The sequence below is a fragment of the Ictidomys tridecemlineatus genome, chromosome 1, assembly GCF_052094955.1.
Source record: "Ictidomys tridecemlineatus isolate mIctTri1 chromosome 1, mIctTri1.hap1, whole genome shotgun sequence".
Taxonomy (NCBI): Eukaryota; Metazoa; Chordata; class Mammalia; order Rodentia; family Sciuridae; genus Ictidomys; species Ictidomys tridecemlineatus.
In genome coordinates, this window is record NC_135477.1 from 261843762 (window position 1) to 261971143 (window position 127382).

General features: G+C 60.5%; 1 protein-coding gene and 4 long non-coding RNA genes across 6 annotated transcripts; 2 read left to right on the top strand and 3 right to left on the bottom strand.

Annotated features, from left to right (window-relative positions):
* Positions 1-13316: 13316 nt before the first annotated feature.
* LOC144365827 (uncharacterized) lies at positions 13317-20666 on the bottom strand. Its single transcript, XR_013424565.1, has 2 exons — positions 20583-20666; positions 13317-20293 (listed from the first exon to the last, which is right to left on the bottom strand). It is a non-coding gene; the product is annotated as an uncharacterized LOC144365827 (long non-coding RNA).
* A 1369-nt stretch (positions 20667-22035) lies between these two features.
* Positions 22036-28860, bottom strand: LOC110597050 (uncharacterized). The gene is made up of 3 exons (XR_013424567.1): positions 26900-28860; positions 24744-24888; positions 22036-23908 (listed from the first exon to the last, which is right to left on the bottom strand). It is a non-coding gene; the product is annotated as an uncharacterized LOC110597050 (long non-coding RNA).
* A 2788-nt stretch (positions 28861-31648) lies between these two features.
* Positions 31649-33761, bottom strand: LOC144365831 (uncharacterized). The gene is made up of 2 exons (XR_013424566.1): positions 33510-33761; positions 31649-32534 (listed from the first exon to the last, which is right to left on the bottom strand). It is a non-coding gene; the product is annotated as an uncharacterized LOC144365831 (long non-coding RNA).
* A 25-nt stretch (positions 33762-33786) lies between these two features.
* On the top strand, positions 33787-44833 carry LOC144365835 (uncharacterized). Its single transcript, XR_013424568.1, has 2 exons — positions 33787-33921; positions 42275-44833. It is a non-coding gene; the product is annotated as an uncharacterized LOC144365835 (long non-coding RNA).
* Positions 44834-57735: 12902 nt separating this feature from the next.
* Positions 57736-117103, top strand: Lpcat1 (lysophosphatidylcholine acyltransferase 1). 2 transcript variants are annotated; one of them, XM_021720502.3, is made up of 14 exons: positions 57736-57976; positions 77827-77969; positions 83217-83431; positions 92272-92384; positions 93378-93438; positions 96645-96703; positions 105183-105217; positions 106310-106364; positions 107976-108058; positions 109717-109842; positions 110220-110373; positions 111892-111990; positions 113867-114008; positions 115421-117103. In XM_021720502.3, the coding sequence occupies exons 1-14, from the start codon at positions 57842-57844 to the stop codon at positions 115603-115605; spliced, it is 1605 nt and encodes a 534-aa protein (XP_021576177.3). In that variant the 5' UTR covers positions 57736-57841; the 3' UTR covers positions 115606-117103. The 2 variants fall into 2 exon arrangements, with proteins under 2 accessions (XP_021576177.3, XP_077874700.1); XM_078018574.1 differs by lacking the exon at positions 57736-57976 and adding an exon at positions 75893-75911.
* Positions 117104-127382: the final 10279 nt, after the last annotated feature.

The window sequence follows — 127382 nt, forward strand, 5'->3', positions numbered from 1 at the left end:
GATAGTCGTGTCTTTCTGCTGAGGTACCCCCCGTCCTGGTTTTAATACCCCAGTTGATGATAATTAGTGCTTGAATAATGTAACATTTTCTATCCTTTTACTTTTATGTTCAGAAGTGTTTCTTGGAGACAGCAATATTTTATCCAGTCTGATGATATCTGCATTTAATTGAGTGTTTCCTTGGTTTGGTTTATTGAATCACCCGTTGGGTGAATTTAAATCAGTCATCTTGCCGTGAGTCCTGTCCTTTGCTCCTCTCTGCACTCCTGGAGACTGAGCATCTTGTTTTTGTTGGTGTTAGCGGTTAGTCCGGTTGACAGCACAGGCTCAGTGTATCCTCACCAGGGTTGGCTGTGGGACGTCATCTTGCCCCACACGAAGACATGAGAGCGGCGTGCTCCTCTTTCCCTGCTTCTGCCCACTGCATGGGCAGCAGCTGACCTCTGACCTCTTCGGTCCTGTGTTTTTAATGATTTTGGCTTCAATTATAAGTCATTCTTTAATTGAAAATCTAAAAGACTTTTTAATTCACCCACATATGTATCACACCTTGTGGTCTTTATTCTCTCTGGTAGATTGTTTCAATCAATTCCTTGGCTTAAACAAACACCTTCGATGATTCTAAGTGACCAGTGCTCTGGCCCCTCTTTTGGGCCTCCCAGCTGCACGTGGGTGAGGCCGCGAGGGCAGGAGGACATGGCCTCGCCTTTCTTTCCTTGCTCCTGCTCACATATGGTGATTTTCCAGGTCTAGCCCGATGATCTGGTTCTTTCTGTAGTCTTACTTCTTTATTTGTGGTGTGCAGTTTTCTTTAACTCCTGAACTTGTAAAAATGCTGAACTTCAATTACGTCCACATCCCAGAGCTGCGATGACAGACCCGAGGAGTGACCGAGGCAGAGAGGTGACAGAAAACAATCTGTAAGCAGCAAAGCGTCCAGGACGCTGACTTCCTACAGCCGCCCAGGGCAAAACAGGGCAGAGAGAGGAGATGCAGAGACAGATTTTATGGTTAAAGGGAAAGCAGAGGACACACGAAAAAGCCTCCTCTCGCCCCGTGAAGGACAGAGACGCACGTCCAGGAGAGCCCCTGCTTCCAGCACATCTCGGATAGAGCTAGGATGGGGGGCTCTTGAGCTGGCCCACCTTCCTCCACACAGAGGCCGCAGGGGCACCTCTTGGGGGCAGACCACAGCCTCACCAGAACTGGCCCTGCAGAGCCGGGCTCTTGGACTTGAGCGTCCAGAACCACTAGAAGTCATGTGCCTTCTTTTCCAACCGTCGGGTCTCAAGTGTCATGTTGTAGCAGCCCCAGGCACCCGGACACTCGCCGTGGCAGAAGGTCTGGAAATGACGGTGTAGTTAGCAGACCAGGACTCGGAAGGCGCTTCCTTCCCTGCCTCTCCCGGGGTTTCCTGGGCTTCCCTGCCTCCTCCCGGCGGTGTTCCAGGTGTGCCCCCAGCTGGCCTGCAGCTGGAGTCCCCAGGCTTGTCCCCACCCCAGCCTGGTTCCTCTGCCGTCTCCTCCACCCCCCAACGACGTGCACGGACCTGCTGTTTCCTAGCTTCTCTGTGAAACGTGCCTCTTCTTTTGTAGCTTTTCTCCTTTCTGGCTCAGGGAGAACCTGAGATGGGCTCAGAGTGGACTTGTCTCTCCATTGGCCCAGACACGCTCCATGAGAGGGAAGTCCATGGATGTGGGCTCATGACCAAAGTGATGATATCAACCCGCTGACGTTTACACTGATTTTGAATCACGTCCACTTTTTGAAATTCAGTTTCCACAAAAGCTCCCTGCAAGTGAGAGGCCCTGCTCTGCCTTCCTTGAGTGACAGAAACGAGCAGATGGGTCTGGACAAGTCGGTCTCCTGGATTCTCTTGGTGGAAGGCATATGAGCCGAGCTCGGGCAGCTGTCCTGACCTCCAGGTGCTGTTCAGAGGGGGACCAAGGCGGGAGAACTGCCCTGAAGGGGTGGAGGCAGGGCCAGGTGGGGGAGAGAGCTGGGCGTGAGCAGGAGGCGGGGGCGTGTGGTTTAGTGAGACTGCCCCAACAGGGTGGCGGGGCCAGGTGTGCGCAGCAGGTGAGAGGGTCCCACCACCTGGGGAGGCTGCAGTGCCCTCCTGGTAAGCTTCGTGCCTGAGCCACCTCTCGCTCCCGGGGCTGCAGCTGCCTGGTGCCTGGAAGTGACCCTTGTCCTAAGGGGTCTGGGGTCAGACTGGAGGCGTCACACCTCAGCTTCCTGCTCTGGCTCATGCAAGTGTTAGACAGAAGCAAGCAGAGTGTTTCCTGCACACTTAAGAGGGTGTGCAAGCAGAGTGTTTCCTGCACACTTAAGAGGGTGTGCAAGCAGAATGTTTCCAGCACACTTATGAGGATGAGCAAGCAGAGTGTTTCCTGCACACTTAAGAGGGTGTGCAAGCAGAGTGTTTCCTGCACACTTATGAGGATGAGCAAGCAGAGTGTTTCCTGCACACTTATGAGGATGAGCAAACAGAGCACTTCCTGCACACTTATGAGGATGAGCAAACAGAGCATTTCCTGCACACTTATGAGGATGAGCAAGCAGAGCATTTCCTGCACACTTATGAGGATGTGCAACAGAGCATTTCCTGCACACTTATGATGAGCAAGCAGAGTGTTTCCTGCACACTTATGAGGATGAGCAAGCAGAGTGTTTCCTGCACACTTATGAGATACATCCTGAGTCCCATGCTGACTCTAGAAAATGACCCTGAAGGCTGGTCCTGGCCAAGGGCTTGCTCCGTGTGACAAATGCTGCCCATTCTTTAGGACCCACTGCACACACTGTCTTCCCAAGGAGCGTTCTCTGGGCATTCACCCCCAGGTCACCAGAAGGGGGTGGCACCCAGCGGCCTGGCCCTGTTCTCTTAGGCAGGACAGCAAGTCCCCACTCTGAGACCTGAGATTCCGCTCTGAGACTCTGAGACATCCACCAAGGGCACTTCCCCCACAGGGCCCTCTCCCCTCCTGCAAGGGTCCTGTGTGGCTGGAGCCGGTTCCCAGCGCAACAGCGCCACCACTGGGCAAGCGGAGAGGACCCGCAGGCAGTGGGCAGCCAGAGCAGCAGGGTCAGGGTGTTACAGTGGACCTGGCTACTGGCCCCGGGGCCAGGACAAGTGGTACTTCAGGGGCAGCCAGGTGGGGCGGGGGATGCTGGTCCTTGGATCCACTGACCACGTGCCTCACTCTCCCTTCTTCCGTGGCCTGTGAAGGCTGAGAAGGCTGCAGATGGACAGAGGACACACCCCAAGGACAAATGTGTGGAAAACTCTGGAAGGGAAGGGATGCTCCAAGGGTTTTGAGAGGCCTGAGGTTGAAGGGTCCCTGAGGCTGGGGACAGAAGGACTCTCAGAGTCTGAAGGTCCTGCTCCCTCACGGCATCCCTCTGTGGGCCCCACAGGAAGGCCACCTGCACTCAGGGCCCTGCACCTGCTCCTCTCTGTCCACATACCAGCTACAGGCGGCTCATCTGTGTCTGCCCCTCCCTTGCTCCTCTGTCCACCCCTGGCCCTGCCCAGCTCTCTCTGCTCTCCCACCAGCTGGACTCCAGCAGGCAGCAGGCCCCCTCCTCCTCCGCCTGCACCCTGGGCCCCCAGGAGGTGCGGCTGGACACTGCATCTCCCTGCCTGGGAGGAGCCGCTGGGCTCCACGGGGACTGCTGCCCCTCCACTCGCCAGCCCTGCCTCCGTCCACCCTCAGAGGCATGAGGACCGTCCATGTGGCTGTCCTTCTCTGCCCAGCAGGGGCTCTCCTTGCACCCGCTGGTTGCAGCCAGAGTTCCCTCTCTGAACACAGTGGCCAGTTCCCTGGTGGCACTGGTCACTGATCAGCTTGTGAAGGCCATGTTCAGGTCTCGGCTTCTCTAGCAAACTGGCCGATCCCCAGGCTGACCGTCCACACCCACTCCATCATTCAGGGGCTGGGTGAGCAAGCGCCCACCCCTCCTCTCTGGTTCTTGCCCTGAGCCCTCCATGAGTCCTGGGAAGCAAAGGAGGAGTGACCTGCCAACTGGACTGTGAGTCCATCCTGAGGTCGGACACAGTTGTTGCCAGTGACCAAGGGCACGTTCCAGCACCTGTAGGTGCCCAAACCACTGACCTGTAAGTCTGGACATGGGACAGAGTCGTGTTTGATCTCTTTCCATCTGCAGGGGAGCGAGGCCCACCCACAGGCCTCCAGGCCCTCCACAGCCCCCTGGGCAGCACCCAGCCCCACGCCAAGCCCTTGTCCCTCTGGCAAGCCCTGAGGGACGTTGAGAGAGCTCCCTCTCACCCACCTGCTGGGTGCCCACCTGGCCTTGGCCCCGCCCTCCCCTGGCCCTGGCCCCGCCCTCCCCTGGCCTTGGCCCCGCCCTCCCCTGGCCCTGGCCCCGCCCTCCCCTGGCCTTGGTCCCGCCCTCCTCTGGCCCTGGCCCCGCCCTCCCCTGGCCCTGGCCCCGCCTTCCCCTGGCCCTGGCCCTGGCCCTCCCCTGGCCCTGGCCCCGCCCTCCCCTGGCCATGGCCCCACCCTCCCCTGGCCATGGCCCCGCCCTCCCCTGGCCATGGCCCCGCCCTCCCCTGGCCTTGGCCCCCGCTCTCCCCTGGCCCTGGCCCTGCCTTCCCCTGGCCTTGGCCCTGCCCTCCCCTGGCCCTGGCCCTCCACTGGCCTTGGCCCTGTCCTCCCCTGGCCCTGGCCCTGCCCTCCCCTGGCCCTGGCCCTGGCCCTGCCCTCCCCTGGCCCTGGCTCTGCCCTCCCCTGGCCTTGGCCCTGCCCTCCCCTGGCCCTGGCCTCCCCTGGTCCTGGCCCTGGCCCTCCACTGGCCTTGGCGCTGGCCTCCCCTGGCCCTGGCCCTGGCCCTCCACTGGCCTTGGCCCTGTCCTCCCCTGGCCTTGGCCCTGACCTCCCCTGGCCCTGGCCCTGGCCCTCTACTGGCCTTGGCCCTGTCCTCCCCTGGCCCTGGCCCTGTCCTCCCCTGGCCCTGGCCCTGTCCTCCCCTGGCCCTGGCCCTGCCTTCCCCTGGCCCTGGCCCTGCCTTCCCCTGGCCTTGGCCCTGCCCTCCCCTGGCCCTGGCCCTGCCCTCCCCTGGCCTTGGCCCTGGCCCTCCACTGGCCTGTCCAGCCCTCTGCACACACATTCCAGCCCCAGAGGGCTGCCTTGGGGATGTGAACTCTTATGGGCTGCAGGGCCAGTGCGGAGGACCCCACAGTGGCCCCCGATGCTCTGCTCTGCAGAATCACCAGCCTGAGCATGTCTGCAGAGCAGGGAGGCTTCTTCCAGAGCGACGTGCAGAGTTCCCGCGACGCACCATCCATGCCACCATCTCACCAGGGCCGCTCCCCCCTGTGGACTCACGGCCACTCAGCCATTGAGCCACATCCCAGCCCTGTTTTGTATTTTACTTAGAGACCGGGTCTCACTGAGTTGCTTAGCACCTCACTTTTGCTGAGGCTGACTTTGAACTTGCAGTCCTCCTGCCTCAGCCTGCCGAGCCACTGGGATCACAGGCCTGGCCACGGTGCCGGGCAGGAGACTTCTACTCTAAGAGTAGACTAGAACAGGACCCTCAGAAGTGGAATCTGCGAGTCACCCTGTCCTCTGATGGCAGCAGTGACACAGAGGGACCATGGCCACTTGGACACTGTTTGTTCCTGTGCAGCGTCTGAACAGCTGGTGGATGTGTTTGGTGAGAACTCGCCCACAAATCGGCGTGCGAGACTGAGCCGCAGGCTCTGCTCCACTGGGAGTCTGGACAGTCTGTGCGACCCCTTCCTTCTGAGTGAGCTCCTGGTCTGTGTCGTCAGCGTCACAAAGTTTGATCATTGACTCGCTGGCTTCAGCGTCTGCCCTCTGAGCCACCAGGACGTGGCAAGGCCAGACTGCGGGGCAGCTTTCCCTTCGTGGGCCAAGCAGCGAGGGTTTCGGAGCCCACTGGTGTTCCCAGGCCCAGGAGGGAGGGAGTCCCTGACGGCCCCTCGCCGTGTGCCCATGCCTGACCCCCCTGGCCTCTTCCGGCAGCCCGGCTGGCAAACAGCTAGGCTCTGCCCTCACCGTGGTGGCCCCCCTGGGGGCAGGGGGACGGAGGAGGTGAAGGCCAGAACCCGGGACACAGCCTTCGGCCTGCAGAGCCTCTCCCCCGGGGGCCTGCTCCTGGCCTTCCCGCCCAGCCTCTCCCAGCCCGGCTGCCCTCCCCCTGCAGGGCCCTTGCCTGCGCACAGCTGGGCTCCTGGTTCTGAGGTCCTGGACGCAGCCACGAGGCCCAGGGCCCCAGGTGCCCGCTGCCATTTCCCTTCCCGGCGTGAGAGTGGAGCTGCCGAGGAATCTCGTGACCCACCGAGGACTTGTGTTCCGGGTTTCGGCCACCACGGCTGTTTCAGCACGTTAAGGCTCCAGTGCCCCTGACCACCAAGCCACCGCTCCTTCCGACTGTGCCAGACATTCCACAGGCCTCATTCCCAATCCTGAGGACAACCCTCAGAAGACGCTCTCTTCCTGAGGAACATGGGGACAGACCCTCAGGAGGGCTGGCCGTCTTTCCAAAGCCATGCCACAGAGAGTTCCGGAGCTCGTCCGTGAGATCAAGCCTACCTCGGAGGCACTGCGCCCGCGGGCAGCCCGGCACAGCAGAGCGTTTACAAATCACGAGGAAAACGCTTGAGACGCTCAGCATCTGAGAGAACCGACAGGTGCAGAGACCAGCAGGGCTGGACGTCCTCTCTCCCTGAATGCCTGGCCGCTGGCTTCTGGGAGGTGACAGGATCGGCCCCTTCTCTGAGGCGGTGCCCAGGACTCAGAACCCAGGCTGCCCCACCTCGCTCAGGGGTGGCTCCGTGAGGCAGCACAAGACTCGGGCCACTGATTAACAGGAGAGCCACGTGGAAAGGAGTGGCCACCCGAGAGCCCCTCCCTGAGATGTCACACAGCCGTTCCTGCCTCTTTCTCACCCATCAATAGACAAAGTCAGACCGTACCATGAAATGACCGGGCGACAGAGAGGGGAGAGGAGTGGCCTACAAGTTAAGGGCGTGATGCACGTTTCACTGACCAATGTCTGCAGAACAGCACAGGCCACGCCAGCCTGGACGTCCACACACAGGGCAGGATGGACTCAGGTGTGCCCATGACGTCCAGGTCAGAGACAGCTCCTTACCTGCAGCTCCTGTTGTGAAGGGAAGTGACTGCCCCCTCCCCACATGGGGCCAGTGGCCCGAGCTCCTCCTCCAGAGAGGCGGACGCCAGGTGGTGACGCTCCAGAGCCGCTGGACCCTCCACCCAGCCCAGACGCCGTCAGAGGAGGTGGCAGGCAGTGGCTGCAACTATCACAGTAGAAAAGAGGGAGCCTGTCACCAGGGACCCCCACCCCAAGATGGCGCCCAGTCTGCCAGGTGTCACGCCCCTGAGTCCAGAGTCCAGGCCCATGGCCTCTTGCCATGTCCTACAGCACCCTCAGCTGGTCAGTCTCTCCACAGTCCAGCCGCAGCTTCTTCATCCACAACAGGGGGTTAGAGGAACACGGGATGGAGCTTGGACCAAGGACAGCAGCTCTTGATAACTGACCACCCTGTCTGTCACCCCCTGAGGGTGCCCTCACCTCAACAGGACAGAGAGTCAGAGATAGAGAGAGAGAGAGCAAGAGACAGAGAGAGCAAGAGACACAGAGACAGAGTCAGAGTCAAAGAGTCAGAGTCAGAGACAGAGAGTCAGAGAGTCAGAGACAGAGAGTCAGAGAGTCAGAGAGTCAGAGAGCAAGAGACAGAGAGTCAGAGACAGACAGAGAGTCAGAGAGCAAGAGACAGAGAGACAGAGTCAGAGACAGAGAGACAAAGAGTCAGAGACAGAGAGACAGAGTCAGACAGAGAACGTGTGTGCAGAGAGCAGAGAGAGACAGAGTCAGAGACAGAGACAGAGAGACAGAAAGTCAGAGACAGAGAGACAGAGAGTCAGAGACAGAGAGAGCAAGAGACAGAGACAAAGAGCAAGACAGAGACAGAGTCAGAGACAGAGACAGAGAGACAGAGAGCAAGAGACAGAGAATCAGAGACAGAGACAGAGAGACAGAGAGCAAGAGACAAAGGGTCAGAGACAGAGAGTCAGAGACAGAGAGACAGAGAGCAAGAGACAGAGAGTCAGAGACAGAGAGTCAGAGACAGAGACAAAGAGCAAGACAGAGACAGAGTCAGAGACAGAGACAGAGAGACAGAGAGTCAGAGACAGAGACAGAGAGACAGAGAGTCAGAGACAGAGACAGAGATACAGAGAGACAGAGAGTCAGAGACAGAGAGTCAGAGACAGAGAACATGTGTGCAGACAGCAGAGAGAGACAGAGACAGAGAGACAGAGAGTCAGAGACAGAGAGACAGAGAGTCAGAGACAGAGAGTCAGAGATAGAGAACATGTGTGCAGACAGCAGAGAGAGACAGAGTCAGAGACAGAGACAGAGAGACAGAGAGCAAGAGACAGAGACAGAGACAGAGAATCAGAGAGACAGAGAGACAGAGAGTCAGAGACAGAAAGACAGAGACAGAGTCAGAGACAGAGAGTCAGAGACAGAGACAGAGTCAGAGACAGAGAGACAGAGAGTCAGAGACAGAGAGTCAGAGACAGAGACAGAGAGTCAGAGACAGAGAGTCAGAGAGACAGAGTCAGAGACAGAGACAGAGTCAGAGTCAGAGACAGAGAGACAGAGAGTCAGAGACAGAGTCAGAGACAGAGACAGAGACAGAGAGTGAGAGAGACAGAGAGAGTCAGTGACAGAGTCAGAGTCAGAGATAGAGAGACAGAGAGTCAGAGACAGAGAGTCAGAGACAGAGACAGAGAGTCAGAGACAGAGACAGAGAGAGCAAGACAGAGAGACAGAGTCAGAGACAGAGACACAGAGACAGAGAGCAAGAGACAGATACAGAGAGTCAGAGACAGAGAGACAGAGAGTCAGAGAGTCAGGGACAGAGAGAGCAAGAGACAGAGAGACAGAGTCAGAGACAGAGACACAGAGACAGAGAGCAAGAGACAGAGATACAGAGAGTCAGAGACAGAGAGAGCAAGAGACAGAGAGAGAGAGCAAGAGACAGAGAGTCAGAGAGTCAGAGACAGAGATAGAGTCAGAGACAGAGAGAGACAGAGAGACAGAGAGTCAGAGACAGAGACAGAGACAGAGTCAGAGAGACAGAGAGAGCAAGAGACATAGAGATAAAGTCAGAGACAGAGACACAGAGACAGAGAGCAAGAGCCAGAGATACAGAGTCAGAGAAAGCAAGAGCCAGAGATACAGAGAGTCAGAGAGAGCAAGAGCCAGAGATACAGAGAGTCAGAGACAGAGAGAGAGAGCAAGAGACAGAGAGAGCAAGAGACACAGAGACAGATAGAGTCAGAGTCAAAGAGACAGAGACAGAGAGAGAGCAAGAGACAGAGAGACAGAGACAGAGAGGGACAGAAGCAGAGAGAGAGAAACAGAAAGAGAAACATGGCAGACACAGCCAGAGGGCACGACGCACACTCAGCCCAGCAGGCACAGCGCCTGGCTCCCCTGTGGCCGACCCTGGGTGCAGACCCGCGGCACTGAGGGAAGAGGCTCCCGCGGTGACACACAGTGGACAGAGGTGGCCGCAGCACAGCGGTGCCCAGCACCAGTCCCGCCCCCTCCCACAGGCTCTGCTCGGTGCTCACGGCAGCGAGTCTGAGCCCAGAGATGGCCGTGGTTTCCAGGGGTCCCACGTTCACGAGTCAGAAGCAGTGCCCATACCACATGCTCCCCTGCGGGGGTGGTGCCATTGGGAGGGGAGCCTGGACGAGGTCACGAGGGTGGAGCCCCTGGTGGCAGTGGTGGCTTTGTGAGAGGAGAGACCTGTTCCAGCAGGACCAATGTCCCCATCTGGCACCAGCCACGTCAACGCAGCAGGCTTTACCACACGTTGGTGCCTCCCAGCCCCAGGACCATGAGCCACGTGTACCTCTGTTCCTTACCAGTTACCTGGCCTCAACTACTTTGTTAGAGCAACAGGAAACTGGAGAAGACACTGATGGTCCAGAGAAGCATCCGCCCTCTGTATCGCACTACATTATCCACCCGTCAGAGCAGAGAACGCGGATCTCCTCGAAGTGCTGTGATTCCAAGCCTTTTCCTTTCCAGTCAGCATGGTCTCTCAGCACAGTGATCAAGACGACAGTGCTCAGAGCTAGAAAGACCTGCCCAGGCACTTCCCAGCTGTGACGTGGGGCTTCCTTGGGCCTCAGTTTTCCCATTCACTAGTAACAATGTCCAGCTCGCAGGCTCCTGTGGGCATGGAGGCTGTGATATAGGTGCAGCATCTAGGAATGGTCACAATGAGAGCCCATAGGCAGGACAGTGACAGCTAGACACACAGGTGTGGGCGCACACACAGAGACATGGATGCACACGTGTACACATGTGTGCACAGGCACACCCAGGTACTCACGTGCACAAATGCACCTACACAGACACATAATGAACAGAATGCATGCCTGCACACCCACATACATGTGGGTACATATGCATGTGTGTGTGCACATCCACACGCACAGGCACACGTCGTATGCATAGACAAGCGTGCACTTGTGCGCACACATGCATACTCACATGCACACACGTATGTGTACACAAACCTCACGCACACAGACATGGGTAGGGTATGGGTATGAAGTGTCTCCCAAAGGGTCCTGTGTGAACAGGGGCAGCAGGATTAGATTGTAGAGCCAGACCTACTTGGTGGGTGGCTCCCTTTGCTGGATTAATCGTCTAGGTGCACTACTGGGTGGCGACCGTCGGCTGGCAGGGGGGACCAGACGTGGGTCACTGGGGGTTGCCGAGGGGCCCAGGTACTTATGCTTCCTGGCTACCATGAGGTGAGCAGCTCTTGTCCACCACGTCCTTCTGCCATGACCTCCCCTCAGGTCAGGCCCACAGTGATGGGGTCAGCTGACCACGGCCTGACGCTCTGACACGGAGCTCAAGTGTGCTTTTCCTCCTCTAAGCCATTCTGGTCAGGCATTTGGGTCAAAGAACTGAGAACTCACTTCAGAGGGGAATGTGGATTACCCTGGAATTGGACCGAGGCCACTGATACTACAGCCCGGCAAAGGACTTGTCCAGGTTCTGTCCATGCCCTGAGATTTCTGTGGGGCTGAATTTAAAAGTGATGACTGATTAATCTGGCAGAGGAAACCCAAGCATCAAGCCGTGGCGGGAGTCACTGGCGGCTTTAGCTGGTCGGCTGTGAGCCAGGGGTAAGAGCAGACAAGAAGGACGAGCAGCACTTCAGCCTGTCCAGGGAGGAGGCCCCACAAACGGAGCCCGCGGAGTGCGCTTGCTGAAGAGTCCACCGCCACCGGGGAGAAGCTCAGCTCTGTGCAGAGACACTCAGGGCATCTCGGGGAGGGCAAGGCCACACCCGCTGCAGGCTCGAGGCGCAGAAGTGGAAACGGGTCGAAGAGAACCTAGGGCCCTGGCTCCCACGGCGTGGCCTAGGAAACCGCTTCCCAGCATTCGTTTCACCCCCTCAGCCACCCCAGGGGCTGCTGCCTGGTGGCCAAGGACGCCTGCCGACCGCTCAGCCTGGCGCAGCCCCGGGCACCACCCATGTGGGGCTGGCTCTGCCGGGAGGCAGGGTGCTGCAGTCAGAGGCCACGGAGGATGCCACCCAGATTTCCAGGGAGACCGAGAGGCCAGGCCAAGGGCCGCAGGGTCAGAACCCTGTGGGCAGCACCTGAGGGTGACCTCCCAGGACTGAGAGGCGCCTACGACGTGGAAGGTCCCCAAGGGAAGCTGCTGCCTGCAGACGAGCCGCCCAGAGAGAGGCCGTGTGGCCTGAGACGGTGAGGCCTGCGGAGGTCACATCCCGAGGCCATTTTCCCCAAAGCCTGGGTGTGAGGCTCAGGACTTGACCCCTCACTTTCCTCAGTGCCCCCGATCCTCCCTCTGGAGTGAGACTCGGTCCTGGGCCATTCTGAAATATGGGGCTCGCCTTTGACCTTCACAGGGGCTCCCCAGGAGTTTGCCTGGCGGCTCAGAGGAGGCTTAGGGCTCAGATTTCAGGGCAGCGCTGGAACCATTAGGACTGTGGGGGCTCTTGAAGGTGGACTTCGCATTCTGCACTGAGATGGACATGAGCCTTGGGGGCCAGGCAGAGTGTTATGTTCTGAATGTGAGGCACCCCCCAAAGTGTCCTGCACTGATGCAGGAGGTGGTTAGGTCATGAGACTATTATTACGGATTCTAACGGATTCCTGGGTGGTGACTGGGCCGGTGGGCCATGGCTGGACAGGTGGTCACTGGGGTTGTGCCTGGGCTCCTATGTCCTCTCTCTCTCTCCATCTCCCTCCCCTCCTTGCTCACCCTGAGTGAGCAGCGTTCCTCCACCACCTTCCACCGTGATGGTCTGCGTCGCCTCAGGCCCAGAGGGACACAGTTGACCGATCAGGCACTGAACCTCTGAAACCAAGAATCAAAATAAACTTCTCTAAGTTGTTGTGGTCAGGTACTTTGGCCACAGAGACCAAAGGCTGACGGACACAGACACCCTTACCCACGCCTGTGCCTAGGCACACATACATGTGCACACCTGTGCTCGTGGGCACACATGACATATGCATGTGCCATACGTGCATGCGTGTGTGTGCATGCACATGTGTGTTTGAATGAAGGAGCGATGCCCGTCAGCAGCACGTGTGCCGGTGTTTCAACTTCACTGGACAGAGCCCTCCCCGACCAACGACCAGAGCAGCTGCAGACCTCTGCCACGTGAGGCCAGGAGTCCCTGTGGCCTTGTGTGACTTCTCCTCGTGCAGCTCAGCCCTGACTCCTGAGACTTACGAGCCTCAGAGATGGCTCTGGGGCAGTGCCAAGCAAGGCACGCAGTCTGCGTGGACGAGGGCTGAGTGCCCGGCTGGCGGAGGGACGCACGTTGGACAAGCATTCCGAGCACAGCTTCCCTGGGCAAAAGCAGACCCAAGGGCAGAGGCCCCGGATGTCGCCAGGATGAAGAGGTCCAGCCCTGAGCCCAGGAAGCCCTCATCAGAGCCGGGCCTCAGCCACAGCGGGGCTGGACGGGAGAGGGGCTCTGGGGCAGGTCGCAGGCCCAGGAGCCACGGGGGTTCTTACTGAGGTGGGTGGTCACTTCCTCTCTCTTCCCAGTTTTCCAGGCCCGACAGAGACCCTGGACGTGGAGGCTTTCCTTCTAAACCAGGTACTCCGGACCTGCCATGTGTCGTCTGTCGGAGACCAGCTCCAACAGGGGGTCTCAGGAGACAAACGGATGGAGAGGAGTCGGCGAAAGAGGGGGTGGAGAAACAACACAGACACCAAAGTGAAGTTGCTGATCCCAATCTTTACTTGTGAAGTTGATCATACATACTTTTCATTTTGGCAGGCTTACAGTACTTTGTGGTTACAAAACAGGAATCATTATTCAAACAAAACAAAATATTACGTAGCTACAATTAGAATAGAAGAATGTATCTTGGCTTATGCATAAGCAAGCATTTGTACTTTCACTTCGCGTTTTGCTTTGAGCTGTTTCTGCTGAGTTAACTTTTAATAATAGTTACAAATGTCCCAGACTATTGGCCTACACCTTGACTATTCTTTCTTGACTTACTGACTGGAACCGGTGCCATGGTTACGGCAAGTAGTTGATTTGTTATTACTTTTAATCAAACAAAAGTAAGAGCACAAACCATTGTGCACAGGAACAAGAACAAGTTGCCCAGTACTAAGCACTAATCTATCTTCTTAACATTAATTTTTCTTCTCTAGATTTTAATTTAATTCCTCAAAAACTTCCTTGACAGGAATACAGGGAGTTTTTCTTTAGCCATTAACAATTTACACTCCACAGTTGAATCATTGCATTTAGAGCAAACAGATCTATGCTTTAGAAGTAGTTGGATTAATTGGGAAAGTCATGATTTTTCCTTCATACTTAATGGTCATATGAGCAAACGCAACTATACTTATTAAAGGAATACAGAAACAAACCAGCCCATTCCCAGAAACATACTGCGCTCCTCCAGAGGATGGACGCCTTGCACCATCCACCTCAGTAGGGCCTTGCCATTGCCTGAGTCAGGGGAGGGGCGCAGCAGTCGTCCACCTGCCTGGGGGCCAAGGCTCGGTTTGTCCTGCCGACCAGGCCACCTGTGGCTCCTCAGAGCCCCGGGCACATGCAGCAAGACTTCTCAGCCCCGTGCACCACGTCTCGGTGATGGGGACCCCCACGTGTGCCTGCTCGTCCACACACGCTCCTGCACCGTGGAGGGGCGGACAGTGCCCTGCTCTCTCTGGAGGAGCCACGCCAACAGGCAGCCCTTGATCCCTCTCAGGGACTCCAGGGACCTGGCTGAGGACAGTGGTGGCCAGAGGTGGGGCCCACTGGGAGGCCCACACACCCTCTCATGGGATCTGCATGGTGCTACCTGTCCAGGAGCCCTGTCCCTCTGCTCTGGTCCAGCCCCCACACAGTGTCCCCGGGCTCCACGTGGAGCTCCACCCCTGAACCTGCTTCTCGCTGTGTGCTGAGGCCCTCCCGGGGTGGGGGGGGGAAGCACAGGAAACCATCAGCACCTTCACAGAGGGCGGGCCTGTCCCTGTGGCTGGAACTTTGGTCTCTGATGGTCAGCCCTCTGGCTGCATCCCCTGGATCCAGAAACTCCAGGAGGCAGCAAGGTCAGATGTGGCAGCCCTGCAGGGACGGTCCAGCTGCAGGGACGGTCCAGCCTTGCTGTCCAGGCACTCATCGGGTGGCCCAGTCTACCGGGCCTCTGCCTAGCAATTGCAGCAGACGGCCGTGTGCTTCCATGGAGACCACAAGGCCCGCACCTCACAACACACACGTGAGAGTGGCCAGAAGCCCTGCAGCAGATCAGCGGTCACTCCACATGAGGGACATGCTATGAGTCCACCTGTTGTCCGGGGGCATGAGCCTAGGGGCTTTTCAATGGCAGAAATGAAACCAAGCGCTCTCACTGCTGGCCTCTGGCCTTCCCGCCCAGCAGAGCCGGAGGACCAGCGGAAACCCAGTGTGTGCTGGGACAAAGGGGCCTGTCGGCGAGGACCGCAGTCAGCACTGCCCTGACCGTGGAGTCCAGCCCGAGAGGCAGCCCCGACAAGTGGCTTCTGCCCAGACTGGATTGCTTGCCGTCCCCACCCCGCTCACAGGCGCGTCAGGAGGAAGTGGCCACAGAGGAGCCAAGGACCACGTGCGTGACCTCTCGGCTGACCACCTTACCCCCCACCCCCACATTGTGCACAAGCGACCGGGGGCTCCCCAGCAGGAGCCTAGGGGGTGGACAGGAACAAACAGCTTCCAAGGTCGGGGAGGACCTGTGTCCTGTTTGACCCCCGCGCCATCCAATCAAGCCTCAGCAGAGATGGGGTGGGAGCTGGAGGTCTCTCCAAAACCTCTGAATCCGCTGTGTCCCTCACCTCCACAAAGGGGAAGGTGGAGACCTGTGTGCTGGGTCCCTCGGGTTGCCGAAAACTGGACATCAGGTGAGCCATCAGGCCACAGAGCCACCCCCATGGGGACAAGACATGGCCATCCCAGATGCTGAAACAGGCAATGTGGACATGAAGCTGGAGACAAGCTTCCACCAGCCCCGAACCTGCATTCCAAACTGTGTTCTTTGGGTGTGATAACCTCTGAGGCTCGCAGGCGAGTGGACGGATGTCAGCAGCCTACATGTGCCGTGAGGAAGGGGAGAGCCTCTGCTTCCCTTCTCCCCCTCACCCTGTCCAGGTGTGGGAGGGGTAGCAGGAACCTGGGACCCTGTCAGAGGAGAGAGGGAAGCAGAGCCACAGCCTGCAACAGGGCTGAGGGGCCAGGGACCTTGGGACATTTGAGTCACACAGACCGTGGAGAAACAGGTGCAGCTGCACCCAGAGCTCTCCTTCCCCGGCTCCAGTCCCCAGGCCTTTAAGTGGGCCACTCAAACGTCCCCCCGCCCCGTCTGTGCAGGGAACCACCACCGTCTCCCTCGGGGGTGCCGTTAGAGCCGCGGGGCACACAGAGAGCTCTCGGTGCCCACTGGCCCCACCCCCCACCTGTCACTGTCACCATGATGGGTCTGCATGTGTGACCTGGGACTGCGTGTCAGAGAAGGCTGGCACCGGCCTCATCACCCAGCGAGAGCACCCGGACCTCCCGGGCTGAAGGCAGGAGACTGCAGGGGAAGGGGGGAGCAAGCTACCCGCCAGGACCAGCCACCCAAGGGCCTGCCGTGAGGCCCTGGAGCCCCGCCACCCGCTGCGGCCAGCATGTCGTGCCGGACGGGAGGACCCGGAGGAGCTTCTCTGCCACCTGCGTGGAGCGTGGGCAAACCCCCCCGACCTGCAGCAGAGCCCAAACCTGGCCCCAGGAGAACCAAGCTCTGGGGATCCCCCGAAGCCCACGGAGAGCAGGACCCTTTCCGTCAGGGCTGGACAGAGCTCAGAGCACGCCACGCGCACCTGCGGTCTCAGGGTCCCGGGTACGCACAGGCTCGGCCCTCCTGTCCCTTTCCTCAGGCCACGGCACCTGCTGTCCACCGCTGTTCCCCTCCCCCAGGTTCCGTCAGCTGCACCCAGGTGCCACCACTGTGGCAGCCCCTGGTGGGCAGCAGGAGGTGAGCCCATGGCAGGGCTGTGAGGGGTCAGTGCCCTTGTGAGAGAGAGCTCAGGGCCTCCCTCCTCCACACCAGGACAGAGGGAGAAGGTGCCGTCCACTAGCCAGGGCCCAGCCATGCCCACCTGTCCGGGGATGTCGTCCTGATGTCCCCGTGCTGGCCGGCTCTGCCTGCCTGTGTGGACGGGGTGTTTCCTGGCCGTGCTCTCCGTGTGCAGCAGGTGATCGACCAGTGAGGAACAGCAGGACCATGTGGTGCAGGGCACCCTCCAGCTGGCACCCTCCAGCCGGGCACCCTTGGGCCCTGCGGCCACCCTCCACCCCGTCCTGAAGGCTACCTTCAGAGACGGAAAGTGCAATGAGCTGCTGCCCCACACAGGCAGGTGGGCAGCCCTGGCCAGAGACTCTGGGCCCTTCCGCCCTCCGCACCCGGCACCTGCCAGCCGTTGGGGAGGGGCGAGGCTGTGGCTTGCTCCCCAGGCCCGGCCCCTTGATGAAGCTTGCTGTCATGGCCAGGCCACACACCCACAGGGAAGCCTCGGTGTGTCCATCAGCACCCGGAAGCTCCAAAGATGGGCCTCCGTGCTGGACCAGAACGCGGGCTTCCTGGGAAACGCAGCTCCCCTGGCTGTGGTGAGCATTTTAAAAGTTAGAAACAGAATTGTGCTTTGTTTCAAAGGTTCCAGGACATCAAAAAATCTCATTTGAAGTGTCTCACCATTTTGATCATCAGCACAGTATCCATTGTTAAAATTCATTGCCTTGGAGCTATGAAAAAAATTAGACACCTCCTTTACATGGATCGCACAGGAAGAGAGCAGGTGGCCGGTTTTGTGTTGGTAAATTGCATTTCCCTTTCTTAAAAACCCCACTGTTGTGCTGTGGCCTGATTGGATCCCGCCTGCCCTTCCCCTGCGCCCTGGGGCCCGGCCCTGCCGCTCCCGCCTGACTCCCACCTGCCGGCCCGCGGCCAGCCACACCGCCGTTATCTCCTTCTAAATTAAAATTGTAACTCGCTCGGTCCCATTTACACAAAGCCTCAGCTTTGACACATGCAATTACTATGAACACAGGGGCAACATGATTGCTAAGGGCCCCAGAAAGAGACTTTAATCAGAAAACATGGAGTTGTTCCGGCCGATTTATAATTTCACTACTTGCTATTCCTTTATGTTCTTATGTGTTCAGATAATTAGATACACTAGTTCTTGCTTCCCGAGAGGCCAGAAAGGGCAAAATTCCTATTCTTTTTACATTAAAAAGATTAAATTATAATATAGAAAATCTGTAACTTTGGGTAGAAATGACAAATTCACACTACATTAATTTCAGTGCTTACAAAATGTTACAAATAATTTGTGCGTCCTTCCCCTCTCTTGTAGGCGCTTGTGAATTAATTACCTATCCAATTTCAACGTCTTTCAAGTCAGCTAGCCACAGACAACTCTGAGATTAAAAGGAAATAGGTTGGATTTTGATTTGAGGGGTGGATTTGCTTCAGTGTTGAACCGTTTAGGCGTGGGCACGTGGACATGATCTCGCTGACAGTAACAGAGGCCTTCACTAGGCAGACGGCACGCGCAACATCGAAGTCCTCCAGCCGGGCACTTACCAACAGGAGGGACAAGCTGGAGGAGAGCTCCGCAGACAGGAGGACAGGCTGCAGGCCCCGAGGGCACTCCTCCTCACAGTCAGCAAAGTCTAAAAGGAGGCGGGGCTCTGCAGTGGGCCACACGGGTCGGAGGGGCTTTGTCCAGGGCACGGCAAGGGTTCCAACTTCACCTGTTTGTCCACACAGCCATCGGTCAAAGGCCCAGGCTCTGCCCAGCTCTGGCCAGCATGGACAGAGGAGGAGGGACTGGTCCTCCCCACAGTCCAGAGAGGACACTTGGGCACGGCCACCCACAGCTAGTGGCAGCCCAGGTGTGGCCACTGCCGTGCAGGGAAGACGACTGGCCATCACAACCACAGCAGAAGGCTTCCCTGGGGTGGGGTGCCCCCAAACCCATCCACCCAGAACCCCACACATGTCCTTGGCTGAGAGCCTGGGCAGGCGAAGTCCAGGTGAGGTCACCTTGTGGTGCAGGTGGACCCTGATCCAGGGGCTGGGGCTGTGATGACGGAGGCAGGGCGGGGTAGACACCCTTCAGTGAGGGACAGCAGGGACTGCCGGCCACACCCGCAGCAGGGAGAAGCCGGAAGGCCCTCCCCGTGGCCGGCGGCAGAGGGCGTGGCCCCGCGCCTGGCCCTGGACTTCCACCTCCAGCTCTGCGAGCCTGCCGGCTTCGGTGGTCTGAGCTCCCTTCGATGGCACTGTCACAGGAGCTGCAGGAAACCAGTGCTTGCTGCCTCCGAGAGAGGACATGGCAGACGGGCAGGGGAGAAGATGGCGAGGGCAGACGGCAGGGACCGCGGGGCAGCCGGTAGCCAGCAGCGCCAGGAAGAGGAGGCCAGGATCAAGCCTCATCCCTCAGGGCCTTCAGGCCAACACTAGGGGCTGGGGCAGACCCCACTCACTCCCAGCCCCTCAGTTCTAGTGGCCAGCAGTCCAAGATGGAGGACCGGCGTCCTGCTCCTGATGAGGGCACCCTGTCCACTGAGGGCCACCTTCTCCTGAAGTCCACACAGGCAGAGAGGACACTGGTCTCTTCCCCTCCTGCAAGGCACTAAGCCCACCATGGGGCCATGGCCTTGCCTGACTCTTGTCACTTCTGAAGGCCACCTCCTCATGCATTCCTTGGGTTGAGGCTTTGACTGTGGACCTGAGGACACCACGTCCAGTCGGCAGCAGGAGCATGCTCCCTAGAGCCTCCAGGGGGCCAGCCCTGTGGACTCCTGGCTTTGGACCCCTGGCCCCCATATATGCAGGATGATGACCCTGCTGTGTTAGTTCCCGTCGTGGTCACTGTGACACCGACCACAGTCTTAGAGACTCGATTTAACCTGGGGGACTGGAAGGCCCTCCCAGGACCAGGGCTGAGGCTGAGACTCAACAGGAGCTGGGGCGCAGGATGGGAGGGAAGCCCAGCCGCCTCCAGCCCCTGGGAGTGCGTGGGAAGCTGGCGTGAGGGTGGCGCAGCGTGAGGACCAGCAGGCTGTGCTGGGGGCGGAACACTCCCGTGACCCAGGCGCCTATGTTCTCCCGATTCTAAGAGAAGCGAAAGCATTTCAGGGCTTCTGGGAGTGCCATGGGCCACACTCTGTCCATGTGCCTAACTGGCAAGCAGGCTCCAGAGTCCAGACCATGACATGGGACATCACGTGTCTGGGAGGCCCAGAGAGGAGAGGAGAGGCAGGATCTGAGCGCCCATACCTGCAGGCCAGGCTGGCGCCGATGGGCTTAAAACCAAGATGCACCACCAGCTGGGTGGTTCCCCCAAAGACGACCCAGCCAGCCCACTCCCCAGTTCATCCAAAAGAACCACAACAGCACCCCTTAGCAACGCCTGCACACCCAAGTTCTTGGCAGCCTGATTCACTGTGGCCAAGTTGCGGGACCAGCCCGGGCCATCAACAGGTGAATGGGTAAAGCAAGTGCGGCACACACCATGGAGCCTCACTCAGCATTAAAGAAGAAAGTCGAGGCATCTGCTGGAAAATGGGTGGGAGTGGAGAACGTGGTGCTGAGTGAAATAAGCCAGACTCACAAGGTCCAGGGCTGAAGTTTTCTTTCACATGCAGACTCTGGAGAGAGGGGGAGAGGAATAAAAGGGGATCTCATAAAAACAGACGGGGAACCGGTAGAGGAAGGGGACTGAGGGTGAGGAGGAAGGGGGCGTGGGCCCCCTGGGGGTGACAGGAGCACATTCTGCTGTCTGCGGTGCCAAGACCCCTCCGAGCCCCCACCCGCACATGCAGTGATGGCAACAGAGACGACGTCAGTGGAGGAGAGAAACGGCTGGGAAGCAGGGAGGGGACGGAAGGGTGGGGAAGGAGGATGAGCACGCGATGCCTTGCACCTGTAGGAACGAACCTCTGTTCTGTAAAATCGTACTCCACCAATTTGAAAAAAAAATGCACCAAAAGTCTGGCAGAGGGCTCTGTTTTCTCCTGAGGCCACCCTAGCAGATGCACAGAAGAGAGTGACATGACGGTCAGCTCCGCCGCCCGCTCCCCTTCTCCCTGTCCTTCTGCTCCTCCCCTCCCCGTCTCTCCCTCCCCCTCCCTCTCTTCACCTGGTGAAGAGCACTGGGTCCAGCCCTGCCTGGAAGAACGCACCCTGACCCCTCCTACTCCTGCAGGGAGCCCCCACCATGGCCCAGGAGGGTCTTTGATGCCCTCTCTGGGGGCCACGGCAGGTGCGTGGCCCCTGTGGGGAATGGAGAGAGGCAGTGCTTGTGTCAGAGACCACCACCAAGTCCTGTGGCCTTTCCTGCGGTAGCCTCTGGCCCCAGGAAGCCCAGGACAGCGCCTGCCACATGACCCCAGAAATCCTCATCCTCCTCTAATCAACTCTTCCCACCTCTGTCAGGGCCCGAGGGGCGGAGGGGGGGGCAGCAGTGGGGACCACTCACTTCAGCTAGACTAAGGGTTCTGCCCCAGGCCCTTGGCTCCTTCAGTCTCAGCTCACTGCTCCTAGGAGAGAGGCCGCTGACCTGCTGACCAGCAGACCCTAAGTGGCCTTAGGCCAAAAAGGAACTTCTTTACTAAAAGTCCAGCTACTGGTCTCGTACTGACCTGTGATGGCTGGTCTCCTGCGCTTTCTGCTGAGGTTCTTGGACGGGGGGTGGGGGGTGGTGGTGGGAGTGCAGCCTCTGGCCTCCTCCTGCAGAGCAGCGGTTCACCTTCAGCTCTGGGCGAACTCAGCCACCTCTGTGCACAGAGATATCTCGGCACTAGGGGGCGCTGTCGGCACAGCGACAGCTGGCTAGGCTGGAGACACTGGGCGCTGCAGGCAGAGGATCAGGATTCCTGGGAACCCTGTAGCCAAGCTTCCACCCATGTTAGGCGGGCGGATAGTGGGCCACGCTGTAGCAGCACCTCCGTCCTGTCCTGCAGCTGGAGAAGACCACCAGGAGGTTTCCACATGTGCCGGGGCATAGCAAGCCTCGATCTCAGTTTTCCTGCCCCAAGTCCTGCTCCACAGAGACCAGCCACCGAGAGAAGGTGGGGTCAGGCAGCCCCAGAAAGAGGACAGGATGGAAGGGCAGTGCACAGCAGGTGCACCCTGGGGCCCAGGATGGTCTGGTGACTGCAGATCTCGTGCCCTCCACCCTCCCACACTGACACGTACACATGTTCACAATCCTGCATGTGCATGAACACACTTGCACAGGGCACCCACAGCCACTCATGAGATGCATGCACACTTTACGCCCATGCACACTGCACAGATCATGCTCACTCTCACCTCTAAGTGGGAAAGAGCATTGATACCAGGGGCACCTGTGTCACCAACAGGAAGGAAGGAGACAGGAAGGGGGCGATGACATTAGTGCCCGCTTGAAACGTTTATTTCATTATATTTTTTAAAAACTAAACAGGCACCATGGACACTACACCCCATCAAACGTTCAAAGCATCATTAAAGGAAACAGTCCCCACAGGCACTGAGCCTCCTCTTCCTGCAGAGTCTGCAGGTGTCACAGATGTGAGTGTGACACCCAGCTCTCGTGTTGCCCCTCCGGTGCTCACAGCTGGGGCAGGGAGGATGGTGGCCTTGGCAGGACTGGGACCTGGCAGATGTATGGGACCACTTTTGTGAGGTGGGAAGAGCAGATGCTCAGCCCCGTGTTGTATCTTCTCTGACATGAGCCGTGCTGCCAAGGTGACCATCTGGGGACTCTGCCCGGGTGTTCTGGCCTGTGCCCTCTGTGTGGGTGGGGCCTTGCTCTGCAAGACCCTGGTAGCATGTGGTCTCCACCCACGTTCTTCTCTGTCCCATCGATTGCTTCATAGACCTCAGCCTCCCCGAGCCCTGGGGCCTCACAGGCCACGGCCCTGACCAGCGGTTGTGACAGGGTGCCCCAGGTTAGGGACTCGCGGGGCCCAGGGCTTACACACATGGCTTTGGTACACACCACCAAGTCCCCTCCGGGAGACCAGGCCACCCACACTTGCACCAGCAGCGTCTCCTGGCCTGTCTAGAGGCTGGCCACCATGACCACCGCGGCTAGCCCACAGGCGAGTGCCACTGTCATGCCTTCTTTTCAGTGTCTTATTCCCAGGCTCAGCACGGGCCTCCTCTCTCTGGAGCCTCTGCACACGGCCTCGGGCCTCAGATGACCCCTGCGCTCACAGCTCTCAGGGGCTTTGCTCTGTTGGGTGTTTCCAGGGTGATGGGGGCCTGGATGTGGTCAGATCTGTACTTTCAGTCTGTGTCAAGCCTTGGTCTTCAGCTGTGTCCAGCCTAGGCCACATGGGGAGTGGGAGGCCACGGGGAGTGGGAGAAGGAACTCTTCCCTTCTGCCAAGCAGGAGGAAACCCCAGGGGAGCTTCCTGTGCACACCTGAAGCTCCCGCTGCTGCTGGTGCAGCTCACGTGGCCTGCAGACACCAGGCTCAGGTGGCCTCGGCAGCCTGCCCACCCTGCGCTCTGACTGCCCCCAGGCCTGCTCAAGATGAGAGGCTGGAGCCTGAGGCTGAGAGCTGTGGAGGCCAAGACCCTGTGGGCCGGGGAAAGGCCAGGAGGGGCCCTTCAGGACACCGGGAGCTGTGAGCTGAGCTTGGGGGAGCCCACACTGACTAGAGCCCCTGCCGCTCACCACAGAGCTCCTGCTGCAGGCTGGAAGGTGATTTCTGATAAAATCGGATTTATGGTACAATCTGCCTTTGGACAAACGGAGGAACTGAGAACAGGAAAGGGTGAGATGGAAGCCGGGAGTGCCGGCCCCGCCCCGCCCCGGGCAGGGGTCTCACTCTTCCTGAGGCCTCGCCTCGGTGGCTGGGGTCAGGCTCAGGCCCTGCCTGGCTGTGGGGACCGCTCCCCCTCTGGTCCTGGCCCACACCACCAGCCAGGGCAGCTTTAGACCCCGATGCTGAGGACAGGGACATCAGCAGAGCCTTCTTGCAGCTGGTGTGGGAAGTGAACCCCAGATCATGCAAGCTGGTGGGAGGGAGCAGGCTCGGGATCTGGGCAGGAGGGCTCCTGCCCGCGGCCGCTGGGCGGCAGAGTCCTGGAAGGAGGCCGATCCCACCTGCTCTGCATCTTGACCCACCGGCCACAAGGTGGCGCTGTGAGCTGGCTTTTCCTGGATACGTGCAGAGAGTTGATTCCGGGGATTTTCTTTGGGAGACACTGAAGTCAGTAGCACGCGCTAAGCCCACGAGAGGGCAGGCACGAAGGCAGGCGAGTCCAGGCCTGTGGGACGGAGTCATGCTGTGAGCCCCGGGCATCCTTCTGCACCCCGCTGCCAACACCCATGGAAATAGCGGCTGCACTGCCTCCAGGGCTCAGAGGGCCCAGGCACCGGGAGAGAGGGGTCGCTGAGTCCCAGGAGCAGCTGAGGCCACTCAAGGACCTGTCTAAAGCCCAGAGCAGCACCTGGGGGTAGTCTGAGAGGACGGGGGCCCTGCCTTTCCCACTGACTTGCATGACTCTGACCAGCCCCTCTCCTGACCCCTGCCGGCCCGGGCAGGACTGCTCAGGGAAGCTGGCCTCGTCCAGGTGTGTCCCAAAGACACGGAGTGTCCCCATTCTCAGACCACTTGCTGGGCCCCCCCAGGTGCCCAGGGTCCCCTGTCACTGAGGAGTGCCTGGCTGTTGGTGGCCCCGGTTTCTGAGGCAGGAGCAATCAGCCTCCCCTGGCCCTCGCCTGCTGAGTGACAACCCTCCCAACTCTGACTCCAGCTGCTGGGGACGCAGGGCCCGGGAGTCTGCAAAGGAGGGCCTCCAGGCAGGAGGGTGAGTGGCAGGTCCAGCCCCAGTGTCGGGCCACCACGTGTGCAGGTTCTGCGGACACAGGCCTCAGCCCCCGTCTCCTGCAGCGTCAGACAGGTGGTGGTTCACAGCGGCCACCAGCAAGGACTAGTCAGCCAGGAGAGGCTGGCCCCTGCCTCACGTATCGCCCACGCCCGTGGTCAGCCCTCCAGGCCCACATCAGATCCCAAGGCCACCTGGAGGGCCTGGGAGGACTTGCTGGAGAGAGTGGGACCTGGACCCAGGCCTAGGGGAGGCACAGAGGCTGGGCCTTCACCTTGGGTGTTGGCCAGGCTGGGGGAAGTGTGGTGAGACATGGTGTCCGGCCCCAGCACCTGTGAGGTGGCCCTGTTGGGGGACAGCGCCTTCACGGGTACTTGGTGCTCTCCAGGGTGGCCCTCGAGTGGTCCCTAGTGTTCCTACTGAAAAGTGGGTGACAAGGAGACAGCAGAAATGGGGGCAGGATGTCATCTCCCCTCAGCCTCGGCAGGAACCGGCCCTGCCCACTCCCTGACCTCAGACAGCTGCTGACCTCTGCGGTCCAAGCCAGTCTGTGGCACTTCCTACCAAACCATGCAACCTGGCTTTGCCCAGCCTTCACCAGCCTTCACCAGCCTTCACCAGCCTTCATCCCAGCCTTCACCAGCCTTCACCCCAGCCTTCACCCAGCCTTCACCCAGCCTTCACCCCAGCCTTCACCCCAGCCTTCACCAGCCTTCACCCCAGCCTTCACCAGCCTTCACCCCAGCCTTCACCCCAGCCTTCACCCCGCCTTCACCAAAGCCTTCACCCAGCCTTCACCAAAGCCTTCACCCCAGCCTTCACCCAGCCTTCACCCTAGCCTTCACCCTGCCTTCACCAAAGCCTTCACCCAGCCTTCACCCAGCCTTCACCCCAGTCTTTGCAAGCAGGACCTGGAGCAGAGAATGCAGGAGGCTGCATTGCCTTTGATCTGGAGGCCTTGGCCACCAGGGAGGGCCCAAGCCACCCCTCCTGGCCCCTCTCAGAGTTATCAGAAGCACTAGGTTGGGCTCAAATGCTGCCCTGCTGCCTTGACCAGCCACCACTGCCAAGTGTCCCATGGGCCACAGCCGACAGAACAGCTCGGAGGTCTCTGGGAATGGAACCCAGGGGTGCTTTACCCCTGAGCCACACCTCCAGCCCTTTTCCTTTTTTATTTTGAGACAAGGTTTTGCTTAATTGCTTAGGACCTAAGTTGCTGAGGCTGGCCTCAAACTCATGTCCTCCTGCCTCAGCCTCCGGGGTTGCTGGGATTACAGGCATGCCCAGCCCCCGAGCATGGCTGAGCGTCTTCTCACAGCAGAACCCCACACAGCATTCTCTCCCCTCATCTGGGCCTGGCTGCTCCTACGTGGACTCCTCTGCTGAGATTCCAGGTGGCACGACAGGAAGCGGCATCGGAGGCCATTCAGACACGGACTCAGGGCTGAGCCACAGCAGCACCCGCCGTGGTCAGGGTGCCTGGCTCCAGAGAGAGCAGCGCCTGCACCCACAGCTGCCAGGGCTGGGGACTCATGAGTCACCCAGTGTGGCATCTCCCAAATGGCCCAGCCGGCCCTTCACATGGGACGCGGGCTCCGTGGTGGCTCAGGCTCCTCAGGTGGCATGGAGCCTCGCTGAGCCATCAGGGTGCACATGTCTGAGGGGCCTCCATCCCCAGCCCCCGCGTGGGGAGGCAGCTGGAGTGATGGGTGCCCACCGACTCCTGCCGACCTCACTGGGTGCAGCCTCGGGGAAGGCATGCAGCAGCCTTGAGGAGTCCCCAGGCTGTGGTGGGACACGGTGGGGCAGGCGCAGGCCACTGCTGTGCCCCGAGGGGGGAGCACCCCCAGGGAGGAGCACCCCCTGGAGGAGCACTCCCGAGGGAGGAGCACCCCCAGGAAGGAGCATCTCCAGGGAGGAGCACCCCCAGGGAGGAGCACCCCGAGGGAGGAGCACCCCCCAGGGAGGAGCATCTCCAGGGAGGAGCACCCCCAAGGAGGAGCACCCCCGGGGAGGAGCACCCCCAGGGAGGAGCACCCCCCAGGGAGGAGCACCCTCGAGGGGGGAGCACCCCCAGGGAGGAGCACCCCCAGGGAGGAGCACCCCCAGGGAGGAGCACCCTGGCCTTGGAGGCCTCTGGCCCTGGGCACCATGGGAAGGGAGGAAGCTGAGGGTGGGAAGGAGGGAGGCTCTGCTGCCTGGGCGCGGGCCTGGTCCCTTGGGGGCCTGGCCACCTTTTGTGCTACACACTGCAGTGTTCAGGACGGAGCCTGGGGGCCAGGGTGATGCCCTGCTCCTCCAGACGGGAGCGGCCGGCGGTGTGCTGGCCATGACATCTCGCGTGGTCCTCACAGGTCTGCTCTGGGCCCAGGCAGGACAGCTCAGGGCGTGGGCCCTCGGGGAGCAGGCTTCTCCTCCAGCAGTGATTACCTTCCCTCGGACTGCGGGTCAACAGCGGTTGGTCTCCATCATGCATCAGGGGCAGGGGCTGTCGCCCCTCGTCCACCGGACACCCTGGAAGCACCTCACAGAGGGGTCTCAGGCCACTTCTGCGCTTCGGGGGCCTGAGATGAGGCGGAGGCGGGGGTACACAGCAGGTCCCTGGGGGAGGACGTGTCCTGCACAGAAGCCCACGAGGCGAGAGCCCGGCAGTGGGCAGGAAGTGCTGACCCAGTGACCTGTGGTCAGAGGCGCGAGGTTCTCTCCTGGAGGCCAGCTTGCTGGGAGGCTGACTCAGGGGCAGGTATAAAGGAGACCAGGTCACAGACTGGCAGGCACCTTCTCACAGTGACACACGGGGCGCCTCGCTACCCGGTCACGAGATGCCCCCGTCCTGCAATGTCCCCTGGGCCCTTCCTGTCGCTCTGTGAGCTTGCTTACGTGCGCTCCAGACACGCTGCACAAGGAGCAGCCGAGGTCCCTGCTGATTGCCAAACTCCGGGAACGAGAGGAAACCAACCCACCTGGTTACTGTGGAGACAGGGTCGGCCGGTAAGGCCCAGCGGGTGCTGGCCCAGGGCCACGAGGGCTGGGCTCCTCCTCACAGAGCCCAGGGGAGGGACAGGAGTCTTCTTTCAGAACTGATCCCCATTTCGCAGCCCAGCCGCCCCGCCGGGAAGGACGTGGACATCAGGCACTTCCCACACCAGGGCAGCTGACTCCCGGGTCTGGGTGGACATGGGGATCCCTGCAGGCTGGGCTCCTTTGGAAGCTGCCCTTGACGGTGCCGTGGGACCCTCTCTCCAGGCCACATGGAGACTTCCAGCCCCACCCACCGCTGTGGCTGTGCCCTGGCTGGCCAGAGCATCCGAGCAGATGGCCACCCTCAGAAGAGCCATGCCAGGAGCTGGCTTGGAGCCTTGTGGACACCACCCATGTGCCCAGGCAGGGGCTTCCCAGGGCACAGGACTTCCTGAGACCAGTCTGGGGAAACAACCGTTGGTCAGCTCACATTTCTGGGGAGCCTGGGCTGAGCTGCCACCCTCTAGCCCAGCTCAGGCTCCTTGGCAGGCGGAGTGCTGGACAGACCCCCCCTCCGGCCTGTGTTCTGTCCCTGAGCTGGCCTGCTGCAGGGCCCTGGACACGGTTCTCTCCCACCTTGCTCTCCCCTGGAGATCAGCACTCTCTGCACCCAACCCTCGCTCCAGGGTAGATCAGGAGCTGACAAAGTCCAGGAGGCCACTGTCCAGCCCAGGTTCTTAAGTTACACAGAAAAATGAGAGGTGTCTGCAGAGCAGCCTGGGGGGTGGCTCCTGGCTGCAGGACCTGGGCCTCGGAGCCCAGCAGGGAGCCGAGGGAGAGCCACCCCTGCCAAGGTGCCTGCAGGAGCTGAAGGGGACCCAGTGGCAGTGGGACTCCCAGGAGAGGATCAGCTCGCCCGGGTGCCATGCTCCCTGGGAAGCTGGCAGGCAGCTCTGTGGCTTCACCACAGCCACCCACCACCCAGTCACGAGGCACAGCAGTGACTGAGTCCCAGGACAAGACAGGCTGCCTTAGGACCTCTTATGACCCCTGACATCCCGGAGCCCATCCAGGACCGCTCAGTGTGACCGGAGCACAGCAGAGCAGGTGGGCAGAGGCACCCCTCCCTCCAGCCTTGATGTCCACCCTGCCAGAGCAAAGCACCGCTGCAGGAGGACGCACATGCGTGTGCCACACAGGGCACACGGGCTTGTTGCAAACCTGGTGCACCTGGCCACACACCTGGAGGGATGCCCTGCTCCCCGTGGGCCCCCGCACCGGCAGCCACCTGGCACGTGGGTCACTTCTGTCTCAGAGTGCTCGGGCCACTGATGCTCCCCTCCCTGTGTGGGGAAGGGCACCCGCAGGTCGCCCACCAGAGCGGCTGAAGCCACCGTGCCCGTCACCCGCCATCCCGTCACCCACCATGCCCTTACCAGCAAACTCCTTCATCCCATCTGGAGCGCACCAGCCTCCTCAGCCGGGCGCAGGCCAGCAGAGCCTCTTCCGTTTAGATGGAGCCCCTCAGGCTCTGGGTGGGTAGCACACATCTGCAGGGGCCATCCTCCTGCCAACATGGAGCCTTGGCCATCAACCCAGTGGCTCTAACGCTGCAGCTGCCCCACCAGAGCCAGTGAGTGTGGCCAGGCAGGTGCACCTGTCCTGACTGCAAAGATGCTCCAGGCAGGGGACAATGCAGCATGTCAACAGCTTCCCCAAAATGAGGCCATCAGCCCGGCTTCGTGGATGCAGTGCTGGGATCAGCCACGGGGCAGCACAACCAGACAAAGAACACACCCAGCTCCGAGTCTGGGAAACAGCCAACACGCGGCCAGCGTGTGGGAAAGCACCCAGAACTTCGATTTGTGGTCAGTTCCTGGGTCTGCAGTGGCCTGCAGATTCGCAGGGGCCAGAGGGTCACTGTGGCTCTGTCCTTTATGGGTGTCCACACCTCCTCAGACGTCACTCAAAGATACAATCAAACACATCCAATGGGTGAGCTTGGACAGCTCCAGAGAAAACCTTCCCGATTCCTTTTGCTCTCACTCTGAGTAATGCCACCAGTGGACACTCCTGCTACGTGGACGCTCCTGCTATGTGGACGCTCCACAGCAGGGAATGCAGACATCCAGGGCAGCCAGAATCACCACTTCTTGAACATCCTGGCCTGGGGCCACCCTTGAAAACAGCGGGCTTACCATGCTAAAGAAGGGAGGAGTGGGCAGCACAGAGCCTGTTCACGCTGCTGGCCCCAGTAGGTGCATCCTTCACTTCCTTTTTTAATCATTATTACTATTTATGAGCACTTTGCATGCCAAGCCAGTGTTGTTGGCTGTTAGAGCTCCTGTTCTGGTGGAATCGTGGTGCATGGAAGTGTGGGTGACCACGGCCTCGTCACTAACCCAGCGGCAAGAGCTCTTGGAAGTACCCGGCCAGCTGCTGGTGTTTCCACCGCCTGCCCTTTATCCTAATCAAACAGGCCTCTGTGCGAATGGAACCTCCAGTTCAGACTCCAGACATCCCGAGACCCCTGGCGAGGATGTTCCCACTGGACCTGCAGGTGCCCTGCCCTGTTGGGTGAGGGTCTGCCTCTTCTCCATCCCACCAGGACCAACAGGCATGGCCCTGCTCACACTATTCAGAACCACAGCCTGCAACCGGTAGTGGACACTGCTCTCAGTGAAAATGAGGCAAGGAATGAGCACAGGTGTGAAGAGTGGGCCAGAGCGTGCACAGGTGAGGAGGGCGCACAGGTGAGGAGGGCACACAGGTGAGGAAGGTGCACAGGTGAGGAGGGTGCACAGGTGAGGAGAGCCAGGAAGGTGCACAGGTGAGGAGGGTGCACAGGTGAGGAGGGCCAGGAGGGTGCACAGGTGAAGAGGGTGCACAGGTGAGGAGGGCATAAAGGTGAGGAGGGCGCACAGGTGAGGAGGGTGCACAGGTGAGGAGGGTGCACAGGTGAGGAGGGCCAGGAGGGTGCACAGGTGAGGAGGGTGCACAGGTGAGGAGGGTGCACAGGTGAGGAGGGTGCACAGGTGAGGAGGGTGCACAGGTGAGGAGGGTGCACAGGTGGGGAGGGTACACAGGTGAGGAGGGCCAGGAGGGTGTCAGGTGAGGAGGGTGCACAGGTGAGGAGGGCCAGGATGGTGTCAGGTGAGGAGGGTGCACAGGTGAGGAGGGTGCACAGGTGAGGAGGGTACACAGGTGAGGAGGGCCAGGAGGGTGTCAGGTGAGGAGGGTGCACAGGTGAGGAGGGTCAGGAGGGTGCACAGGTGAGGAGGGTGCACAGGTGAGGAGGGCCAGGAGGGTGCCAGGTGAGGAGGGTGCACAGGTGAGGAGGTTGCACAGGTTAGGAGGGCCAGGAGGGTGTCAGGTGAGGAGGGTGCACAGGTGAGGAGGACCAGGAGGGTGCACAGGTGAGGAGGGTGCACAGGTGAGGAGGACCAGGAGGGTGTCAGGTTAGGAGGGTGCACAGGTGAGGAGGGCCAGGACATTGGTGGGGGCCAGGCCTGGGAGCGGCCACCCAGCCCCTTGGCTTTGGAAACAGACCTGGCATGGCTGCCCCGTGGTCTTTGGGGGAAGGAAACGGGGCTCTTTCTGGATGGCTGCCACGGAGTCCAGCACCCAGGCCAGTCACAGCTGGGAGGTCAGCCAGACCCTGAATTCACAGATGCAGGGACACTGCTCCAGGAAAACGGCCAGCTGCTGAGACCCCGTCCCAGCCTCCCCACCAGCGGCCAGCCCAGGCCCTCCCCACGTGGGCTGCTGTGGAAAGACCCCGGTTAATTCCAGTTGTGGATGGGCACAGGTGACCCTAGGGGGCAGGCCCAGTTGCAAGCACACAATCCGGGGGTAATGAGGGCGACCGCCAAGCCTCTATTCAGGACAAACTCGGACGCAGCCCTCCAGCCACCCTGAGCAGCTGCCCTGCTGGTCACTGAGCAAAGGCACACACGGGGCTGTGGTCAGCAGCATCCCATGAGGCCCCCCTCCTCCAGGGACCAAGGAAAGAGGCCAGAGCGCCTGAAGGGGGAGGTCTGACCCCAAACCCAGCCCCTAAAGCGGGAGGAAGCCTGAGCACAGTGGGCCCTTAACCAACAGTGACAGGAATCAGCTCAGTGGTGTGTCCCGCCCACGTGGCCAGGACTCAGCACCTGGGAAACGGCTGCAGCAGGGTCACAGGGAACCCTTGGTCTCCTCCACGTATTTTCATAAATGTAAAACTCTACACTTAGAGTTTATTAACAAAAGAAGTAGATAGTTCAGGGCATGTGCGGCCATTCCTGACCCTGTGCAGGGCGAGCCTGCCCACACCCCTCCATGCGCTGACAGCCAGGGCTGCAGAACTGGGTGTGGCTCAGCCATTGTTCTCAGGAACTGGAGGAGCAGCGTCCCGGAGGGTGTGTCCACATCTTGGGTCAGCATCTTCGTCTGCTCCAGCCAATGCATCTGGCGGGGCCAGCAAGATAGGCCAAGGCAGAGCCCACCCACATCCTGCCTCGTCCACCTGGGCAGCCTGAGCTGGATACCCCTGGCCTGTGGGTGCTGGGGAAAGCCGTGCCTGCAATCCACCTTCAGAGTCAGCTGTCACTGGGAAGTAGAAGCTGGAGAGAAATGCAGAGGGGCCCCCTGCATGGGGCTCTTGTTGACATCTGTCTCTCTCTCTCTCTTTTTTAAATAGATGGACACATTACCTTTATTTTATGTATTTTATTTTATGAGGTGCTGAGGATCAAACCCAGTGCCTCACATGTGCCAGGCAACTGCTCTACCACTGAGCCAAGACCCCAGCCCCTCTTGTGGACATCTTGATGGCCAGTGTCCTCTGGGTGGCACCCTTGGTGACTCCACACCACCTGGGGGGAATGGCCAACTGACCTTGCCGTTGTTCCGTCACAGAAACGAGCCTGCCGGCCCCATGTTCAGAGGAGTGAGGCGCCCGGCACGTCCAGCTGGTCACCACGGCCGACCGGCTGAATGTGCGAGTGCTAGACATGGGTCTGACGCCGTCCTCTCAGACCCTGGACACAGGGGTCCTGAGTGGGTAAGGGGGGCCCCAGGCGGGCACAGTCCCCAGGCTGGGACCCAGGACAGAGGGCCAGGCCTGCAGGGACAGGAACCGCGAGGGTCACAGGGGCGTGGCCTTTGGACGCGGCTGGGGCAGGGGCTCATCTTCCCGCCTGAACTCCCCTGCAAGGAACCCCGCATCCCCCGTGTCGGGAGGGTCCTCCTCCTGCTTGTGATGCCAGTGCCTACGGCCTGGGCCCGGCTGCCGGCTACCTGCAGGGCAACAGGACCTGGGGCCTAGGGCTGCTGTGGGAGGCCGGGCTCCCTCTCTACGGAGCTCCGGGCACCTCCCTCCCGGCTGAGCTGGCCCAGCCAGGGGCTGGACATAGGTGCCCCCCGGGCAAGCACAGCGCCCTCCTGCTTCCTGTTTGCAGAGGCCACATAGCATGGGGTCTTCTCTGTGTCCAGCCTGCCACCTGTGGTCCTGGGAGGGCCCAGCACTCTGCCACCCAGGCCGCTGCACCCTGGGCCAAGACTGGGCCTGATGCAGAACCGCTGTGTCGTCTCCCGGGCTCCGCTGCCCCGGCTAATGGCTCTGGGGGCCTGGGGACGGGCGTCGGGTGTGGACAGTGGAAGCTCCTCCTTGACGGGGCACGTGGCCAGCTGTTTGCAGGACCCCAGGGCCCTGGGGCACCCCCGGTGTCCAGTGGCCAGCACTGGGCCTCAGATACCACCCAGTCCAGCTGCTGTCCGTCCTGGACCAGGACAGAGCTCTATCACCTCCTGACTGGGGTCCCTGGCTGGTGGCACGGTGCCCACCCTCTAAGCCCCCACAGTTGGACTAACATGGTCATCAATCAATCCAGGACACACCCATAGAGGTCACTCATCTGGGCATGTTGGGTCACCCCGTCCCTGCTCGACCCGTGGCTGAGAGCTGGGGGACTCCTGGACATCAGAGGCAGAGACGGCGGCCCAGCTCCAGGGTCCCGGGGCCTCTTCCCCTCTGAGGTGGGACCCAGTACTGTCTGCCTCCTCTCCCACCCTGCAGTCCGGGCAGAACCCAACTCACGCAGCCTGAGTGCCGCTGTGCGCTTCAGCCGGCTCTAGAACTCTCTGTGCACCTCTTCCCAATGCCTGGCTTCTCCGCCTCCATAGAACGCTGGGAATAAGAACAGAGCAGAGGGCCGGTGCCTTCGCAGCCTCTCAGGTGCCTGGCTCAGCTATCGGGCTGTGGCCACTGGGCAGCTGACACCTGCCTGGACATCTGTGCCCCCCGGGTGCCTCCAGGCTGTCCTGAGCAGCTAAGGCTAAGCTGGCCAGGGTAAGCCTCTGCTCTGGGGCCCTGCACAGGAGCTTACGGACCCGAGGAGGAGGAGGAGGACACTTACTGCAGCACTTACCCTGGACCTATGGCCGGGGACTTCCCTCCACCCGCCCACCCAGGGGCATTGCCAGACATCCAGGGCCGCCAGAGCCAGCAGGTGAGGCCTGCAGAGTGCCAGAGACCCCAGAGCACCTTCTGTGGAGAGGGCATGACTGTCCAGCACCCACTGCCCTCCGCCCTGCCCTAGTCTCTCCAGCACCCCTGCCCTCAGCCCTGCCCCCCCACCCCCAGCACCCCTACTCTCAGCTCTGCCCCCTGACCCCCAGCACCCCTGCCCTCCACCCTGCCACCCCCAGCACCCCTGCCCTCCGCCCTGCCCTGGTCTCTCCAGCACCCCTGCCCTCAGCCCTGCCCCCCACCCCCAGCACCCCTACTCTCAGCTCTGCCCCCCGACCCTCAGCACCCCTGCCCTCAGCCCTGCCCCCCCACCCCAGCACCCCTACTCTCAGCTCTGCCCCCTGACCCCAGCACCCCTGCCCTCCGCCCTGCCACCCCCAGCACCCCTGCCCTCCGCCCTGCCCTGGTCTCTCCAGCACCCCTGCCCTCAGCCCTGCCCCTCAAAGCCCCAGAACCCCCTGCCCTCAGCCCTGCCCCCAAAACCCCAGAACCCCCTGCCCTCAGCCCTGCCCCTCAAAACCCCAGCACCCTCTGCCCTCTGCCCTGTACCCCAACTCCAGCACCCTCTGCCCTCCACCCTGCCCCCCAGCACCCTCTGCCCTCAGCCCTGCCCTGGTCTCCCCAGCACCCCTGCACTCAGCCCTGCCCCCCACCCTCAGCACCCCTGGCCTCAGCCCTGCCCCCCACCCCCAGCACCCTCTGCCCTCAGCCCTGCCCTGGTCTCCCCAGCACCCCTGCACTCAGCCCTGCCCCCCACCCTCAGCACCCCTGGCCTCAGCCCTGCCCCCCACCCTCAGCACCCTCTGCCCTCAGCCCTGCCCCCCACCCCCAGCACCCTCTGCCCTCAGCCCTGCCCTGGTCTCCCCAGCACCCCTGCACTCAGCCCTGCCCCCGACCCCCAGCACCCTCTGCCCTCAGCCCTGCCCCCCACCCCCAGCACCCTCTGCCCTCAGCCCTGCCCTGGTCTCCCCAGTACCCCTGCCCTCAGCCCTGCACCCCACCCCCAGCACCCTCTGCCCTCAGCCCTGCCCCCCGACCCCCAGCACCCTCTGCCCTCAGCCCTGCCCTGGTCTCCCCAGCACCCCTGCCCTCAGCCCTGCCCTGGTCTCCCCAGCACCCCTGCCCTCAGCCCTGCCCCCCGAACCTCAGCACCCTCTGCCCTCAGCCTTGCCCTGGTCTCCCCAGCACCCCTGCACTCAGCCTTGCCCCCCACCCCCAGCACCCTCTGCCCTCAGCCCTGCCCCCCGACCCCCAGCACCCCTGCCCTCAGCCCTGCCCCCCACCCCCAGCACCCTCTGCCCTCAGCCCTGCCCCCAGACCCCCAGCACCCCTGCCCTCAGCCCTGCTCCCCAACCTCAGTACCCTCTGCCCTCAGCCCTGCCCTTGGTCTCCCTAGCACCCCTGCCCTCAGCCCTGCTCCCCACCCCCAGCACCCTCTGCCCTCAGCCCTGCTCCCCACCCCTAGCACCCCTGCGCTCAGCCCTGCCAGGTCTCCCCAGTTACTCTATCCGGCACCTCGAGTGTGGGCTCCAGGTCTGCCATGCTGCTGGCCACTTTCACCCTCTCCTCTGCCCCGTGTCCCTCCCCTCTTGTGCAGACAACTCCAGTCATAGGTGCCTTCATCCCTGCAGTGGCCTTGGGCCCTCGGGAGCAGTTCTGGACTCCCATCTTTCTGAGACTGTGCAGTCTTCTGCAGCACGCCTCACCTTGGCGGCTGGAGGGTCCGCACACCGTCTCTGTGCGCTCACCTAGCTCAGCAGAGTGAAAGTGAGAACTTCTCACTTAACAGCTGCCCTCCAGAGTCTCCAGAGGGTCAGAAACTCCAAGGGCCAGGGGAGAGCTGGCTGAGGGACCATCCAGAGGACCAGCGGCCCCAGCAGCCTCTGCCTGACACAGGACAATGCTCCTCCAGTCCAGCCAGGGCCTCCCCTCTGAGCCTCCTGTGGTCCCCCTCTGAGCCGAGCTCCCTCACCTGTGTTGCAGGTGAGACCCTGCCGAGGCCCCCAGAACCCAGGGGGGCCAGGACCTGAGGCCTCCATGGTCCAGCAGTGCTGCCCGTGGAGCAAGGCTTTGCTGAGAGTGGTAGGCAGGGAGAAAGCCGAGTCCTGAGGCACAACCCAGCCATTCTGTCCCCAGGAAAACGGGCCAGGCAGGCAGTGGGCACCTGGTGCACGCAGGCTCTGGGGAAGGCCTGGAAGTGTTGGCTCACTTCTGCATGGTCTCACCTGCTCTCGCTCAGGGAGGAAGGAAGGGGCTGGACCAGAGGACCCGAGCCAGCAGCACCCAGGCCTGGGGTGATTCTGGGCTCTCGGCCCCATTGTCCTTTGAGGATCCCTGGGTCTGGGGAGGTCAAGGTGACTCCTGGCTCTCATAAGGGCCCTGTGTGTAGCCACAAGGTGGCAGGGTGGCAGGAGGAGCTCAACCCAGGACACCAGCAGGGCCCAGAGCTGGGAGCATGGCCACATAGCCCTCAAGGGCAGAAGTCCTAGAAACCAGCTCCCCCCAGAGACGAGCCTGGAACCGTCCAGAGGCCAAGTCAGCCAGAGGCCGACGAGCGGCAGAGTGAAGGGTCCTGTGCAGGCAGGCTCCTGGGCCCTGCCCACCTCAACCACCTCTCAGCCGGGGAAGCCCCCTCTGCATCCTCAAACAGGTCACCAGCAGAACCCCCAGACCCTGCTCAGGACAGCCCACTCCAGCAGGCCACGGCCTCCCACCACCTCGGTCCATCCTCTTCCATCCTCTTCATCCCAACCCCACTCCAAGGGGCCGTCCTGAGCCCAGCGTCTTGGACACGGTTCTCCAGCTCACGGGAAAACCCAGGACAGAGTGCTGATGGCCAGCCACCCACCACACAGAGGCGGTTCCCACACAGCCTCAGGCCCACACTCCTGGAGGGTGATCCTGAAGTCAGGGACCTCTGCCATCGACACACGGCAGGGAGGAGGCTGCACACGGCAGAGGCCCAGGGCCAGCCCAGGCCAACTCCACGACCCCTCACAGCAGAGGAACTGTCGATTGTCCAGAAAGAACCCAGCGGCAGGGCCAGCGCCTCCCGTGCAGCCCTCTCAACCCAGGCCACCATGGAGGGCCGCACAGGGCCCCCTTCCTGTGCACAGGGGAGACAGGCTCTTTGTCCCCACTCCCCCCCCCCCAGAGTCAGCTCCATGTCGAGACCCTGGGGACAGCACAGGGACAGCCCTTCCCCAGCAACACCCGGGGACTTCCCAGCCTCCACCCTGTCCCTTCCCACCAGGCTGGGGACAGGCAGCCACAGGCCGTGCTGGCAGCTGTGTCTGGCCTGCAGCCCATCTGGACCCAGCTCTCCCCTCCGCCTTCCGTCAGGTTCCCATGAACCGACACTCCAGCCTGGTGCCCCGGGCCGTGGGCAGCGGTCCTGGCTCCACAGGGTTCTGGGAAGCTGGGGCACTTTGTGGCATCTTAAAGCCAGAGGGGCGTGCAGTGCCATCAGCACCAGAGGAGTCAGGGCTGTCTGCAGCGGGCTGCTGGCCTCCAGACAGCTCCCGCCATCCGGGGAGCCAGTTCTGCCCACCAAGGAGTTCTCGGGCCCGGGGCAAAGGCAAGTTCTCCAGGAAGGACAGCAGAGAGCGGCGGGGAGCAGGCTGCCCTGGGCCTCAGGACCCCCAGGTCTGCGTGGCTGCTGCATTCCTCTCCGCCATCGGCCACAGGGCAGAGGCCCCAGCCTGCAGGAACCCGGTGAAGGGAGCCAGGTGTAGGAGAGCGGCGTCCACCCAAGGGGTGGTCAGCCCAGGTGGAAACCACAGGAAGGAAGCCCACCTCAGTCTCGAGTCACGTGGAGGGGGCAACCGTTTGCACAAAGCAGAGGTGTGTGTCCAACAATGAGCCCAGGAGGCCGCGAGGAGCCGTGGGCAGGGGGTTCCCCTCCGACTGGGGCGGGGTGCAGCTCCACATCACAGTCTCCTTGCTGGGAGCAGGGAGTGATCACTGCCCACACGGGACCGCTGGACACGTGAGGAGAGAGTGGTCAGCACACCTTCAGTCAGGTGTCCAGCGTCTGCCTTTCAGAAGGTCCAGCCCTGTTCTGCAGCAGACGATTCTGGTCCACGCAGGAGGCACCTAGGGGAGGCGGAGAACTAGACCTGGTGCTGGGCTTGGAGCTCTCCTCGCTGCTCATCACGTCCAGGGAGAGGCCGGTGGCTCTGTCCACCTTTCCGCACAGGCCTTGCTTCAGGGTGTCCCGCCGTGGACGTTCTGCAGAAGGTCATGTTGTACCCTGGGGTGCTCTTCTCTCCATGCCCCCTGCCCTGGTTCCGCCCCACAAGGGCTCTGCACAGCTGCCCCTCCAAACGCCTCCCTCCCTGGCTGAGGGGATGTCCCTCGTCTTTCAGTCTCAGCAGGACAATGTCCTCCACAGAACGTCGACCAGTCACAGCCTTGCAGGTGGCTTACTGCGGAGAGGATCTGGGAGAACTCCAGTGGGTGACACAGGACCTCAGGGCAAGGAGCAGGATGGGGCACCAGGGGCCCAGAGTCCACCAGGCCCCAGGGGCTCTGCAGTGTGGACTGTGCACCATGTGGGGCCCACACAGGCCAGTGGCCAGCCGTCTGTCCAGCACCATCAGTCCCTGCCTTGGGCTGCCCCAGCTGAGAATTTTGACCCCAGGCACCTCCCAGAGTGGCACTTGTCCCAGCCACCTGCAGTGGGGCCAGGTGGGGGCTTGTGGGTGCCAGCAACATCCTCCACAAACCCTCCACCCAGCTGAGACCCTCTGTCCAGCACTGGCCTACTGCACTGTCCACAAGCAGGGCAAAGTCCAGCAGCTGCTCACCCAGGAACTGGGCACAGGTGGTCCCGGAGTCTCAGGGTGGGAGTGGAGGAGGGCGGTGGACGCTGCCGTGCATGTCACTGAGCCGTGGTGCTGCCAGGCACGGGCGGCGGCCGGGACAAAGCTCCCTGTGGTGGGGGCACTTTGGCCAGGAGCTCTGTCGCCAGGGTCTTGGCCAGCACCGTCCCCTTCCTGGAGCTTTTCCTAGAAATGAGTGACTCATTTCTCACTTCCTGGGGCGTGGAGGAAGGTGAAAGAGGCCACAGCCTGAAAGTGGATCCAGAGCTCAGGGCTGGTTCTGCCCATTCCCTCGGCCCCCTGGGCCAGCAGTGCACCTCAGCCCCAGCTTCCCACCTGCAACACGGGAGAAATTGGCCCCGTGTGTCCTGGAGGCGGGGACACTCTGGCCTGTAAGTCAGACCTCAGAGTCCTTGCCGGGGCGAGACACTCTCGCTCCTGCCTGCCTCTGTCCAGTTTCTAGGACAAGCAAGGTTGCCCGTTTGCACTGCCCCTGGTAGACGAGGGCTGGTGAGCAGACCCCACTCCTCGGCCTGGCAGATATGGTGGAGACCAGCAAGGCCCTCCCATGAGGCTGCTCACACCCCAGGAGCCCCCTTCCCCCCGCCCCCCCCACACACACATGAAAAGCTCCGCCGGCCCTTGACCAGGCGAAACCCAATTTGAGCAACTGTGAGAAGAAGGAGAACAAGAGCCCCTCAAGTGTGCTCTCAGGGGGTTCACGGAAGACCACGCTGTTGCCGGAAGCTGGCCGTGTTGACTGAGGGGAAAAGTGGGGGAAGAGCAGGACTCCAGGACCTTCCAGGAAGGACCCAGGGACACGAGGGCTTGGCAAGTGTTGACCCAGCACTTAGCACCCTGGGCCGGATGCAGGGGTGCCAGGTGCAGGCGCGACTCCACTCCCCGTGGCTGGAGAGGTGCCCGGCCACCTGCAGCACCCAGAGAGCTTCCCTCTCTGGCCCAGCCCTCCTGCTCACCTCCCTACAGGGTCCAGCTGGAGTGTCCCTCCCCTGAGTGCCGTGGTGGAGCCGGCGCCTGGGCTGGCAACCTGGCTGGGCACTAGAGCAGCTCAGAGAGCAGAGTCAGGCAGCCGCTGCCACGCCAGGCACGCAGGAAGGCTTCACCAAGAAGACGCGGCCGGCACTTCCAAGGGCCCTCAGTTACAAAGCAGAGCGTGTCTGGGGTAGCCCCGGGGAGAGCAGCTGCCCGCAGGCCCACGGCCCCGATTCAGTCCCCAGCTGCTGGGTTAGGGTGACCCTCCTTTAACACGGTCCGTTGTACACATAGCCCCGGGCGCACCACGGCAGGTCACGTGGCCCACACGGCCCAGGGCACACCACGGCAGGTCACGTGGCCCACACGGCCCAGGGCGCACCACGGCAGGTCGCGTGGCCCACATGGCCCAGGGTGCACCACGGCAGGTCATGTGGCGATCGAGAGCTGAGAGCCCGTGGGTCAGTCAGCAACCTTGCCGCTGCCCAGCACCGTCCTCCTGCTCACTCGGCTCATTTTGACCTGACACGGGCGTGTTGCCTTCAGGCTGAGACCTGGACACAGGCTGGTCACAGCAGCCTGTGGTCAGTGGTCAGAATTCACCATCACTTTGATTCGGGACACCAAACCCTGCCCTTTCCAGAGAGGAAGCTGAGGTGCTGGAAGCCTCACAGCTTCCCAGGAACAGGGGTGACCATGACCAGGACAGTCCCCAACACGTGTGGGGCCTGGAGACCTACTATCTGGGGCACACGCCTGTCCTCCATCCACTTGTCCCAGAGGGGCCTGCCCTTGCCCCTGCCTCGCTCGCCCGAGCTCCCACGGCCTGTGGACGCCCACATGCAGGACTTAGAAACTCTGGAGCCCGCCTGCCAGGTGCACATGGACCCAGGTGCCTACCCAGGCCCTGGCTGTCCTCTGGACATGGCCTCCTCCCTCAGCACCTGTCACCTGCGTGTCTACACTGGCCCTGACCTTCTGCTCTCTCCTGGCCGCATGTCGCGAGGGGCTGTCCTGAGACAGAGGTGGAAGCAGGGGCCAATGCCTGTTGGAGCTAGGGTCCTCTCAGGGCCCCCTGCCCCTGCCCCCTGGTGCCAATATTGGGGCCAAGGGTGAGGGTCTGCATGTGCCATCCTCAAAACCAGGTGGACCCTGAGTGGGAGAGGCAGCCGTGGAGAGGCCACCCATAGGAGCCACTGCCCACTCCACCACCTGCCTGGCCTCGGCCTGTGGGCCTGGCCAAGTCCACCTGGAGGACTGTGTCCAGTAAGGAAGGGAAACACCCACACCCTCCTGCTTGGCTGATTTACACAAATGAAGTCCAGCAGCTTCCTGGCAAGGTGGCTCAGCACCATCACTTCACGGGCACCTACTGGAATAGTGGCCACATTAGGAGGAGGGCGCCATGGCCAGCAGCATGCTGCAGGGTGAGGCAGCCGTGCCCAGTGCTGCCCGCCATCTCAGAGCTGTGGTCTGAAGCCTGGCTGCGCCCAGAGACAGCTCCCAGGTGGCGGCTCCCCTTCAGTGGGCCAGCTGCTCCTGCCAGCTCCCAGGTCCTGGCCAGCCCCGTCACATCCTCCCAAGAGAACCAGGGGTCAGGCCTCCTGCCACTGGGAAGCCTCCCAGCCAGCTGGCTCGGTGCCCTCCCCAGGCGGGCCTGCATGGCTGGGTGCTGCCTTGCACCCCAGATGTGAGTTTGTGTGACTTCGCCGCTGTCCATCCCTCTGTCCACATGATGGGCACTGGCTGTCTTGCACTAGGAGGGCAGGGGACCCTTCACTAACCTCAGGGTGAGGAGGCCATGGTCAGAGAGGCTTCCATTGGTAGGCTGGGCTCTCAGGCCCAGCAGAGAGCTGCACTGGACAGGGCGTCTGTCTTTGTGGCCTCAGGGGCTCCCACTGACCTTCCCCATGGAACGTAGCCCAATAGCCCGGGTTCAAAGCCTCAGGAAGCCAGAGCTGGGCACTGAGCAGCGCAGGTTCCCGAAGTCTCCCTCCTAAGACTCCAGGTGGGGGCCTCTGAGCCTTGCTGGCAGCAGGACAGAGACATGGCCAGCCTGAAGACCAAGAGCAGGTCCACGCACGTCAGGAAGTGAAGGGAGAGGGCATCGTGGCCGGCCTTGGAGGTCAGGGAGCCGGGGCTGCCAGGGCCTTCCTCTCCAGCCCACAGGCACATTCTCGCCTGCTGAGACAGAAGCAGGCTCCACCCAGCGGCTGACCCAGTTACAGGGCCACTCCCCAGGCGCCCATCTGTGAGTCCCCGGTGCAGGCCCCATGGGGGACGGGTGGGGGCTTCCCAGCTGAAGCAGGTCAGTCTGGAACAGAGGGGTTTTGTCACACTGACACCTCCAGGGCTGAGCTGGCTCTGAGAGCATTGGCTAGAGCGCCTGGCCAGTGTCCAGCTGGGGACAGAGGGAGCTGTGTGTGGTGTTGGGTCAACATCAGCACAGCCTTGGCGGGAAACGGGGGTAGCCGTTCACAAGCTCTGACCAGTCTGAATGGGGCTTGCTTTTCCCAGAGCAGCTACAGCGTCGGCCGTGCTGGTGCTGCCCGCCCAGTGATTGTGCTTGGATTTCAAAGGAGAGCATCCGAACCAGCGGCTTTGCTCCACTCTCCCATGCTCTCTGGACCTCCCTCCACAAAGCCGGACGGCATAGCTGGGATAAGATCCTGCTCTTCAAAAGTGCATTTGGCTGAGCACATTTGTGCCAAGAGCCATCCTGAAATAATCCTTTGCTGACGTTACAAGCCCTGCAAAGTCCGCCTGTCACAGAGGTGCTGACACCACCGGACGCCCAGAGGCGATCGCGAGCTGCGCTGCACTGCATGGTCCAGACAGGGAAGGGCTCAGCCGCACCCTGAGCTCAGTGGACGCCTGCACGACTTAGATATAGCGGAAGATGGAAAAAACTGAAATTAAAAACCACAACTACTAGTAAATGAATTCAGCAAAGTGGCAGGATATAAAATCAACACACATAAATCAAAGGCATTTCTGTATATCAGTGACAAATCCTCTGAAACGGAAATGAGGACAACCACCCCATTCACAATATCCTCAAAAAAAATAAAATAAAATACTTGGGAATCAACCTAACAAAAAAGGTGAAAGAACTATACAATGAAAACTACAGAACCCTAAAGAGAGAAATAGAAGAAGACCTTAGAAGGTGGAAAGATATACCCTGTTCATGGATAGGCAGAACTAATATCATTAAAATGGCCATATTACCAAAATTACACTATAGGTTCAATGCAATGCCAATCAAAATTCCAACGGCATTCCTTACAGAAATAGAAAAAGAAATCATGAAATTTATCTGGAAAACTAAAAGACCCAGAATAGCAAAAGCAATTCTAAACAGGAAGAGTGAAACTGGCGGTATAGCGATACCAAATTTTAAACTATACTACAGAGTAATAGTAACAAAACAGCATGATATTGGCACCAAAACAGGCAGAATAGAAGACACAGAGACCAATCCACAAAATTACAACTACCTTATATTAGACAAAGGTGCCAAAAGCATGCAATGGAGAAAGGATAGCATCTTCAACAAATGGTTCTGGGAAAACTGGAAATCCATATGCAAAATGAAATTGAATCCCTCTCTCTCACCTTGCACAAAAGTTAACTCAAAATGGATCAAGAAGCTAGGAATCAAATCAGAAACTTTGTGTCTAATAGAAGAAAAAGTTGGCCCTAATCTCCATCTCGTGGGGTCGGGCTCCAAATTCCTTAATAGGACACCCATAGCCCAAGAGTTAAATACAAGAATAAACAAATGGGACTTACTCAAACTAAAAAGTTTTTTCTCAGCAAGAGAAACAATAAGAGAGGTAAATAGGGAGCCTACATCCTGGGAACAAATTTTTACTCCTCACACTTCATATAGAGCCCTAATATCCAGAGTATACAAAGAACTAAAAAAATTAGACAATAAGACAACAAATAACCCAATCAACAAATGGGCCAAGGACCTGAACAGACACTTCTCAGAGGAGGACATACAATCAATCCACAAGTACATGAAAAAATGCTCACCATCTCTAGCAGTCAGAGAAATGCAAATCAAAACCACCCTAAGGTACCATCTCACTCCAGTAAGATTGGCAGCCATTATGAAGTCAAACAACAACAAGTGCTGGCGAGGATGTGGGGAAAAGGGTACACTTGTACATTGCTGGTGGGACTGCAAATTGGTGCGGCCAATTTGGAAAGCAGTATGGAGATTCCTGGGAAAGTTGCGAATGGAACCACCATTTGACTCAGTTATTCCCCTTCTCGGACTATACCCAAAAGACCTAAAAAGAACATATAACAGGGACACAGCTACATCAATGTTCATAGCAGCACAATTCACAATAGCTAGACTGTGGAACCAATCCAGATGCCCTTCAATAGATGAATGGATAAAAAAAATGTGGCATTTATACACAATGGAATATTACTCAGCACTAAAAAACAACAAAATCATGGCATTTGCAGGGAAATGGGTGGTATTAGAGCAGATTATGCTAAGTGAAGCCAGCCAATCCCTAAAAAACAAATGCCAAATGTCTTTTTTGATATAAGGGGGGGCGACTCAAAACAGAGCAGGGAGGAAGAGCATGAAAAGAAGATTACCATTAAATAGGGACAAGAGAAGGGGAATTTCACGCAAGATGGTAGGAGACCCTCATTGTTCTGCAAAATTACATATAAGATGGTGTGAGGGGGAGGAAAAAAGAGAGAGAGAAACGTGTCACAGTAGATTGGGTAGAAAGAGGGGAGGGGAGGGGAGGGGGATAGGAAGGGCAGCACAATACAATAGACACTAGTATGGCCCTATGTATAAACGTGGCCGTGTCACCAATGTGATCCTGCAATCTGTACACGCGGAAAAATAAGATTAAGGTTACGTACCCCATTTGAATCAAATGTATGATATGTCAAGATCATTGTAATGTGTTGAGCAACTGATAAAAAAATTTAAAAAAAACCCCACAGCTACACTATCAAACAGAACACAAGCACACACCCAGACCCACCCCTCGCGCCGCCCGGCCCTCTCTAGCTGGTCCCAGGGCACCCACGGGCAGCAGTTAAGTCTGTGATCACTCACTTGTGAGCTTCCTCAGCATGGTGCCCGCTCAGCCTGGCCAGTGCCCACCCACACTAGTGCACTAGACCCCAGGGAACTCAGCCCTAGAGTCCAGCAGGGACCTGCTGGTGAGTCCTGGCCAGGGCTCATTCTGAGCCCACAGGGGCTGGGTGGCCATCATTACAGAGAGAAGGAGGACCAGACAGGAGAGGCCGGGCCGAGGAGCAGGACGCGGTCATGTTCCTGATAGCAGTGGGTGGAGAGGGAAGGTCAGCTCCTGGGCGTCGGGCGGGTGCTTTGGTGGTGCAGTCCTCACCAGCCCATTTCACAGACAAGAACAGAGACCCCAGCCAGGGCCGGCCCGTGGCCAGTGTGTTGGAGAGTCAAAAAGCCCCTGGGTCCGAGCACGCCTGGGAGACACTGTGGATGCGGGATGGTGAGGGTCCACTCCGTCTTGCTCAGCCGTGACCTCTGGGGCTCTTCCCAAGGCCTCCTGCCCCTAGGAAGGACCTGCCCCTGCCGAGGCCAGAACCTGCCCTTCACAAAGGAAGGGGCACCTCACGCTCCCGCCACCAGGGTGTGGGCCCTGGCCTTGTCTCCGCTGTTCCTCCCAGAGCCTGAGAGGCAGCCCGACCTCTGGACATGTCTGATGGCCTGCAACGGGCCCAGGGCACCCACGGGCAGCAGGCCTGAGCAGAGAGGCAGGGACTGATCTCCCTGGAGCTCACCAAGCCCCGAGGGGCCCTCAGAGTTGGTACAGGTGGCAGATGCCCAAGCTGGACCCAGGCCCTCAGAGCCAGCGAGGCGGGATCAAGTCGGGGGCTCTGGGAGGCTACTGCCAAGGCGGGGCCTGGGGACCCCAGTGTGTCCAGTGGAGGCGGCAGGCAGGATGCAGACTGAGAGGACACTGCCGTGTGCTGCCCAGACCCACCCCTCTGGCTGCCCAAGTGAAATCTTGCTGGAATGTGGTCACTTGCCTGCAGAGAGGCCATGTGGCTCTGGGTCAAGCAGCCCCTTTGCAGCCCCAGGACGGAATGACCCTCAGCTGGAAGGGAGGACGGCTAGTCAGGGGTTCTCTGTGACATTTGGATGTAAGTGTGCAGGGTGGACTTCTGGCCCATCAGGAGCCCCTGTGCACAGCAGGATGGCCAGGGGCAGGAATACTCTCTGGCCCCATGTGGGCCTCCTCAGGTTGGCTGTGTCCCTTGCCCACCCAGAAACTCGGCAGTCCCAGGGCCAGGGAGGAGCCAACTGTCCTGGCCGTCCCCATCCCCTCTGGGTGAGCGACGGAGGTGGGCGGGTCCACGCTGGCCTCTCACCCTGCGGCTCTCGGGCCCCCCAGCTGCACCCAGGCCTGTCCTACACAGTCCAGTCAGGTAACCCCACCATTGTCAGCTTTGATCCGGGTCAGCTCTCTGGATCAGAACCCCCTCCGTGGCCCCGACTCTGACCTCTGACCTCTGTGGATGAGGCAGGCAGCTTCTGCCTGTCCACCCTTGGGGAGAAATCCCCCCAGGGCTCCACTGCAGAACCTGGGTGGGCCTCCTTTCAGATGATGCCAGTCGGTCCAAGAGGCTGAGAACTCAGGTGGCCACTCCACCAGCAGTCCCTGGCGGTCACTCCACCAGCAGCCTCTTGCACTCTGGGCCACATCTCAGGAGCTCACCTTTACAGACACAGTGCTGGATGGCCGTGAACTTGCACATTTATTCAGGATGAAACGGCAGCCAAATGCAGGGGTCCTTAGGCTGTACCTCCTCTGCCGCAGTTGCCACTCTGTCCTGGGTCCAGGCCTGGGCCCTGCACGCTGACTCCCCACCGTCACTCACCCAGCAGGGAGGAGGAGGTGCAGCCGCTCTGCTGGCCCCAGCAGGCGTACCCGGCAGGGGTCTGTCGGTCCTGACATCTAGGAAAGCTGTCCCTCGCCCTCAGAGCAGAGCCACACCTATACTGTCCTGTGAGCTGCTCCGGATGGCACCTGGCATCAGCAGGAAGCACACACTTGGGCCCTTCTCCTGGGGTGTGGAGTGTCCATGTGGCAGGTGGCGCTGGGCACCGGAGCCTCAGGGAGTGAGGCAGTGCACACATCCTGCCTGCACCCGGGACATGGTGACAGGGTCCCTCCCTGATTGGAGCAGCTCAGGCCCCTGTGGAGCCCTGCAAGGGACGGGCACAGCCCATGGGAGCCTGCCTAGGGTCCTGCAAGAGCAGAGGGCGCTGCCCTTTGGTGCAGAATCCCCTGGGACATGACCAAGGTAGGCGCTCCAATGGGGGCACGTCCAGAGCTCCCAGTGACAAGCCAGAGGTCAAACAGGACAAGGCTGCCAAGACAGGTGTGCCTCTTTCCACTGTGACAGAGGGGTGGACTTCATGGCCCAGGACAGGAACAGTTCAAATGGACCTGCTGAGAATCGCCCATGCCCACCTGAGATGCCCTGCGAGGTGGCAGGTCAGGGGAAGCACGGACTCCCTCCAGGCCAGACTCCTGGTCAGCTGTCCAAGAGGAGGAAGCAGGACTCCCTCAGAGCCACTGGGCCATCCCGGGCGCGGGTCTCCCTGCCTGCCTCGTCTGTGGCTGCTGACAGCCCTCCGCGCCTGGGCTGCCCGCGATGGCCCACTGGTTCCCCTGGCTGCTCCCTCACGGCTCCACCAGCCACCAAATGGCCTCACGGCAGGGCCAGAGGCCACCAGCCAGGTAAGCCGCAGCTGCTGCGGCCACTCTCTCCCTGCACCGTCCCTTGGGCCCGGCTTCCCGGGAGGGGCCCCGCCCCTGGCCCAGGGTTCTCCTCTTTCCCCCTGGGCCAGGTCAGCCTTGCTCCTGCCCAGTCCCTGAGCAACACGGGCACCTCAGGTGTCCTTGCCTAGAGCACCTGAAGGGACCTCTGCCAGAGTAAACTAAATGGCTGGCCAGCCGCGGCACACAGGTCACCTTCCAGAGCCAGCTGAGACCCGAACGTCCCGGGAAAGTGCGGCTCCGAGAGACGCTGGGGGCTGGCGGCCAAGGACGCAGGGGCTGCGAGGCCAACCCAGTGACAAGGCCCAGGTCCGTTTTCCACAGAAACCTCCTCACTGAGCTCGAAGAGCAACACGGTGAAGAGAAGTCAGAGAGGACGGTGGCCTGGGGGCTGACAGGCAGCAGGGACGGCAGGCCCGCCTGCTGCCCACGTCTCCTGAGAGCTCCGGATTTCCGGGCAGAATCCAGTCCTGAGAAGGCAACTCGGGAGGGGCTTGTGGAGGACGCCTTGGCTCCCGCAGCAGAGCCCTCCATGTCTTTAGGAACAAACCCGGGAGCCTCGGTGAGCTTGCCAACGGCTGTCGGTCAGCTTTCTGTTACTGTAACACACTCCCGGGACACTGGACCCACAGAAAGAAAGGTCCCTCTGGCTGCCTCCGGGAAGGTTCAGGCCACGGCTGCTTGGCCCCATTGCTTCGAGCCTCTGGCGGGCGGTGTGTCGTGGTGGGGCACACGGCAGACAAAACCCTCCCTTCATAGCCAGGGACCGTGTGACCGGAGGACTGCCCACCAGACCTCACCTCTCGAAGGTTCCCAGCTCTCAGGAGCTCTGTCCCAGGACCAAGCCTTCGGCTCCTGGGCCTCTGGGGACCCTCCAGTCCCGACTGTAGCCCAGTCCTGGGGACTCGCCCAACAGGGGGCCCTTGGTCAGCGGTACGTCCTCCTAGGGGCTCCGTCTAGAACACCGGCACACAGAATGCACACTCGGGTTCTGGCTGACGCAGGTGTTCCCAGTGCTGAGGACCCCGGGCCTTCCCAGACACAGACAAGGTCCCTCCAGGACTCTTGGCAGAGAGGGCCTCTGTCGACACAGAAGGAAAAGGCTCCTGCCCAAGAGGAGTTCTGGGCTTCATCAGCTCACACAGAAAATGTGCACCAGGGTCAGCTGGGACAAGTGCCTCGATGCCGAGGGCCCAGACCAGGGCACCTGGGCATCTGATCTCAGACCAAGCGTCTCCACCCAGTCGACCTGTACTTGTGAAGCATGAGCCTCCCGTGTGGAGCTGACCCTGGGCCAGCACAGCTTGGGTGTCAATGCATAGGATGACAAGAACAAGACAGGTGTGTACACAGAGAGGAGCCGGCAGGCACAGGTGTGTGTGCAGGCACAGGTGTGCGTACAGGTGTGTGCACAAGGAGGAGCCTGCAGACACAGGTGTGTGTGCAGGAACACACGTGCAGGTGCAGGCACAGGTGTGTGTGCAGGTGTGTGCACAGAGAGGAGCCTGCAGGCACAGGTGTGTGTGCAGGAACACGTGTGTACAGGTGCAGGCACAGGTGTGCGTGAAGGTGTGTGCAGAGAGGAGCCTGCAGGCACAGGTGTGTGAGCAGGTACATGCATGTGCAGGTGCAGGCACAGGTGTGTGTGCAGGTGTGTGCACAGAGAGGAGGGTGTGAGGTTCAGGTGTGTGTCCCTGTGCAGGTGAAGGGACAGGTGTGTGTGCAGGTACACGTGTGTGCAGGTGCAGGGACAGGTGTGTGTGTGCAGGTGTGTGCACAGGGAGGAGCCTGCAAGTGTGGTCTGTGCTCAGAGAGCCACTGCCCAACACATTCGCCCCTGCCTCACCTGCTCACTTCCCGGGGTCACTTGTGGCTATGACCCCGTCTGTGGGAAAGGTCTGCCAAGGAGGCTGCAGCCACAGCCCCGTCCCACTGTGTCCCCAAGAGAGGAGAAGGGAGGAGCGGGCCACCCTGCGTGTCCCAGCCAGCCTCTGCCTGAGCAGGTGGGCTCTCGCCCCTGCCCAGCCCTTCACTGTCCGCGGGACCTCCTGACTTTCCTGTGGTGACCTCTCTCTTCCCGGAGCTACCTGCACAATGGAGCATCGGCCTGAACCCCAAGCCCCAAGATGCCCAGCCCGAAGGTCAGCTAGACACTCATGAAAACAAGGACATGCACCGTCCTCTGGGGAGAAATGTCTGACTCTCCACGTGCGTCTGTCTCCTTTCCTTCCTCAGTGAGCGCTGGGCAGCCGACGGGTGCTGGGAGGGCAGAGCCAAGGCTGCCCGCTGGCAATCCTCAGGGGTCCTGGGAGCTCTGCGGAGCTGCCCAGGGGACGGGGCACCAGAGCCGGGGCACGAGAGCCGGGGCGCCAGGCCTCCTGCAGGACGGGCTCCAGGGGTCCCGACGGCAGGGTTAGGGGCTCACAGGGAGGGCCGGGTCAGGACCGCAGGCTCCTGGGAAACGGGACGGCTCAGCGGCAGCCCCGGCGGAGGGCAAGGGGCCCGAGTGCCACAGAAAGTGGGGTCAGAAGTGACAGGGGGTTGAAGGGAAGCTGCAAAGAAGAGCGCTCAGAGGGATTGGAGGATTTTCTAAATCTATTCAATATGCAAAGACAAGTGCCATATGGCCGCGGGCTCTGCCTTCCGGTCCCTGTACCTGCGGTGGCCTAAATATTCCTGAGATTAAGTTCACTTGTAAGTAGCAGAAAAATCCGAAACAGTAACAATCTAAACAGGATAGAATTTCGCTTCTCCTTCACTCAGAAGGGACAGAGGCAGCTGGTCCAGGGCTGAGAGGGCCCTCCCTGGGGTCAGGCCCCTGTCACCTCTGTGGTTGCTCCACTGGCTTGAAAGCTTTTCATTCCTAAATGTGTCTTGTGACCCAAGATGGATGCTATAGCTCTAGCCATCACATCTTCCTTCCAGCTAGCAGGAAGACACTCTCCTTTTAAAGGCATTTCCTAGAAGGAATGAAGTTCTAGGAACTTCATTACGTAACCACACTCAGATGGCAGACAGACTGGGAAATGCAGTCCATTCTGGGTGGCCATACGCACTAAAATGTGCAGGTTGTATCACAGGAAGACGGGGAGGATGGTGAAGGAGACAGCAGCAGGTTGGCTTGGCCTCATCACGGGCCCTCAGAACTTCCTCCTTCCCAGCAGCACAGGCTGGCTCCAGAACTTGGAGGAGTCTCTTCCACACTGAATTCCTCCCAACAGGGGCACTGTGACCGACCGCATCTGGCTTTTAGAAAACACCGGACGATGTGCATTAAAACAGGACACTCGCCTTCCTCGTGCAACATCAGGTGCAGGGGCCGAAGCAGAAGTCGGGAAAGGAAGGTGCCCTGTGTTAAGCCTGCGGGGCCTGGGCGGGGCGCCTGCCGGCCCCTCCGTGCGTGCCCAGGTGACCAGGGCTTCTCAAGCCACCTGCGGAGTCATGTCGTTCACTGGGGTATGGAAGGGTCTCTCGGCTCAGCTTCTCCCTCTCACAGTCCAGAGCTGTTTCCACGACAACCAGCCATGGGAGGGGGGAGCCCTGGAGCTGGCCTCAATGGCACGGGGAGGGGGGCAGCCAAAGGGCCACGTGAAGCCAACAGGGACTGCACTGACCCTTCGCATCTACTCGTCAATCTGCCCAAATCGTCCAACAGTTGATGGTGGATTGAACTTGCCCTCCAAAAAGATGTGTCCCTGTTCCAGGCTCTGGTCCCTGGGAATGTGACCTTACCCAGAACACAGTTCCTGCAGCTGTGACCAAGACAAGGATCTCAGATAGACCACACTGGTTCATAGTGGCCTGAGATCCAAATCTATGTCCCCCAAGAGAAAAGAGGGTAATTAGACACTGACGCGAGAGAGGTGGCCAGGGCAGGGAGGCAGAGAGCGGCACAACGCGTCTGCAAGCTGAGGAACAGAGGGCTGGGCACCCCCAGGAGCAGGACACAGGCCTGGACAGACCCCACTTGTGCTCATTAATATTCACCATCTGGTGCGCCCAAGAAGGGCAGCACACATTCTGAACCGTTCACAAATACGTTTCCCAAGACAGACCGTGTGCAGGGGCACAAACAGTCTCCATCACCTGCAAGATGGGAGTCACAGGGAACAGGGGCCCTGACCAGCGTGGGATCAGCCACAGCCAGGAGCAGACCTCTGGGAAACCCGATACGCAGACTCTAAATAAACTAGGGGCCAAAAGGTGAGTCGAAACAGAACCAGAATGCACACTGAACAAAATAAAAATGGTGGTACCTGTCCCGGTCTGTGAGCACAGGACACCCCAGCACAGAAAGGAGAGTGACCTCAAGTGAATGACGCTCCTGCTCGGCTCAGGGACAGAGGGGGCCAAGGAGAGGAAACGGCAGAGATGAGAGGCCGCGAGGACCAGGCAGCGGAGGAGTGCAGCCCCCGAACCAGGCAGGTCTCGGGGACCACAGCAGCGGTCAGGGAGAGAGGAGGCGGCCAGGGCCGGGGTCAGGGTGGAGACACCGGCTCACAAGGCTGACACCGGGAATTGTGAGCACGTCTGTGCTGACACTCCAGCACCCTGCACACTTACGGCAGACAGACAGACTCAGGACGAGACGGATCATCAGAAGAACCCTGTCTTCTGGATAATTTGAACTTTAAGTTAAAAGCGTTCCCACAAAGGAAACTGCATGCCCACGTGACTTCCCTGGGAGATTCTGCAGAAGTCTGTGAAGGAAACAATTCCAATTCCACACAGAGCATTCAGGAAGCTCAGAGGAAGGGACACTGCCCACCCCCAGCTCCCGCCCCGGGTCCTGCAAGGCAAACGTCATCCTGGTTCCTCAACAAAACGTGGTACAGAGACGTCAGGAGAAGGAAGGAGCCGCTCTGTCCCTCCCAAGTGCAGAAGTGCAGGCTCTCAGGCGGGTGTGGGGAGCCACGGGCCGAAGGCCACTCGGCCGAGTGGGGGACAAGGCACTGGGCCTCACCCGCCTGCCAGGCCCTGGAGAGCCCACCAGGACAGCGGGAGGAGGAGAGGCTCCCCACTGGAGAGGAAGGAGAAAACTGGGCAGAACACAGGGTGCTGTCCAGTGGTCAGGACCCAGGGGGAGCTACCGTGGCCTCCCAGCAAGGCTTCGAGGTACAGTCAACACTGAAGCAAGCTGCCGACTTTCATAAAGGGAGACCAAGTTTGGTGACCGACACGTCTGCTCTCAGAACACGCTGGGAGAACCCGCCATCACAGTGGCGCACAACTCAGCACAGGGCCGAGTGCCCGCAGATGGAACAGGAGCACGCCGGCGAGAGAAGGGGGCCCCATGGAGGAAGATGTGACCTCGTGACAGTGGAAGGGACCACCGCATGTCCACAGGCAAAACCCAAAGCTCCCGTCTGCACCCTCACCCTAAAAAACAGCCCAGGGTGCGCTGCAGACGCCCTGGAGGAAGCAGGAGAGAGCACCCAGGAAGCCGCTGGCTGTGTCACCGCAGCAGCTCCCTTTAGAAAGACCAGCTGAACTTTGTGACTATGCACCGCCCTCCTGAGACCACGGAGCAGGTCGGCCTGAGCCCCAAGTCCCCACCGCTCCAGAGGCCGAGGCAGGAGGGTCACTGGAGCCCTAGAGTCCAAGGTCAGCCTGGGCAACAAAGAGAGACCCCATCTCAAAACAGAGAAAAAGGAAGGGAGTGGGGAAGGGTGAAGAGAAGAGAAAGGAAAATCTGGTTACAGCAGCGATAAGACAGACCTGGGATGATCATATGTGTCCAGCAGAACTAGATTCAGAATAACAAATGGATAAACACTTTTTGTACCAGTGTGCTTAGCCACTGAGCCACATCCCTAGCCCTTTTACATTTTACTTTGAGACAAGGTCTTGCTAAATTGGTTAGGGCCTCGCTAAATTGCTGAGGGGAGCCTCGAACTTGTGATCCTCCTGCCTCTGCCTCCCTAGTCACTGGGATTACAGGCACGAACCACTCCCCAGAATGAATGAGCAGTTTACTGAGAAAGTAATTGGACAGATCCTTGAAGATTTATGGACGGCAAACGGGAACACGAGAAGAGGCTCTAGAGCATCACTCATTTGGGAACGCAAGTTTATGTCACAATGAAATACCTCTACACTTACTGGACTGCCTGAAATGAGAAAGTGCAAACACCAAGTATCGGCAGGAACGTGAAAGACCCACCGAAGCAAACAAACCACTGACAGAGTACAAACTTGTTCTAGGATTCTGTGTTCATCAGGAAAATGCTACAAACGTGAAGGCAGAATTAAAACAGTCAGGCCATGCATCCAAAAGATCCTGGCAAGCAGCTCTGCACTCAAAAATGTCAGTGAAACTTCTCTAGGAGGAAGGAGAAGAACCCAAGAAGAAACTCAGACCTGAACAAAGAACATGCTGGAAATGGCAGACATACAGTGAATACAAAAGGCTTCCCGGAGGGATCTGTCTAACCTCCTGAAAAGATGAGTGAATGCCGAAGGGAAAATGATAAATACCACTGTTCAACATACAAAACGGCAGTGCAGCCAGGCACGGAAATCCCAGTGACCTGGGAGGCTGAGGCAGGAGGATCCCGAGTGTGGCCAGCCTGGGCCACTCAGCAAGACCCCGTCTCAAAATGGAACTTGAAAAGGGCTGGAGGTGTGGCTCAGTGGCAGAGCGCTTGCCTGGCCTGCCCAAGGCCCTGGCTCCACCCCCGGCAGGCAGGGAAAAGAAGAGAAAGCCCAAGCGCCGTGGACGCACCCCGCATGAGGCCTCAGCTCCACGTGAAGGGGTGCGAGGATCCGAAGGTCCCAGGCAACATTGGCTGAGCCCTGCAGCACACTCACAAGCCAAATGGAGGAGTGCTGATGGGCCCCGGGTGGAGACAGTGAAAACAGACGGGGTCCTCAGAAAGCCACACAGAGAAAGACACCTGGGACAGGCAGGATGGAAGGCTTCAACCTGCGTGAGGCGGCCGAGCGTGCACCGTCTGCTGATGCTGTCAGAGCGCTTTCTAAAGTCGGGCTGGTGAAGCACGATGTGTCTCCATGCTGCCTGAGAGAGACCCTCCTGAAAGGCACGGCCACAGAAGGACGAAACACAGAGGACAGGAAGTCACACCACAAATGCTCTGCACTCAGGGGCTGCAGTGACCACGCCAACATCAGAAGAGTGGACTTCAGGATGGGATGTGCCACCAAAGTCTGAGAGGCATCATGATAGAAGTGGGCTCACGGAGAGAAGGCAGAGCTCTAGATCCATGCTCACCCAGCACCACAGCCTCAGAACACACGGGACCCGGACAGGGCCCTAGCCACAGTGACCGCCTCACTACAGAACGAGGCACCACAAGTAACGAAGACTCAGAGACTCAAAGAGAAGCCGCCGACTGGATCTGGGTGGCATCCCGGAGCCCTCCACCCACACATTTTTAAACGATGCCAAACTACAAGCCATAAAGGGACTGCACTCCCAGGACAAAGTGCCGTGACCACAAGGAACTGCATTCACGTCACCACAGATGTGTCTGGAACATCTCCAAACGTTTGGAAGTTAATGCACAATCACACACCTGGGGAAAGGGCCAATAAAGAGTGAAAGACATTTGTGGGATTCAGGCGGAGCCTTGCTGGGCAGGAAATGCCCAGCAAGAAATAAGAGGTGTCTGAAGTCCCTCCCACCGCAAGAGAGGATGAACTCAGAGTGACCTGAACTAGGAGAAGGAAAGAACAGGAAAGAACAGGAAAGAACAGGTCTGCGGTCAAGAGGGCCCACGGGGGTGGGCTTGCCCTCCCCGCTCTCTGCCCCGGGAGGATGTGGGGCTCCTGGGCCATCCTGGAAGAACATGCCGGTCACTCATCTGACCCCAAGCTTGCTGGCCCTTTGGTCTTGGACTTCCCAGGCTCTGGTCCTGGCCATCACGCATCTCAGGTGTTCTGCTGCCGCCGCACAAGCAGACCAGGACCGAGGACTTACCCCATGTCACCCGCGGCACACCTGTCTTGGGGGTCTCTAGGACACACATCTTCCTCAGTCACTTCCTGCCTGTGTCTCCTCATACCTTTAGCCTCCTCCAACAGGGTCCTCCTGACCCCAGGATCCACTGTGGGTCATCCAGCCTTGATTCCCACGGTGGCTCCAACCAAGGCTGAACTGGGCAGGCAGAGGGAAGAGGCCCTTTCCTGGGAGATGGACACCCCTGAATGCGGCTGGAGGACACTCCTGGAGGACACCCCTGGCCTCTGAGCCAGCTCAGCCTGCAGGGCAGGACGGGCTGCTCACATCAACTCTTAGAGACTCCAGGGGCTCCCTACAGACGGCCACAAACTGGGATAGAACAGCCAGCTTTGCCGTCTCGCCCAGCTAAGGCCAGAAGTCCGAGATCAAGGTGCCCCAGAGGGGCGTCCTCTGGTCTCCAGATCTCCCCAGTTTCCAATGACTGGTCAGTCTTACCACGGCATTCATCCTGGGAGTGTGCGTCCCTATCCACATGTCCCCGTCACGCCGCACAGGGCCTACTGATCTCACTTGCTTTATCATCTGCAAAGACCCGACTTCCAAATACGTTCACATCCACAGGTCCTGGGGCCTAGCGCTTCAGCCTCTCTGGGGGTCGCAGACCAGCCTGCACACACTGAGCTCTCGGGCCACGCAGGACCCTGCCCGTCTCCAACAGGATCCTGTGTGATCCGGGAGAGCTGTCACCCATGGCCAGGCCAACTCAATGCCATCTGGCCTCTACGGCTAGGAGGACCCTGATACCGGCACCTCATCCTCTGCTTGCCAAGACCCAACGCTCAGGCAGCAGCCCCTCTGCACTGGGCTGCCCTCGGGGCTCTCTGCCGGGGACTTTGGAGGGTTTTGTCTGGGCAGAGGCAGCCCTGAGAGGAGAAAGGCATCTGTGCCCTGGAGCTTTCCTGACTCTCAGTTTGGATGAGGATCTGATCCTTGGGTGCTGGGATCTTGTGTTGGAGAGTGGAACAAGTGGCCACTAAAAGCCCAGAGGTCAGTGGGATGCCGATGGCCAGGCCACAGCACATCTGAAACACAGTCCATCGGCAGCAAGATTCATCTCAGTCTGCAAGGACTCCCCAGCCTCTCTTAGTGTGCAGGAGGGCAATGCCTCTTGGGTTTCATTTCACAGATGGACGTCCCAAGGCGAGGTCACTTGCTGAGGTCCAGAGTGAGGTTTTAAAGTGTTTGGACCAGCCAGCACCTTTCCCTTTGGACACTGTGGGGAGGCACAGACCTTCAGTGTCAGTCCTGTCTCTCTCCCCATCTAGGCCTGGAAACACAGTAGGGCCACAGAAGGGCCCACCACATGGCCACAGGTCTGTTTTGTTCAGCCAGGATATCCGCCTGTTAGCAGAGGCTCAGGCCATTCCCTGACCAGCTGCCTAGGAAAGCCGTGGCTGGGATCCTCAGAGCACTGATGTCCAGGAGCCTCTGGACTTTGGGGTCCCTTTGGGGGCTGCACTGCAGGGAGAGCTCTGGTTCTTCCTCCGGCTCTCTGCTTTCTGGTGTCAGTGTAGGATGGGCAGTGGACATGGAGGTGGAGGTGTCTGAGCCCCTCCTCACCCAGAGCCCACTGTGAGCAGCACACTGAGGTGCACAGGGAAATTCAGCTGATCACGTTGCAAAAGATGTGCAGTGGATTTTTCAAATTTATAAATTTTGACCAGAAAGCTATTTCTGAAAGCTTTTGCTCTAGTCAATAATGAGTCACAAATTAGGGATCCCCAAATGTCCCCTGTATCTTCGGCGGTAACTGCCTGGAATTAGAGGAGTCCTCTCCCACCCCGGGAGCCCACTGGAGATCCGCCTTGGACACAGCCTCCGGGCCGGGGAGCAGCGCGGGGAGAACCGCCTTCCTGGAGCCGGGTCAGAGCGGACCCGGGAGGAAAGAAGGCTGCGCGGACCTCGCGGAGCTGGACACCAGCCACGAGGTCCTGCTCCCTGCTCCTGGGACTCACCCGCCCGCCACCCCAGGGCTCCGCACCCACCGCCCCGGGAGCGCGCGCCCCGCCCCTTCCTCGTCCCCGCGGTCAGCGCCGACCGCCGCCGGGGCCCGCGCACCGACGGGCTGGCCTGGGCGCAGGGCGGGCGCGGAAGGAGGCGGAGGCGGGCCCGGGACGCCCAGCCCGGGGCCCGCCCGCCGCCCACGTCACACCGCCGCCCCTCGCGCGCCTGCGCCGCCCGCCCGCCGCGCATCCTCAGCCGCCGCGCATCCTCGGCCGCTCCCGCCGCTCTCCGCCCGCTCGGCGCCCAGCTCCGCGCCGGTTCCCTCGCGGCCGGCGGGCGGCCATGAGGCTGCGGGGACGCGGGACGCGGGCCACCCCCGCCTCCGGCGTGGCGTCGGGCGGTGCGCGGCGACTGGCGCCCCCGGGGCAGAACCCCTTCGTGCACGAGCTGCGGTTGAGCGCCCTGCAGAAGGCCCAGGTGGGTGTCCCCGAACGCTCCGCCACGGACCCCGCGGGATGCGGGCCCGGGAGGCGCGGCCTCCGATGGGGCTGGGGAGGGTCCTGGGACTTGGGCCCTCCCTCGCCGATCCCCGTCCCGTGGTCCCTACACTTCGCGACGCGACGCTCGATCCCCGGCATCCGGCTTCCCGCCGCCCTCACCCAGATCAGATCCCCAGGTCCCTGGCGCCGGTCTCCCGCATCCCGCACCCTGATGCTGCTCCGCACCCCTTTTGCCTGGTTCCGGCAGCCTGATCTCCGCTCCGCATCCCGGTCCCCGCCGCTCCTCCCAGGCCCAGGCGCTGTTCCCGCCGGATGCAGGCCCCGCGCCTGGATGCTGAGCGCGCATCCCCGCCACGCGCCCGAGCTCAGCGCGGGAGGCTGACTTTGTGTCTCTGTGGCCTCATGTGCGGGGCTTTGCCTGGTCGTTTGAGTCAGTGCCTGAGAGAGTGGGCGCGCGGGGCAGGCGGGACAAGTGGCAGGAGGATTTCCACCTCTGTGTTTGCGAGGAGAGTTTCCTGGGGCTTTGCAGTAAGCGACGCTCCCCGGGGCATCTGACCCCAGTCAACTTGTGCCACCGGGTTCCCACATGGGAAGCAAGAGTGTGTGGCAGCTTCCCTAAAGACTGTCTTTTGGGGGCAGGGAGGATGGTGAGTGGGGACCTGGTCCAGGCAGGGGGGACGCTGGCCGCTTTTGTTCCTGTGGCCTTCCCATGGGAGCATGTCCCTTGACGAGCTGGCACTCCTGGTGACTTACTCCGGGCCAGTCCTTCAGAGTTCTGAGACACTCCCAGGCCTGACGCTTACTCCACAGTAGCTGCAGGCACTAGCAGTTCAGGGCTTCATGCTGCCGGCTCTTCGGAAGTGCATTTCCGTGGTGAGAAACTTCTTCTGTGTGCAGGGGGAGTTGTGTTTCAGTGTGTAAAGTAGCTCATCTGATGTCACATGAAGTGAGAGTCCCAGGGTGGGCTTTCCCGGGACCTCTGCTTTCTTCAAGCCCTGGGTGGAGGAAATGGTGTGCAGAAGATTGAGAGCAGAGAGGGCCAAGACAGGGTTGTCCCCAGCTGGCCTCCAGCCTGTCCCTGCACAGGTCAGGGTGGGGGCTCTGCCTGGAACCTCCCTCTGCAGCCTTCATCTCAGACTCTCCCCTGCCAGCGGCTGAGCCTGCAGGAAGAAGACACAGTGCCTCTGCCCTTCCCCTCATTCCCCTGTCTCCCCACCCTCACCAGCCACTCCCTGGGGGGTCCTTTCTCTCTCCTCCTCCTGCCTCTCTGCTGCTTAGAAGCCCTCTCTGGACAGACACCCTGGAATGGAGCCCTGATACCGTCTTGTGCTTTTCTAGGGCCTTCCCTGCTCACCCTCTGCACCCTCCCCTACCCATCCTGATCATGCTGCCCGCACCCTGGTCATCCCAGTGGCCTGCTTCCTCCTGCTCTGCCCCTCTCAGCCTCACTGTGTCTCCCTCCCGTGCTGGGAAGCCTCCCTCTTCCAGGCAGCTAGTGCCTCCCTCCCTCTGTGTCCTGCCAGAGTCACACTCCCTTTAGGAGGGAAAGACGGCCAGGTGCACTGCCCTCAGGAAGCAGGGCCGAGGCCCCCTGAGGTGGGGAGAAGGCAGGATTGGGTTGGAGTGCCCCCCAGCCTCCTTTCTGCCCCTGGACCTCATTACCTCCATCCCAGCTGCTCTCGGCAGGGTCATGGAGGCCCTCAGAGTCACCAGGTGTACTTGGGACGCAGTTGTACCTGCTCTGGTGCGGCTGAGGGTCACTCTGTAAACGCCCGTAGCGTGCTCTGTGGAAACTCTGGCTTGCACCAGGCACTGCCCTGTGAAGTCACCTCTGGGCTAGCCGTGGCCAAATGCCCTCTACAGGTGAGTGGCCTGTCTCCCAAGCAGAGAAAGCCTGCTTCCCGGGATCAGGCCTCGTACCCCACACCGAGGTGCTCGGGACGCCCCAGTGGAGCCAAGGTGCAGGCAGCCCACAAGTCCCTGCCTGGGATGCTGCTGTGTTTGGCCTGGTGCCAGTAGGCCACCTTGGCTGCCCTGGGCTCCATCTGGCATTTACAGACTTAGTGAGGAGCTTAAGCCTCTCTCTGGACAGAAAGCCACACACAAGGGTCTGAAAGAGGGCCCAGGGCTGTGGGGGTCTGTGAAACCTGTGTGTACTGCAGCCGAAGCCAGGGCACAGGGCAAGCTCAGGTCAAGCTCAGGGACGGGGAGGGTGGCTTGGCGCTGCTCTGCAGCCCTCAGCCGCGCTCTCACAGTTGCCTGCTCATTGGCCACTTTTAGAGTCATGAGGTGGTTTCTATCACCCGGGGTTTTGGGGTACTTCCCATAGATTCTGTGGTGTGAGCTTGTCCCTGCCCCCAGCTCTGATGGGTTTTCCCTTTTCTGAAGTCCCTGCCCATAACCAGCCTCTGAGAGGTCACTTCCTGGAAAGCAGAGCCACTCCCTCTAACCTTGGAGCTGTGTGCCCAGTCAGTGTCGGGCCCAGAGCTGGAGGCTCTGGCCAGCTGCCCCCTGCCCAGTCTGACCTGCAGAGGACACCGAGGATGGCCTGGCATCTGGTGGGCCATCTCTGCTCATGCCTGTGGCCCAGGAGAGGCCAAGGCCACTTCCCGGCATCCTTGCCTGTGTTCACTGTCAGCTGTGGCCCTGGGAGGCGGTGGGAGGCAGGGGTGGTGTCACAGTGTGGCAGACGAGGCTGCGGGGCCAGTGCTGCGGTCCCTGCCTCTGAGCGTGAGGTCTGGCTTGGTGTGGACGCTGGCCTGGCCTCACAGCCCTGTCCTCGGGAGCTGGCTCCCTCCCACACACCTGGGGCCTCTGTGACCCCTCTGCCTTTCTGGAAAGACGCACTTGGAAGGCTCGCTTGCCGTTGGTGGAACAGCAGGATCAGGATTGAGGCTGCGAAAGACTGTTGGTTGGTTGGTGGCCTTCAGAGCTGACCTCGAGGGTGTGCGGACGTTGTGCACACAGAGGTGTTCTATAGCTGCAAGCAAAGCCCAGTCTAGTGCACCCATCACGCCTTAGACTAACATCAAATCTCAGGACTTTTGTGGTGCGTTCCGCATGCCCTGTGCTCACGCTGTCCAGCGGGGCAGGTTACTCGGTGTCTCCATGACAGTCACGTGCTGATTTCTGAACTGTTCCCTGCAGACTGCTGCAGGCCTCAGTCCCAGGCCCCAGGCTCATTTTCCTCTCTGGCCACTGGTGTTAGCAGCAGGAGCTGGCTCCTGTCCCACCCGTGACTGCTCTGCATGCCCAGCCTGGGCCCCGAGCAGGCCCGAGCCGGGCAGCGCCTTCCTGGAGGGAGCCAGCCGGGAGCGCCCCATCCTGGGCTCTGGTCTGGGTTCTGGAATTCTGGCCGAGGTCACATTTTTACCCATCAAGCCTGACTCTGACCTCTGCCTGGCCCCCAGGCTGCTAGCTCTTTAGGAGACACGCTGTCTTCACGGGAGCTCGGCCACAGCATCCCAGCTCCGCTCAGTGTCCAGGGATCCATTCCCTGCTGCTGGCCTGAGGAGTTCTGTTGGCCTCGATGGCCCTGATGTGCCGGGAGAAGAGCCACCAGCTGGCGTCTCACATTCCTACCTGTATTTTCCATGGTCCTTCTCAGCTTGGGGCGCCCCAGCACTTGGCCTTTCACCTGAGGGGCACTGGCCTGTGCTGTACTTACCCCCTGAGGCGTGTGGTCAGTGTGTGGGCTCAGGGACTGTGTTCTGGGGACAGCAGTTCCTTACAAGCTGCGGCTTTGCTTTTGCGATGGAGCCGCCCCAGCCACCTTCACCCGGAAGCCCCCGGACACCTCAGCGCGTCCTCAGGTGCTCCCCCCGGCCAGCTCTCCCCCGCGGCGCGTGCCCTGACCAGCCAGTGGTCTGCAGACGCGGAGCTGTCGTCCCAGGAGAGCTGGCTTCCTTTTCATTGAGACGTCCTCTGCCCACAGGTGGACGACGCGTTTCCACCGTTGAGTGATCTGTTTCTCACTTTCAAGGGATCAGGGTCTGGGGCCTGGAACAGTGGTTATCCAGAGCCCTCTGTACACACCGGCCATCAGGACCTGCCTGCTCTGCTTGCTAGGTGCCCAGCGGCCCTGCACCTGTCCCCACATGCAGCCGAGTGGCCTCGAGCCCTGTGGCCCTTCCTGCCTGGGCATGTCCGAGTAAGGCACGTCCCTGCCCACCTGACCCAGAGACTCCAGGAGGACCCTCTCTGCCATCCGTGCTCCTCCAGCTTCTGTTCCTGGACCCTTCACCAAACAGCCCAGGATGAAAGTACCCCCACCCCACGGCCGGGCAGCAGCGGCTCCTCACCCAGGTCCTGCGGGTCTATGGTGGTGTGTCAGAGCGACCCTACCTCCCCAGCCGCGCTCGGGACCTTTACTCTAGCTGTGAGTTATTTTGAAATGAGCCCAGAGGGAAGGGCACAGTGCTGGGTATGTGTGTGTCAGTACATAATTTTTTACTGTGCCCACAGTGGCCGTCGGTGGCCTATGGCCATCAACCCCTCCCTGCTCCTTCTGCAGGATTAAAGCCCACCAGCACGTCCCGGCTCCCTGTGGCTGTGCTGGGCCTGGGTGACATGGGCTTGCCTCCCCTGGGCCTGGTGTTGCCACTGCCTCTGTGTTTGGTGACCCCCAGGATGCTGCCTGGACCGTTCTGGGTACCTGGAGTGGACCCAGAAGGTGGGGATGCCACCTTCTGAGTCTGTTAAGGGTCACATGTCCACCTTAGAGTGGAGTGGTGATTTATTTTCCCCAAGAGTTACTGGCTGTATATCTGTAGTCTTTAAAGAGAAAAACCACACTTCTAAGGATTCACGTTCTCAGGGTGGCCATGGAGCAGGGCTGCCCTGAGCCCAGCAGCATCCCTGAGGCCTGCCAGAGTGGGGCCAGGCATTGGCCACGAAGCAAGGCTCTGCTGTCCGCGTTGTGTCCAGCCTCATGGTAGAGCCCAGGACTTTCCTGGGCTAAGCACAGTGGTGACCCCGTGCCCTAAGCCGGGGAGTGCTGGTGGCTGGGGTGTTTGCATCAGGCATCGACTGTCCCTTTGGGGTATCTTATTTAGGTCAGTTTGCTCCCCCAGGCCCCTGGGACAGAAGACCACATACGGTCGATCTGTCCTCGTCACCCACAGGAGGGGTCACAGTCACTGTGGCTTGTGAATTGCTTTTGGGACATCCTTGCAGCCCCCGGGTCAGGCCCTCCCCACCCTCCACAGGGTCTCTTCATTTTGCTGGTCAGTGGCCCTGAGACTGCCCATGGCAAAGGGGGGGGGGTAGAAGCCATCCCCAGCCCAGAATGATTGGTCACTGTCATCCTGTCCCTCCCTGATACGGCAGTCTCCTGCCACCCACTCTGGCCCTCCCTCCATCTTTAGCTGAGAAATGACCACTCCACCAGGATCACAGCACTGTCCACTCCTGCTGTGCCTCTCACCAGCTGGGGAGTGGAGCCAGGATGCCTGGTTGCCCTGTGTCTGCGGGTGGCCTGGGCCAGGCCCTGTGGGCTCCCTGCAGTCGCTCCGGAGCTCAGGCAGGCCCGGGCTGGGTGCCCCTGGCGGGTGGGCGTGGGCTGTCCTCTCAGCGCCTGCCTGTGGCTCTCTGCAGATGTTTACTGAGCAAATAAAACAGCCAGAAAGGCCCCGGGGCTTGAGTTTCGGGATTCTTTTACTCAGAGCAGGCAGCGGGTCCCTGAGGCGACCCTGCTGCTGGGAGGCCGCTGTCCTGCTGACTCCTGCCTCTGTGTGTGTGTGTGTGTGTGTGTGTGTGTGTGCTAGCCACAGTGTCCCACTCTCCCTGAGGCCCCTCGCCGGCCATGCTGTCTGTCCCCTCCCATGTTTTGCTGGGGCAGAGCTGAGTGCCACTGCCTACCTGTCCCTCCTCCTGGAGGTGTGACCCTTACTTTAGAGTCAAAGGAGACTGAAGTGCTCCTTGGGATCACAAGGTGGCCTGAGGCAGGCATCCTGCTGGGACCAGCCTGGAGCTGGGGTGAGCTGTGCCAGAACAGCGGTTAGTCAGCAGGTCACTTCTGCCTGGGACAGCCCTTCTTCAGACATGACCCCTGCAGCGTAGGTGGCCTGTGGCCACTCTGGCAGTGCAAGCCATGCAGGCCCCTCCCCTGGTGGTGTCCTTGGGTCTCCTGTGCCCTGAGGCAGGGCCTCCTAGGGTGTGGCCCTCCTGTGGTGCTGCTGGGGAGGCTGCCATCCAGGCCACGCTCCCATCCAGGCTCCACCTGCTCCCGGCCTCCTGGGTGTTCCCACACGGGGCTCTCTGGCTTTCCAAGGATGTAATTACAGGGTGTCCTGCCCCCAGGTGAGACGCCTGGAAGTAGGTCAGCTGTAACTGAGCACTGCAGCTCTGCATCGGGATCTGGCTGCTGTCTGCACGGGAGCCCAGCCTGGTTCCAGAGTGTGTCTGGCCCCACACACACCTTCTAGGGACTTGTGCTGCGTCCTCTGCACCAGCTTCTGCGGAACCCTGTGAGCCAGAGCCCCAGGGGCCCTGCCGGGGCCTTCTCAGCCCGCACACGTCCCGGGGGTGCAGGGAGGCCCTGGTGGCGCCTCTGGCTACAGTTTGGCCTGTGAGGGGTTTCACATCTGGGGCTGCGGGTGGTTTAGGAGGACTGAGGAGAGCCCAGGCAAGAGTTTGGCACTGTCCAGGAGGAGGCAGTCCCAGCCTGTGTCCACCTGAATTGTCCCAAGGAGGGGACGGGGCACCAGCTTTAGGTGCCCACATGACTGCCCAGCCTGGGGCCTTTGCACTTGGGTACAGGATGCTCTTGGGTTCCAGAACCCTCCCCCTGCCTGGTCCTTCCCCAACCCTCCCCCCACACTGTATTCCCTCAGTCTTTGCTGAAACTCAGCCTACCCCAGCCCCCTGGCCCTCTTCCTGCAGGCCCCACATCTGCACATGGTCAGGGCTATGCTGGGGCAGCTGTCTGAGACATCTGTGCCTTGGCCATGTCCCTGCATCCAGAGCAGCAGGGCACCTCACAGGTGCCCTTACGGTCAGCTGAGCAAGCAGCCTTCTTTCCCTCACATTCAGTTACTTGCCAGCACCACCAGGTGCGCATGGGGCTGCCAGGCACCGCACTTGTTGCCAGCGTTTCAGAGGGCCACGTCCAGACAGCACAGGCCTCTGTGGGGGTCCCTAGATGAGCACACAGACCCAGGCCCTGGAGGAGCCGGCCCACTCGGCACTGCAGGGGACAGCCTCGGGCCACAGGGTGTGTCCCTGGGTTAGAGGTCAAGGCCTCCCTGAGCATGTCAGTCCTCTGATGGGGGGATGTCTTGCCCCATATGTGGGACTTGTGAAGCCCCAGGGGTCTCGAGTGGCAGGCAGTAAGCAAGGTCAGGGCCATGTGCTGGGCAGCCCTGGGAGCCCCTGCTGGACTCTGACAGCTGCAGGCAAGTGGCTGCTGTCCACTCTTCCTGGTTAAGCCACAGGAGGGCGAGGTGTGGCTGCCACAGGTGCGTCCCCTGCAGCCCAGGTGCAGCACCTGTCCCACCAGGCTCCCCATGCCCTCATTTAGCTGGTCCTCTTGTCCTTCTGGCCTCAGGGAAGACTGTGAGGCTGCGTCTGCACAGGTCATCGGGCCACCTCCGCTGCCTCAGGGCAAGGGCCCGTCCTGCCTTCCCGTCCCTGCAGGAGTTTCCCCTGTCGTGGGGTAGGGTGCGAGTTCCCGGGTCCTGAAGAGCGATGGCCAGACTCTAGGGGTCTCAGGATGCTGACAACATATTTGCAGCTAATGTGTGCTCTGAGTTGGTGACTGAAGTCCCTGAGTTCAATTTCACTTGCTTTGTGAGCATGTTCCGGGTATCCCGGGCCTGCAACTGACCTTCCATATGTCCAGCGTTGACTTCACTTCCCCGCTGAAGGCCGAGACAGCATCATTGTGGAGCTCATCCTGCAAGGGATTGCGCAACACACAGGGTCAGGTGCATGTCCTCTCTGCAGCCGGTGGGCCTGTCCAGGGAGGTGGTGCCCAGTCACACCCAGCTTCCCAGGGCTGGCTCAGCCATCATCTCCCGGGGGTGTGTGGCCATGTGGTCTCCCAGTGCTGCTGGACCTGGTAAGCAGCACTGTGAACTGCTGCCCAGCAGGTGTCCAGCTGCATGGTGGTCACAGCACTGCATGTGGGCACCCAGGGAAAGGTTTGTGCTGGCCCATGTGTGTAGCCATGGTGACTGTCACAGGTCCCTGCTACATCTGTTCTGGGGCTTCAGAGCCACCCTGGGCTGGGTGGTCTCAGGTCAGCCCTTCAGAAGCTGGTGGGGACACCTGGCAGAGATACATCTTCGCGTGTCCAGAGGACGCCAGCAGCAGTGTGGGCAGACCAGCCCTCCACCCACACAGGCTGCGTGCCCCGCTGTGGCTCACCTGGCCCAGGGCCCTCTCCTACCTCTGTGGTCACTTGCCAGCGTCCCCAGGATCCACTGCGGTGCCCAGGCTGTGCTGCCCCAGTGAGACTGTCGTGTCTCAGCCCTGAGGCATTGGACACAGACCTGAGCTGCGGGTCCAGCTGTTGCAGACGGTCTCTGGCACCCCATGTAAGGAGGGCCTGAGCCTCAGTCACTCCATTTTAAAATAAACCAGCAGTTCCACCAGACACAGTCTACAGAGCCCTCTAACACCAATCGGGCAGAGCCTGGTAAATAAGTCACTTTCCACAAGTCACCGTCATCTGCCTTCCCCCGATAAGAGTCAGAGGTGTGAGATGAGGGTGGAGACCACCCGACCAGATGTCCCGACCCTAGAATGAAAGGTGGCACTGAGAAACCCTGTGACGGCTGACAGGGGTTGAAGGGGCACGCAGAAGCCCCAAAATCCAGCAAAAATGAGGGAGGGAATGAACATTCAGCCAGCCCACACTGATGCCCGCATACTGGAGAGCTGAGGAGGACCGGACTGACACCCGTCTTCTCACCACCTGCCTGATCTCTGCACCGTCCTCACCACTCTTAGACTCCACAGCCACATCTTGACCCTGGAGGACAGAGACTTCTCCTTTTGACCTCTCCTCAACCGGTGGTCAGCTCCACCCCAGGAGCAGCCTCCATCGGTGCCTGACCTGACCACTGCCGTCCGAGTGGGAGGGCATCTGCTGGACTGAAGACCTAGGAGTCAAGACTTCACCCTGGCACTTGAGCTTGGCACGCAGAGGGGAGGCCTGTCATGACTCGTGTCTGCAGTGCCTAGGATGAACTTGGATGGGTTTGCTTTGGATTGATTGTGTCTATTGCAGTGCCCAGCATTAAGGATGCTCATGTTTTTGATTAAGAACTTGTAGAGTGAAATTGTATTGAGTGAATAAAATACTGAAAAAGGGCAGAAGAGCGTGGACATTCTTGATTTCTCCCCGCCCCCCACCCCCCGACCGCGGATGTCACACTTTTCCCCATCGCGCCCCAGAAACTGGTTGGAAGCGGGGTGGGGAGAAGCCTGTGTCTGGCGTGGAGCGTTCCTGGTGGGTTCGGTGGTTGCAGGGTTCCTGGTTTGGGCTGGCCTTAGACCGCAGTGGCTTTGGCCCCACAGAGCCCTGCGTAGCAGCCACATCACCTCTAGGTGTTGAAGTGGCAAAGGCTGCCATCCAGGAAAGTCGCTCTGACGCAGTTCCCTACACAAGCTGTAGGTAGGTTGCACATTCAGAGCATGTCACCAAGCCTCATTCTGCAGGAGAGAAGCCTCTGGGTCGCTGCTCAGACTATTGCCAAGGGCTCTCTGGGGAGTGGGACTGGCTAAGATTTGAGAGAAGAAATAGCTCGGTGTTGGGGAGCTATATTTAATTTTAGATCTGAGTGGGAGCACTAAGAAGTGACTTCGAGAGCAGCCAGCTCGGACTCAGCAAAGTCCCTGTGGAGGCGCAGCCGCGATGCCATTGAGATCGGAGGCCAAGGAGTGGTGGACGGTCACCTGTTAGTGGAACAGGTGAACCCCATGTGAAGTCCGCCAGGCATTTATGTAAAGAGCAGCTCACGCAACAAGAAGCACCAACTCCCCAAAATACAAAACGTTCTGCCTGTGCCCCGGTGCCTGCCGCTGTCCTGGTGTGGCTGCACCCGCAGCCTGTGCTCTGGGGTCTGTCTTTGTGGAGCGGCTGGGGCCAGAGCCCGTTTAAGATGACTGCCGAGGAGGTGAGCCACCAGACCTGAGAGTGCCAGTGTCGGGGGCTCCTTTCTCCGACCATGTGACGCCCTCTGCCACACAGCACTGCAGGGTGGCCTGTGCCAGAGGTGGCCCTCCCTGCTGGACTCTGCCTGCTCCAGAGTGAGCCTGAGGAGACACGGGCTCATCCACCAAGGCCTACCCAGGAGCCACCTGTGGCCAGTTACCTCTGTGTGGCCACGAGCTGTTACGTACGTTCTTAAGTGATTTCAGAAAGAGGATATCCTGCGGTGTGAAAATCATGTGAAGTTCATACTTCCACGTTCAGAAATAAAGATGGCGTTGAACACAACAGCAGGAAAGGGCCAGCGCTCTCGGTTCCTCTTTTGCTTCCGGTGAGTCGACTCTTAGAATTCATTCTGAAAACAACTCTCGACTCCCCACTTGAGAGGAGTGTCTGAAGACGCACTTCGTCTCATCGGGGCGTCTGGTGCTGGGCACAGAGCCTGACGCCAGGTCCAGAGTCAGCCATCCTGGGCTCTGGGGTGGTCAGGGCAAGGCTGCCCGGAGGGCAGGTGTCTCCTAGGGACCAGCTTCCTTGCTCCAGCCAAGGGGTACCTGCAGGAATTGCTGTGACTCCCAGCGCCCTCTGCCGGAGCCACGCCTGCGGAGGACCTCTGGTCTAAACCTGGCTTCTCCGTGTTTACTTATGGTAACGGCCAAAGGGGACAGGTGGATCCCAGCTGGTTTCCGTCTCCTCTGTCGGCCGGGGTCTCTGGTCTCTCTAATGCACTTGGGGAGCCTCGCCCTGTTCTTGGGGCCTCAGGATTTGCAGGTGGCCTTCCAGGGCAGTGCGGGCCGGGCTCCCACTGCCACTCCCTCCACGTGCAGACCTAGACGGACGGGAGCGCCCTGGCCCCTCCCCGCCGACGCTCCTGGTACAGCCCTGTTACTTCTTGCCCTCTGGGGGTCCTGGAGGTTTGGGGCCCCTGCCAGCCCCCCACGGCCATCCCTAGTGGTCCCAGGAAGGAAGAGCCAGAGGCCTGCCTTGGGCTTGGTGTGGATATGTCTTGGAGGTGCATCCAGCAGGAGCTGAGGAGAAAGGTGGCAGTGACCGTCGCTGGGGAGGGGACCTGAAGGACGGCCATGCTGGAGGGTGGGCCTCACGGGTGATCAGCGCCAGTTAGGCTGCTGAGGGCTGTCGGGAGGCCCACTGAGCCGCCACTGGGAGGCGTTGTCTTCAGGTCCTGCACCTGTCCAGGACGCAAGGGTGCAGAGGGGTTCGCCAGGCCTGAGGCTTCCCTGCAGGCTCCTGCAGCCGGGTGGCCCTCCACCTGCCACTCCTGGAGGCCTGGCCTGGGCTCTGGCCACCTACCCCCTTGGAGGCCACCCCTGCCCTCTCTGGCCACAGGGCCCCATATGAGTCCACCCCTGCAGTGTTTCTCTCTCTGCCTGGGCATGCCGCCCCCTCCCAGTGGGACCTTCTGCCCCCGCTCTGTGGGCACGGGGGGTCGCAGCCCAGCCTCACCCCTCTGCTCCTTCCTCCACGTCCCCTTCAGGACGGCCTGCGTGGTTCAGGCAGCTCCGGCCTGCTGTGCTGCTCCAGAGCCCCTTCTGTGGCCTCACCCACCCTCTGTCCTTGTGGTGTCCTGAGCCGTCCTCCCGCCGCCGGTGCTGCCCGGCCCTGGTTTCTGGACTGAGGAGCACGGACAGTAGTGCAGCCTCTGGCTCACAGTCTCGGCCCGGCACTGCCCGCACCTCTGCACCTAGGAGGGGAGACACAGGTCACCTCCCTGTCTGTGAGCCCTGTCTTGCTCTTCCCTGCTCCCCGGCCGGCCTGGAAGTCGCTCTGAAGGTCCCTTCGTTGGCTGTGCCACAGCAGCACACCATGCAAATGCAGAGGCCTCTGCTCCTCGGCACCCTGGGGCTCTCTGTCCAGGGAGGTGGCCAGCCACTGCGTCCCCGCAGGCCCCATGCAGCTCCACGTTCTGCAGAGGCCTTGCCCTTTGGTGGTGTGTGGGTTGCGTGGTACAACACGCTCACTCGCCTTGCACGTGGGGGTTGATGACCTCAGCAGAGGGAGGTGAGCCAGGTGCGTCGGCTAGGTCCAGGGACCCTCTGTGATCTGGTGCACTGGACAGTCCACCTACACTAAGCAGAGGAGCCATGCCACCCACGCTCTTGTCCTGGGGATACTTCAGACACTGGTGGACTATGCTGATAAGGCTGGCCCCACTGATGAGAACACAGCCCGGGGCCCAGACAAGAGACACCCATTGTCTGCAGTCCTGGCAGGTCCAGGAAGTGGGCTGGATCCCCTGGGGCTTCTCCCTGGACGCAGTCTCCTCCATATCCTCACAAGGCTGTCCCTGTGTGTCCTGATCTCATAAGGACTCAGAGTGGATTAGGGCCCCTAGTGACCTCATTCTACCTAATCGTCTCTTGAAAGACCATCTCCAAACAGTCTCCTCATAGGGCCTGGGCCAGGGCTGAGGACAGGAGGACAAGGTGTCCTCGTGAGGGCCAGGGCTGAGGACAGGAGGAGAAGGTGTTCTCCTGAGGTCCTGGGCTGAGGACAGGAGGAGAAGGTGTCCTCGTGTGGTCCAGGACTGAGGACAGGAGGAGAAGGTGTCCTCGTGAGGTCCAGGGCTGAGGACAGGAGGAGAAGGTGTCCTCGTGAGGTCCAGGGCTGAGGACAGGAGGAGAAGGTGTCCTCGTGAGGTCCAGGGCTGAGGACAGGAGGAGAAGGTGTCCTCGTGAGGTCCTGGGCTGAGGACAGGAGGAGAAGGTGTCCTCGTGAGGTCCAGGGCTGAGGACAGGAGGAGAAGGTGTCCTCGTGAGGTCCAGGGCTGAGGACAGGAGGAGAAGGTGTCCTCGTGAGGTCCTGGGCTGAGGACAGGAGGAGAAGGTGTCCTCGTGAGGTCCAGGGCTGAGGACAGGAGGAGAAGGTGTCCTCGTGAGGTCCTGGGCTGAGGACAGGAGGAGAAGGTGTCCTCGTGAGGGCCAGGGCTGAGGACAGGAGGAGAAGGTGTCCTCGTGAGGTCCTGGGCTGAGGACAGGAGGAGAAGGTGTCCTCGTGAGGTCCAGGGCTGAGGACAGGAGGAGAAGGTGTCCTCGTGAGGTCCAGGGCTGAGGACAGGAGGAGAAGGTGTCCTCGTGAGGGCCAGGGCTGAGGACAGGAGGAGAAGGTGTCCTCGTGAGGTCCAGGGCTGTGGACAGGAGGAGAAGGTGTCCTCGTGAGGGCCAGGGCTGAGGACAGGAGGAGAAGGTGTTCTCCTGAGGTCCTGGGCTGAGGACAGGAGGAGAAGGTGTCCTCGTGTGGTCCAGGACTGAGGACAGGAGGAGAAGGTGTCCTCATGAGGTCCAGGGCTGAGGACAGGAGGAGAAGGTGTCCTCATGAGGTCCAGGGCTGAGGACAGGAGAAGGTGTCCTTGTGAGGTCCTGGGCTGAGGACAGGAGGAGAAGGTGTCCTCGTGAGGTCCAGGGCTGAGGACAGGAGGAGAAGGTGTCCTCGTGAGGTCCAGGGCTGAGGACAGGAGGAGAAGGTGTCCTCGTGAGGTCCTGGGCTGAGGACAGGAGGAGAAGGTGTCCTCGTGAGGTCCAGGGCTGAGGACAGGAGGAGAAGGTGTCCTCATGAGGTCCTGGGCTGAGGACAGGAGGAGAAGGTTTCCTTGTGAGGTCCAGGGCTGAGGACAGGAGGAGAAGGTGTCCTCGTGAGGTCCTGGGCTGAGGACAGGAGGAGAAGGTGTCCTCGTGAGGTCCAGGGCTGAGGACAGGAGAAGGTGTCCTCGTGAGGTCCAGGGCTGAGGACAGGAGGAGAAGGTGTCCTCGTGAGGTCCAGGGCTGAGGACAGGAGGAGAAGGTGTCCTCGTGAGGTCCAGGGCTGAGGACAGGAGGAGAAGGTGTCCTCGTGAGGTCCTGGGCTGAGGACAGGAGGAGAAGGTGTCCTCGTGAGGTCCAGGGCTGAGGACAGGAGGAGAAGGTGTCCTCGTGAGGTCCTGGGCTGAGGACAGGAGGAGAAGGTGTCCTCGTGAGGTCCTGGGCTGAGGACAGGAGGAGAAGGTGTCCTCGTGAGGTCCAGGGCTGAGGACAGGAGGAGAAGGTGTCCTCGTGAGGTCCTGGGCTGAGGACAGGAGGAGAAGGTGTCCTCGTGAGGTCCAGGGCTGAGGACAGGAGGAGAAGGTGTCCTCGTGAGGTCCTGGGCTGAGGACAGGAGGAGAAGGTGTCCTCGTGAGGTCCAGGGCTGAGGACAGGAGGAGAAGGTGTCCTCGTGAGGTCCTGGGCTGAGGACAGGAGGAGAAGGTGTCCTCGTGAGGGCCAGGGCTGAGGACAGGAGGAGAAGGTGTCCTCGTGAGGTCCTGGGCTGAGGACAGGAGGAGAAGGTGTCCTCGTGAGGTCCAGGGCTGAGGACAGGAGGAGAAGGTGTCCTCGTGAGGTCCAGGGCTGAGGACAGGAGGAGAAGGTGTCCTCGTGAGGGCCAGGGCTGAGGACAGGAGGAGAAGGTGTCCTCGTGAGGTCCAGGGCTGTGGACAGGAGGAGAAGGTGTCCTCGTGAGGGCCAGGGCTGAGGACAGGAGGAGAAGGTGTTCTCCTGAGGTCCTGGGCTGAGGACAGGAGGAGAAGGTGTCCTCGTGTGGTCCAGGACTGAGGACAGGAGGAGAAGGTGTCCTCATGAGGTCCAGGGCTGAGGACAGGAGGAGAAGGTGTCCTCATGAGGTCCAGGGCTGAGGACAGGAGAAGGTGTCCTTGTGAGGTCCTGGGCTGAGGACAGGAGGAGAAGGTGTCCTCGTGAGGTCCAGGGCTGAGGACAGGAGGAGAAGGTGTCCTCGTGAGGTCCAGGGCTGAGGACAGGAGGAGACGGTGTCCTCGTGAGGTCCTGGGCTGAGGACAGGAGGAGAAGGTGTCCTCGTGAGGTCCAGGGCTGAGGACAGGAGGAGAAGGTGTCCTCGTGAGGTCCTGGGCTGAGGACAGGAGGAGAAGGTTTCCTTGTGAGGTCCAGGGCTGAGGACAGGAGGAGAAGGTGTCCTCGTGAGGTCCTGGGCTGAGGACAGGAGGAGAAGGTGTCCTCGTGAGGTCCAGGGCTGAGGACAGGAGAAGGTGTCCTCGTGAGGTCCAGGGCTGAGGACAGGAGGAGAAGGTGTCCTCGTGAGGTCCAGGGCTGAGGACAGGAGGAGAAGGTGTCCTCGTGAGGTCCTGGGCTGAGGACAGGAGGAGAAGGTGTCCTCGTGAGGTCCAGGGCTGAGGACAGGAGGAGAAGGTGTCCTCGTGAGGTCCTGGGCTGAGGACAGGAGGAGAAGGTGTCCTCGTGAGGTCCTGGGCTGAGGACAGGAGGAGAAGGTGTCCTCGTGAGGTCCAGGGCTGAGGACAGGAGGAGAAGGTGTCCTCGTGAGGTCCTGGGCTGAGGACAGGAGGAGAAGGTGTCCTCGTGAGGTCCAGGGCTGAGGACAGGAGGAGAAGGTGTCCTCGTGAGGTCCTGGGCTGAGGACAGGAGGAGAAGGTGTCCTCGTGAGGTCCAGGGCTGAGGACAGGAGGAGAAGGTGTCCTCGTGAGGTCCTGGGCTGAGGACAGGAGGAGAAGGTGTCCTCGTGAGGGCCAGGGCTGAGGACAGGAGGAGAAGGTGTCCTCGTGAGGTCCTGGGCTGAGGACAGGAGGAGAAGGTGTCCTCGTGAGGTCCAGGGCTGAGGACAGGAGGAGAAGGTGTCCTCGTGAGGTCCAGGGCTGAGGACAGGAGGAGAAGGTGTCCTCGTGAGGGCCAGGGCTGAGGACAGGAGGAGAAGGTGTCCTCGTGAGGTCCAGGGCTGTGGACAGGAGGAGAAGGTGTCCTCGTGAGGTCCAGGGCTGAGGACAGGAGGAGAAGGTGTTCTCCTGAGGTCCTGGGCTGAGGACAGGAGGAGAAGGTGTCCTCGTGTGGTCCAGGACTGAGGACAGGAGGAGAAGGTGTCCTCATGAGGTCCAGGGCTGAGGACAGGAGGAGAAGGTGTCCTCATGAGGTCCAGGGCTGAGGACAGGAGAAGGTGTCCTTGTGAGGTCCTGGGCTGAGGACAGGAGGAGAAGGTGTCCTTGTGAGGTCCAGGGCTGAGGACAGGAGGAGAAGGTGTCCTTGTGAGGTCCAGGGCTGAGGACAGGAGGAGAAGGTGTCCTCGTGAGGTCCTGGGCTGAGGTCAGGAGGAGAAGGTGTCCTCGTGAGGTCCTGGGCTAAGGACAGGAGGAGACGGTGTCTTTGTGAGGTCCTGGGCTGAGGACTGGAGGAGACGGTGTCCTCGTGAGGTCCAGGGCTGAGGACAGGAGGAGACGGTGTCCTCGTGAGGTCCAGGGCTGAGGACAGGAGGAGAAGGTGTCCTCGTGAGGTCCAGGGCTGAGGACAGGAGGAGAAGGTGTCCTCGTGAGGTCCAGGGCTGAGGACAGGAGGAGAAGGTGTCCTCGTGAGGTCCAGGGCTGAGGACAGGAGGAGAAGGTGTCCTCGTGAGGTCCAGGGCTGAGGACAGGAGGAGAAGGTGTCCTCGTGAGGTCCTGGGCTGAGGACAGGAGAAGGTGTCCTCGTGAGTTCCAGGGCTGAGGACAGGAGGAGAAGGTGTCCTCGTGAGGGCCAGGGCTGAGGACAGGAGGAGAAGGTGTCCTCGTGAGGTCCAGGGCTGTGGACAGGAGGAGAAGGTGTCCTCGTGAGGTCCAGGGCTGAGGACAGGAGGAGAAGGTGTCCTTGTGAGGTCCTGGGCTGAGGACAGGTGAGAAGGTGTCCTCGTGAGGTCCAGGGCTGAGGACAGGAGGAGAAGGTGTTCTCGTGAGGTCCTGGGCTGAGGACAGGAGGAGAAGGTGTCCTCGTGAGGTCCTGGGCTGAGGACAGGAGGAGAAGGTGTCCTCGTGAGGTCCTGGGCTGAGGACAGGAGGACAAGGTGTCCTTGTGAGGTCCAAGGCTGAGGACAGGAGAAGAAGGTGTCCTTCTGAGGTCCTGGGCTGAGATCAGGAGGAGAAGGTGTCCTCGTGAGGTCCTGGGCTGAGGACAGGAGGAGAAGGTGTCCTTGTGAGGTCCAGGGCTGAGGACAGGAGGAGAAGGTGTCCTCGTGAGGTCCTGGGCTGAGGACAGGAGGAGAAGGTGTCCTCGTGAGGTCCTGGGCTGAGGACAGGAGGAGACGGTGTCCTCGTGAGGTCCAGGGCTGAGGACAGGAGGAGAAGGTGTCCTCGTGAGGTCCAGGGCTGAGGACAGGAGGAGAAGGTGTCCTCGTGAGGTCCAGGGCTGAGGACAGGAGGAGAAGGTGTCCTCGTGAGGTCCAGGGCTGAGGACAGGAGGACAAGGTGTCCTCGTGAGGTCCAGAGCTGAGGACAGGAGGAGAAGGTGTCCTCGTGAGGTCCAGGGCTGAGGACAGGAGGAGAAGGTGTCCTCGTGAGGTCCAGGGCTGAGGACAGGAGGAGAAGGTGTCCTCGTGAGGTCCAGGGCTGAGGACAGGAGGAGAAGGTGTCCTCGTGAGGTCCTGGCCAGGGCTGAGGACAGGAGGAGAAGGTGTCCTCGTGAAGTCCTGGCCAGGGCTGAGGACACGTGCAGAAGGCCTGAGCCTCTGGTCTCAGCCGCCCCCAGCGCGTGGTGGTCTGGGTGTGTCCAGGCACCGCTCTGCCACTCTGTCTTGTTTGCCCCCTGTGCTGACCTCGGCCTGCTGTCCCTGAGCCCCGAGGGCCGCCTCCTGGCTCACAGTCTCCTGTGGCGATGCCCTCCCTGGGGCAGGAGCGGGGCTTGCTGGGCTCTATGTGTCCGGCCCCGCTCCACCCAGGGCTCTGCTGGCTGCGTGCCCACCTGGCCCCACGCCTGCTCATGTGTCCGGCCAGGCCCAGGTCCATGGTGGCTGCCCTGAGGACGGGCTCAGGAGGGCTTGGGCTTTGTTGTCCTCCTGGACCAGCTCCACCCGCAGGGCCAGTGTCCTAGTGTTGTCAGATGGCGGCAGGGTCGTGTGTGCCAGTGTGTATCAGTGTGTCTCAGTGGTGTGTTTGAAGGTGTCTGTGTGTCAGTGGATGTGTATTGTATAACTGTGTGTGTACGTGTGTCACACTAGGAGTGCAGGTCAGTGTGTCCATGATTGACGTCACTGAGTGTATACATGTCACTGTGTGGATGTGTCAATGAGTATGTCAGTGGGTGTCACTGAGTGTGTCAGTGGGTGTGTGTTACTGTGAGAGTGTCAGTGTGTGGATGTCACTGTGTAGGTGTGTCAGTGAGTGTGTCAGTGGGTGTGTGTCACTGCGAGTGTGTCAATGGTTGTGTGTCATTGAGTGTGTCAGTGGGTGTGTGTTACTGTGAGAGTGTCAGTGTTTGTGTCAGTGTGTGGATGTCACTGTGTAGGTGTGTCAGTGGATGTGTGTCACTGTGTCAGTGAGTGCGTGTTACTGTGGGTGTGTCAGTGTGTGGATGTCACTGTGTAGGTGTGTCAGTGGATGTGTGTCACTGTGTCAGTGGGTTTGTGTCACTGTGCTTCAATGGGTGTGTGTCACTGTGGGTATGTGTCACTGTGGGTGTGTCAGTGGGTTTTGTCACTGTGGGTGTCAGTGGGTGTGTGAGTGTTGTCACTGAGTGTGTCAGTGGGTGTGTCAGTGGGTGTTGTCACTGAATGTGTTAGTGGGTGTGTGTCACTGCATCAATGGGTGTGTGTCACTGTGGGTGTGTTACTGTGGGTGTCACTGTGGGGTCAGTGGGTATCTGTCACTGTGGGTGTCAGTGGGTGTGTGTCACTGTGGGTGTCAGTGGGTGTGCGTCACTGTGTCGGTGTTAGTGGGTGTGTCATTGGGTGTTGTCACTGAGTGTGTCAGTGGGTGTGTGTCGCTGTGCATCAATGGGTGTGTGTCACTGTGGGTGTGTGTTACTGTGGGTGTGTCCGTGGGTGTTGTCACTGTGTAGATGTCACTGTGGGGTCAGTGGGTGTGTGTCACTGTGGGTGTCAATGGGTGTGTGTCACTGTGGGTGTCAGTGGGTGTGTCAGTGGGTGTTGTCACTGATGTCAGTGGGTGTGTATCACTGTGTGGGTGTCACTGTGTGGGTGTCAGTGGGTTGTGTCACTGTGTGGGTGTCACTGACACCCACAGTGACACACACCCACTGACACACCCTCAGTGACACCCACCCATAGTCACACCCATTGATGCACAGTGACACACACCCACTGACACAAACACACTGACACTCAGTGACACACACCCATTGATACCCACAGTGACACACACCCACTGACACCCACACAGTGACACACACCCACTGACACCCACAGTGATAACACCCATGGACACACTCAGTGACAACACCCACGGACACACCCACTGACACCCACACAGTGACATACTCAGTGACACACACCCACTGACACCCACAGTGACAACAGTCATGGACACACTCAGTGACACAAACACACTGACACCCAGTGATACACACCCACTGACACCCACACAGTGACACACACCCGCTGACACACCCTCCTGCGTGGCCTCGCTGATCCCCCACCGGCACCCTCGCTGCTCCCGTTGGCCCACGAGGCTGGCCGGCTGGGTCCCCAGGGTTTGCAGAGAGCAAGAGGCTGTGCCCCCCGAGGCCCTGGGGAGCAGCTCTGTCACGAGTGGGGCCTCCTGCTGGGCGCCATGTGCAGGGAGGGCCCCGTCCCCACCTGGCCCTCAGGGCTGTGCTCAGGAGGGGCAGTGGGCTCCAGGCAGGCCCAGTGTCCCCAGGTGGCGGTGTTTCCGGAATGACATGTCTGTCCCCTCCCAGGTGGCCTTCATGACGCTGACGCTCTTCCCCCTCCGGCTCCTGTTTGCCGCCTTCATGATGCTGCTGGCCTGGCCCTTCGCACTGGTGGCCTCCCTGGGGCCCGCTGACAAGGAGCCCGAGCAGCCCTTGGCCTTGTGGAGGAGGTAAGTGGCCCTGAGCGGAGCTCCGCGTGGGCAGGCTCCGCGGACATCTGTGCCGACGGTCACGGCGGCTCATCCGCCTCGTGGGGAAGCGTCCCTCTCCCCCCTGAGCCCGTGTCCCCGAGGCTGCCCTCCAGGTCACGCCAACCTCCCTCTACTTCCTCTGAGGCCACGCGGCCACTGTCCCACATCCCTGAGCACAGAGACCCTCTGCCACTGTGGTGGGGCCTCCTCTGCTGCAGAACTGCCGTGGCTCTGCCAGTGGAGAGCTCTCCCTGGACCCTCGGCCCTGAACAGACCACCCCTGTGACACAGTGACCAGGCTCCTGCTCAGGTGGGCCTCCTGCCTGGACTTGCCGTCGTGCAGTGGACTGACTAGGAGGGCCGTTGCCAGGTCTGAGTACACAGGCGTGGGGGCAGACAGGGCAGCCACGGCCTGTGACCTGGGCTCACCGGAGTGGGCGGAAGTCCGGGTCACCACATCCTGCGAGTCCAGTGAAGGCACCCAAGGCTCTGGCTGACCGCGGGCTCAGCCAGCACAGCCCCGCGGGGGTGCAGGACCCCAGTCTCGCCCGGGTTCCGAATTGCGCATCAGGCACCAGCTCTGTGGTGGGGTCCTCGCCATGCTGTGCTGACCCAAGCTGGCCCTAGCCTTTACACACTGAAACAGGGCTCAGCCTCGTGCACAGATATGGTCCCTCCCACGGAGGCCCTGGCGTGGACTGTGGAGAACATGCCCCTGGTCTCACCTGAATCCCGGCCACTGCCCTTAACTGGACCTGCCCTGAGGCCCCTGGCTGCTCTTCCTCATCCCAGCCCCACACCAGCCCCTCTGCTGGGACCTGCCGGCAGGGTCGGGGTCCTGGAAGGCGGGACCTGGTGGCGCATGCAGGTGTTGGCAGGAGGGCCACCATCCGCCCTGGGCCTCAGGTCTGGAAGCAGCCACGCGGCTCGTGTGCACTGTGGCCCTTGCCTCTCAGGTTGGGCACCCACCCTCATGCCTGCTCTCCAGGGCCTGTACTTTGACCAGGAGCGTTGGCCCCAGGGGGAGGCACAGGGAACCAGCGTCCTCCTCGGAGCTCAGGTGCCCCTGGTCATGGTCACATGCACAGCACGATATGGGAAAGATGGCCACTGCGGTGCCCAGGTCTGCCACGCTGCCGCTGGCCGGCACAGTCATACTTGATGGCCAGGTGCCGGGGGCCCTCCCTGGGCCACTGTGGGCAGGTGGGTGTGGTGCCATGCAGCTGGTGCTGATGGCACCGGCTTGGCATCCCTCCCTGCCTTCCTGGGTTTCTGAATCCAGGGCCACCTCTATCTTGACACCCTCTAAGCTCTGCCCGTGAAGTGAGCTTGGCACCTGCTTGCTTGGTGGAGAAGCCCCGCTGCCCGCAGAGCCCCGCCTGGTGGTGAAAGGTCTGGGCTCCTGGCAGGAGGCTGGAGGCCATCTCCACCCACGCTGGCCGCGCCCCCTGGCCCTCTGCTCTGCGGGACCAGGCACCACTGCGTGACACCAGGCTGTCTTCTGGTCTGTGTGCTGCTGGCGCTTCTTACCCTGCGCAGCTCTCTGCTCTCTGCCAGCCTTGCTCCAGGGTACTCCCCACCAGGGTGCTCTCCACCAGCCTTGCTCCAGGGTGCTCTCCACCAGCCTTGCTCCAGGGTGCTCCCCACCAGGGTGCTCTCCACCAGGGTGCTCCCCACCAGGGTGCTCTCTGCCAGCCTTGCTCCAGGGTGCTCCCCACCAGGGTGCTCTCGTCTGCACAGGACACCTGTGTGCAGAGTGCTCCACGGCAGGCAATGAGACTCCTGTGGTGACGGTTTCCTGAGAGCTTTGGCACCTGGAGGCAGAGGCTCATTCTGTGTGAGTGTGGATTCCGGTTGTGTGCTAGTGTCAAGTGTGTGTGGGGGGCATGCTTGTGTGTCCTGCACCTGCATGTGCCACACTGTGCCACGGGGACCTCCTGCCCTGCAGCCCTGGGCCTCTGTGCCCAGCACCTGTGGAAGCACTGGGTGTGCTGGGCTCAGTGGGGTGCCCTGGGAACGAGGAGGGGACAGAGGCAGCACTGGCCAAAGTGCCTTCACGGGGCACTGGTGGGATTGGGGAGAGCCGGGACTGAACCACAGGGGCAGATGGGCATCGCTGCTGAAGTGCCACTAGGAGGGCGGGGAGTACTCGCGCTGTTCCCCGCCACGCAGTCCCGCGTGGGCCGATGCTGTGGCAGAGGACATGGCTGAATGAGCTTTGTGTCACTGAGACCCTCCCAAAGTCAAGGGGTCAGTTTTTCAGCCAAAGAATGACAGCGTGGCAAAAGCTGCTGTTTCAAGTCACGTTAAACCCCACAGCGGTGTAAAAGCTGGGCTCCTTTTGGTGAGACTCCCATCGGGGACTGACTCCCGACAGCCCCAGGAGAGCCTGAGCAGGCCGGTGGTGCGGACGGCTGTGTCCTCCCGCTGCTGACCCCTGGTGGTCTGACAGTTCAGAGCAGCCTGTGCCGAGTGCTCTGAGGGGACCCTTCCCTGGTTCTGGTGTCCTTGTGGCTCTCCTGGTGATCTCAGCCATTCTGCTTTTGGTGATCACGGATGACTGATGACTCCCAGCCTCGGCTTCTGTCCAGCCCTGCCCTCCAGCCCCGGGCCCTGGGCCTGTTGATTACTGTAGATGACCTCGCTGTCCCTGTGTCCAGAAAGGAGCTTCCAGGCCCCCACACTATTCTGGCCTCCGCCTCCCACTTCGGTCAGTGGAGGCTCCCGCGCTGTGTGGCCAGGGTCACAGTACCCTCCCCGTACTTCTGCACCCACCCCCGGGGCACGCCCTGACTCCTGGCCTGTGAGACACCTGGGCCTGCAGTACCTCCAGCCGCTCCAGGGACCCAGAACCGGGCGAGCCCAAGCACAGTGCTCCTCTGTTCCCAGCCTGCAGCCGCGGCCCAGGGCCTGTTGCCCAGAGTGAGGGGCCTCCCCGCACCCGCGGAGCCTCTCCCATTCCCTCCCTTCACCCAAATGCGCATCTCCCCCAGGACCTGGCAGGGACTGTGTGTCACCCTCAAGGTCCTGGCACCCCGCTCTTGCCCGGGCCTGGTGCCCCGGGAGTCTGAGTGTCCCTTCCAGGGGTGTCTGCTCTGGGGTCACGGGCTGGTCCAGTGGCGGGCAGCGGGCTGCATGTCCAGAGGCCCCATGCTCTGCTCTGCTCCCATCCTGTGTAGGGGTGGAGAAGTGGAGGGTCCTTTCCCAGCTGGGCGTGCCCCCTCTCACCCTGAGGTCCCTCAGGGTCACACTGTCCCCGGTCCTGCGGCTGGGCTGGGCTGCGGGCCCCTCTCCCAGCTGGGCGCCTTCCTTGTCTTCTCCAGTCTCCTTCCATCTGTCTGTCGGAGGAGGACTGAGGCCTCGGGAGTCTGGGAGTCCGGCCCTGGTCACTCCACCCGGCAGGTGCTGCTTTCCCAGAGTAGAGCCATAGGCCCAGGCCCTGGCCTTGGGAGGGCCATCACCCTGCTCTCCCGCAGGCCACACCTTGTCTCTGCCCCTGTGTTTTGTGGAAGGCCCCCAGGGGACCTGCCGGAGGGACTTGGACCAACCTCACCGTGCCCTTGTGGACCCAGGACAGACTCCGGCCATGGGGCGCGTGGTTCTCTGTCCTCGCTACACACACCTGTGGCCGGAAGGTGTTTCCTCTCTGGGAGGGCGCGTCTGTCCTGGGTGACTGGGGACTCGTGGGGACCTCAGAGTAGGGGACTGCAGCTCCGAGGTGCCATTCTCGTCATGGAGCTGCATTCCAGCCTCTTCCTTCTCCCTGCACATTCTGGGAGATTTTCTTCCCCGTTCCCAGCCCTGCCAGGGAACTGTCTCCTCTCTGTCCCCGCCTCTGCGACACCTCTGACCCCAGTGGTGGGGGGTCCCTGCACTCTTCTGAGGCCTGGGGGTCGGGGTCTGCCTCCAGGGCTTCTGTACACGGTAGCTCCGGATTCTCGGATGTCCCTGTGAGGAGGCCTGGGAAACTCGATGGCTGCCCACCGTGGCACCCCAGCCGGAGCAGAGCTCTGCTGAGACCACCACCCACACCAGAAGTCGGCTTCCCAGGCGCGTCTTTGCCAGGTCCCCGAGGAAGAGCTGCCAACCTTGACTCTCTTCCCCACCCCACCCCCGGCACTGGGCGCAGCGTTGCTACCCCTGGACCTGAGGCGTGGCCAGTGTCCCTAACGGCAGGACCCACATTGGATACTGCTCGCCCAGCTCCCCGCCCTCCTCCCCCAGGACTGGCTCCTGGTCCCCTGGTCCCCTGCAGCCTCCTGCGGCCACATTCTCCTCCTGAGCATCAGTGGGTGCCCCAGGGATTGTGTGTGTGGTTATTGGGAAATTGGCACCCACAGAAAGGCCCTTGGAGGCACTCCGCTGCAGTTGAGAGGGGACCTGTGTGAATATGCCCAGCCCTAGAATAGAGCGTCCAAGTTGGGTCCCCTGAGTCTCCGTGGGTAGCCACAGGGTTGTTTCCCCGCAGGTTGGCAGAGGTCTTCCTGGTGGCTGCCCTAGGGGCTTGTGCCCTGCAGCCATGGGCCACTGCTCAGGTGTGCTGGGGCTCACCTAGGAATGCTCCCGGAGGGTTCTGGCCCCTCGGGGAATCACCAGGAAGGTTTCAGCCTCTCGTTTTCTGTGCAGCCATCTCACCCCCTCTGGCCGGCACTGAGGGCTGGGCCAGCGGAGCCCGGTGCCAGCGGAGCCCAGTTCCTTCTGGGGAGCCCTGGACCCAGGGTGCACAGGCCGCGGCTCTCTGGGTGCCTCACTGTTGAGCTCAGCAGGGTGGCTGCTGGTGAACGGGAGACGGCTCCGCCACGCACAGCAACAGGGACGAGCCCACTGTCCCTGCCGCGTCCTGTCATCAGCTCTAGCAGAAGCAGCTCACATGGGCAGCACCAGGTCCAGCAGCAGGACCAGAAAGGACGTTGCCGCACCGGTCCCAGCCCTGGTGGCCATGTTCCCGTGTGCTAGGTGTCCTCCTGGCTGTCTCCCCCTGGGCATGACAGAGGCCATCAGATGGGCCGCTGAGCCTGGCGCATAGGTCTTTCATCCCAGCGCGCGTGGCGGACTGGACGGAGCCTTTGGTTGTCGAGAATGAGTGGGGGGTGGGAGGAAGTCCCTCAGGCTGGGGACAGGCACACACCCCCTCCGGAAGCTGCTGCTGGCCCGGCGGCCTCAGCCCAGGCGCGGTGCCTTTCCTGCGGCCCCCGAGCCTCCTGTGACGCGACACCTCTCTTGCAGGGCCGTGGACCTGCTGCTCAAGGCCATCATGCGCACCATGTGGTTCGCTGGCGGCTTCCACCACGTGGTGGTGAAGGGGCAGCGGGCGCCACCCACCGAGGCCGCCATCCTGACGCTGGCACCGCATTCGTCCTACTTCGATGCCATCCCTGTCACCATGACCATGTCCTCCATCGTGATGAAGGCGGAGAGCAGAGACATCCCAATCTGGGGAAGTGAGTGCACCCCTGCTGGGGGCGGGCCGGAGCCCTCGACCCTGCCCAGGAGTGAGGCCCCTGTATGAGTCAGCCCCGATCTCGGGGTGGCCCTTCCTCCTACTGAGTGAGTGAGTCCCTGCTCCTATCAAGTCAGTCCCCCCAGGAGTGAGTCCCTCCTTCTATCAAGTCAGTCCCCCCAGGAGTGAGTCCCTGCTCCTATCAAGTGAGTCCTCCCTGGAGTGAGTCCCTGCTCCTATCAAGTGAGTCCTCCCAGGAGTGAGTCCCTGCTCCTATCAAGTGAGTCCCCCCAGGAGTGAGTCCCTGCTCCTATCAAGTGAGTCCCCCCAGGAGTGAGTCCCTGCTCCTATCAAGTGAGTCCCCCCAGGAGTGAGTCCCTGCTCCTATCAAGTGAGTCCTCCCTGGAGTGAGTCCCTGCTCCTATCAAGTGAGTCCTCCCAGGAGTGAGTCCCTGCTCCTATCAAGTGAGTCCCCCCAGGAGTGAGTCCCTGCTCCTATCAAGTGAGTCCCCCCAGGAGTGAGTCCCTCCTTCTATCAAGTGAGTCCTCCCAGGAGTGAGTCCCCCCTCCTATCAAGTGAGTCCTCCAAAAACTGAGTCCCTGCTCCTATCAAGTGAGTCCCCCCAGGAGTAAGTCCCTGCTCCTATCAAGTGAGTCCTCCCAGGAGTGAGTCCCTGCTCCTATCAAGTGAGTCCCCCTAGGAGTGAGTCCTTCCTCCTATCAAGTGAGTCCCCCCAGGAGTGAGTCCCTGCTCCTATCAAGTGAGTCCCCCCAGGAGTGAGTCCCTGCTCCTATCAAGTGAGTCCCCCCAGGAGTAAGTCCCTCCTCCTATCAAGTGAGTCCTCCCTGCTCCTATCAAGTGAGTCCCCCTAGGAGTGAGTCCTTCCTCCTATCAAGTGAGTCCCCCCAGGAGTGAGTCCCTGCTCCTATCAAGTGAGTCCCCCCAGGAGTGAGTCCCCCTAGGAGTGAGTCCCCCCAGGAGTGAGTCCTTGTTCCTATCAAGTGAGTCCCCCCAGGAATGAGTCCCTGCTCCTATCAAGTGAGTCCTCCCAGGAGTGAGTCCCTCCTCCTATCAAGTGAGTCCACCCAGGAGTGAGTCCCTCCTTCTATCAAGTGAGTCCACCCAGGAGTGAGTCCCCCCAGCAGAGTGGATGAGCCCTCAGGAGATCAGGAGCCCCTCCCTGGGCCTGGGGCGTGCCCACTCCTGCCCTGCATCCCCCACCGCAGGTCCTCCCTTCCCCTCTTCCCCTTGCTGTGGACCCCTCCAGGTGTGAGGTCTCGTGTGATGAGGCCCGCGTGCCCTCCATCGCAGTCCCCGCAGAGACGCACACCTACCTGCACCCTTCAGTGGGTACTAGTCAGTGTCTCGAGTAAGCAATAGGCGTCGGAGCCCGGTGGCACCCTGAGCTCCAGTGGCCTCGGGCTACTGAGCCCACCTCCAAAGCCAGGTGGCTTGACACAACAAAGTCCTTTCTGTCACCTGCTGGGGGCCGGGAGTCCCATTGCATGTGGCAGGCCCTGCTCCATGTGGCCTGCTGTGCTCCATGAGACAGGCCGTGCTCCATGAAGCCTGCTGTGCTCCATGAGGCCTGCTGTGCTCCATGAGGCAGGCCATGCTCCATGTGGCCTGCTGTGCTCCATGCGGCAGGCTGTGCTCCATGAGGCCTGCTGTGCTCCATGTGGCCTGCCGTGCTCCATGAGGCCTGCCGTGCTCCATGAGGCAGGCCGTGCTCCATGAGGCCTGCTGTGCTCCATGTGGCCTGCTGTGCTTCATGCGGCAGGCCGTGCTCCATGCGGCAGGCCGTGCTCCATGAGGCCTGCCATGCTCCATGAGGCAGGCTGTGCTCCATGAGGCCTGCTGTGCTCCATGAGGCAGGCCGTGCTCCATGTGGCCTGCCGTGCTCCATGTGGCCTGCCGTGCTCCATGTGGCCTGCCGTGCTCCATAAGGCCTGCCGTGCTCCATGAGGCAGGCCGTGCTCCATGAGGCCTGCTGTGCTCCATGTGGCCTGCTGTGCTCCATGCGGCAGGCCGTGCTCCATGCGGCAGGCCGTGCTCCATGAGGCCTGCCGTGCTCCATGAGGCCTGCTGTGCTCCATGAGGCAGGCCGTGCTCCATGAGGCAGGCCGTGCTCCATGTGGCCTGCTGTGCTCCATGTGGCCTGCCGTGCTCCATGTGGCCTGCTGTGCTCCATGAGGCCTGCCGTGCTCCATGAGGCAGGCTGTACTCCATGAGGCCTGCTGTGCTCCATGAGGCCTGCTGTGCACCATGTGGCCTGCTGTGCTCCATGTGGCCTGCTGTGCTCCATGAGGCCTGCTGTGCTCCATGTGGCCTGCTGTGCTCCATGCGGCAGGCCGTGCTCCATGTGGCCTGCTGTGCTCCATGCGGCAGGCCGTGCTCCATGAGGCCTGCTGTGCTCCACGAGGCCTGCTATGCTCCATGAGGCAGGCCGTGCTCCCTCCGAGGCTCCAGGGGAGGCCCTCCTGTTCTTCCAGCCCCCTGGGCTGTGGCCACGTTACTCGAGCCTGGGTGCCGGAGGTCCCGTGGCTTCTCTCTGTCCCTGTTCTGCGTCTCCTGTAAGGACAGGGTTGCTGGATGACCCAGGGTGATCTTGAGGTCCTTAACTGGATATCTGCAAAGGCCTTCCTTCCAGAGAGCGCTGGGGTTCTGGGTGGGACTGGACACATCTTCAGGGGTCCCGTGCAAGTCGGGAACCTGCGGGGCTCTGTGGCGTCAAGCTCTGCAGGCACCAGGGCCCATCTGGTCCCCAGCCCTGGTCTCATGTCCCCGTCCCCAGCCCAGCTTCCCTCCTGCCCCTGGGAGGCCACGTCTGTGCCCCATCATTGGGAAGCTCTTGGTGCTTCACCGACTGGGGGTGTCGCTTCTGAAGGGGAATGGGCCTGAATGGCCATCAGAGGCCACCGAAGGCCACAGGCGGGGTGCTGACCCTGCGGGAGGGAAGGAGGACTGAGGACCCAGCAGGCAGAGGGCACTGGGCTCCCAGGGCAGCTGCTCGTGCCCAGTGGGGGTTCCCTCCTGCCCCTGGGTGCCTCACATGGGTGCCAGGGTTTCCAGGCTTGAGGGGAAGAGTTGGGGGCAGGGTGCTGGCCAGGCCGAGGACAGTGCAGGGGAGCGTCTTCCTCTACAGCCAGCCCAGCTGGTCTCCTGGGCTGGGAGTGCTGTGTCACCGTCACCAGTGGCTTCTCACGGGGCAGTTGGGTGGCTGAGTCGCTGTGACTCCAGTGTGTGGGTCCCCAGGGCATCTGGTGGCAGGGAGGCGGGGAAGTGAGTCCTGCACCCATATTCCTGAGCTGTGCTTGGAGCCAGGCCCCCTCCCTGGACCTGGACCGCAGGGACTCTGCTCCGGCAGAGTGGGACAGGGCGGGAGGCAGGACCTGGACGCCACCTTCAGCCCAGCCCTCGCTGTTCTGTTGGTCGTCACTGACCGGGTCGTCATCTGCCCCTAGAGGTGCTGCTGAGCAGCTGGGCAGGCCCCAGGGGGACGTGCCAGTGCCTGTGGGCACCACCTCCACTGCTGGCCTCCCTGCTGGCCTCCATCAGCCGTCTTTGCTGACAGGCAGGCGCTCTTCCCCTCCAGAGGAAGTCCAGGCCGGCGACAGCAAGCCCCACGCGTCCAGGATGCAAAGCCCTGGTCGCTCTCCAGACCCTCAGCTCCCCGGGTGTCTTCGCCTGCACCCCCTGCTCCCACCTGAAAGGGCCAGCCAGACCCCGGCTTCTCCAGGGAAAAGGCATTTTCTGGGCTTGTGTGGAGGCTGGGGACCGAGGACAAACCCCTCCACCGTGAGCTGCGACTCAGTCTGTCTCCAGAGCCCAGGAAGCTTCCACCTGTCCTTCACCTTGGCCTCACCTCGCCGTTCAGGCAGAGGGGCCAGCAGGGAGGTGGACTGCGCGAGGCCGTGCCCCCGTGGTGCCAGAGGTCGTACAGAAAAGATCGGCGGACCCAAGGACATGGATCACAAAGCAAAACCAGGAAGGCACCCAGCCAGCGGGGGCAGCTGCCCAGTGAACCCAGGAGGGCCGTTCCAGAGGCCTGAGGCCATGGGCCCTGCAGGTTAGACCAGCCCTGAGCCTGGCTCAGCAGTAAAGGACGACACCGAGTACTGGCAGTCCGCTGAGGTCCTGGGGTTTCCAGAACGCCAGGTGGAGAGTGTGGCGCCTCGCTAACGTGCAGGTCACTCAACTCGAAGGCTCTCCGCGGGCCCTCAGGGTGTGGGCAGGTGGTGCCTGGCAGGGAACCTGCAGGCTCTGTCGGGTCTGCCAGGGTGGGCTTGCTCTGTCTCTTCCTGTAGGGCCTGCCAGGGTGGGCTTGCTCTGTCTCTTCCTGTAGGGCCTGCCAGGGTGGGCTTGCTCTGTCTCTTCCTGTAGGGCCTGCCAGGGTGGGCTTGCTCTGTCTCTTCCTGTAGGGTCTGCCAGGGTGGGCTTGCTCTGTCTCTTCCTGTGGGGTCTGCCAGGGTGGGCTTGCTCTGTCTCTTCCTGTAGGGCCTGCCAGGGTGGGCTTGCTCTGTCTCTTCCTGTAGGGCCTGCCAGGGTGGGCTTGCTCTGTCTCTTCCTGTAGGGTCTGCCAGGGTGGGCTTGCTCTGTCTCTTCCTGTAGGGTCTGCCAGGGTGGGCTTGCTCTGTCTCTTCCTGTAGGGCCTGCCAGGGTGGGCTTGCTCTGTCTCTTCCTGTCTGGTCTGCCAGGGTGGGCTTGCTCTGTCTCTTCCTGTAGGGCCTGCCAGGGTGGGCTTGCTCTGTCTCTTCCTGTAGGGCCTGCCAGGGTGGGCTTGCTCTGTCTCTTCCTGTAGGGTCTGCCAGGGTGGGCTTGCTCTGGCTCTTCTTGTAGGGCCTGCCAGGGTGGGCTTGCTCTGTCTCTTCCTGTAGGGTCTGCCAGGGTGGGCTTGCTCTGTCTCTTCCTGTAGGGCCTGCCAGGGTGGGCTTGCTCTGTCTCTTCCTGTCGGGTCTGCCAGGGTGGGCTTGCTCTGTCTCTTCCTGTAGGGCCTGCCAGGGTGGGCTTGCTCTGTCTCTTCCTGTAGGGCCTGCCAGGGTGGGCTTGCTCTGTCTCTTCCTGTAGGGCCTGCCAGGGTGGGCTTGCTCTGTCTCTTCCTGTAGGGTCTGCCAGGGTGGGCTTGCTCTGTCTCTTCCTGTAGGATCTGCCAGGGTGGGCTTGCTCTGTCTCTTCCTGTAGGGCCTGCCAGGGTGGGCTTGCTCTGTCTCTTCCTGTAGGGCCTGCCAGGGTGGGCTTGCTCTGTCTCTTCCTGTAGGGTCTGCCAGGGTGGGCTTGCTCTGTCTCTTCCTGTAGGGCCTGCCAGGGTGGGCTTGCTCTGGCTCTTCCTGTCGGGCCTGCCAGGGTGGGCTTGCTCTGTCTCTTCCTGTAGGGCCTGCCAGGGTGGGCTTGCTCTGTCTCTTCCTGTAGGGCCTGCCAGGGTGGGCTTGCTCTGTCTCTTCCTGTAGGATCTGCCAGGGTGGGCTTGCTCTGTCTCTTCCTGTCTGGTCTGCCAGGGTGGGCTTGCTCTGTCTCTTCCTGTAGGGCCTGCCAGGGTGGGCTTGCTCTGTCTCTTCCTGTAGGGTCTGCCAGGGTGGGCTTGCTCTGTCTCTTCCTGTAGGGCCTGCCAGGGTGGGCTTGCTCTGTCTCTTCCTGTAGGGTCTGCCAGGGTGGGCTTGCTCTGTCTCTTCCTGTAGGGTCTGCCAGGGTGGGCTTGCTCTGTCTCTTCCTGTAGGGTCTGCCAGGGTGGGCTTGCTCTGTCTCTTCCTGTAGGGTCTGCCAGGGTGGGCTTGCTCTGTCTCTTCCTGTAGGGTCTGCCAGGGTGGGCTTGCTCTGTCTCTTCCTGTAGGATCTGCCAGAGTGGGCTTGCTCTGTCTCTTCCTGTAGGGTCTGCCAGGGTGGGCTTGCTCTGTCTCTTCCTGTAGGGTCTGCCAGGGTGGGCTTGCTCTGTCTCTTCCTGTCGGGTCTGCCAGGGTGGGCTTGCTCTGTCTCTTCCTGTAGGGCCTGCCAGGGTGGGCTTGCTCTGTCTCTTCCTGTAGGGCCTGCCAGGGTGGGCTTGCTCTGTCTCTTCCTGTAGGGTCTGCCAGGGTGGGCTTGCTCTGTCTCTTCCTGTAGGATCTGCCAGGGTGGGCTTGCTCTGTCTCTTCCTGTAGGGTCTGCCAGGGTGGGCTTGCTCTGGCTCTTCCTGTAGGGTCTGCCAGGGTGGGCTTGCTCTGTCTCTTCCTGTAGGGTCTGCCAGGGTGGGCTTGCTCTGTCTCTTCCTGTAGGGTCTGCCAGGGTGGGCTTGCTCTGTCTCTTCCTGTAGGGTCTGCCAGGGTGGGCTTGCTCTGTCTCCTCCTGTAGGGCCTGCCAGGGTGGGCTTGCTCTGTCTCCTCCTGTAGGGCCTGCCAGGGTGGGCTTGCTCTGGCTCTTCCTGTAGGGCCTGCCAGGGTGGGCTTGCTCTGTCTCTTCCTGTAGGGTCTGCCAGGGTGGGCTTGCTCTGTCTCTTCCTGTCGGGCTTCAGGCCCGGGAGGTGCATTTCCAGGGGGAGGCTGGTCCGGGGGACATCATCACGCCAGTGTTCACGCACACTTGGGCTTTGAGCACATGGCCGGGGGCCTGCCCTCCACACCCAGGTGCAGGCTGTGGAGAGTGCATGCCAGCTGAGCTGCTGGTGCTGTGTGGTCAGTCCCGCTCCACGCGCCCCTGCCGCAGTCAGGAGGAGCCATCTTCACTGTGTCCACTGTGTGCAGGTCCCTCCTCTAGCCTGTGCTTTTATCCGTCATTTTGTGGACAATGCAGAGACCAAAGAGTGAGAGATAGTGACAGATGACTATTAAAAACGTTGAGGACCCAGACCTGGTAGCCCACTACTCAGGAGGCTGAGGCAGGAGGATCTCTCAGCCAGGAGTTCAAGGCCAGCCTAGGTAGCACGGCCAGACTGTGTCCAAAGCAAACAGAGACGTTAATTAGAATTGAAATGTAGCCCGGCCACACTCCGCCCCCTGCTGGCTCAGAGGGTAGAGGTGGCAGGAGGGCACTGTCCCTGGACGCAGCTGAGGGCTCTTCCTATGGTGCAGGAACTCAGGGCACTTGGCAGGGAGCCAGCGTGGCTCTTGTTGCTCCTGGACCCTGGGCAGCCCTGTTAAAGAGCTGACTGAGTATTCTGAGCTGGCACTTTGGACCCCCGGTCCCAGGGAGAGCCACCAACCAGGGCCCTAGCTGTTTCCTCAGGGTCCCCTGCACAACCTAGGGGCCAGCCAGTCGAGCATGCCGTCATGACCCTGTGTGGGCATGGGCAGGAGAGGCCTTACCCAGGCAGGCACAGCCCCTCCAGCTGTGCTTATTCCTCCTGCCCTTGGGAGCATGGTGGGGGACGTCCGCCCAGTGACCACTCTGAACCCACCCCGGGCAGGTGTGGCTCACCTCCGTTTCCTCGCTCTGCGCCTCCTGGCACTGGGCTGAGAGCGGGGGATTCCCCTGGGGGTGCTTTCCTTGGCACTGGAGACAGAAAGGAGAATTCCAGAACCTCAGCTGCACCCTCAGGACTAGGGAGGTGCTGCGTCCAGAGCCCTGGCATGCCTCGGGGCCATCACAGGGTTCCTTGAGAGACTCCCTCCTTCCCCTCACATCGCCCTGGGCAGGGTCACGCCCCTTCGTTCCTGTGGGTGCTCAGAATGAGTGGTTCTAGGACGTCGGCTGAGCCAGTGACTCAAGATGCGGAAAAACACAACCACTGAGGCCACGTGTGTCTCCAGGGGCCCAGCGGGTAACTGCGAGTGCCGTGGAATTTCTTCTTCAGTAAACTTTTCCTCCAAGAAAGAATAAGTCACACAATGCTGTGCCTTACAAGTCCCGAGAGTGCTGAGCCAGGGGCCTGAGGCCACAGCTGGGCCCAGCTGGGCTGAGGCCAGTCGTGCTCACGGGGCCAAGGGACGAGGTGGCCCACAGGCTGGGGACGGGGTGGCCCATGAGCCTGCAGGGCAGGAAGCCGCCAGGCTGGCACACTCGCCCTCTCCTCGGTCAGGAGACCCACCTGGGGACGGCCATTTCTGTGCCCCTCTAAGAGCTCTGGCAGGAGAGTGGTGCTCGTGGGCCCCGCCACCTTCAGCTGAGCACGGTTCTGCCCGCCGCAGGTCTCGTGCCCTGACCTGCCACACATGGTGCAGGCCCCGTGGTGCAGTGGCCAGGCCAGGGCTGTGTGTATTTCTGGGGCTGCCATGGCAGCGTGCCACAGTAGGAATTGTCCCCTCACCACTCTGGAAGCCAGATGCCCACGGTGCTGGCAGCCGCAGACCTGCTGGGGCTCAGGGAGGCCCCATGGCCGCTCTTCTGCTGGGCGCTGCCGCAGTCCCTATTTTCCTATGAGGACACCAGTCCTCGCCTTAGGACCTCATGGCCCAGGTGATCTCTGGGTAACCCAGTCGCGCAGGGCCACTTTCACAGGTATCCTGAGTTCGGGTTCAGCTGGCCTTCTAGGGGACAGAGTTCAGCGGGGGCGGGGGTCCAAGCCCTGTGTGCGGGAGCCCTGGAGCCTCCTCCTCTGCTAATGGGGTGGCCAGGCTTCTGTTCCTCGCTGCCGTCCCGGTTACTCCTGCTCCCATCCCTTGCACCCCGTCCCTTGCTCCCATTCCTCCCGCTCTCGTCCCTGCTCCCTGTCACTGTCCCCTGTCCCGGGAACTCCTGCTCCCCGTCCTGGGTCTCAGGAACCCTTGTTTGCAGCCCCATAGGCTGTGGGCTTCCTGCCGTTGGGTAAGCTTGGGGGAGGCTTGGTATCTCCTGATGCCTCACTGCCAGGCCCTGGACAGCCGGTGGGTGCCACAGGCCTGCCCCAGCCCCTCTGTGTCCACACCACTCACTGAGGCCGTGGCCGGCTCTCCCAGCTCTGATCAGGTACATCCGGCCCGTGTTCGTGTCTCGGTCAGACCAGGACTCTCGCAGGAAGACGGTGGAAGAGATCAGGAGGCGGGCACAGTCGGCTGGCAAGTGGCCACAGGTAATGCCACCTGCCTGGGCCTTGATGGGTCTTCCAGGGCATGTGAGCAAGGGCACTCTTCCTGGGTGCTGGGCTCTGCTCCCTTTTCTCGGTGAGTGTGTGAACCCAGGAGTGTGCTCAGCGGTGCTGGGATGCTGTTGGTTTTGGTGCCTGGGGTTTAAAATCGGAGGAAATGCAAAAACGGTTCTGCATCGCACCTCAGATGAAGCCATGCAGGTCCTCTCTGCCTGCCCAGCCCGAGTGTGGCTGCTGACTTCCACCCCTGGCCTGAGCTGTCCCTCCTGCTTGTCCCCTGTGGGCAGCAGCGTGGCCTGTTCACTGAGAGATTTTGGGGCTGCCCATGCTCTGATTTTTGCTTTTCATTGGGGCCAGTGTCAGGGGCTGGACTTCACAGGCCCCAGCTCTGGTTGCTGGCCCAGGGCGGCCCGCTGGGGTCTCAAGACTTCAGGGTGCCCTAGCCACCGCCCCCCGTGTACGGCCTGTCCCCCTCCCCACGAGCTTGCCTGCTGCCCTCCTGCGCTTGCTGAGGGCAGCCGAGGCCGTGCTTTCCAACAGGTGGGCAGTTTCCTTGAGTCGGTAGGAGTGAGTCACATGCAGCGTCCACGGCCGTCACTGTGGGTTCTGTGGGCCTCTCCCACTGGCCCTCCAGCCGCAGTACCCCCCGCTGTCTGCCTCCGTTCCCGTCGGCACGTTTCCTTTGCGAGTACCACCGCAGCCTCCCGTGGGATGCTGTGTTAGCTGCTCCTGGGGTGGCCCCTCACTGACCCCCGCTCCAGGGGCGTGTGAGAAAACGCAGGCTCCTGCCTACTTACATCTTTAAAACCAGGAGGCTGGAGTGAGTCCTGGGCGCGTCCCATGCCCCGAGCTTCCAGCCAAATGCGGTGAAAGAGTCTAAACTGTCGTAGCAGAGACCATGTGCCAGGAAAGTGGCACCTGTGTTCCCTGAATGATCGTGTGTGGCCTGATGCTGACTTTTTTTTTTTCTATTTCAAGATAATGATTTTTCCAGAAGGAACGTGTACAAATAGGACCTGCTTAATTACCTTCAAACCTGGTAGGTTGTTTTCTTATTTATTCATTTTTCTCCTCTGGGAGGGGAAAACATTAAAGTGATATTTTTAAGTAATGTCATATGTTGATCATAAAAATCTCTGCTACTCTCATATATGCTGGGGTTCTCAGAAATATTCCTGAGTCACAAGATAATTTTAATGCACCATTTTTAAAAAGAGAAAATACCAGGGCTGGCGTTGTGGCTCAGCGGTAGAGCGCTCACCTCGCGTGTGCGGGAGCCTGGGTTCCATCCTCAGCACCACATAAAAATAAGTAGGTGAAATAAAGGTGTTGTGTCCAGCTACAACTAAAAAATAGATATTTTTTTTTAAAAAAGCAAATATAATTAAATGAAGAAGAATTTTTAAAAATCACAGAATCCTAGAACTCGGGCCACTAACTCAGGTGTGTGAGGGAGGCTGTAGAAGTCGGGACTCTGACTGGGGTGCGGGGGTGGCTTTGCTCAGGTCCAGGTTAGCAGGGACCGGTCAGTGGGGCCTCCTTGCCTCCCCGGCTGGCTCAGCCTCCACTTGTACCAGTGATGCCTTCCCACCTGCCGTTGCTCTTCAGGGGAACCGGGGGGCAGAGACCTGCGCTGCCCTCGAAGCCCAGCTGGACTGCACCCTTCTCACCAGAGTGGGGCACCAGACGCACAGGCGCCCGGGCCTCCTGTGGGCTGCCCTGGCTGTGGCCATGTTGCAGCAGAGGGTGGGCAGAGTCCTCGGTGATGCTGGCGAACTTGTGTGGAGCTCTGCACAGCCCCGTGTGCTCGTTAGTGGGTGCATTTGGAGGCGGGTGGTTCTTGTGACCTGCATTGACCCTGGTGTGCGGGCAGGTCCCAGGCTGCTCTGGGCCTTGTGGGGGGCCGCCCTGCCTGAGGCTCGGCAGCTTGTCTCCCTCTGTGCTCCTGGAGTCCTCCATCTACCGATGCTGCTCGTGATCCCGGTGCCTGGCTGCAGCTCCTCTGCAGACGCCCGTGGCCTCGTGCCCGACTCTGGGCGCAGAGGGCAGGGGATAGCTTCCATGGACAGCGGCAGAGTCGGCAGTGGAAAGCCGTGCTCTGCGCTGCCCTGACCTGGAGCAGGCACAGCGGGGTGGGGAGTGCTCTGCTAGTGACCGGGAACAGGAGGCCCCGTCACGCAGGGGTCTGTGAGACCCCCACTCAGAACCCCTGGCCCTAGGTGTGGCCTGTGGCCCACTGGGCATCTCCAGGGCCATCTAAAGGGGACCTTGGTACTTTGAGACTGGGGTGCATCCCCAAAGCCACCACAGACGGACCTGGAAGTGAGTTTGGGGTCTGCATCCACATAGGGCGAGTGCCAGGGGCAGCCCCACTGCCAGCCCCTTCCTCGGGGCACCATGGCCAGGGGAACACTGTCTGAGAGGAGTCTCCCTCCGCAGAGCAGCCACCAGCTTCTCTTCAAGGGCAGCTGGCCTTCTTGTGCCAAAAAAGGAGGACTGTGGACCCAGGGAGAGCCAAGCCCCTGAGCAGGTGGACAGCATCACAGAAGACCAAGGAGGGTTGGGTGCCGCAAGCCGGGCAGTGGGCATCAGCCAAGCACTTGTGAGGGTCTCGGTGAAGATAACATGGTGGGCAGAGTCTGGGGACAGGCAGGCTCCGGGGTGTCCCCAGGGCTCACAGCCCAGGACGGTGCCTGAGGAGCCGGGGTCAGGACCTGCTGCCACCATGCCCTGGGCCCTCAGTGCCACAGCATCCAGCTGCTGGCCCCCGGAGCCTCAGGATGAAGGTGGCTGGAGACTGGTCCTAGCTTCTCTAGGTGGTGGGCCACCACGGAAGGGTCTGTCCTCCTTGTGGGAGCAGCCGTGTGGTTTCTCTGCCCTGCCAGGGCTCAGCCAGGCAGACACGGGGCCTCCAGCCAGTGTGAGCACTTGTGGGACCCCAGTGGTCTGCAGGCCCTGAAACCTGGGAGGAGCCACCACCCCTGCTGGGGTCCGCCTCGGGGGCTCAGGACGGGCATCAGCAGCTTTGCTCTGCGAGCTGTGCCAGCCCCGGGGTCTGTTTCCCCCACAACTCCCACCTTCACCTGACACGCATGTTCAAATGCACATGTTTTGCCTGAATTCCAAAATGGACATGTGACATTTGAAACAAAGTTTTTCCCTTTGATTCTTACTGAGTTATATTGGTGGTACCATTACACATCGTCACGAGGGTCGGCTGGGCCAGGACAGCAAATGCCACGCCCCGTGCTTAGTCCCAAGAGGTAGCACTGCTTTCACCAGCGAGCGCTTCCGAGGATCTGGCCTCCTCTGCCAAGTGCCAGTGCTGGGTTGGAGCCAGGTCCATCTGGCCCTCTCCTGGTGCAGGGCCGCCCCTCCATCAGGCACACAGGAACGGCAGAGGAGCTGTTTCTGTCTGCTGCTGAGCCCACAGGAGAAGAGGCGCCTGCCATGCCAGACGCCAAGGTGAGCCCAGTGGTCAGGCCAGGGACGGAGGCGAAGATGGATGTCCTGCACAAGGCAGGATCTTAGCAGCCTGGGCCATCAGCCCTGATTCTGGTCGGCCACTAGAGGCAGAGAACTGGCCTTAGAGACAGTGTTGCCGCCACCCCGTGTGCAGGCAGCTGTGCAGAAGCCCGAGCCAAGAGCAGCCCCAAATCCCTTTACTGATGGATGGGAGGGCCCTTGGAGGCAGGAGGCACTTCCACAGTGTCCTCCTGCGACGTCCATCTGTGCCTTTTATCTGGGCTCTCCTGACAGCTGGGTGTTTGTTGTTGACATTGTTTTTTTGTTTTCTTATAAAGCTTTAAAAATAAATTAAGACAGAAATAGAGCCTCACAAGGCCATTTGTGGAGCTTTGCTATCCACTGGAGGACACTGCACAGTGTGTGTGGGAACTGAGCAGGGCAGGTGACTGACGTCCACTGGCCTTCCTAGGCCCCGCTGCCCCCCTCCAGGCCCTCAGGCTGAGCTGCCCACACAACCAGGCAGTGCCAGGGCCTTGCTCTGCAGGACGGAAGGCTGACCTCCAGGACACTTCCAGGCTGCACACTTCCAGGAAGGGACTGGCCAGGGGCTGGGGGTGATAGCCAGACGTGCATCGCGGGCCTGCCTCTTGTGCTCCTACGTGCCAAGACCCCTGGGTCTTTGGGGCAGCGCCCACCAGTGGAAGTTGTCCTGCTCTTGAGTCCACTGGAAGGCCTGGTGGAAGGCTGGCAGTGAGATGGTTGTCCTCTCTTTGGCAGGTGCCTTCATCCCTGGTGTCCCTGTCCAGCCTGTGGTGCTGCGATACCCGAACAAACTGGTAAGTTGTGTTTCCTGGAGCTGGTGTTGCACACTGTGCGGGACAAGGCTGCAGTGACCAGGTGTACCTGCCTTGCCCTCTCTCTGCACCTTCTGTCCACCCAACCTGGTGGACGAAGTTCAGCAAACACCACTGCATGGTCACAACCCAGAGGGCAGGACAGGCTCACACAGGATTTCCGGATAGGAGCCTGTCTGCAGGTGCACTGCAGATAAACCTGAGTTCTGGGATGTCCCTGGCGTTGGAGCATCAAGTCCTGTTTTCGCAGACCATGAAGCAGGCCTCTTCCCCCACGGCCCACCCTGACACTTTGGTGAGAGGCTCTCTATGCTTGTTTCACACTCAGGCAGTTTTAAATTAGGAACATCTCCATTCTGGAAGGCTAGGGGCTTGGGGAAAGGGACTGGGTGGCTTTAAAGATACTTCCCTGCAGAAGTATCCCTTGTTTAAGAAAACACAAGAGGCCAGGCATGGTGCTGCACGCCTATAATCCCAGCATCTCAGAAGGCTGAGGCAGGGAGCCCATGAGTTCAAAGTCAGCCTCAGCAAAAGCAAGGCGCTAGCAACTCAGTGAGACCCTGACTCTAAATAAAATACAAAATAGGGCTGGGCATGTGGCTCAGTGGTTGAGTGCCCCTGAGTTCAATCCCCAGTATCCACACACTAAAAAGAAAACACTCCGGACTTTGGAGCCCTTGGGGACCGCACTGGGGCAGAGAGCCCGGGTGGACCAGTTCCAGCCCAGGTGCACCCTCCCCCAGCTCCTCATGTCCTGCAGATGCTCCCCCAGGGCCAGCTGCACCTTCTGCCTCAGGGCAAGTGTCCTCAGGCCTCCCTCGTGGTGGGAGCCCCAGGCCTGGGCTCAGTGTGGGGGGCACCTGGTGTCTCTGGATGGAGAAACCTCCCTAGAGGTGGGCTCCCAGCCTGCAGGGGCTCTTCCTGCAGATATTCTATGACAGAGGAGCAGTGCTCATAGAAAGAAAAGGCTGTGGCCCACGGCTCGATGGGCCAGGGCAGCAGGAATGAAGGCCACCTGTGGGCACAGGGGTGCAGCCGCGGACAGGGCCAGGGCAGACCCAGAAGCCACGAAGCTGACTCTGGTCCTTCCTCACGGGTGTCTCTACCCGCCGCTCTGCTAGTGTCCCACCCTGGTGTGCAGACCCAGGTCTCCCGGGTGAGCCTGCCTTGGTGTGGCTGCCACATGGCTCTCACTCGCATCTGTGCCCTGTCCCCGCAGCTGCTCAGCTACAGGAAGACCCCGTGACAACACGTCCATGCTCAGACCTGCGTGGAGGATCCGGGGAGGGGGAGGGGGAGGGGGAGTAGAAGCCGGCGTCACTCCTGGAGCTCCCAGGCAGGTGACTGGCACATGCTGATGGGGCAGCCAGGTCTCAAGTTGGCCACAGTCAGAACAGAGGTTGGTGTTGTCCCTCCCCAGCAAGGGGCTGACCCAGGGAGCACATCTGTGCTGGAGAGTCAAGTGTGGACCCTAGGGGTGCAGGTGGGTGCCACATGGGAAGAGGCTACTGACTGCTTCCCGCAGCCAGATGCGGGCAAGACCAGGACCAGAGCAGAAAAGACCAGGTACAGGCAGGACCAGGTGTGGCAGGATGAGTGTAGGCAGGACCAGATACAGGCAAGACCAGTGTAGGCAGAACCAAGACCAGGTACAGAGAGGAACAGCACAGGCAGGGCCAGTGTAGGCAGGACCAGTACGGGCAGGACCTGGTACAGTGGAGTCAGGTACAGGCGGGACCAATATAGACAGGACCTGGCACAGTCAGGACCAATGCAGACAGGACCTGGTACAGGCAGGACCAATGCAGACAGGACCTGGCACAGTCAGGACCAATGCAGACAGGACCTGGTACAGTCAGGACCAGTGTAGACAGGACCTGGCACAGTCAGGACCAATGTAGACAGGACCTGGTACAGTCAGGACCAGTGTAGACAGGACCTGGTACAGGCAGGACCAATGCAGACAGGACCTGGTACAGTCAGGACCAATGCAGACAGGACCTGATACAGTCAGGACCAGTGTAGACAGGACCTGGCACAGTCAGGACCAATGCAGACAGGACCTGGTACAGGCAGGACCAATGCAGACAGGACCTGGTACAGGCAGGACCAATGCAGACAGGACCTGGTACAGGCAGGACCAATGTAGACAGGACCTGGCACAGTCAGGGCCAATGCAGACAGGACCTGGCACAGTCAGGACCAATGTAGACAGGACCAATGTAGACAGGACCTGGCACAGTCAGGACCAATTTAGACAGGACCTGGTACAATCAGGACCAGTGTAGACAGGACCTGGTACAGTCAGGACCAATGCAGACAGGACCTGGTACAGGCAGGACCAATGTAGACAGGACCTGGCACAGTCAGGGCCAATGCAGACAGGACCTGGCACAGTCAGGACCAATGTAGACAGGACCTGGCACAGTCAGGACCAGTGTAGACAGGACTGGTACAGGCAGGGCCAATGTAGACAGGACCAATGCAGACAGGACCTGATACAGTCAGGACCAGTGTAGACAGGACCTGGCACAGTCAGGACCAATGTAGACAGGACCTGGTACAGGCAGGACCAATGCAGACAGGACCTGGTACAGGCAGGACCAATGCAGACAGGACCTGGTACAGGCAGGACCAATGTAGACAGGACCTGGCACAGTCAGGGCCAATGCAGACAGGACCTGGCACAGTCAGGGCCAATGTAGACAGGACCTGGCACAGTCAGGACCAATTTAGACAGGACCTGGTACAATCAGGACCAGTGTAGACAGGACCTGGTACAGTCAGGACCAATTTAGACAGGACCTGGTACAGGCAGGACCAATGTAGACAGGACCTGGCACAGTCAGGGCCAATGCAGACGGGACCTGGCACAGTCAGGGCCAATGTAGACAGGACCTGGCACAGTCAGGACCAGTGTAGACAGGACCTGGTACAGGCAGGGCCAGTGTAGACAGGACCTGGTACAGGCAGGACCAATGTAGACAGGACCTGGTACAGGCAGGACCAATGTAGACAGGACCTGGTACAGGCAGGACCAGTGGAGACAGGACCCGGTACAGTCAGGACCAGTGCAGACAGGACCCGGTACAGGCAGGACCAATGCAGACAGGACCTGGTACAGGCAGGACCAATGCAGACAGGACCTGGTACAGGCAGGACCAATGCAGACAGGACCCGGTACAGTCAGGACCAATGCAGACAGGACCTGGCATAGTCAGGGCCAATGCAGACAGGACCCGGTACAGTCAGGACCAGTGTAGACAGGACCCGGTACAGTCAGGACCAATGCAGACAGGACCCGGTACAGGCAGGACCAATGCAGACAGGACCCGGTACAGGCAGGACCAATGTAGACAGGACCTGGTACAGGCAGGACCAATGTAGACAGGACCCGGTACAGTCAGGACCAGTGTAGACAGGACCCGGTACAGGCAGGACCAATGCAGACAGGACCTGGTACAGGCAGGACCAATGCAGACAGGACCTGGTACAGGCAGGACCAATGCAGACAGGACCTGGTACAGTCAGGACCAGTGTAGACAGGAACTGGTACAGGCAGGACCAGTGTAGACAGGACCTGGTACAGTCAGGACCAATGCAGACAGGACCTGGTACAGTCAGGACCAATGCAGACAGGACTTGGCACAGTCAGGACCAATTTAGACAGGACCTGGTACAATCAGGACCAGTGTAGACAGGACCTGGTACAGTCAGGACCAATGCAGACAGGACCTGGTACAGGCAGGACCAATGTAGACAGGACCTGGCACAGTCAGGGCCAATGCAGACAGGACCTGGCACAGTCAGGACCAATGTAGACAGGACCAATGTAGACAGGACCTGGCACAGTCAGGACCAATTTAGACAGGACCTGGTACAATCAGGACCAGTGTAGACAGGACCTGGTACAGTCAGGACAATGCAGACAGGACCTGGTACAGGCAGGACCAATGTAGACAGGACCTGGCACAGTCAGGGCCAATGCAGACAGGACCTGGCACAGTCAGGACCAATGTAGACAGGACCTGGCACAGTCAGGACCAGTGTAGACAGGACTGGTACAGGCAGGGCCAATGTAGACAGGACCAATGCAGACAGGACCTGATACAGTCAGGACCAGTGTAGACAGGACCTGGCACAGTCAGGACCAATGTAGACAGGACCTGGTACAGGCAGGACCAATGCAGACAGGACCTGGTACAGGCAGGACCAATGCAGACAGGACCTGGTACAGGCAGGACCAATGTAGACAGGACCTGGCACAGTCAGGGCCAATGCAGACAGGACCTGGCACAGTCAGGGCCAATGTAGACAGGACCTGGCACAGTCAGGACCAATTTAGACAGGACCTGGTACAATCAGGACCAGTGTAGACAGGACCTGGTACAGTCAGGACCAATTTAGACAGGACCTGGTACAGGCAGGACCAATGTAGACAGGACCTGGCACAGTCAGGGCCAATGCAGACGGGACCTGGCACAGTCAGGGCCAATGTAGACAGGACCTGGCACAGTCAGGACCAGTGTAGACAGGACCTGGTACAGGCAGGGCCAGTGTAGACAGGACCTGGTACAGGCAGGACCAATGTAGACAGGACCTGGTACAGGCAGGACCAATGTAGACAGGACCTGGTACAGGCAGGACCAGTGGAGACAGGACCCGGTACAGTCAGGACCAGTGCAGACAGGACCCGGTACAGGCAGGACCAATGCAGACAGGACCTGGTACAGGCAGGACCAATGCAGACAGGACCTGGTACAGGCAGGACCAATGCAGACAGGACCCGGTACAGTCAGGACCAATGCAGACAGGACCTGGCATAGTCAGGGCCAATGCAGACAGGACCCGGTACAGTCAGGACCAGTGTAGACAGGACCCGGTACAGTCAGGACCAATGCAGACAGGACCCGGTACAGGCAGGACCAATGCAGACAGGACCCGGTACAGGCAGGACCAATGTAGACAGGACCTGGTACAGGCAGGACCAATGTAGACAGGACCCGGTACAGTCAGGACCAGTGTAGACAGGACCCGGTACAGGCAGGACCAATGCAGACAGGACCTGGTACAGGCAGGACCAATGCAGACAGGACCTGGTACAGGCAGGACCAATGCAGACAGGACCTGGTACAGTCAGGACCAGTGTAGACAGGAACTGGTACAGGCAGGACCAGTGTAGACAGGACCTGGTACAGTCAGGACCAATGCAGACAGGACCTGGTACAGTCAGGACCAATGCAGACAGGACTTGGCACAGTCAGGACCAATTTAGACAGGACCTGGTACAATCAGGACCAGTGTAGACAGGACCTGGTACAGTCAGGACCAATGCAGACAGGACCTGGTACAGGCAGGACCAATGTAGACAGGACCTGGCACAGTCAGGGCCAATGCAGACAGGACCTGGCACAGTCAGGACCAATGTAGACAGGACCTGGCACAGTCAGGACCAGTGTAGACAGGACTGGTACAGGCAGGGCCAATGTAGACAGGACCAATGCAGACAGGACCTGATACAGTCAGGACCAGTGTAGACAGGACCTGGCACAGTCAGGACCAATGTAGACAGGACCTGGTACAGGCAGGACCAATGCAGACAGGACCTGGTACAGGCAGGACCAATGCAGACAGGACCTGGTACAGGCAGGACCAATGTAGACAGGACCTGGCACAGTCAGGGCCAATGCAGACAGGACCTGGCACAGTCAGGGCCAATGTAGACAGGACCTGGCACAGTCAGGACCAATTTAGACAGGACCTGGTACAATCAGGACCAGTGTAGACAGGACCTGGTACAGTCAGGACCAATTTAGACAGGACCTGGTACAGGCAGGACCAATGTAGACAGGACCTGGCACAGTCAGGGCCAATGCAGACGGGACCTGGCACAGTCAGGGCCAATGTAGACAGGACCTGGCACAGTCAGGACCAGTGTAGACAGGACCTGGTACAGGCAGGGCCAGTGTAGACAGGACCTGGTACAGGCAGGACCAATGTAGACAGGACCTGGTACAGGCAGGACCAATGTAGACAGGACCTGGTACAGGCAGGACCAGTGGAGACAGGACCCGGTACAGTCAGGACCAGTGCAGACAGGACCCGGTACAGGCAGGACCAATGCAGACAGGACCTGGTACAGGCAGGACCAATGCAGACAGGACCCGGTACAGGCAGGACCAATGCAGACAGGACCTGGTACAGGCAGGACCAATGCAGACAGGACCTGGTACAGGCAGGACCAATGCAGACAGGACCCGGTACAGTCAGGACCAATGCAGACAGGACCTGGCATAGTCAGGGCCAATGCAGACAGGACCCGGTACAGTCAGGACCAGTGTAGACAGGACCCGGTACAGTCAGGACCAATGCAGACAGGACCCGGTACAGGCAGGACCAATGCAGACAGGACCCGGTACAGGCAGGACCAATGTAGACAGGACCTGGTACAGGCAGGACCAATGTAGACAGGACCCGGTACAGTCAGGACCAGTGTAGACAGGACCCGGTACAGGCAGGACCAATGCAGACAGGACCTGGTACAGGCAGGACCAATGCAGACAGGACCTGGTACAGGCAGGACCAATGCAGACAGGACCTGGTACAGTCAGGACCAGTGTAGACAGGAACTGGTACAGGCAGGACCAGTGTAGACAGGACCTGGTACAGTCAGGACCAATGCAGACAGGACCTGGTACAGTCAGGACCAATGCAGACAGGACTTGGCACAGTCAGGACCAATTTAGACAGGACCTGGTACAATCAGGACCAGTGTAGACAGGACCTGGTACAGTCAGGACCAATGCAGACAGGACCTGGTACAGGCAGGACCAATGTAGACAGGACCCGGTACAGGCAGGACCAATGTAGACAGGACCCGGTACAGTCAGGACCAATGTAGACAGGACCCGGTACAGGCAGGACCAATGCAGACAGGACCTGGTACAGGCAGGACCAATGCAGACAGGACCTGGTACAGGCAGGACCAATGCAGACAGGACCTGGTACAGTCAGGACCAGTGTAGACAGGAACTGGTACAGGCAGGACCAGTGTAGACAGGACCTGGTACAGTCAGGACCAATGCAGACAGGACCTGGTACAGTCAGGACCAATGCAGACAGGACTTGGCACAGTCAGGACCAATTTAGACAGGACCTGGTACAATCAGGACCAGTGTAGACAGGACCTGGTACAGTCAGGACCAATGCAGACAGGACCTGGTACAGGCAGGACCAGTGTAGACAGGACCTGTACAGGCAGGACCAATGTAGACAGGACCTGGTACAGGCAGGACCAATGCAGACAGGACCTGGTACAGTCAGGACCAATGCAGACAGGACCTGGTACAGACAGGACCAATGCAGACAGGACCTGGTACAGGCAGGACCAATGCAGACAGGACCTGGTACAGGCAGGACCAATGCAGACAGCACCCGGTACAGTCAGGACCAGTGTAGACAGGACCCGGTACAGTCAGGACCAATGCAGACAGGACCTGGTACAGGCAGGACCAATGCAGACAGGACCTGGTACAGGCAGGACCAATGCAGACAGGACCTGGTACAGGCAGGACCAGTGCAGACAGGACCTGGTACAGTCAGGACCAATGCAGACAGGACCTGGTACAGGCAGGACCAATGCAGACAGGACCTGGTACAGGCAGGACCAATGCAGACAGGACCTGGTACAGTCAGGACCAATGTAGACAGGACCTGGTACAGGCAGGACCAATGCAGACAGGACCTGGTACAGTCAGGACCAATGCAGACAGGACCCGGTACAGTCAGGTCCAATGCAGACAGGACCCGGTACAGTCAGGACCAGTGTAGACAGGACCCGGTACAGTCAGGTCCAATGCAGACAGGACCTGGTACAGGCAGGACCAATGCAGACAGGACCTGGTACAGGCAGGACCAATGTAGACAGGACCTGGTACAGGCAGGACCAATGCAGACAGGACCTGGTACAGTCAGGACCAGTGTAGACAGGACCCGGTACAGGCAGGACCAATGCAGACAGGACCAATGCAGACAGGACCTGGTACAGGCAGGACCAATGTAGACAGGACCTGGCATAGGCAGGGCCAGTGTAGGCAAGACCAAGTGTGGGCAGGACCTGGTACAGGCGGGGCCAGGTATGGGCAGGACCAGTGCTGGAGCGAGGGCAGCCCCGAGCCTGTGGACATGCTGGAAGGCAGCAACACAGCAGCTCCGTTCTGTGGAGGAAGGTCTCTGGATGCACTGGAGGTGGAGAGGCAGGGAAGGGGTCGGCTGGGACTGAGGCAGACCTGGGACCGCAGCCTTGCTGCCAAGAAGAGAGAGAGGGGTGTTTGCGGGACCTGGGACATTGGGACCCAAGTCCACCCGGGAGGAAGAGACCCTGGGCCTCTGCAGGTCGGGGGCGGGCAGCCCACGACACCTAGCTCCAGGCCTGATGGATTCGCTCCTCTCCTGCCCTCAGGACACCATCACATGGACCTGGCGAGGACCCGGAGCGTAAGTCGTCCCCTCGTCCTCTTGTTGTCCTGTCGTTCTGTGGAAACATGGGCCCTCTGGGGTTCCCTGTGCCTGCGTCACTTTTGCAAATGTGACAGTTGCCATTTGGTAGTGGTCAGTCCAGCCCACTGTGAAAGCCAATGCCCCGTGAGGCCCATCCTAGCACTCTGGACTCGGGGACTTAGAGGTCTTCGGCTTCTGCACAGAGCTCTTCTGTCCCATCCCTAGTCATCAGCTCGGTAGCTACCACCGTCCACCTGGTGGCCAGGTGTTCAGGGTGGGACTTCTGCTCAGACATGGGCTGGGTAGTGCTGGATGGCGGAGGCGAGTTGGCATCCCTGACCCCTGGGACGGCCACACGATGGTTAATAGCCCCACAGAGTAAGAAGAGCCACAGGGGAGCCCCGGATGCCCAGCTCCTCTGGGCCTCCAGGACACTGGTGTGTGAGCTGGTGTTTGGAGGGAGGAGAGGCGGGTGACGAGGCCCATGAGAGAACAGGGCAGCCCAGGGACTTCAGGGGGAAGCAGGACTGGACCTAGGCAGGTGACGGTCAGGTGTCAGCCCTTCTCGGGATGAAGGGTCAGGAAGGGCTCCTGTGGGGGCCTGTGTCTCGGGCTTGGGGATGGCATAATGGAGCAGAAACAGGCCCATGCAGAGAGCTGGGAAGCAGGCTGCAGGGTGGGCCTGGCACTCTGGGGCTCCCCCTTCCAGAGCCACGATGCCAGCTGTGCACAGAGGCCTCGCAGCCAGGCTGCAGGGGCAGTGCCAGCACTGGGCTCTGGAGGACGTGGCCTGAGGCTGGGTCAGGTGTCCATAGATGAGGTTTCCTGAGCAGGAGGGCAGCTGGAGAGGACAACATGTGAACAAACCCAAGGCAGGACAAGATTTGGGACACTGACGACCACAGCGTGCTGGAGCTTTGGACTGCGCTCCGATGCTCTGCGCCCTCCTGGAGGCTGCTCCCTGCCCAGCCGCGCCCTCTGGAGGGGTGAACCGGGAGGCACGGCTGCAGACTCCAGCCCTGCAGTCCTTCACGGGAGGAGCCGAGAGCCTTGTTAACCAGTGTCACCGATCTGTTCAATGTTTTAAAGGTTGAAAATCCTGTGGCTCACCCTGTGCCAGTTTCACAACCAAGTGGAAGTTGAGGTATGTGTGGTGGCGGTCTGTCCGGTGGTGTACATGCTTCCCCGGGTCTGTCCAGAGGCACAGAGTATCAGAGCAGCCTTCAGCTAGGAGCTGTGTAGACACAATGTTAAAACTGATAAACTGAGGGCCCTTAATAGAATGTTACAAAATGGCTAGGAGTCTACCAGCATTGACCCGCTGGAGAGCCAGCCCCACAGTGTTACATTCTGGCTGAAGCAGTGTCACTGGATCTCATCCCTTTTTCTGGTTTCCTTAGAGGGGCTTCCTGGTTACTTTGCACCAATAACTTCATGTCTTGAATGATTTGGGACCATTCAGACAGGACTTTTTTAATCTATGAGGAAGCTAATCCTATCAATCTTTTATTATGGTTATTACAGTTTAAGTGTGTAGAAAGCTAGCACCTCTGCAATAACTTTGCTTTCAGTTTTACTGGCACTAGTACTGCTGAGTTCATCCTGCTAAGTACGTCTGGCCGTCCCCCTGATGGCATGTGGTTAGGGCATGTCTGCCAGGTCCTCCGCCCGTGTGTTGGCTAACCGCTTGGCCGGGTCCGTGCACTGTAGGATTTTTCATGAGTGAAGAATAGCTTGAAAGGGACCTGAGGCAACGCGGTGCACAGAGTCATGGATGCGTCCCCCGCACCTTCCACAGACATCACAGGGCAGTGCTAGCTGGACAGCTGACCCAGCCAGGCTGCCCACTTCTCAGGGAGGTCAGCCCCTGTGACTGCAGAGCCCTGAGCCAGCCTGGCAGCCCTGCAGCTGGGGTGCATACGTGGCCCGCCATTGCTCCAGGAGGCACCGGGCCAGGTCCAAAAGCCCGGTGCTCCTGGTTCTGGGCAGCTCTATCAGAGCTGGTGGCTCATTTCAGGAGAAGAGACCAAGTGGCCCCGCAGATGCCTGTCTGTACATGCGTGGCTTGTGTCCAGGGCTAAGACCATGGCAGTTGACGGGACTTTTAAATAAAGCAGGAGTGGCAGCGTGGAGTTCCACAGGGAGCACCAACGGGCTCCGGGTGCTCCTGCGTGAAACGGGTTCAAGGCACCAGGGAGGGTCTTTGCCTCTGTGTGCAGGATGGACCATGTGTCCACAGCACGACTTATCTTAATTTCAAAATAGTAAGTGACAGAAGGCTGCCAAGAGTTCCTTCCAAATGTGTAGACAAGTGTAGTTTGTCAGACAAAACTGTGACCTTGGGAGGTTTCCACCTCCCAAGTAACTCCCAAGTGCAGTGCCTCAAGACCCACCTCTCGTGAGGTCAGAGGTGAGCATGCAGAGGAGCTGGGCGTCCTAGCGGGGTGGGCGCTCCTGGTGAGGAGCTGGGTGGCGGGCATGTGTGTATATCAAGTGTGTACGTAGTAGGTGTGTGCGGTGCTCACATTGTGGGTAGTGCTCACATTGTGGGTATGCAGTGTGCACATGTGGGTGTGTGCAGGGTGTGCATGTGCAGTGTGCACGGGTGTGGGTGTGGGTGGGGCACTGCTAACCTGCCTGGGCAGACCTCGCCTGCCGGCCTGCAGTCCTGTCAATGGTGGCTCCCTGCGGTTGGGCTCTGTGCTGTTGGCCTCTGGCGCTGCCCCTGCAGCTGACCTGCCTTCTCTGTGTCCAGTTCCTCCCCGTGTACAACCCTTCTGAGGAGGAGAAAAAGAACCCTGCACTGTACGCCAGCAACGTGCGGCGCGTCATGGCCGAGTGAGTGAGCGTCCCGTCCCTGGCAGGGAGCACTGGGCCTCCTGCCTCGTGCCGCACTCGTGTCTGGTGGTGGTTCTGCCCGTTCACCATGTAGAAGGTGGTTAACTCTTGCTTCGTTTGCAAGTTCAAGGCTCCATTGACACCTGTCCCCATGTTTCTGCTGCAGCCCGACCCAGCCCACAGGAGCACCAGCCCTGGCAGCTCGGGGTCGGAGCCTTGCACCCAGGCCTCTGAGTTCACCCCCACATAGGCTGTCAGTGTTGTGTCCCCCACAGGCCAAGCACAGTACTTCCCGCTGGCCTCAAGACCACAGTCCCCAGGGGCTCGAGGTGGCAGGGCGGGCCTGTCCCCACCTGCTCTCAACACGGTTCTATGCCTCTCTGAAGCACGGCCCGGCCTGCCCTCCCCCTCGTCCCCTCATGGCAGGCCAGTGATGATGCCCGTGGACCCCCTCTCCCTTCCTCGGGCACCGGCCCTGCTTAGTTCCTGACCCACAGGTCTGGGTGGAGCTCCAGGCACATCTTCTGGTCCGGGGCAGTGCCTCTTGTGGGCTGGGTGAGGGTCCTGCTGGCTCTGGGAGGAGGCAGGGACCAGGTGCCGCATCTCCTGCCCAGAGCCTCCTGTGGTCTCGCCCTCCTTGCTGCAGGTTCCCACGCCCAGACCTGGCAGGGCTGGCTGGAAGGCCATCCTCTGCTCCCCACAGGGGAGGTGCCTTTCCCTTTAGTCCCCTGCTGGCCACACAGCTCGGGGAAACAAGCCTGCACTGGCCCTGTGCCCAGCTGAGCCGGACAGGGGCCAGAGCTGTGTACACCTGGGACCCAGGGAGTAGCTGAGACCACAGCTGCGTCCAGGCAAGGCCCCCCCAGCCCTTCCCAGTTCCTGGGCCCCCGCAAGGGACACAGGTGACAGGAGCCCGCCATGCCATGGCTTTTTGGCCCTGGACGCTGCCTCTGGAGTCAATGGGGTTTGCAGCCGGATACCGAACCCTGAAAGCTGGTGCCGAAGGGTTCGTGCCAGCACCGCTGCCTGGGCACCTGGTGCTTCGGGCCCTCCTTTGGGTTCTTCTTGTCAGTGTTCTCTGACCCCTGGGCTCCCCGAGCGTCAAGGCCCCAAGGACAGGTGGGTCTTTCCAGACCTAGGGCATGTGCTCTGGCCACTGGTCAGTGCCCGTGCGGGAAGCCTGCCTGTCGGGGTGCTCGCCCTCATTTCGGCCCCCATCGTGATCAGCGTTAGGTTCTCACTCAGCCTTTAACCTAAAACCGTCTGCGTGAGTCCAGATCAGAGTGGTGACCTCGGTGGGGCGCGGCGCAAGGTGAACCTGCCTGAGGGGCCCCGCCGGGAGGGTGTGCTCCACAGAGCAGCTTCTGTCCTGGGGGCACCAGGGGAGCAGGCATGCGGTCAGTGGGCACCACGGCATGGGCGTCTGATGGGAGCTGGCTTGGGAGAGGCCCCCTCAGGCCCCCAGCCACCCGGCCAACCTCTGCACTCTCCCACAGGCTGGGGCTGGGCTTCTGCGCTGTGGACACACACGGCCAGGCGCAGCCTATAGATGCTCCCCTGCGACCGTCCACCCTGGTGCCCTCAGACGCCCCGGCCCCCTTGCTCAGCTGCTGAGGGGGACTGGCTAAAGTGGGGGGCTGACGGCCCCTTCCTTGCAGGGCCTTGGGCGTCTCCGTGACCGACTACACGTTCGAGGACTGCCAGCTGGCCCTGGCCAAGGGACAGCTCCGCCTGCCCGCTGACACCTGCCTGTTGGAGTTCGCCAGGCTGGTGCGGGGCCTCGGGTGAGTGTCCAGGGACCCCCCAAGCGAGGGTCAGGACCCGGTGCAGCTGAGGCACAGAGCCGATGGCCCAGGAAGTGATGTTTGTGCCTGCTCCAAGGTGACTTAAATATCAGCCTCAGTCCACATAGAAGGGCCTTAGAAGCCCTCTGTGGTGGGCATCAGCTGTCCCCCGATGCCATGGGTGTCCAGAGAGCGGCCAGCACGTCCCCTGTTGCCCAGAAGCCAGGCAGCCCTGCACCTGCTGGCCCAGGCTCTGCCTCAGCCTGGCGGCCGACGCTGGTCCTGCCGGGTGGGTCGCTGAGGGTCCCGAGGAGCCTCCGGAGGGGTGGCAAGGCCCTGGTGGGCTTCTGGAAAGAAACCCGTCTTATTTTTTTTAGGCTAAAGCCTGAAAAGCTTGAGAAGGATCTGGATAGATATTTGGAAAGTGCCCAGGTGCAGAGCCGGGAGAGGCTGGGCCTGCCGGGGTTCGCCGCCTTCCTGGGGGTCCCCGTCTCGGACTCACTGCAGGAACTCTTCTCGCTCTTTGACGAGGTGGGGCCGCTGGAGGGGGTCTTGGTGCGACACCGGGCTTTTCAGAATACAAGAGGCCTTTGCTGTGGCTGGAACACACCTTCCCCAAGTTTGAGAGCAGGGGAGGAGCCCCGCTGCCCGGGGCCAGCACCAGCCGGTCCTGCTGTGCTCCTCAGTGTGTGCAGAAGCAGAGCATCCGAGCCTTCCCTCCCCAAGACGTGCTGGTGCTGTGGGTCTCGTTGGGTGTCTGAGAGGCCCACACCACACAGCCAGCCCAGCCCCTCCCACGTCCCGTGCCCTCCTCGGTCACACACTGGCCAAATGAGGGTCCACGGTCACGTCACTGTGGCTCTGAAAGGTGCCTTGCGAGGTTAGGGTGGCGGGCAGGCAGAAGCCGGCGGCGCCTGCTCATCATCACAGGGTTGCCAACGGTGCTATGTCCGTGTGACCCCGCCGCCTGTCCTGCGTGGCACGGCACCTCCTGTGAGCTAGTGTGCCGAGTTTGTGTACATGACGGCCAGCTCAGTGTGGCTGTGGCAGGACCAGGGAGCCTGTGAGTGCCTGGGACACTTCGGTCCCTGGGTCATGGATGTCACCGTGCCCCTGGGTTCAGCCCTGGGGTCACATCCTCCCCAGCCAGAGGCAGTGCTGACGGAGCACGGGCCGGTCCTACTGCCTGCACCGCTGGGCCTTGGCTGTTCCTGCTCAGGCCTCCCGGAGTGGGTTCCCAGCTTGTGACAAGGACTCTTGGTCAGCTCTCGTGTCCCCAAGTGACCCATAGCGATGTGTGGGGTGTTGATTTTTATTTTCTGTTCTTTCAAATGCATGATGGTCATCTGAGGTCAGAGCATGCCCCATTTCACCTGCAGGGCCTCAGACCCAGAGGCCCAGCTGTCCCAGAGCTGGACACATGTAGCCATTGGGTCTAGTGTGGGCTACACCTGCCTGGTGCCCGAGCTACTTCCAGAGACCAGCACCCTGTACCCAGGCCTTGAGAGCTGGACCAAGGCCACTGCAAGATGGCCACCACATCCCCTCAGAGGGGGCTCAGGACCTTCGCCTGCCTGACCCTGGGCCTGACGTCTGCAGTGGACCAGGGGCAGGGGCAGCCAGAGTGGCAGCCCTCTGCACCCAGCACTCCGCTTCCTGCGCTAATGGGCATCCTGCTGAGGGTCTGGGTGGTCAACTCCGCTTGGTTGGACCTGGACCCCGTGTTCCGAATGCTCAGGTCTCCCCACAGCAGGCGGGTGCGCAGAGCGCAGCAGGCGTGGCTGCTTGGTCTTCTGACCCGTCTTGGCAGGCAGCAGGCCTTTCTCACCTGCTCTCCTTCCTGGAGAAGCTGCGCCCGTGGCCTGAAGCCCTGAGAGCCGACCATGCGTACAGGCATGCACAGCAGCTCCCACACAGAGCCAGCTGGCCGGCAGGTCCTTCCAGAAACCCTCTGCGAGCACACCGGCCTGCAGGGCGCCTGGTCCACCTGCCTGCTGACGGGCTGCCCACTGGGGAGAGCCAGCCCCTGAGGGCGTGTCTCTTTTGCAGAGAGGAGACAGCCAGGTGGACCTGCGGGAGTACGTGGTCGCCCTGTCAGTGGTGTGCCGGCCATCCCAGACTCTGGACACCCTCCAGCTGGCATTTAAGGCAAGTGGGGTCCCACGTCAACAATTCATGGGGACAGTCAGGCACCGTCACATCAGACCTGAGACACGGTCTTACCGCCCCTCGCCAGTGGCAGCTCTGAAGTCTGCGTCACCGCTGCTCTGGCAGGCACCTGTAGAGCGGCAGGGCATGCCCAGGGCCCTGGGCAGGGCCCACCCAGCCCCCATCAGCCTTTTGACCCACAGAGCAGGGCTCAGGAGTCGAGAGCCGCCCAGCCCAGCTCAGCCCAGTCACTGAGTCCTCCAGCCAGGCCAGTTCCTGCTGGGCCTGGACCTCCTCCCACCCGCCCGCAGGCCTGGGCCCCTCAGGGCTTACCCCGCCAGCCCTGTTACCTGGGGTGGAGCTGGGCCAGCTCTGCCCGTCTAGACAGGGTCCTGTTAGAGACGCCCAGTAGGAGCAGCTGGCATGAGTCAGGAGCCACTTGTCTTGCTGCTTCAAGAGCCCCCCCTTGTCCCTCTGACTGCACACCCCCCACAGCCAGGCTGGGAAGTGCCTTCACGTGCCAGGGTGGCTTACGTGGGTCACACTGGGGGACTGACAGGGTGATGTCAACATCTGGCCCCAGCGGGCCTGGGCAGGCCACTTCTGAGGCCTCTGGCCTGCATCCAGGCCACATCCTGTTCTGACAGCCTGGCCCCTCTCGGGCTCGTAATGGGTGACAGCAGGTGGGAGGTGGCACTCTGCAGGGCTCATCCTCATCCTCGGGCTGGCAGTGTGAGGCCCCACCGTGGGTGGGCAGGTAACTGCCCTGGAGAGGACGGTCTCTCCACAACTCTCTCAGGGCCCTCCTTCACCTCTGGGTGGCAGCACACGCCACCCTGCCTTGGCCGCCTGGCGCTGGGAAGTCACCTCACGTGCTGCCTGGCAGAGTGCAGAGGCACTGCCACACCTGCCCGGCTCACCTGCTGCCACGCCTCCTCACCCCGACTGCTGCTGGCACCAGTCAGGCTCTCGTGTCCCTGCTCTCTGCACCAGCACAGGCCACCACTCCTAATGACACGCCCTGTCCCTCCTGCTGGCCCTGACACCTCCCAGCCCTGGTCACATGCAGGCAGCCTGGTGACACGGGCCGACATGGGATGCTCTGTGGCAGGACCGGGTGACACAGCCGTGGCACCTTGACAGGTTCCCCATGTCATGGCTCAGGGCTGCCAACAGCTCTGAGGACACAGGGCACACACACGAGAGCTTCCCAGAAGTGGGGCTTTCGGGCGATGCCTGCACCCTGGGCCCCCAGTCTGCTCCGTGCCCGAGGGAGCCCTGTCGCCTGCGGAAGCCCCCAGAACCTCCGGAGGAGGAGAGGGAAGCCCAGCAGTCCGCCGGCCCGGCTGCTGCCCTGCCCTGCTGCCCAGCCTGTAGATAACCACGTCACCAGCACTCAGTCCAGGTTTCAGCCTGGGCACTCCAGACAGCCGTCCAGGCCCACGGGCCTCCACTGTGCCGCAGTTCACGCTGTGGCCAGTAGGTGGGGCCAGAGGCACGCTGCTCTGCCAGAGCCCGGCCTGCGCTCCTCTGCTCTGGCCTTCTGTGGACTCAGCATGGCGCTGGACCCCAAGCCTGGATTCTCAGGGCCAGTGGTGCTGTGGGGAGTTCTGGGCCCGGCTCTGCTCTCTCCCGTGTGCCCCTTGCTTGTCGGTCTGCTGGTCAGTTGTAGCCAGGCATCGCAGCCTCCTTGTCTCAGGCCGAGGGGCACCAGGTCCTAGGAGGTAGGAGTCAGGGGCCTGGACACAGCCCTGCCTGGGGCCCAGCATTTCTGAGAAGGTGGGGTCATGGCTGCTGAGGGCTGGGACATCTAAGGACGGGTCACCAGGCCTAGCCAGGAGAGGGAGCCTCAGTGACACCCCGCTGTTCCCTGTAGATGTACGGGTCACCTGAGGACGGCGGTGTAACCGAGGGTGACCTGTCCTGCATCCTGAAGACTGCCCTGGGTGTGGCAGAGCTTACTGTCACCGACCTGTTCCAGGCCATCGACGAGAAGGGGAAGGGGACAGTCACATTTGGTGAGTGGAGGAGGGGTCACCTGCCCCAGCAGCAGTCGCGTGGCAAAGGCTCTGGCCCAAGAGTGCTGGGAGGGTGAGCCCAGGAGACCTGGGCACAGGACCAGAGCCCCTGTCCCTTCCACTTACCAGCCTGTCCTGTCCTCTCACGGGGCCCCGCGGCCCCTCAGAGGCACAAGACACAGAGCCCAGCTCTGCCTGCGTCGACAGTTCAGAGTCCACCGAGGTGGCAGGGTCTCCCCTCCTGGGGACACTGTAGCTACGTCCCCAGCAGCCACAGCCCTGGATCCCAGTCCCCCTGGCCCAGGAGTAGTCTGTCAGGAAAGATGGAGCCTGGGTGGGGCGCAGAACTGTTGCAGGTGAGCTGGACACAGCGGTTCTCCCCTAGAGGACACCTTTGAGGCATCTGAGCAGGTGTCCTGGGTCCAGCATGGCTCCACTGACAGGCTGAGCACTGAGAAATGGCCAGGCTGGAATCAGCCAACCAACCCCGAGGTGCCTCCTCCCCTGTGGAGGGAGTGACACACATCGCCTCCTTTTGGGACACTCGTGGGTTTGGGCTCCTGCCTGTGACCCTGCGGTGCCAAGGCCCTCACCGTGGTCTTCTGAATCTTCACTCCTTCGACTTCTAAAACGGGTGCAGCGGTCTGTCCTCAAAGAATTGCCTTAAAGCCAATGAGAAATCCCATGCTCCAGGACACGCACCCACCTCTGGGGGTCCAGGGTGGAGCGCAGTGGGGACAGGAGGAGCCACGGCCTCAGGGGGCCCAGAACTAGTGACGGCAGGGATCCCCAGGGACAGGTCCACAGGGCAGGGGCACACAGAGCACCCTGGTCACCTCCAAGTCGGCGTGTGTTTTACTGAAGAAGCAGGACAGACATTCGCTGCAGGAGGCCGTGGAGATCTCGAAACAGCCAGTGTTCATGTCTTCTTTGGGGATGCTTTAAAAATTATGCCCCAAGTCAGACCCCAAGAGTGTGAGCGTGAAAGTAGGTGCCAGTGTGTGTCTTTTGGAACAGGGTGCTCTCCCGCTGGGGCACAATGCCAGGGTCTGCGAGGAGGGCCCTCGCTCTCGCCAGGTCCCAGTGCCGAAGCGTGTGCAGTTGGCGGCACCACCTCCACGTGCTGCCCAGCCACAGCCTCAGCCCAGAGTCCACTTCGCAGGCGCTGAGGATGGGGCATTTCTGTTGGGCTCAAAGTCACCAGTTTTCCCTAGAGGGTCCCCAGGACAGGGTAGCTGAGAGGACCAGCCGCTGTCCCCCCTCGTTCCTCAGCATGCAGCAGAGACAGGCGCAGGTCCCCTCCCCCAGCCTCTGCTTCCCTGCTGCCCTCCCCACGTGAGCCCAGGGGAGAGCCGGGGGCCAGGGGTCTGCTGCCCAATGTCCGGTAACCGAGATGCCTCTGCTTCTTGCAGCCGACTTCACCAGGTTTGTGGACTCGCACCCCGACTTCGCAGAGGAATATCTGTACCCCGACCAGGCGCGACACACGCACTGCACACAGACCCCGCCCGGGCCGACCCCCAACGGCTTCTGTGCCGACTTCAGCCCCGACAGCTCGGGCTTCGGGAGGGAGCCTTGTTGTAAGAAACTGGACTAGGACAGAGGACCCGGAGGCCGTGGCTCCCTGCCACCCTTGCCTCCCATGGCCCGGGACACCTGGGTGCCCTCTCCTGTCGTACCCTGAGCCTTCGCGCTGCACGCCCAGGCCCCGGGGACTTGGGCTGTTGCTCTGTCCCCTTGTGAGCAGCCTGTGTCGGGAGCCCAGCCAATGGAGGGAGCTGCGTGGGGCCAGCTGGGGGCCGCAGGTGGCCTCACCTAGAGCACCAGGTCCTCTGTGTGTCCCCTTCTCTGCGCATGGCACATTCGGGGAGTGGCCCACACGTGGTCCCAGACCTCTGCCCGCCTTGCGGGCTGCAGCTGGCAGTGCTGTCACCGACACACGGTCCACTGTGTGGGAGCTCCTGGTCTTTTATAAACTTCATTTAGGTACTTTGGAACACATTCAGCATTTTTTTAAAAAAGAGAAAATTGTTTTTCTACTTCATTTTTCTTGTTGGGTCAGAGCCTATTTGTTTACCAGCCCTTTTTTGATAGACGCCAACTCGCACCTCGGTGACATTTCTAGCAACCTCTCCCAGGAAAGCCCCTCAGGCCTGTGGGGAGGCTTGGCCACTGGCGTCCGGCCCCAGGACACCTCTTCTGCTTTCCTTAATCCTTTTAAAATCCCCTTTTTTTATAAAGTTACCAGTTTGGTGTTTCTGTTTGAATATAGTGAGATCCATGTCATCAGAGCTTAACCTCCGGTCACGGCCGCGCTCACTGGTAAATGAACCAGGCAGAAGGGGAGCCGGAGCGGTCAGTTCATCTCGAGTCCTCCCTCTCCTCCTGGAGCAGCTGACACTCCAGGCCTGGCAGGGAGGTCCCCTGTCCCTGGCCTCTCCCCCTTGGCTTGGTTTCTGTGGTGACTTGGGGCACCGCAGAGCCCCCGAGTGTGGCTCACCCGCCGTGGCAGGGCTGTAGGCTCCACAGAGTCTCCTCCTCCTGGGCTCAGGCCCAGGCAGATGCCCTTCCTTGGAGCACACGGTGGCCACGGCGTCTCTGAGCCGGCTCTGGGTCTGTTTGGAATCCGTGCTTTTTTTCCTGAGATGAATTGGGTTTCCCATCTGGGGCACTGCACAGGGAGTGACCACCAGGCCAGAGTCACGGGGTGGCTCGGGCAGCACTGAGGGGCCAGTGCCGTCAGCAAGGCCCACCCAGCTCCTGGCTCCTTGGAGGGGATTCGGAGGCGGCCTTGGTGCCCAGCCGTCCACTCACAGTGACAGGTAAAGGCTCATTTTTAGAAGAGAAAAGCCTAGAAATGGCTCATGAAGGAGGTCATAAACTAAGATATTCCACGGGAGGGCCGCGCCCGGCCCTGCCGTCTGAAGATGAAGGGTTTTCAGGAGAAAATCTCTGAGACAGACTCGGAATGGATGTTTGTTCCTCCTGATTCTCTTCCCTCGCGGGGCGACCTGCGGTCTGCAGCCTCGCCCCGCGGAGCCACCACGTGAAGGACGTGGTCTTCTGTGGAATAAAGCCGCACATAGAGACTTGAAGGCATGTGGTGTCCTGTGTCCTCTTTTTTGGAAGGGCGACAGCAGACATTTCCTAGAACCAGCCAAGATGCAGTTCCTCTCCGTCCCTGGCAGGTCTGGAGAGCACCGTGATTGAATGCTGTAGAAAAGGCTTTCTTGGAGCGAAGGGGTGCTCCGGCTGGACTGTGCCAGGGACGGAACCAGGCGGGCGCGACACTGAGCCCCACCCAGCGCTTGCCATTTGCTGTCCTGGCTGGAAGCCAGACCACCCCCAGGTTCGTGCAGCTGAGCTTGGCTTGTGGGGAGGGGGCAGAGCGTGCCCAGCACAGCCCCCGCTGGCCGCCCAAGCTGGCTCCAGTGCCCTCTCCCCCAGCTTGAGTCACACCTGCAAGTGACTTCTCCCAGAAGACGGGTCCACTTCTGGGTGACCTGGATTCTGTGCAGGCACAAACCCATCTGTGGACCTTCCATGGGGAAACTGAGTCACAAGGTCACCGTCCCGCGCCTGTTGCTGTGTGAAATGACAGCGTGCTGCCCACTGACGTGCATGCTGACCGCAGCTCGGGCACTCATCCGGCCACGCGAGGGCAACCCGCGGCCACCACCATCCTGGTAGTCACAAGATCTGACGGGTGTGCACAGCCCCCTCCTCACGCCCTCTCTTCCTCTTAGCCCTGAGCAGGTGGGTCTTTGCCCTCCTACCCATTGTCACAGCCTCAGTCATGAGAGACCAAGGAGGACCCGAGGGCCTCGGGGCCCGAACTGCAGCAGCCCCATCTCCCCCTCACCAGCCGCCGTCCGATGGCGCAGTACCTGACTTGCCCCTGGTTCTGGAGGGGGCAGCCCCATTGCTGATGGCCACCTACACTGCAGTGGATCAGCTGAGGTCCGAGTGGAGGCGCCCCACCCTGGGAACCGACCTTCAAGCAGAGAAGCCTGCGTGGAGGGCCCGTTTCCCACGGGGCACAGGGCTGTGCTGCGTGACAAGTGTGGCCACTGGGATGGGGGTCAGCAGTAGCTTCACTGCTGGCTCGTGCCGTCCAGGGCAGGTGGCTGCAGCAACACCGCCCTTCACGTGTGTGTCCTGGGCCAGCAGAGTGCCCTTCCCAGGTCCTGCAGCCAGATGGCAGATGGAAGAGGGGTCGGAGCACGCCCTAGAGGTTGGCTCTTCCTGTGGAGGAGCAGGTTGGCCCACTCCTGCTTCACGTGGTCACACCTGAGGCCACAGACGGGGTATGATCCTGGAGAAGGGGAAAGGGACACTAGATGGGGCAGCCGGCCACAGTGATCACAGGACGTGCCGGGGGAGGAGCCATGCCTAGCTCCTCCCAGCACGACTCACTGGATGGAGAGGACGGCGACGGGTGTCGGTGGCCCCTCGGCCGGCAGCACCCTGAGCCTGGCCCTGCGTCCTCACCCCACAGGGTCTCCAGGGGGCTGCAGCCAGGCTGCTCTGCTTCAAGTCAAAGCCCCCACGAGGGAGGGGTCACAGGGCACAGGCAGAGACTGAGGGGCAAAGGTGAAGCAGGTGTGAGACGAGCCAGGGCGCACCTGCACGCAGGACGAAGGCTGTGGGATCCGCCCGCCTCCAGGGGTGACAGGCCCCCTCTCAGAGCCAGGCCAGCCCATCCTGCACCTGCCCCTGACCAGCTGAACGCAGTGGTGACCTACAGGCCAGCTGTGGGCTGTCTGACCCTGTGTTACTGAGCCACCCTGGACCCCCGTCCCTCTCACGCCACTGGGGCAGGATTGTGCCAAGTGGACTCAGGGCTGGGCAAGAGGCACCCACCCCTCCTACCAGGTGAGACTAGTGGGTGAGACACTGGTGTGGGGACAATCGAGGCGGGGACAATCGAGGCAGGGCACCGAAGACAGCAGGAAACAGTTTGACTGCAGCCAGATTCAAAGGGCACAGCTTTTGCTGTAATCAATCCCCTGCACCCCGAGTTCAGGGAGTTTCAGAGTTTTATACCCAGCGTGTAAGGGGAGGGGCTCAGAAGTTCACAGTCTGCAGAAGTTCACATAAAAGCAGCGTTTTCTCTCACTTTTCTGGGCAAGTTAGCCCTTCAAGGACCACACCTGAGAAGGGGAGAGCTGCTCCTCCCCCTCTTTCCTCCCCTGCCAGCTGGTACCATGGGCCCATTTGTAACTTATCTTAAAAATGTAGACATCTCTGTGAAGCCCAGCTCAGGGCCAGAGGCCTTGTTTGCACTGGGTTCAATTCTCAGCACCACATATAAATAAATGAATAAAATAAAGGCCCATCAACACTAAGAAATATGAAAAAGAAAACTCCAATGTCCAAGATTCAAAGTATATGTTTGGGACTGAGGTGGATCTAGCATCTCCAAAGAGAAGGTGAATGGGCAGGAGAACAGGCAGGGCACACTGTTCAGAAGAAATGGAGAACAGAGACAAAAGTGAGGCGCAGTGTCGGAGCTGTGGGACCTGAAGCCCCAAACACAGGCCACCTCCGTGGAGGAGGAGGACGAGAAGTGTTCCAAGTTTCATGGTGGGAGCTACCCCAACCAATGATAAAAGAGAAAAATGCTCAAAAATTAGCCAGGAATAAAAAAGACATATTTCATACAAAAGGTAAGAGAAACGCCTAAGAGCAGATTTCAGTAGGAGCAATAATAAGCAGGAAAGAGGAGACAATGGTCATCTTGGAATTCTATACCCAGCCAAAAGCGTCTCCAGAGAAATAAAGCCTCTTCCCACATAGAACAGCTGAAGGGATTCAGCAGCAACACGCTCTCCGTGCCAGCCATGTCGACATGAGACCTTCGAGGAGAAGGAAAGAGATGCATGTCAAAATCTGGCCTGCCTGGTGCAAACAGGAATCCCAGAAACCACAAGTTTTGTGGGTAATAGAAGCACATGTTCCTCACTATTGAAATTCCTTTAAAAGATGGTTGTCGGGTGAAGGAAGGGAAGGGAGAGAATGATGGTTGGCTACCTAAAGGAAAATCGACGTACACCCGGGATTCGTGGCATGCGGAGAGGTGAACTATGCAGCAGGGGCTCACAGAGCAGGCCGCACAGGAAGGACACTGTGCACGACTCTCCCCCACGGGAAGAGCATGGTGTCCCTGAAAGTGGACACAGCAAGTTAGCACACACTGTGAGCCCAAAGCCAGCAGAAGAGCACAGCACAGGAACAATAGAACCCAACCAAGGGGGATAAAACAGAACACCGGGTCAAAGAAGGCAGGAAGAGACAGAGGAGAGTACGGAGGGAGAGGAGAAGACTCAGCAGGAGGATCCACGCAGGCCCCGCCATGACGACGCCACAGTAAATGTCATGGCCTGCGCACCCCAACTACAAGGTAGCAACTGTCAGATTGGATGTGCAGGCAGCCCTGGTGGCCGTGTGAGAAGCATACTTGGGGCAAAAGGAAGGCAGGCAGGGTGCGCTGGGCAGGCTTCCTTGTGGATCCGGGAGAGACACTGTCCCCCATTGCCTGTGTGGGAACTGGCCTCAGAAGAGGTGAAATCTAGTCCAGAAATAAACCCCTCTTTGTACGCTTCGTGGACTTTCTAATGAAAATGCAAAAGCAACCGAGTGGAGAAAGGACTCTTCATGGGGGGGGGGGGGGCAGACAGCCAGACCAGGAGCTCAGGCCTTCCGGGACAGCACAGTGATCGAGAGTAGGTCAAAGCATAAATGTGAGATCTATAATTTTAAATTTTCAGAGGAAAACTTAGGAGAAAAGCTTTGTGATCTTCAGTTTGGTGAATATTTCTTAAATATAACACTAAAAACAGGATCCATACAAGAAAAAAGTTGATAAATTGAACTTCATCAAAATTAATGACTTCTGCTTTTTGAAAGATTCCAGTAAGAGACTAAAAGGATGATCTAAGAGTGGGGAAGACATTTGCAAAGCACCCCTCGGAAAAAGAGCTGTACCCAGGGTGTGCCAGGACTCCCCGAACCCTTGACAGCAATGACACGGGCAGGTGCCTGACGAGTCTCACTGAACAGAGAGAACACAGAACACAGAGCTTCCCAACGTGGTAGTCCTCAGAGAGGAGCACTGTGAAGACCAGTGAGTCCGAATGCTCCGGGATAAAGCAGCTGGCCACGCCCGGTGTCAGCGAGGCTCGGAGCAGCTGCGCTTCTCATGCACAATCCCCTGTGCCCCCGCGCACTGCTGGGGAGGCAATGGGCACACTTTGAACAACAGTGACACACACACCTGCCGAGTGATCAGCCACGCCTCCAGCCTGCACCCTCACGAACCAAGGGCTCACAGGAGGTCTCTGGCAATAGCCAGTGTCCGTCCACAGGTGGACAGTGTCCGTACAGTGGACACTGCTCAGCAGGGAGACTGAAGCATGCAGCAAGGACTCAATGTGAGGAACCAGGCAAAAGCAGACCTGAGCTCCACGTTTGTGAAAGCCAGGGAACAAGTCACTCATCGCTTGCGAGTCCATGGGGACCCGGGGTGGACTGGTCAAGAGACCACGAAGACCCTGGGTCATCAGAGCAGCCATTTGGTCATCTCCACTGCGTCGTGTTTCCACAGCCGGACATGAGCAACTTAACAAAGTGAACTCAGAGTATTGTCTGCCGTTTACACCCACGGACGCTGCTTCCGTAAGGAGGACACACAAGGCCACCCAGGCCCAGGAGACAGCGGCCTGGTTGGTCAGGATGGTGGGATCAAGAGTGGCACTTCCACACCCTCTGATGTCGGGCTGAGACTCCAAGATCCTTGTGGCCACTCTAGGCCCCTCACCTTCCCAGATGCATTTTACCAACCACTAGTCAGTTTCTTCACAAAAGCAAGTTAGAATTTTGGATGGGATTGAGTTGCATCTATATTATTTGAGGGAGAATTGACATCTTAATAGTATCAAGCTTTTAATCATAAACATGATAGGCATCTCTTTATTCGGGACTTTTTAAAGTTCAGGAATAGATTCTAGTTTTCTGGCGCACAGCCTCACACCTACTTCATGCCTAAGCATTTTATTTTGAATGCTGTTGTGAATGAAATCATTTCCCATCTTATTCACAATTGATAGCTGCTAGTACCTAGAAATACCACTGGTTCTTTTCTTACCACTTGACCTACCTAAACTTGCTCATGAGTTCTAGAGTTATTTTGAAGATTCCTTAAGATTTTCTACAGAAGCGTCCGTGAAATCCTGCCAGGAGGATCTTGTTACCATTTCGGCTTTCTTTGGTGTCTCTCTGTAGCAGGACCACCAGCCAATGCAGTGGGACCTGCGCCTCCGTCCTTCTCTCCTGGTGGTGAAGAGTGGCTTCCTGGCTGAGCATCTATGCTAGGGGACTTCCTGCGTGTGTCCACAAGCATGGTCATCGCAGTGGGGCCCACTTCACAGTGGGTCGGCATATTTTGCACAAACACACAAGATATGGGCTCCACCGTGCCCCGTCTTCCGGTCAAGACCAGGGTGCAGAGGGGAGTTCCCTTGCTGTAGGGGACTTGCCACTTCCTGGGTCTTCAGGACCTGCTGAGCCCACGCTGCCCATGCTCCCCCACCCTAGGGAGTCCACATGCGCACCGGAACTAACGGGTTTGCAGGCTGAAGGACGGCCAGCTGCGGGCTGCCCGGGAACACAGGGCCTTGGAGACAGTTTCTGTGGTGGCCCAGGAGCACTCTCCGTGGGAGGGAGAATGCAGCTTCAGAAGAACCTTCACTCTTACCCAAGTCTGAGTGTCTGTGCCCTGCGCTGCCCATGACACTGTGACCTCCAGAGAGCAGCAAGCCCAGGGGTTCTGCTAGGGAGGGCTCCTGAGCTGGTGGCATCTGGTCACCTGGGCACAAGACAGACTCGAAATGCTTGGACCCACCCAGACCTGCCAAGTCTGGGTCTCTGGGTAGGCCCAGCAATCCGTGTTGATGTGCAAGTGACCGCTTATCCACGAGGGCCCGGCCATGCTGAAGCCTGAGAGTCACCTGGGCCTGAACCTCCTGGGCAGCAGCGTGTGTCCTGGACCTGCCAGGCTGGGCGACTCCCCAGGATGCCACAGGACACAGTGCAGTGGCACTCCCAGGTGTGCTGCACATGGCCCAAGCGGCCCAGGGGGCATGGCGCTCCCTCCTGGACACGCAGTGGCCACATGTTGCAGGCTGCCTCTCCCTCCTGGTCATCTCGGCCAGCCCCAGGCCAGAGGACCCAGGGAGACTTCCCCCGCGCTGCCCCTCTCTGTCTGCCCACTCTAGCAAGCTCAGGGCATCTTGGAGCGTTCCGTTCTCTCCTTGCTCACAGCTTGACTCAGCACGTCAGTCAGGGTGGCCCCGCACCCATGCCATGGGGAGGTGCCCGCCAAGGTCTCTTGGAGACACAACCCCGGGGACGTGCCATCGCCTGAGTAGACGCAGCCACCACTGTCCTGGCTCCAGCAGGGGCCTGCACCTTAGGGTTGTCCTCAGAGTCAGGAAGGGGAAAGGTGCTCTCCAGCTCAGGAGGGAGCTGGGAGTCGGACTCTCCCGACGAGGCTTGTGCTCCCCTGCCAGCCTCCAAGATGAGCCTCACGGCCCAGCTCCCATCCTGGCAGTCCCCACAGGGGTCCAGTCGCAGCTTCCACCTAGGGCTTGCCTCCCCCCACCTGCCACTGTGGGTCCTGCAGCCCCCAGCACACGTCACTAGACCATGAATTCCAGACTGGGAAACAATGAGCCACCAACCCGCCAAACCCCATTTATCTGCAGACGGAACACGGCCCAGCCCCGAAGGGGTCACATGGCACATCGGAGCCCCGGGATTAGTGCCATTTCAAAGCTGGAATCCGTCCTCGTAGGTCCCCAGGTCGCTTTCTGAAGTTCAGACACCCAGTAGACAGCTGCAGCTCTCTGGTGGCCGATGGAGACAGCCTTGGCATTTGCGATGTCTGCGTGCAGCGGGGTCTTTCCCGGGTGCACCCAGCCCTCCTTTTCAGGGTCTGGGTTGGTGAACTGGCTCAGACCCCTGGGCTGCATGAGGGGCCGTGTCTCTGCTGCAGTGACAAGTGAGATATCCATCAGGGATTCTCATTCCTGCATATTCAGTAGACACCGTGATTAAATAAGCAGCAAAGAGCAATGAAATGATCACAACGATACCAACTGACATAGCAGTTGCTGTGTTTAAGGTATCTGGTGGTGATTTTGGAAATGAATTAATGATAAAAAGAAAATTAATCCATGAAAAATATGCAATTATTATCTCAAGGGAAAACAAAAACTCCCAAGAAGGGAAATGAAGTCCAAGACGGTGTAGCTGAGTTTAAATAAAACACGCACCTCATCCAGAGCTCGGCCAGCACACGGGCACCCAGGAGGCCTGGAGGCAGAGGACTCAGTCGGGCTCTGAGGGGGTTTAAGGAGGGAGGGCGGCTTCGCCCAGAGCTGAGGAGCACCAGGCACCACCCGACTCTGCACACAGGAGCCTGCTCCTGCTGCCTGGGAGGCCAAAGCCCCTGAGCGGGGAGACCCACAGCTCAGTGACCACAAGGAATCTCCCACCTGCTGCCCTCTTTGGGCCAGGTAGGGCTTCCCTGGACACGCTGTTCCATGTGGACAAGGGCAGTTGAGAAGTGCAGCCAGGCCAGCAGCCTTCTGGGATAGCCTCAGTGACATAAAATAGAACAGAGAAGAGCAGTGAGGTGACAGAGGACCCACTGCTGACAGTGCAGGACGAGGGCCACAGTGTTCCTGGTTGCCCTCAGCCTCTCTGCACCCTGAGGCAAGGGGCAGAGGCCCTCTCGCCTCGCAAAGCCTTGGTCTGCTGGTCATCTGGCACACGAGGACTCCCGGGGAAGAGTGCAGGAGGGTCCTGCCTTTGCTGGAGTCCACAGGGAGGGCGAAGGCCTCCTGGGTGGGCATGGGGAGACGCAGGGCAGCAGTGAGCTCTTGGACCCACGTGGCCTCCAGGCCAGCTCCATCTCAGGGCCCTGCCACACAGGGCCTGCTCTACCTCAGGGACCTGGATCTGTGCCCCCCTCCCACCTCGGCAGTCCCTACAACCTGGACAGAAAGCCTGGACTGGGCAGCTCTAGTATCCCCTCATATGGCCATGCCATGTCCCTTTCACAGCCCTGCCAGCCCCCCAGCTTCCCAGAGCCTTCCGGGTCCAGTGAGACATCAGTGTCCAGCACCTGAGCTGGACTCCTGGAGGCCTCCTGAGGACACGGGTGCTCCAGGGCAAGCAGAGCCTGGTTTTGAGCAGTACAGCGCCACCATCGACCTTCCAGCCACACTGTTGACCCCAGACCCGGAGGGGCCAGGCGGGGAGGGTTGCGGCCGTGAGCACTGTCCCCTTACTTCTAAGGAAAAGGTGGGTCCTTGGCTGGTGAGTCACAGGGGTTGTGATGGGGCCCCATCCTGGGCTCATGTGAGGTGCCTCTCTGTCCCTGCAGTGTCACTGCTGAGAGTGTCCCCTGCCCTTGAGCCTTTCCGGACGCCTGGAGCCAGCTCCTTTGTCCCACTCTGTCCCCTCCACGTCTTGTAGGTCCAGGTTAAATGCCTCAGATCGCTATGCTCCTGTGTCAGATGCCTGGTTCAAGGCACTGCCACCCTCAAAAGCGCCCTCCCCCACACCGGCTTGTTAGGCTCTCTCCTCCTTGGGATGGACATGCCTTCCCCCATTCACATTTGAAGCCCTGATCCTGTCCCTCAGAGCAGGGCCTTGTTGGAGATGGAGATTCTACAGAAGAAACCAGGCTAAAATGAGGTCACTAGGAGACCTTCACCCAACATTCTGGTGTCCCCATACAATGGGGAAATGGGAGGCGAACATGTGCAGGGGCAGCACCATGTGAAGGTGGAGCAGAGATCCGAAGATCCGGTGGCGCATCTGCCCTCCAAGGATCCAAAGATGGCAGCTCTGGGGACACACCTGGAGCAAGTCCTTCCTGCAGTCATTCCTCCCAGGACCCAGCCCTGCCCACACCTTGGTCTCAGCTTCTGGCCTCCAGGACTGAGAGGATGAGTGCTGTCCAAGCCCCCCCCTCCCCCATGGGTGGTCCTTTGTCAGAGTGACCTGCCTCACTTACACATTGGTACAGTCTCTGCAGAGACCAACTCATCACCAACATGGTGCGACAGGTGGGCCCCCGGTTCTCTGGAGGTGAAGGAGAGCCTGGTGTCTGCAGCCCCAGCCTCCTGGGGGCTCCCGACAGCCTGGCTCTTGTGATTGGCTGATCCTGCACCTGGCTCTTTCTGTTCATCTGTCTTCACTTGAACTGCAGTAACACCAGGAGAGGCTCACCCCTCCATTGGCTCAGCAGAACCCCGATCCTTTCCTGAAGCTCTGACAGAGCGAGTCTACCGTCTCAGCCTCCCGGGAATCCTGAGGCTGTAACCCTGACACCAGCACCAGCCTATGCCCAGGCAGCCTTCTGGGTCAGGCGTGGAGTCAGCTTTGGGTCAGGTTGCAGGGCAACAGCATGAAGCTCCCCAGGGTGGACAGGACCCAAGGCTGGGGGCAGCCATGGGCAAGGCTGTGTTGGAAGTTCCATTCGGTAACATGGGCTCCCCTGGGGACGGTGGCTGGTCCCCAGCAAGGGGAGGTTGCTCTTAGAGCCAGCAGGAAGCAACTCTGCTCTGCAGCTCTGCCTGCTCCCGTCCAGTGCCCTGAGCTGACAGCAGCCACGGCAGCCATAACAAAGCCAGCTTGACATTTAGGGCAAAGTTCCAGACATGCAAAGGTCGGCCACTTAATCAAGTTTAATCAACTCATAACCAACCCCATTGGTCTACCTGTGCAAGCCCAGGGAGCCCTCCTGTTGCAGAGGATGGAGACGCGCAGGCTCTTGCTCTTTGTCTTCTGTGGCCTGGCTGAGGGCCCAGCCCCCAGGGTTACTGTGCTCCAAGAACATCCGAAGCTCCTGTGTCCTGCTTCAAGCAATTGGAAGCCAGGTGCAGCGGGAGTGGAGGGCTCTGGGGGTGGGTGCTCTCTCTCAATCTGGGTGCAGGTGACACGGGCTTCCTTCATGCCACCCTGAGCTGCACCAGCGTGACTGGCATATTCTGTCTGCATGTGACGCATCAGTGGAAGAAGCTGCCCCCTTCCCTTATGCTCCCTCCTCCAAATGCCCTGGGAGGTCTGGGTCATGGTCTGGCCCTTCTGCAGGGCTCATGATCCCTTCCCACGTGTGGCTTGGCTGTGTGTTTTGTGTGGCAGCTGCACATGACATCTACCCCATGTTCCTTACTTAAATGACCTCCCTTGATGATATGTAGAACCTCGTCCCTGGTGAGCATCTGTCTTCTTAGCCTGTTGGTTAGGCCCATCCTGGGCTCGCCCCTCCTCTGGAAGCCCATGCTATTATTGACCATGCAC

Bases quoted from the DNA above. Each gene is read 5' to 3' on its own strand.
- Lpcat1 (XM_021720502.3), top strand. From the start codon at position 57,842: ATGAGGCTGCGGGGACGCGGGACGCGGGCCACCCCCGCCTCCGGCGTG. The intron at 111,991-113,866 runs GCAAGTGGGGTC...TGTTCCCTGTAG, and splicing joins CCCTCCAGCTGGCATTTAAG to ATGTACGGGTCACCTGAGGA. The intron at 114,009-115,420 runs GTGAGTGGAGGA...TGCTTCTTGCAG, and splicing joins GAAGGGGACAGTCACATTTG to CCGACTTCACCAGGTTTGTG.